Source organism: Phacochoerus africanus, chromosome 8 (assembly GCF_016906955.1).
Source record: "Phacochoerus africanus isolate WHEZ1 chromosome 8, ROS_Pafr_v1, whole genome shotgun sequence".
NCBI lineage: Eukaryota > Metazoa > Chordata > Mammalia > Artiodactyla > Suidae > Phacochoerus > Phacochoerus africanus.
The window spans coordinates 59251341-59384239 of NC_062551.1; the positions used below are offsets into that span (position 1 = coordinate 59251341).

The 132899-nt window shown below is 58.2% G+C and overlaps 13 protein-coding genes and 1 long non-coding RNA gene across 20 annotated transcripts in view; 5 read left to right on the top strand and 9 right to left on the bottom strand.

Moving 5' to 3' along the window:
* Positions 1-2712: 2712 nt before the first annotated feature.
* LOC125134451 (cytochrome c oxidase subunit 6B2) lies at positions 2713-3664 on the bottom strand. Its single transcript, XM_047793783.1, has 3 exons — positions 3553-3664; positions 2974-3074; positions 2713-2866 (listed from the first exon to the last, which is right to left on the bottom strand). Exons 1-3 carry the CDS (start codon positions 3662-3664, stop codon positions 2813-2815), a joined length of 267 nt encoding a protein of 88 aa, XP_047649739.1. The 3' UTR covers positions 2713-2812.
* A 648-nt stretch (positions 3665-4312) lies between these two features.
* Positions 4313-12006, bottom strand: GARIN5B (golgi associated RAB2 interactor family member 5B). The gene is made up of 8 exons (XM_047791383.1): positions 11653-12006; positions 11327-11481; positions 10936-11231; positions 10261-10325; positions 10081-10184; positions 9759-9861; positions 7760-9579; positions 4313-4371 (listed from the first exon to the last, which is right to left on the bottom strand). The coding sequence occupies exons 1-8, from the start codon at positions 11800-11802 to the stop codon at positions 4344-4346; spliced, it is 2721 nt and encodes a 906-aa protein (XP_047647339.1). The 5' UTR covers positions 11803-12006; the 3' UTR covers positions 4313-4343.
* A 1238-nt stretch (positions 12007-13244) lies between these two features.
* On the bottom strand, positions 13245-16943 carry IL11 (interleukin 11). Its single transcript, XM_047793179.1, has 5 exons — positions 16777-16943; positions 15381-15553; positions 15117-15203; positions 14829-14990; positions 13245-13865 (listed from the first exon to the last, which is right to left on the bottom strand). Exons 1-5 carry the CDS (start codon positions 16781-16783, stop codon positions 13695-13697), a joined length of 600 nt encoding a protein of 199 aa, XP_047649135.1. The 5' UTR covers positions 16784-16943; the 3' UTR covers positions 13245-13694.
* Positions 16944-20708: 3765 nt separating this feature from the next.
* TMEM190 (transmembrane protein 190) lies at positions 20709-23440 on the top strand. The gene is made up of 5 exons (XM_047790524.1): positions 20709-21478; positions 21570-21605; positions 22182-22307; positions 22393-22477; positions 22569-23440. Exons 1-5 carry the CDS (start codon positions 21421-21423, stop codon positions 22807-22809), a joined length of 546 nt encoding a protein of 181 aa, XP_047646480.1. The 5' UTR covers positions 20709-21420; the 3' UTR covers positions 22810-23440.
* A 202-nt stretch (positions 23441-23642) lies between these two features.
* Positions 23643-27814, bottom strand: TMEM238 (transmembrane protein 238). Its single transcript, XM_047790522.1, has 2 exons — positions 26405-27814; positions 23643-23766 (listed from the first exon to the last, which is right to left on the bottom strand). Exon 1 carries the CDS (start codon positions 26946-26948, stop codon positions 26412-26414), a length of 537 nt encoding a protein of 178 aa, XP_047646478.1. The 5' UTR covers positions 26949-27814; the 3' UTR covers positions 23643-23766; positions 26405-26411.
* Positions 27815-28700: 886 nt separating this feature from the next.
* Positions 28701-31433, top strand: RPL28 (ribosomal protein L28). Of its 5 annotated transcripts, none has more exons than XM_047790518.1 (5): positions 28701-28810; positions 29152-29240; positions 29336-29459; positions 31003-31121; positions 31299-31433. In XM_047790518.1, exons 1-5 carry the CDS (start codon positions 28735-28737, stop codon positions 31386-31388), a joined length of 498 nt encoding a protein of 165 aa, XP_047646474.1. In that variant the 5' UTR covers positions 28701-28734; the 3' UTR covers positions 31389-31433. The 5 variants fall into 5 exon arrangements, with proteins under 5 accessions (XP_047646474.1, XP_047646475.1, XP_047646476.1 ...); XM_047790519.1 differs by having other exon boundaries at positions 28754-28810; positions 29072-29240; XM_047790520.1 differs by having other exon boundaries at positions 28765-28815.
* Positions 31434-37115: 5682 nt separating this feature from the next.
* On the bottom strand, positions 37116-41956 carry UBE2S (ubiquitin conjugating enzyme E2 S). The gene is made up of 4 exons (XM_047790528.1): positions 41721-41956; positions 40952-41099; positions 39457-39647; positions 37116-37575 (listed from the first exon to the last, which is right to left on the bottom strand). Exons 1-4 carry the CDS (start codon positions 41721-41723, stop codon positions 37246-37248), a joined length of 672 nt encoding a protein of 223 aa, XP_047646484.1. The 5' UTR covers positions 41724-41956; the 3' UTR covers positions 37116-37245.
* A 13921-nt stretch (positions 41957-55877) lies between these two features.
* SHISA7 (shisa family member 7) lies at positions 55878-66082 on the bottom strand. The gene is made up of 4 exons (XM_047790527.1): positions 65170-66082; positions 63256-63410; positions 60658-60807; positions 55878-58984 (listed from the first exon to the last, which is right to left on the bottom strand). Exons 1-4 carry the CDS (start codon positions 65847-65849, stop codon positions 58341-58343), a joined length of 1629 nt encoding a protein of 542 aa, XP_047646483.1. The 5' UTR covers positions 65850-66082; the 3' UTR covers positions 55878-58340.
* Positions 66083-73228: 7146 nt separating this feature from the next.
* Positions 73229-80436, bottom strand: ISOC2 (isochorismatase domain containing 2). Its single transcript, XM_047790534.1, has 6 exons — positions 80344-80436; positions 76219-76356; positions 75882-76091; positions 75496-75566; positions 75236-75353; positions 73229-73643 (listed from the first exon to the last, which is right to left on the bottom strand). The coding sequence occupies exons 2-6, from the start codon at positions 76351-76353 to the stop codon at positions 73563-73565; spliced, it is 615 nt and encodes a 204-aa protein (XP_047646490.1). The 5' UTR covers positions 76354-76356; positions 80344-80436; the 3' UTR covers positions 73229-73562.
* An 87-nt stretch (positions 80437-80523) lies between these two features.
* On the bottom strand, positions 80524-88954 carry C8H19orf85 (chromosome 8 C19orf85 homolog). The gene is made up of 3 exons (XM_047791384.1): positions 88782-88954; positions 82115-82490; positions 80524-80598 (listed from the first exon to the last, which is right to left on the bottom strand). The coding sequence occupies exons 1-3, from the start codon at positions 88952-88954 to the stop codon at positions 80524-80526; spliced, it is 624 nt and encodes a 207-aa protein (XP_047647340.1).
* A 12790-nt stretch (positions 88955-101744) lies between these two features.
* Positions 101745-107476, top strand: ZNF628 (zinc finger protein 628). The gene is given in 3 exon segments (XM_047790526.1): positions 101745-101961; positions 104163-106138; positions 106140-107476. Coding segments are annotated over 2 exon segments (3180 nt in total). The 5' UTR covers positions 101745-101961; positions 104163-104167; the 3' UTR covers positions 107349-107476.
* Positions 107477-113255, bottom strand: LOC125132806 (uncharacterized). The gene is made up of 2 exons (XR_007136325.1): positions 112938-113255; positions 107477-107633 (listed from the first exon to the last, which is right to left on the bottom strand). It is a non-coding gene; the product is annotated as an uncharacterized LOC125132806 (long non-coding RNA).
* On the top strand, positions 107905-110704 carry NAT14 (N-acetyltransferase 14 (putative)). 3 transcript variants are annotated; one of them, XM_047790531.1, is made up of 3 exons: positions 107905-107965; positions 108692-108807; positions 109552-110704. In XM_047790531.1, the coding sequence occupies exons 2-3, from the start codon at positions 108736-108738 to the stop codon at positions 110098-110100; spliced, it is 621 nt and encodes a 206-aa protein (XP_047646487.1). In that variant the 5' UTR covers positions 107905-107965; positions 108692-108735; the 3' UTR covers positions 110101-110704. The 3 variants fall into 3 exon arrangements, with proteins under 3 accessions (XP_047646487.1, XP_047646486.1, XP_047646485.1); XM_047790530.1 differs by lacking the exon at positions 107905-107965 and adding an exon at positions 108069-108302; XM_047790529.1 differs by lacking the exon at positions 107905-107965 and having other exon boundaries at positions 108069-108807.
* Positions 110838-132899, top strand: part of SSC5D (scavenger receptor cysteine rich family member with 5 domains) — a 24452-nt gene continuing 2390 nt past the window's right edge. The window contains 13 exon segments of the mRNA XM_047790525.1: positions 110838-111707; positions 112173-112199; positions 112487-112795; positions 113527-113646; positions 113810-113923; positions 114265-114573; positions 116724-117041; positions 117281-117457; positions 120155-120472; positions 121888-122430; positions 122515-122829; positions 122979-123155; positions 129406-129561. Coding sequence (XP_047646481.1) covers positions 111284-111707; positions 112173-112199; positions 112487-112795; positions 113527-113646; positions 113810-113923; positions 114265-114573; positions 116724-117041; positions 117281-117457; positions 120155-120472; positions 121888-122430; positions 122515-122829; positions 122979-123155; positions 129406-129561 — 3307 coding nt within the window. The 5' untranslated portion in view covers positions 110838-111283.

The window sequence follows — 132899 nt, forward strand, 5'->3', positions numbered from 1 at the left end:
GGTCCCTGCCCTTGCTCAGTGGGTTAAGGATCCATGAGCTGCAGTGTAGGTTGCAGACGCAGCTCGGATCCCACGTTGCTGTGGCTCTGGCGTAGGCAGGTGGCTACAGCTCCGATTCGACCCCTAGCCTGGGAACCTCCATATGCCGTGGAAGCGGCCCAAGAAATAGCAAAAAGACAAAAAAAAAAAAAAAAAAGGTAAGTCCGGGGCTGATGGGATGAGGGAGGAGGGAGACGGGGAGGCAGTGGGATGCAGGTTGGGGGAGGGGCTCAGTTTCCTCTGTCAGGTCAGTGGGGCTGACATTGGCTGTAGGATGCAGGTGGGCAAAGCTGGTGCCCGAGCAGTGGCGGAGGTATTCAGAGCCAAGTTCGGGGCCTGAGAGTGTTGTTGGTCCAGCCAGCTGGAGGCGAGGTGGGTCTGGCCCTGCTCTGTGCTCAGGCATCTATAGGGCAGTGGGGCCCCAAAGGAAGGCCAGGAATATAAGAATGTCCCAGGGTGTTCCCGTCGTGGCTTAGTGGCAACAAACATGGCTAGTATATCCATGAGGACTGGCCTCGCTCAGTGGGTTAAGGATCCAACATTGCTGAGAGCTATGGTGTAGGTCACAGGTGTATTTGGATCCCACGTTGCTGTGGCTGTGGTGTAGGCTGGCAGCTGTAGCTCCAGTTTCCACCCCTAGCCTGGGAACTTCCATGTGCTGTGGGTGTGGCTCTAAAAGCCTCCCCCCCCCAAAAAAAATGTCCCAGAAGTGGTTGCGGGATGGTGGCAGGGACCCTGGTCACCGAGGGAAAGCAGGGGGAGGGCTGGCAGGAGCTGCAGGGTGGATGCGCTGTGAGTGCTGGCGTCTGGAGAGGTCCGGGGGCTGGCTGTGGCCGCCCTGTGCTCAGATGCTACCTGCGTGACCTCACCAAGGGCTCAGACAGCCACCAGCCCCATTCTGTGATTCAGAGGTGCCTTGCCGGAGACGACTGCTTTCCTCTTTCCTACAGCAGCGCCACCTCGGTGCAGGCCGCTAGTCTGCAGGTCGGTGGAGGTTGCGTGACCAGCTTTGCCCCCCTGCAGCTTCCAGCTGCCTATTTGGCTGAGTCCACGCCCTGTACCCTCACTTGCTCCTCTGCCTCTTGGGCTGTGATCTGAGCCAGGGAGCCCAGGGCCAAGGTTTCGGGTGGAGCCATCCCGGGAGGTGGCACATGTAGAGTGTGCCCCGAGTCAGATGATGAGGGCCACGTAGAGGCTGAGGGTGTGGATGGAGCTCCTCCCATCATCCCACCTCTCCTGATCAGGGGAGCTTTGTACCATCTCTGTTGACAGCTGGGGAAACTGAGGTGATGCAGGTCAGGCTTGTCCAGGGCCACCCAAGTCATCATATAATTAGTAATAGCCACCTTGGAACCCTGGGGTCAAATGGAACCTATACGATCACTTCAGGCCAGGCAGACTCTGGGGATCCAGCCCTTCCCAGGAGGCCAACAGCTTCAGGCAGAAACAGCTGAATTCAGTCCTTCCTTCCACCTCCATGCCATCCCCCTGCCATCTAGGGCAGGAAGAGGCTAGAACCCCCAGCCTCTGAACTCTGTCATGGGTCACTCCTCAACCTGGTGGGGGGGGGGGGGCTGGAGAAGTGACATTTCAAGAGGCTTTTGAGGAGTTCCTGTTGTGGCGCAGTGGTTAACAAATCTCAACCATGAGGTTGCAGGTTCCATCCCTGGCCTTGCTCAGTGGGTGAAGGATCCAGCATTGCCCTGAGCTGTGGTGTAGGTTGTAGGCGAGGCTTGGATCCCACATTGCTGTGGCTCTGGCGTAGGCTGGCAGCTGCAGCTCCGATTCGACCCCTAGCCTGGGAACCTCCATATGCCGCGGGAAGCGGCTCTAGAAAAAAAAAAAAAAAATGGCTTTTGAATCAGGATGAATCTCAGCATTGTTGTCCCCTAGCCTGGCGGAGGGCAGGTCCAGGGCCCGAATGGGGGAGGAGTAAAGAATGACTTAGACTGGAACTCAGAGCATCCTGAGGGAGCTCCCAGTTGGGAAGGGAGCTCACAGGTGGTGGGAGAAACTGAGGTGACATGTGTTTGATCAGAGAAGGCTGTGCCTGGCTGTGGACAGGGTGCTGAGTAGCTCCGGGGGACCCATGCAGAGCACCCTGCTGGGAGCAGCTCACATGGTGGGGGTATACTGGGAGGGAAGTAAAGACAGGCAGGGGTAGGGGAGCGAAGGAACGGTGGAGAGCCAGAGGCGTCAGGAGCAGAGGAGGGAGTGACGGCGTCAGTGCTGGGTGGGATACAAAAAGACCTCTTGGGAACTTGAGATGGGATGTACGGGGTAGGGCAGGAAGCCCAGGAGCAGACCCCTGGAGGTGGTCCAGGAGGGCAAGAGAATCCTCAGGGAGGAGGTGGAGGAAGGACTTGGCTGAAGGTAGGTGTGGGGATAGAGAAGCAAGTGCACCCTGAAGCCATCCTCGTGGGCATGTGTTGGGGCTCAAGAGAGCCAAGGGGGACCCTGCAGAGAAGAGGCTGCCGCCTGCTGTGGGTGGGGAGGGGCGGGAGGGTCTCGCTCTCTTCCCTTCCTCCCGGCCCTGAAGGAGCGTAGTCCTCCCTCATCCCTCCTGCGCTCAGAACCAGTAGTGTGGGCTGCTGAGCACAGACAGGGAGGACCTCCTGACGCCCCCACGCCTCACTGACCAGACATGAAGAAACATCAACAATAACACAGCTTTATTTATGGCTTAGAGATGGACGGGAGGGGGTTTGGGGTGGCGGGGCCCCTTTAGGGGCAGTCACTGGGACTGATCTCTCGGAGAGCCGCGCTCAGGCCGTCAGATTTTGCCAGCGAAAGTCCCGTCCTTGATCTGCTGGTTCCAGCGCTGCACCTGCGGCGAGCGGGCGGGAGGGAGGTGGGGAGGGGGCTCTGGCGCGGCTCACCTGGCCCAACCCCCCTCGCCCGGGCCGTCCGTGTGGCGCCCCTGTGTCAGCTCACCCAGCTTATGGGGCACAGCGAGTGGAACACGCGGAAATAATACTCGCAGGGCTGTGTACTCTTCCCGCGGAGGTTCATGCTCTTGACGCAGCGATGGTAGTCTGCGGGGGAGGGCGGGCAAGTGGGCGGGGGGCTAGCACGCCGCACCCCTGCGGACCTGGCAGCGCCCTCTAGGGAAGGCCCCGCCCCTCTTGCCACGCCCCCAGAAATGTCCCGGCCTCAACCCCGCCTCCTCCCGCAAGGCCCCGCCCATTCTCCGCCCTTCCAGGACTTCGTCACGCCTCCAGGATAGGCCCCGCCCCCTCCATGATCCGGTCCTACCCTTACCTGGAAGCTCTCCGCTCCTCCCTCGCCTGGCCCTCCATGACCGGGGACATCCCCCCCGCCCCTTTTATACAAGGCTCCGCCCCTACCTGGGAGGCCCTGCCCTTTCCACCGAGGCCGGCCCCACCTCCCACCCCAACGGTCTCCGACCCCGCGGCGAGTCCTGGACCCTCTCCCCATCCTCAGGAGGGGCGCCCCATCCTGCTTCCCATTGTCTCTCACCTGCTGCCCCTAACTTGGCCCGCGGGGTCTTACCCAGGAAGTTCTGGTAGCAGTTACGGGTCTGATTCTGGTTGGGGAAGCGCGGGTCGAATGGTGGCGTTGGCCATTTCCCTTTGGAGGACTTCTGGAAATCAATACCCAACATCCACGAAGGCGGCGTCTCCTGCTGGAAGGGCTAGGGTTCCGGGGAACTTAGGGGGAAACCCCCGCTCCTGACCGCAACCCCAAAACCCAGGCCCAGTCCCCACCCGTCCTGCCCTCACCAGGCCGATGTCAGCAGGTCACTGGTTCAGCTGTGCTTGTGGTTCCGCCCAGGGTGCCCCTCGCTTCTGACTCTAGGGACCCCAGCCAATGGGGGCAGCTGCGCTGCAGGGAATGTTCTGGGACGCGAGGCGGAGTCGGCGTGCCCCTTACCCGCCACCCCGCCTCCAGCCCAAGACCCCTCTCGGGGTCGGCGCGCGCACACACAGGCACCCAGGCGCAGCTGCGGCCGAGTCTCAGACTCACTTTTAATCTCTGCGAAGCTGGGCCACCCAGCGGGCCCTCCTCCGCCCCGCGCCCCCCACGTATGTAAAGGTATACAAAGCTCTGGTCTTTACCGGAGAGGGAGCGTGCCCGCCCGGCCTTTTCAGCACCCCACTTCTCACAGTAGAAGTGCACAGCACCCGGGCCTGTGAGGAAGAGGAAAGAGCTAGGGTGGCGTCCGGGCTCCTGGGCTCCGGCGCCAGGTCTAAGGCGGGCCTGCAAGGTTCAGGGGCTACCTGGCCACGCGGGGGGCTTCCTCTGGACCCTTTAGCCACCGAGGTCGAGTCCCTGGAATTCCGCTATTGAGGCCTCTGGGAAGGGTGCAAGCTGGAGAGAGAGAGAAAGACTTTCTGGGGGACAGGCCGGGAGAGAGTCAGGAGTGAACAGCAAGTGCATGCTGATGGCGGGCTGCCCCAGGGCCCCACAAGCCTGGACTGGAACCCGAGTCCCCATCAGTGTCCCTCCTGGGCTTCTTTCCTTCCTGCCTCCTTAACATCAGACCTGACTCTGGATCCTTCACACCAACATCCAAAGGCACCACTACCTCTCTCCTCCGAGGAAGCCCTCTCCCGTGCCCATGCCCTGTATCGGCTTCTTCTCCACGTCCCTCTCCCCTTCCAGTGAATTACTTGGAAAGAGCCACTCTCCTTCTCCTCTCGTATTCCCCTCTGTACACACATATGTATGTCCATGAGTAGTGGGAAACCACACACCCCATAAAATGCACCATGGTAACAATCTTAAAAGTGTACAATTCAGGAGTTCCCGTCGTGGTGCAGTGGTTAATGAATCCGACTAGGAACCATGAAGTTGCGGGTTCCATCCCTGGCCTTGCTCAGTGGGTTACAGTGGGTTAAGGATCCGGCATTGCCATGAGCTGTGGTGGATCCCACGTTGCTGTGGCTCTGGCGTAGGCCGGTGGCTACAGCTCCGATTAGACCCCTAGCCTGGGAACCTCCATATGCCACTGGAGCCGCCCCAGAAATGGCAAAAAAGACCAAAAAAAAAAAAAGTGTACAATTCAGTGGCATTAATTACATTCAGAGTGTTGTGCAACCACCCCCACTACCTACTTCCCAGAAGATTTTCATCATCTGAAAAGGAAACCCCACATCCTTTAAGCAGTCATTCTCCATTCCTCCCATCCCTTCCAGCTCCCCGCAGCCACCCGTCTGCTTCCTGTCTCCAGGTTTGCCTCTTCTGGGCATTTCAGGCACACAAAATCGCATGCTATGTGGCCTTTTGTGTCTGGCTTCTTTGACTCAGCCTCATCTTTTCAAGAGTTGCTCTATGGGGGGAGTTCCCATCGTGGCTTAGAGGTTAACGAACCCGACTAGCATCCATGAGGACATGGGGGTTAGATCCCTGACCTCGCTCAGTGGGTTAAAGATCTGGCGTTGCCATGAGCTGTGGTGCAGGTCACAGACGTGGCTCGGATCTGGCGCTGCTGTGGCTGTGGCGTCGGCTGGCAGCCGTAGCTCCGATTTGACCCCTAGCCTGGGAACCTCCATATGCCACAGGTGCGGCCCTAAAAAGACCAAAAAAAAAAAAAAAGTTGCTGCCTGGTGATCCCCCACTGCCTGTGCTTGCTTAAGCCTCCCCCATTCAGGTTTTCATCGCCGCAGGTCCCCTCCTTGCTGCTAAATCCAGAGGTCCTGTCTTGTCCTGTCTTCCTTCACTTGATTGCAACATTTGACATGGCTGCTCCCACAATTTTCCTCATTCTTTTCTTTGCTGGGTGTTTAGAGTGTTCCAGGCTGTCACTGTTCCATGCCCACCCTCCCTGACTGTGGTTCCCCTTTCCCTAAACACCCCTAACCCTGTCTCCACCTTCACTTACTCGCTGGTGACCTCCAGTCTCATAATTTGCAGCAAATGTCTACGTGCAAGTGATTTCCCCAGATCATTCCAGACTCATGTGTCTGGCTGCCCACCCCACAACTTCATCTGCCGTCTCAAAAATCAAGATCTGTAGAACAGAAATCTTTTTTTTTTTTTTAAAGGCTGCAACCATGGCATATGGAGGTTCCCAGGCTAGGGGTCAAATCGGAGTTACAGCTGCCGGCCACAGTCACAGCCACAGCCACACCAGAACCGAGCCACATCTGCAACCTACACCACAGCTCACATGGCAATGCTGGATCCTTAACCCACTGATTGAGGCCAGGGATCGAACTTGTGTCCTCATGGATACTAGTCAGATTTGTTTCTACTGAGCCAGGACAGGAACTCAGAAAACAGAATTTTTTTTTTTGTCTTTTTGTCTTTTTAGGGCCGAACCCACAGCTTATGGAGGTTCCCAGGCTAGGGGTCGAATCAGAGCTGTAGTTGCTGGCCTACACCACAGCCACAGCCGTGCAGGATCCGAGCCACATCTTCGACCTACACCACAGCTCATGGCAATGCCGGGCCCTTAACCCACTGAGTGAGGCCAGGGATTGAACCTGCGTCCTCATAGATGCTAGTTAGATTTATTAACCATTGAGCCACGACAGGAGGAGAATTCTTTTTTTTTTTCTTTTTGCCTTTTCTAGGGCCGCTCCCTCGGCATATGGAGATTCCAATGCTAGGGGTCTAATCGGAGCTGTAGCCACCAGCCTATGCCAGAGCCACAGCAATGACAGATCAGAGCTGCATCTGTGACCTACACCAGCTCATGGCAATGCCAGATCCTTAACCCACTGAGGCAGGCCAGGGATCGAACCTGCAACCTCATGGTTCTTAGTCAGATTCGTTAACCACTGCGCCACGACGGGAACTCCTGGAGGAGAATTCTTCATCCTCTCCAGACACCTACCCCACTCACAGCCTCCTTGACGGCTGCATCTTCCCATTGTCTCAGATCCCAAACCATGAGGTCATCCTCTGCGCCCTGCCAACAATCCCAACCCCTCAGCTGCACCATCAGAGTGTCTCCAGAACCCCACCACTTCTCATCACCTCCATCCGCACCCCCTCTTGTCAAAGCCACCGTCATCCTCTGCCTGGGTCGTTGCAACGGCCTCTTTGCTCTCCTCCGGGCACCCACCCTTCCCCTCTACCTCCTCTCCACACCTCAGCCAGAGAGAGCCTTTTCTTAATATCCATCAGTTCCAGCTGTTCTGCTCAAAAGCCTCCGGCTTACTCAGCATCAAGCCCAAAGGACCTAGGATGGCCTTCAAGGCCCCGCGTGATGGTGCCACCCTGCCTCACAACTCCTCTGCCTGCAGTTCCTACTCCGGGACTTCCTGGAGCTCCCTCTTGGTCCAGCACATCCTGCACACCCCTGCCTCAGGGCCTTTGCAGTGGCTGTTCTGAAGGGAATGAATTTCCCCAGGGGTCCACGTGGCTTCCTCCCTCTCCTCCTTCAGATCTTTACACACGTGACACCAGCTCCCTGAGGCCCTCCTGGACCACCCAGTCCAACACTGGCAGCCGCCTGACCCACTCCTAATCCCCGCTACCTTGCTGTTTGCCTTGAGCCCTATCACCTTCTGAGGTCCAACGTAACTACTGTGGGTTTTATTTTCTGAGTTCGCAATTTCAGCCCTACTGATATTTTGGGGGAGGGGGGTCATCCTTTGCTGTGGGGCACCATCCTGTACGTTGTGGGATGTTGAGTAGCATCCCTGGGCTCTACCCAAAAGAGGCCAGGAGCACCCCCTCCCCAACTTGCTCAATGCCACGTCCCGACCACATAGAATGATGCCTCGCACGTAGCTGTCACCCCAAATACCTGGTTGAAGGAGCGAAGATGCCCAGTTTCTCCTTTATCTTCTCCACCTTGGAAACTGTGTCCTTCATGCTCTCAATTTCCAAGAGCGTGGGCAAGAGGACCTCCAAGGACGACCCCGTTGTAGCCACGGGGTGCTGGTCCAGCGCCCTCTCGGGCTCTTGAGATCCTCTCTTGGTTTGCTGGGAGACCCTGGCCTCCATCTTTGAGATGGGGGTTAGCGAGACAGGCGACTCTGGGACCTCCTCCCACCTTGTTGAGGGCAGAGGGATGGGAGTCAGGGAGGCCACGTTCATCTTTGGGCTGTTGGCGGCCCGCTTGGAGTGGGGGCGCCCTTTGGAAGGCCCCTTGGGGTCTTGAGGCAGCTCCTCCACCTCCCCCCAGTGGCGCGTGGTCCTCTTCACCCAGACCCCTGACGGTGGCTGCTCCCTGGCCATCGCCGAGGGCTCCTCCGGCAAGGACCCCTTGGTGGGGCTGAGGGGCACCGTGCCCGTCGTTGGCATGGCAGACCCCTGGGGGGTTGAGAGCCAGGAGGGCAGACTGACCAGAGCCGGCTTCATGGAGGGCTCCTTGGAGCTGGCAATGATCATGAGCTTGGCAAGGGTGAGCCCTTCCACGGAGAAGGGCCTGCTGTGCTCCCGCAGGGCTTCCTCAATGGTCAGCTCCTGGGTCTTGACCCATTTTGTCTGCTGTGCCACCTCCTTGGATTTGAAGCCGGGCATGTCCAGAGCGATCTCCTCCTTCATCCTGTGCACCTTGTCCTCCAGCTTGCCCTTGCCCTTCAAGCCATCCACCGTGATGACCCGGCTTTTGCTGACCAGGACGTCTTCTGACTCCTTCTCGGTGGTGCCAAAGGGCAGCTCCAGGGATGTTTTCTGAGTCCTCACCTCTGCCATGTTTGTCTCCTGGGTGCCCACCAACACCACCGGCTCTGGCTTCCCATCAGGCTTGCTTTGCTCAAGCACACCCTCTCCACGACTCCCCATGGGCAGCACGCCAACATTGGCAGGGCCCAAGGTCATCTGGTGTTGGATGGGTGAGATCAGAGCCTTCTGGGATACGGTAGGTAGGAACACAGATTTCCTGTTTGGGGCAGGAGGGGACATGGCCTTTGGGGGAATAGCAGGTGCATGTGGGACCTTCTTAGCTGGGGCCTTGTGGGGAGCAGCTGTCACATGTGGGGCCTTCCGAGATGGGGCAGCTACGGCTGGGGCCTTGTGGGGAGCCGCTGGTACCCGTGGGAGCTTCTGAGATGGAGCGGGCACAGTTGGGGCCTTGTGGGGAGCAGCTGATGCACGCGGGGCCTTCCGAGACGGGGCAGGTACGGCTGGGGCCTCCTGGGGAGCTTTCCGGGGTGGAGCAGGTACAGCTGAGACCTTATGGGACTGATCAAGGATGAATGGAGCCTTAGAAGAGGCAGCAGGGACAGCCGGGGGCTTCTGGGAGGGTGGCGGCCACAGCCTGTGCGCAGGGTCCAGAGGCCTGGCCTCTTTGCTGCACTTGGGGAAGGAGGACTGGGGGGCCGAGCGGTGGAAGTCAGGAGGGTAGGTGGCCGGGCCCAAGGAGGAAGTGGACAAGGTGCTGGACTCGGGGTCCATCAGGTCTTCCATCTCCTGTTGCCACAGGTACATGTCCAAGTGATCGCAGGAGCCTAACAGAGGTGTTTCAGGGCCGACCCCCGAGATGCAGCGAGAAGGGGTCTCAAGTAAACCTGCCAGGCATGTGGCTGCCTCAGAATCAGAGCAACCCTGTACGTGTGTGGAGGGGAGGGGAAGGGTGAGCAGGGCCAGTGGAGATGCCAGCGCCAGCCCCCAGCCCTCCTTCTTGAGACCAGGGGTCCAGCCCCCAGCCCCTCCCCCCTCAGGCCCAGGGGTCCAGCCCCAGCCCCTCCTCCCTCAGACCCAGGGCTCCAGGCCCCCAGCCCCTCCTCCCTCGGACCCAGGGGTCCAGCCCCCAGCCCCTCCCCCTCAGATTTAAGATCGGGCCCCAGCCCTCATCATACAGCTGCCTTGTGAGAGGGCTCTGAGTGGTTGGCCGTGTTGGAAATGATGCTGAAGATGGTCCGAATGGTGATGCTGGGCTTCTCTGGGTGAGGAGAAAGCCGTCTGAGGCCTCAGTGGAAGGGCCAGAATTCGGGGGTCCATTCACCCAGGCAGAGGGAGGGGATATGCTTACCAGAACCTTGGGTTTGGGTCTGAGGTCTGTCAAGGCAGACGTCCGGTTGGGACCTGCAGGAGCAATTCGGTGTCACTTGTCATCTGCTCCGAGGCCCCTGCCCCTTCCCCTCCCACCCCGTGCTGCGCGTCGCCAAGGCTCCAAGCTACTTCTTTTCCATGGATTTCTTCTTCGGGTCCGCATGCTCCAGCTGTGACCAGACAAGAGGCACGGAGTCGCCCACGGCCTGAGACTTGAACTGGCGCCTGAGGGTCTGGCAGTGGGAGGGGGCCAGTCAGGCGGTGCACCCCTTTGGCCCCCACCCCACCCAGACACCCAGGCCAGCTCACCTTGGCCTTCCTCTGTCTCTGAGCTGTCAGCATCTTGTAAGGAAAGGTGGGCTTGACGAGCAGGACTGGAAAGAGGGAGAGGCCTCAGGTCAGGACCCTGACGGAAGAGACGTGGGGAGAGGGCCAGAGGGGGCTCGTGGGGGCTCAGCCAGGGGAGGAGGGGAGTGCTCGATGGCTGAAGCTCCATCCACACCTGGTGGAGGAGAAGCTGAGACTCAGGGAAGGGCCAGATGGATGCCCAAGCCTGCTCACCTGAACGCCTGTGGTGGGACTGGTCCTGTGGACACGGAGCGGGGGTGGTCAGGAGGGGGGAGCTCTTCCTTGTTTCCACATCTCAGTAACCTGCCCAGCCTGGGATCCAGCCCCCAGTCCCTCCTCTCTGGACCCAGGGGTCCAGCCCCCAGCCCCTCCTCCCTCAGATCCAGAGGTCCAGCCCCCAACCCTTCCTTCCTCAGACCAGGGGTCCAGTCCCTTCTCCCTCAGATCCCAGAGTCCAGCCCCCAGCCCCTCCTTCCTCAGACTCAGGGATCCACTCCCCAGCCCCCCCTCCCTCAGACCCAGGGGTCCAGCCCCCAGGCCCTCCTCCCTCAGACCCAGGGGTGCTGGGCCCCAGTCCCATTCCTTGGGCTCCTGTATTCCTGGCCTTTGGTCATGGCTCCCTCTAGAATCTAGAACCATAGCTGTTCCCAGGGGCTGTGGAGTCAGGCCCCACCTGGAGGCGCCAGGTGGAGGCAGGAGGTGCCACATGGGCCAGATTCATGGGAGGTGTGTGTAGGGTCCTGGGGGCCCAGGAGGTGGCGGGCTGCTGGAGCAGATTGATGAGGCGGATCCAGCGGTCGAACAGGAAGCCAATCTCGTTGTCAGGGGCGTCCAGCTCCAGGTAGTAGTAGCGGCCCGTGACCAGGCGCAGCTTCAGGCGCCAGGCAGACAGGTCATGGACATAGAGATGCACCAGGTCCAGCGGGATCATCCTGGCAGAGGCAGGAGACAGAGGCGGTAGAGCGGGGGTGGGGGTGAGGGTGGGGGTGGGGGTGGGCAGGTGGCCGGGTTGGGGGGATGGAGGTACCTGGTGAGGACGAGGTTGGTGCATTCCCTGCCCTCCGGGGGCTGGGCCATCAGCAGGATGTCTGGCAACACCAGGCCTGGCAGGGAGGCGGCCACGCCCATGGTGACTCGGTTGGTTCTGTGGTGCACATATGCTGGGGCCCCTCGATTGGTCACCTGGGGGTCCAGGGAGAGGGGCTGGGACCATGCCTCTTATCCTCCTCGGGCCCCCCCTGACCGAACCCCCCCAGCTGCCTGTCCCCACCTGGGCCCCAACCCCGCAGGCAGTCGGAGGGCCTCCCTCCCCTCCTGCCCCTCTCCGCCCCCAGAGCGCAGGGAGCCGGGGACCTGGACAAAGTTACTCTCGAACATGGGCAGCGGGCGCAGGGGCAAGTACTCGCCCTTCTGGAGGGTCTTCTGCAGCTCGCCCAGCGTGGGCACCCACTTCAGGGGGCCCTGGAGCGGCTCCAGACGCTGGATGTCCCGGAGCCGGTTCATGGCGGCTGCAGAAAGGGGAGGTCCCCCAGGGCACGGAGTCAGTTGGGGACCCAGCACCCTGGCGCGTGGGTGCCCCGCCCCCCAGCCACCAGCCCCAGCCCCTTGGGCTTCAGCGGTTCCGGAGGGTGGAGCGTCCCCAGGGCTTGGCCATGGCCCTGCAGGGGTGATCAGCGCCAGCCCGGGGGAGGAGCCTTTGCCCGAGGGGCTTTGTGACCTCATCGGGCACAGGTGCTGCTCCCCCTGCGGCTCCCCTGGGGCCCCGCAGGCTCCCTTCTCCCGGAAAGTTTCCTGGAGTCTTGAGGGCTGGGATGGGTGAATCAGAAGGTCCACTCGCTCCAGACTCAAACTGGGGACAACCAGGGCCCTGGGAGGGTCTGTCTGGGGTATTGTAAACGGATGTTAAGCAAAAGGGTTTCTGACTCTTAGGAGGGGAGGCCTGAATTAAGTCCCAGTTTGCCACTGACCCTTCTCTAGACCCCTCGGGGCCTCCGTTGCCCTCTGGCTAACTTGTCTGTGCTCATGGCAGTGGTTGCTGTACATCGGCCATAAAGAAAGAGACGTGGCATTTGGAACGAGGCAGACCTTTGGCAGAATCACATTCTGTCTCTCCCTAGCTGTGTGACCTTAAATGACCGGCGTTCCCCAGCATCCTCAGTGTCCCTCATCTGTAAAATGGGGGTTATTGGAGGATCAGGTGGTCCTGTAAGTAAACCTCCGCCCCCACTCAGGGCATGGCCCAGAGCAGGCGCCCAGTGAATGGTCATTCTTGTTCCAGTCCGAGGGCTTTTGGAGACAAAGAGCTGATATTCTCTCATTCCAAATACAGTGTTCCTTGTTTTTTTTTAATGTGTCATGCAACATATACGGTCATTGTAAAAACTCTGGAAAATACAGACAAGCACAAATAAAGAAAGTCACCCACAATCCCACCCCCCCTTTCTGCCCTGAGGTGGCCATTGTCAACACTTTGGGGTATTTCCTTCCAGGATTTTCAAATAGTCCATGTATTCATATATGATCACACTGTGGTTTGTAGCCAGCACGGTCTACACCTAAAGCAGCCTCTGTATCAACCCTCTTCACGGCTGGTGTACTCAATCACATGGATACACTGTCGTTTCTATAACCATTCCCCACCGCTGGGCACCTAGGTTGTTTCTGATTTGCTGTAGTAAGAACTGCCATAATGAACAACCTTGAGCGTGCAGCCGTGTCTTGTACTGTTCTGGTACTGTGGGTCACAGGGTAACCTTCTGGAACCTTCCATGAAATATTCATTGAGTGCCTATAAAGTGCTGGCCACCAGGGGAGGCTCAGACCTTGTCCCTCAGAGCTCACTGTCTCTGGGGGACTGACAGTTCCCCCCTCTGCTGCCCTGCTCCCCCAAGGCTCCCCAGGGACACCATCATCCAACCCTCAGCCCCAGAGAAATCACTTCTAAGTGGATGTGGAAGACAAATTTAATTCCCCCTTCTCCATCTCACAAAGGTTTCTCACATTTTTGTACAAAAGCCCAGGCCTCCTTCTCCCCTCCCTCCCCACCCTAACACAAAAAGTAATTGTTAATAAATAATATATGCTCCTGCCCAGGCCCAGAGGAGTGGGGGTCTGAGAGACTGTGGCCAGACATCTTAGAGATTTAGGAATCTGGGACCCCAGTTCCCTTTTCCTCAGGGACCCCCAAGTCCCCCTGCCTCCCACCCACCCCCTTAAATAAATAAGTATAAATAAGGCACAGATGCCCCCTGCCCAGGTCTCCCGGAGGGATCATCTCTCACTAGAGGAAGACAGTTGGGGGGGGGGATATTCTGGCTGCCACAGCCCCCCAGTCCCAAAATAAATAAATAAATAAGAGCTGGCTTTGAAGGATGTTGGTGGCTCTGGGTGGAGGGTCACAGCCGAGTCTTCAGCAGCATCAAGCCCCTCACAGCCCAGTCAAGCGTCAGGTTCAGCCCCCCAAGGATGGCGTGGGCTGCCCGGATGCCTCCCCAGGCTGAGGCTGGGGGCGCCAAGGGGGGTGCCGGAGGGTCTGGGGGCGCCTGGGGCAGGGCCAAACGGGACATCTGTTGGGAGAGGACAGAGGGTTAGCAAGAGACCAGGGGTGAAGTCCGGGAAAGGGGTGTTTGGAGCCTATACTGAATCAGCGCTGATGGAAGTTCAGGTTGCCTATTTCCACACCATCTCTGGCCTGGGAAGTGGGGTGTCTGGGTACGGAGTTCTTCAGGATGTTGAGTTCAGAGCATTGAGGCTGGGGCCAAAAGCCTGGGGTTCCAGGGCCAAGGTCAGGGGTCTGGGGGTGAGGTCTGTAGAGTTGGGGCCAAGATCGTGGGGCTAGGAGAGGGCTGGGGGCTGCATGCTCAAGTTTGGGATCTTGCCCAAGATCTCAGGGCTGAGGTCTTAGATGTGGGGTCTCTAGGATCAAGCTCAGGGACTCAGGGGTGAGAGCCGGGGGTCTCAAGTCTGAAATCTCAGTGCTGAGAGTGGGAATTTGAGTTCCAGGGTCTTTGGAGTCAGGCCCAGGAATGGGGGTCTGAGTTCTCACAAGCTCAGGGTCTTGGGGTCCTACAGTCTCACAACCTAGATCTGAGGTCTTCGGGAGTCAGGGCTCAGGGGCTGGGGTCTTCTAGTTTGAGATCTTAGGGTCTAGGTCCTTGAGGTCTGGGGCTTGCAGAGCCTGGATCTCCAGGCCGGCTTTGAGTCAGGGTCCATCGTCTTACAGTCTCTGGTCTTAAAGCGGCAGAATCTCAGGGCCAGGGTCCGGGGGTCTTGGAGTCTGGAGGTTCAGAGGTTCCTGGGCTTAGGGTCTGGAATCCTCTTGTCTTGGGGTGAGGCTTTGCCCTCTCAAATCTTAAGTCTACAGGGCGGGAGTCTCGGAGTCACGAGATCATGGGGTTTCTGAGTCTCAGGGTGAGAGTTTAGTTTCCAAGCAGGATTTTTGGAGTCTGGGGCCTCAGGGACACAGGTCTCAGAGTAGGCCTGAGGTCTGGGGTCCTGGGCTCTCAGGTCCCAGAGCTGGGTCATCATACCAGGAGCTGCAGCCGGCGCAGCAGCCGGTCCAGCCGGGCCTGCAGGGTACCCAGCTCTGGCTCCAGGGTCCGCAGAGAAGGGCCTCCTGCCCGGCGCAGCCACTGCACGTGCCTCAGGTAGGAAAACAGGTCTGCTCGCAGCCGTGTCAGCACTCCGGGGAGCTGCAGGGCAGGCAGGGGGGGGTGTCAAGGAACCCCTGGCACACGCCCACCCCAGTGCCCAGCTGCCTGCACCCTCTTCACTGCCCAGCTTCCACCTTTGCCTCTGACCCTCTCCCTGGCTCTTACCTGCAGGGCTCCCAGCGCCCCCGCACTCATGGCCAAGGTGGGGAGGGAATCCAGATTATGATCTCCGTCAGCTGGGAATTTGTCTCTCTGGGGGACAAAGAAGCTGTGAAAGGGACTCTGCCCAGCTCCGGCGATCCCTCCATCCCCCACCTCAGGCCCCAAACTACCCCCCACCCTCCTCCCCCACCTCTGCCCCCTTGGTAGCCCCGGAGCTTTCCCCAAGCTTGGTCCCAGCTCCAGCGCATCCCCTTCAGTCTCTCCTACCAGCTGTGCGGCCAGCTGCCGCGTGTCCGCCAGGAGAGAGCGGGTCAGGAGGACGGCGCTGTCCAGCTCAGCCCGAGGGTCTGGGGAGGCCCGCGGGGGGCCAGGAGGCGGCCCCGGGGCAGCAGCTCTCTCTGGCCACAGGCTTAGTGCGACCAGGACCAGGCAACAAACACCTGGGGGCGGGAGAAGGCAGAGGGCTCAGGCCCGACTGGTGGATTTGAGGGAGAAGGGGCTGCGGGACTGGGCTCCCAGCTCCGAGGAGGAGGGGCTGTGCTGGGGGGGGGGGGGTCCTGACTTCCAGGGCGGAGCGCCCAGGGCACGTCGCAGGCCCTGGGCGGGTTTCCCTCTCCCTCTCCGGCTCTGGCTGCCCCGCCCGTCGGAGCAGACGCGGCCCGGGGCGGGTAGACGGGCCGGGCGTCTCCCGTCCGCCCCCGGACGCCGGAATCTGGGCCCCGGGGCGGGGCATGAGGGGGGAGACACAGGCCAGAACCTGCCCCCTCCCGGGGCTCAGGAGCCCGAGCTGGACTGAGAGCAAGGGAAGGAGACCGGGACCGGGGCCCGGAGGCCCCGACCCCCTCCCCGGGAGACCCCCGCGTAGGCCTGCCAGAGCGGACCGCGGAAGGCCTGGCCGCAGGGCCGGGGATGCCCTGCAGCACACCTGGGCGGAGAGGGCCAGGGACGTGGGCGCGCCGGGCGCGCGGCGGGCAGAGAGGGATCCCGCGGCGCTCGGCTTGGGGGCTCCAGCCAGCTCGCTCCGCGGCCGCCCATCCCCCAGCTGCCCCGCCCACCCCGCCCGCCAGCCAATCAGCGCCCCCCGGGCCGCCCCGCTCCCGCAGCACACCCCCAGCCCGCCCCCTGGGCCCTCCCCGGCCGCTGTCTGTCCGTCTGTCCGCATCTGTCTGGCTCTCCTGTTTCTGTCTGCACCCGTGCCTCCCTCTCTCTCGCCTCCCGCTGGCTGGAGTCGGTGCTCTGGGCTCGCTCTCACCTCCTTGGGCTCCCTGCCTCAGTTTCCCTCCTGGAGCCTCTCTGTCGGGGGTCCCTGGGTGTCTGAGTCTCTGGGTCCCCCCCGCTGACTCCCTGGGAGTCCCGGGCCCTTTGGGATCGGCCCCCCGCATCTCTCTCTCTGTCTCCCTTTCTTTCTCCCTCGCGCTGCCCTGTCGGTGTCTCCGCGTCTCTGATCCGTCTTTTCATCGCTCCTGCTGCCCGGCCCTTCTCTAGGCCTCCTGCTCTCTCTGAATCTCCTTCCCTCGCCGTCTCTGCCTTCCCATCGCTCCCTCGTTTTTCCTGCGTCTCTCGGTCCGATTCCGCTGTGTCTGTCTGCTCCCCACCCTTCCCGCCGACGGTCCCTCCCTCCTCCTTCCCTGTCCCCCCCCTCCAGGAACTTGAACCAACTTACTGTTCATGTCCCCACAGGGCAAGGGTTCCCCAGGGCAGAGGGCAGGGAGCTGGGGGCCTTTAACCCTTCCCTGTCCGCTGCCGTGGGAGCCCTGGGGGTCAGCTGGGCCTCGGCCTGGGGAGGGGAGGCATGTGCGTGTGAGCAGAGAGGGCCGTGGCAGTGAGGGAGTGTGTACGCCTGGGGGGTTATATAGGGGGCCGGGGCGGGCGGGCGGGGGGCAGGCGGCAGGGGAGGGCGGCCTGACACATCCTGACTCACCCTCCCTGCCTGCCTTTTCCATTCAGACGGAGCCGGCTGCCTCGCAGGGCTCACGCCGCCGCCGCCGCCGCCGCCGCCGCCGCCGCCGCGCTCGGAGGAGGGCACGGAAGGAAAAGTTGGAAAAGTTGAAAAGGGAAAGGGGGGGTGGTCGGAGAGGGGCTGGTGAGGTCATTGGCGTCCCCTCCCTCCACCTCCTCGGCCGGCCGCCACCGGGGCAGACACATGCAGCTCGAGAGCTGGGGCCTGGCTGCAGGCGGGGGTCCGGCTGGACCAGGACAGGCAGAGAGATGGGGAGAGGTGGCCACAGGGCCACAAGACGCAGGCCTGGGGAGATGGAGAGACTCTCAGGGACAGAGAAAGAGACCTGGAGAGACCGAGACCCAGGCGAATAGATGGAGACACACAGAGAGATGCGGGCACCGGAGAGAGAGGGAGAGTCTGAACACAGAGACAGATAGACACACGCAGAGCTAGAGACAGCCACGGAGACACACTGCAGGAGCAGAGGGAAACAGCCGGCAGGGAGAGAGGGGAGAGGTCCCGGGAGTCAGAGATGGAGAGCAAGATGGATACGGCGGGAGAGATTTGGAGAGACCCCCAAAAGGAAAAGAGAGGCAGGCATGACAGCAAGAGGGGAGGCAGGTGGCAGAAAACAGAGACAGGGTGACAGAGATGGAGAGGCCCCAAGGGGTGGAGAGCCTCAGAGCGATGGAGATGCTGAGATGAGGATGATGAGGAGTCAGTAGTGGGGACAGCGAGGGGAGCCCCTCTCCAAGAGACAGGCTGGGACTTGGTAAGAGAGAAGCCAAGGCAGAGAGAGAGAGGTACCGAGACACTTGGCAGAGGTGGGACCTCGGGCACACAGCGTCCCCTCCCTGTGCCTCAGTTTCTCGGTCTGCGAAATGGGGATACCCGGGCACACACCCCCCCCATATGCTTGGGGGAGGATAAAGTGAGTTCCCTCCTGTAAAGCATACAGTAAATGTGAACCATTGCTCTTCTCGTCGGTGATTTTTGCTAACACATCCTGGAAGGCAGAGAAAAAGATGCAGCCCCTGGGAGAGATGGAGATGGTGAGATGGTGAGACACGGAGAGAGCAGCCCGGCAGGGAGCTGAAGCCAGCGCAGGGCACTGAAGCCAGGGCAGGGCAGGAGAGCTCCACACAGAGGTGTGGCGATGCGATACAGAGAGGGGTTGGATCAGAAGAGGGCAGGTGATGCCAACACAGGCATGCGCAGAGCACCAGGTGTACGGAGCAGAGGTGGCCCCAGGACCCACGGCAGAGAGAAGGACCACTGATAGAGGAACCCAAGTCCCTGGGAGCACCCCACCCCCAGGATAAAGGTGGCAGAGAAGGATGCAGGGGAGTGAGAAGACAAAAGGTGACCAGGACTTCCAAAGGTCTCCTGGCAGCCCCCGCTCCCCCCCACTCCGGGCCCCTGGGGCTGTGCTGAGCTGGCAGGGGGCTCTGGGCATGAACGGAGGCTGGAGTCATCCCCCTCCCATCCCCCACCACTGGGGGGGGACACAGCTCAGGTCCCCCGGGGAGGTGAGGTCACAGCCCCCCCATGGTGGGACATGACCTCATCGCCTCAGGTAAGAGCTCTCTCTGCCTCTCTCAGTCTGTCATGGTCACCCCTTCCAGGGCCCCCCAGGGGCCCTCCCCAGCCCCGCTCCTGCTGGGACCCAGGCCTCTGACCACTGGGTCTCCGCCCCTCAGGGGGCCTGTTTCCGGCTGAGTCAGCGTGGGGGGCCCGAGGCTGCGTCAGTGAGGGGAGAACTGACGTAGCCCCCCCCCCAGACCGGCAGGGCCAGCCAAGGTGACTCAGGCCACCAGCCTGGGGGATGGACTGGCCTGAGGGGATGAGGGACTGGGCCTGGGGCCAGCCTGAGAGCAACAGCAGGGATCTGATGATGGCAGCCCCTTCCACCGCCAGGGAACCCGAAGTGCCAGCCCCAATCCCAAGGCTTCAGCCTAGGAGTCCAAGACCCCAGAGCCTCCTCCGACAGACCCAGGAGTCCAGCTCCTCACCCTCCTCCTCCATCAAACCCGGGAGCCCAGCGCTCAGCCCCCTATTCCCTCAGACTCAGGAATCCAGGCCCCCAGCGCCTCCCCTCTCCCCTCTCAGACCCAGGTGTCAGGTGTCCACAGCCTAAACCCTTATTTCCACAAAGAGAGAGAAGCTGTGGCCATTCTGCAGTTTGGAGAATGCCCTGAAGGGGAAGGTCAGGCGTTGGGGCCCCTCCCCTGGGCATGTGGGGGTCGCCTTCCCCCAGGGTGGCTGCAGCAGGTGGAGGGAGATGCAGTGGGTGCAAGACAGGAGCGAGGGGCACCGCTCAGGACCCTTAGGTCTTGCTCCAGGGGTGGGGACACTTGGGCCACTTCCGTGGAAAGGAGGGCCAGAAGGAGGGCCGGAGGCACACGTAAAGAGATGCAGAGGCAGGATAGGGAATCAGAGCAGTGTCAGGAGAGGAAAGTGACAAACAGAAATCGAGGCAGGAGGTGGGAGCACAGAGACCAGAGTGAGAAAAGGACAGAGGTGCCGGCGGGGTGGGGGGGGATGGGGTGGGAGATTGAGACCCACAGAGACACAAAGAGTCAAGCTCAGAGCCAAAGACTAGGGGGGACACGGAGCTGAGGCTCTGAAGGGTGGTCACAGACACGGGGTGTGGGGGGCAGGTAGGGGGAGACGCCACTGGGATATGACAGGGGGACTCCAGGGGGGCCCTTGCTCATGTGCTGGCCCCTGGGTGAGGTGGAGCTGGCTAGTGTGAGGTCAGCAGGTCCGAAGCTGTGTGTGTCCGTCTGTCTGTCCCTGGGGGGTCCTGTCTGGCCTCTGGGGGGTGACGGGGCAGGCAGGCCGCAGAGGCAGCCCAAACCTGTCATTAGCGGTGAGGGCCCTGACGGCGGGGGGCCCCCCCCAGTCCCAAGCCTTGGTCCATGGCCCGGCGGCCCCGCCCCCCACCCCCTCCTTGATCCCTGAGGAATCCCGGGAATTGGGAAGTGGGTCCAGATGATGTTGACACAGGAAACGGTCAGCAGCTGCCTGGCCTCAGCCCCACAACCCCTCTGACCCCCACCCCCGGCCCCCCGCCGAGCCCCCTGTGACCTGTGTCATCTCTGACGAAGGCAGCCCAGGGCCCACTCAGCACCCGCCAGGATGTTTACAGGAGACGGGCAGGACGGAGTCAGCCTCACAAGGTTTCTTGAGAAATGGGGTCTGGACTCCTGGACAGCTGCCCTCAGACTCGTCTCCTGCCCCTTGCTGCCTCAAACCAGGGGTCTGGGCCCCTAGCCCACCTCCTCCCTCAGACCCAGGGGTCCAGGCCCCCAGCCCCTCCTCCCTCAGACCCAGGAGTCTGAGCTCCTAGGCCCTCCGCGCTCAGACCTGGGAGTCCCGACCCCTCAAACCCCCGCTTCCCTCTAATCCGAGTGTCCACACCCCCAACTTCCTTTCCCTTAGACTAAGGATCGGGACACAAAGACACGCTGACCCAGGAGAGCCGAGCCCCCGCCTCACTGGCTGAAAGCGGAACGGAAGTCCAGGGGAAAACGAGGGATCGAGTTGTCAACTCAGCCTCCAGGTTGGCCTCCTCCCCCACCATAGGGGGGACACCAAACCAGAAGCGTGGGGACCTGCAGTTGGATCTATTTTTCTGTTTTCAGGTGGGAAACTGAGCCTGAGGTATAGATGGGGCTTCCTGCCCATGAGTCACCTCCCCGGCCCCGGGCTCCCAGATCTCTCAGATCTTGCTCTGGCCCGGCCCCCCATCACCCAGTCCCCATCAGTACACCTGGATACCTTTGGGGGCAGGGGACTTCTGAGCAAGTGCTCGGGCCTGTGGTCTGACCCCCATTTTCTCATTGCCCTCCTGGGGCTCCTGGTTGCTAGGGGGACCTCCCTAACAATGGGCTCAATGAGGCCTTCTGGGCCTTGGGGCCCCTGCCCCTGGTTGCTGGGGGGATACCCACTGGCAACCAGGTTTCGGGAGCCTGTGGGGCACCTGGAGCTGCCCCTCAGGCATCACTTTACTAAGCAGAGGGATTCCCTGGCAAGGTGTGCCCCCTTGGGGTTCCCTGGTCGGCAAGGAGATGTCTCAGATGCCCACCCACTTTCTACTCAAGTCTTTAAGGATGCTCTTCTAAGGCCTGGACCCCACCCCGCCCACAAGGCCTCCTCTACCTGGTTGCTAAGGAAGCAAGTCTCTAGCAACCTGGCATGACCCCGCCAGTGTGACCCCCCCTTTCCCCCCCATTACTGAGGGGCTCCGTAGCAACAGAACTTAGACTCTTGGGGGCCAGGCGGGCGGGGCCAGGCTGGTTGCTGGGGTGATGGCCTTCAAGGTCTCTCCCCACAGAAGCCCCAGGAGTCTGGGGAAGCGACATGGTGGGCTCTGGGATCCCAGCTTTGGGCCTTTTCCTGCTGATGCAGGGCTCAGTAGGTGAGGGGGCCTGATGGAGGGGTCAGAGAGCGGAGCAGGGGGCCTCCTCGGCCTTCATACAGCCTCCCAACACCCTCCTTTTCGTTCACAGATGGGAATGGAATCCAGGGATTCTTCTATCCATGGAGTGAGCAGTAGAGGAATCCTGGGTCCCCAGGGAAAGGGAGCCCAGGCTGGACTCTTGGGTCTAAGAGGAGGAGGGGCTGGGGGCTGGACTCTGGTCTGAGGCTGGAGGGGCTGGGGGCCTGGACCCCTGGGTCCGAGGGAGGAGGGGCTGGGGGCTGGACTCTGGTCTGAGGCTGGAGGGGCTGGGGGCCTGGACCCCTGGGTCCGAGGGAGGAGGGGCTGGGGGCTGGACTCTGGTCTGAGGCTGGAGGGGCTTGGGGGCCTGGACCCCTGGGTCTGAGGCTGGAGGGGCTGGGGGCCTGGACCCCTGGGTCTGAGGGAGGCGGGGCTGGGGGCTGGACTCTGGTCTGAGGCTGGAGGGGCTGGGGGCCTGGACTCTGGTCTGGGAGAGGAGAGGCTGGGGGCTTGAACCTCTGGTTCTGAGGGAGGAGGGGCTGGGAGCTGGACTCTGGTCTGAGAGAGGAGGGGCTGGGAGCTGGACCCCAGGTCCTACACAGAGTGAACACTAGGCAGGCAGCCCCAGAGCCTGGTCTTGGGGTCAGACTCTGAGGAAGCTGCCCTCATGGTGGGTCCTCAGGCTGCGAGGGAGACGTGTGGGACAGAGAGAGCTGTGGGGGCCAGGCTGCAATTGAGAACCCCAATCTCTGTCTGCGACTACGATGCTGCTACCGTGATGGGGTCTGCTACCACCAGCGGCCTGATGGTGCGTGCCTGCAGGGGAGCTAGGGCCCCTGGGGTGGGGAGTGGTGGCCAGGACCCTGGGCCTCACACCTCCCTGCTCTGCGCAGAAAACATGCGGAGGAAGCACATGTGGGCACTGGGCTGGACGTGCGGAGGCCTTCTCTTCCTGATCTCCAGCATCTGCTTGTTCTGGCGAGTGGGCTCGGGGCTCAGGGGGGGCTCCCCGCCCCGGGGGTCCGGTGCAGGTGGACGGGCATGGCTGAGGGTGTTCACTCCCTGCCAGGTGGGCCAAGCGACGAGATATGCTGCGGCTGCCACGGTTCCTGAAGGGCAAGTGTGACCTGTCCAGGACGGTCTCTCTGCTGTCCAAAGACCGGGGGACTTCGAGCGACAAGAAGACGCCATCCGTCGGCAGCATGCTTGGCTCCCTGGCCGTGGAGGGGACCCTGGACACCTCGGGGGGCACCGAAGGGGAGGGGACAGAAGGGGGCGAAGAAACGGAAGGGGGGGAGGAGGAAGATTAGGGGCACCCCTGGCGGGACCCCTCAATACATATATACAGCATGGATGCACCGTGTCTCTTCTGAGAAGCTAAAGCGGGGGGGCTATGAGACCAGGAAGCAGGAAGTGCGTGCGTGCGTGTGCGTGCCTGGGGGCGGGGCCTGGGCTCTTGGGGGAGTCTGGGCTGTGATCCCTGTGAGCTGACGGGCATCTGGACTAAGAGGGGTCCAGTGGTAAGTGGGGGGGGATCCAGGCTGAGGACACCTTGGGCAGATGGGGGGCCCTGAGCTGATGGGGGTTGCTGAATTGAGTGTAGGTGCTGGGCTGCGGTTATGGGGGCCTGGGCTGAGCGGGTTGGGGTGAGTTGGGGGTGGCCTAGAATGAGAGGGCAGCCGTGCCACTCAATTCTGCTGCCACTGCCTGACAGCTTCTGCTGCCAGCCCTCGGCACCCCGCTGCCCTCTGCCCCCACTTGCCATGCCTCCCACCAAAGCCCTCGCACTCCCCGGTGGGGCGGAAACTTTCTTGGACGTTCATGACAGTTCAAGACGCCTCCTGCTCAGCCCCCTTTCCTCCCCCTCTGCTTTCTCAGGGGACAGACCCACACCAAATACCTCCATAGGTATTTTCCCGAATAAATGCTTTGCATGTCCAACTTGCCCCTCCGTCTGCCTCCTGAGGGACTTCGAACTAACAGAGGAGCCTGGGCTGACGGAGGTCTGGACCCAGGGCCTGGGTCTCAGCTTGAGATCCTTGTCCCCCACTCCTGTCCCCCCGGGTAAGGGGAGAGCTTGAAGCCAGGCTCCTAGGTCCACCCCTGCCCCAGCGCCGGCCTTCCCCAGACAGACATGCAGTGCTGTGAGGCAGAGCCATTTATCCGGGGGAGGGTAGATGGAGGGCAGGTAGGCATCCTGGCCGCTGGCAGATGCTGGGGGCAGCTGCACGTCTCAGTCGGGTCCTGACAGGCGGGGCCGTGTGTTCCTGTGCAGGAGGGAGGGTGGGCTTAGTAGCTGCTCTGGACCCTTGCTTGTGTCCCTACATCCCTGGTCCACCGGCCAGGGGAGGAGCCCTTTCCTCCTGCTTCAGCCCCCACAGTGGACTCACACGCTTACTCACTTCTCCCTCATTCCTCCCTGCCCTGATGTGCTGCAGCCAGTGTGTCTTTAACTCACTGGAACCTGGTGGTACGAGGTGGGGCATGAGAGGCAGGGAGAGGCAGGGAGAGAGAGACAGGGACATGTCGCAGGAAGGACAGAGGCACAAAGATGAAAAGAGACACGGGAGATGGAGAGGGACAGCCACAGGGACAAAGAGATAGGCAGAGACAGAGAACACAAAGGGAGACGGGGTTGGCTATGCACATTTTCTCAACCAATTGTGCTCCCAGAGGGAGAGGGGAGTGATCAAAGCCAGGATCTACAGGTAGCTATTTTTGTTTTTGTTTTTGTTTTGTCACACTCAGCATGCAGAAGTTCCAGGGCCAGAGACCAAACCCGTGCATAAGCCACCACAGTGACAATGCCAGATCCTTAACCCAGTGAACCACCAGGGAACTCTAGGTCCCTCTATCAAAATTCCAATTCTTGGTCCCTCAAGTGTTGGAAGCACCTCGCCCTGCCCATTATAGAGTCATGTGTTTGGACAAGCCCATTTTCCTTCTAAGAGGGGCATCCAGGCTGGTGAGCTTGGCCAGTTTCTGGCAGGTGGTTCTAGCAGCAGAGGTCCGCCCAACTGTATTAGACTTTGGGGCAAGGGGTAATTTTAACCACAGCTGGTGATTTCTGCATTGTATGCCAAATTTTGTGTGACCTCATGCTTCGCCTAAGCATAATCTGTCCATCTTAAGCTGTTTCCTCATCTGAACCACAGAACATAGCATCAGATTGGAGTAACTATTTTTTAAAGTCTCACAAATAAGGATGTATAACTAGTATCATTCTGGATGCATATGAGGACACACAGGAGGAAAGGTAATTCATCACCTACAGAGAATGTCTTAGGATGTTAAGTTTTTTTTCTTTCTTTTTTTTTTTTCAGGGCTGCACCACTGCATATGAAGTTCCCAGTGAGGCGTCGGATCAGAGCTGCAGCTGCTGGTCTAGGCCACAGCCACAGCCACACCAGATCCAAGCTGTGTCTGAGACCTACACTGCAGCTCACCGCAAGGCCAGATCCTTAACCCACTGAGCAAGGCCAGGGATCGAACCTGTGTCCTCATGAACACCAGGCAGGTTCGTTGCCGCAGAGCCACAGCGGGAACTCTGACATTAGGATTTAATGCTTTTATGGAATCCCCATTTGAGAAACTGATTCAGTCACTCATCTGTCCATCGTTCCACTTACCCATCCACCCACTAACCAAAGCATCTATCTATCCTCTCATCTAACTACCTACACACCTGCCCAAACATCCATCCCACCACCCATTCATCCATCTACCATTCATCACATCCATCCATCAGCCAATTCTAGCCATCACTCATCTATTCAGCAGTCCAACCACATCCACCTCCTATTTCCCCCTCAACCAGTTCGTCCTTTATCCCTCTATCCATTCATTCAGTCCAATCACCTAGTGTCCAGAACTCCATCTACCCATCCATTAACCAATCCATCCATTCATCCATCTCTCCATCCACCAACCCAACTAATCCATCCATCCACCCGCCCACCGACCCCATGATCAAACTCTGATTTCCTGGGTTCACTCTTGGCTGGAGAGTGCTGAGAACAAAGGCCAGAGGCCCAGGCCTTCCCCTCAAGGGCCTTGCTCTTGGGAGGGAGAGACAGTATCAGCAAACACAGATATAACACACGGTGATACAAATACAAAGGGTAACTCAGACAACGTGAAGACCACAGAAAGGCACTGGAGTTGAGTTAGATCTTAAAAAACACATGGCAGGTTTTCTGTGTGGAGTATAGACATCAAGGGCACTGGTGGTACAGATGAAGGCACGGACAGAGGCCAGGTGGTGTGGACGGAGGGATGTCATAAGTGCAGAGAAGGCAGGAGATGTGGGGCTGAAATGGGGGGTGGCACCCAGCGAGGGAGTGGCTAGGATTTAACCAGAGGGCAACGGGGAGCCACAGCAGGTCTTTGGCAGAGGGGTACACACCGGGAAGTGCTCCCTTGGGCAGGAGGGGGCTCCTTAGGGGCTTCAGTGCCCTCCCCGGCAGGGGGATAATAATAGCAGTGACCTCAGAGATTCTGTTACAATGCCAGCATAAAATGGGAAATGGGACCTGGTGTGCCTGGGAACTGGAGCACGGGGACAGAGCTCCGAGGCGCTGGAGGAGTAATGGCGACTCTCCTGTCCTCCGCCCATCTGAATCTCCGACTCTGCCCCTGTCTCTGGGTCTTCATCCTCTGGATCTCTGCTGCTCTGTGCTTCCCTCCTTACCCCCTCTGGACCTCTGCCGCCTTTCTGTCCCCACTGTCACCTCCTCCATCGCTCCCTCTCTCCATTTCCATCTCGCCCTCCCAGGATAGCTCTCCATCTCGCCCACTGTCCTGCGGTCTCTCCTGCTGCCCTCTCTCTCTCTCTCTCTCTCTCCCCGGCGTCCCTCCCTTTCCCCCCTCTGCCTCGCACCCCGTCCCGCCCGTTCCGCCCCTCACCTCGGGCTCACTCGGTGCCCGCACCCGCTGCCCCAGGCCCGGCCTCGAGAGTGGCGAGCTGCAGGCGCACGCGGCGGGAGCCGGCGGCCGGCGGCGGGGGCGTGCGGGCGGCGCGGCGCGCTCCCCGGGAGCCGGGCACGGCGCGCCGGCCCGCCGCGGAGGATGCCGGCGCCGACCAGCGGCGGGAGAGCTTTCGCGCGAGGCGGGCGAGCGCCGAGGGCCGCAGGCCGTAGTCGCGCTCGAGCTCCTGGCGCGAGATCTCGATGTTGCCGGTGTACCAGAGGATCCAGCCGAGCAGGCTCAGGAAGACGAGCAGCGCGCCCGAGTAGATGAGCAGGTCGCCGAAGTCCCGGCCGCGCACCTGCAGCTGCGCGAACACGCCGGTCAGCAGCGCCGCCATGCCCGCCACGTCCAGCGCCACGGCGAGGAGCAGCGCCATCCGGCAGCGGCCCAGGCCGGACGAGGGCACCGGCGCGCCCGCCGGCGGGGACGGTGCGCCCGGCGGGGCCCCCTGCGAGGCGCCTACCGCCGGCGCCGCCGCCATGGCCGTGCTCCGCCGCCGCCGCCGCCGCCGCTGGCTCCGACCGAGAGCTTTCCGCGTTCCGGGCGCGGCCCGGCCCGGGGCGGGGTCAGGGGACCGCGCCAGGTGTGCCCAGCTCCCGCCTGGTCACCTGAGCAGTGCAGACTGGCCCGGCCCGGAGGCGCTCTAGCTGTGTTTTCTGGGCAGGACCTGGCCTTCAGAAGCCTATGCTGGGAACAGCGGGACGCAAAGATGCGTGCGGCCTCTGTATCCCAAGGAACCCGGAGCAGCGCATGGTCAAAATTCAGGGTGTTCTAGTGGAGGCAACGTAGGGCGCTCTGGGAGCCCGAGCATAGTTTCTGTTCAGTGCCTGCCTCCAGGCGCCTCCGCCCCCGGTGCACCAGTGGGAACAGATGGGGTGAAAAAGAAGGATCAGACAAGGCCCTGAACCTCAAGGAACTCTGGGAGGCAGGGAGTCAACAGAGTGCCTTAAGGAAGGAAACGGCTCCGTGGAGCTGAGGCTGCTCTCAGTCACTGCCGGCCTCCTGTGTGGCCCAGAGCGAATGATTAATGATCGCAAAGGCGGATCAGACACTCACAGGAACTCTGCCGCCACCATCGGATCAGAGTTCCGTGATGAAGGCAGGAGGGTAACCCCCAACATTCCCGTTGGCTCAGGTTTCTCCTGGGGTCTTTAGACTCTCAGGATGTATTACTCGCGAAGTCCAGGTGCACAGAGAGATGGACCAGACAAGGTCCCTGCCCTCCCTTCGAGGAGTTGCTGGACAAGATCACATCAAAGCGCGCTAATGGGGTGCCAAGGGACTGTCATTCCTTTTGTTCACTTGGAGTCTCTGTGCTGGTCAGGCCGAAGACACAGAGATATATCAGGCAAGGTTCCTGCTCCTTAAAGATGACCCTGACGACAGAAAACAAACGTCTATAAAGTGTAACAGGTGACATGGGGCAGGCAGGAGGAGGATGGGGGAGGCCGCGGGGCACAGGGAAGAGGCAGGGCAAACAAGTATGGAAACCCTCAAGGAACCAAGAGCTTTCCCAGACAAATCTTTTCCTCCAAACGCAACTCGCCCTTAAGAGGAAATAAATCCACGGTTCCCTGCGGAGACAGTCTGCGAGAAGGTTCCGTCAGGCTTCTCTCTAGACTCAAATAGTTCTGGATTTAATTTTAAGACGGCCCTGGGGAGGGGGAAATAACAGGGGGCTCCTGGAGTTAGCCCAGGGGTTCCGAACGTAGCCGATTGGACCCCGACTGTTTCCGAGCAGATCCGAAGGGGGCACGGGCCAATAAGTGGGAAGGCGGCCGCCCCTCCGAAGAGCGTTTCCGGAGAGTTTCGAAAATGTCCGAAACTACTTAACTGCCTTCTTCGGAAATAGCCGAGGGCCTACGAAGAAGACTGGAAGCACCCGAAGACCACGGAGCGGAGCTAGGTTTTAATAGTTCAGGCACTCTCACGTTCCTTCATAAAACAAATATTTATTGAGTTGAGCATCCATTCTGTGGCCAGCAATGGGTGGCAATATTGGAAGAGGCCGCTGAGGAAGGGGCCGTGGGGCTTCTAGAGCTGGACACAATCGGAAACCCAGCCGTGGGCTTCCGACAACACACGAAGGGCTCTCCAAACTGTGCCCTTCCGCGTCGAGAACACGCCCTCGGATCCCTAGCCGAAGAGTTCCGAAAATCCCCGAAGGGTTTTGCGACGGGCTGGCGGAAATAGCCGAGTGTTGCCGAGCTGGTTCGGAGACGGGCGGGAAGAGGCGGGGGACGCCCGTGCCCAGAGAGGAAGCGGAAATGCGTGTGGGTATTAAAAGCGTCGCCCCGCCCCCGGCGTGTCTCTTTCCGTCTCCGGCCGCCGCACGGAGAGGAGGTGGGGTGCGGCCTGTTGTCCGCCCGCGTGGCCGTCTCGCTCCCGCTGTCGTGGGTCTGTGCCCTTGCCTGGCCTCTCTCGCTGCGCCGCTCGCCTCCCTGGCTGCCCCCGAGCCCCGCCGCCCTAGGTCGCTGTGCATTTTCATCTTCTTGTCGCTCGTAGTCTCGGCCGTCTAAGTTCAGCCCCTCCACCTTAGGCCGCCCAGCCCCGCCTGGCAGATTTCTAAGCGCCCTCGGCCCACACGGTTCCCCCATTCCCCAGGTCCCCACACGCGGCCTTCCCCTGTTGTTCACCGTCGGCCTGCTGCTCCCTTGACATTTCCCGGGCCCCTTCCTCCGCAGCTGCCGTCATGTCTGCGCACCTGCAATGGATGGTGGTGCGGAACTGCTCCAGCTTCCTCATCAAGAGGAACAAACAGACGTACAGCACCGTAAGTGGAGCCCCGACGCCTGGGTCTGAGGGAGGGACCTTTACGACCGCTGGGCCCTGGCCCCTTTCGCGACCGCCATGTGTCCCGCTTCCCAGGAACCCAATAACCTGAAGGCCCGCAACTCCTTCCGCTACAACGGGCTGATTCACCACAAGACCGTGGGCGTGGAGCCGGCGGCGGACGGCAAAGGGGTCGTGGTGGTGATGAAGCGGAGATCTGGTAAGCATCTTCCCTGGCTCGGCCGGGCGACAGACCCCCCACACGGGCGGGGAGCTATGGTTTCTCAGTGTCGGGCAGCAGCAGTAATTCTGCTAATGAATCGAGGTTTCTTGGGGTCAGGACAGTTGCCTGGAAAGCTGGCTCTTCAAGCTTGCCCTCCCCCTGTATGAGCTGGCCAGGCTGCTTTGCTTGTTTCATCGTTTGAAAAGTCATGAATAGGTCCTCAAGTTGTGCCCTCACCAGGGTTTATGTTTCGGGGAGGTATGATTCAGTGTTGTGTTTAGGATAAGTCTTTAAAACAGCTCAGTGAATGTCAGTCTCAAAGGGTGGGAAAATTGGGCAGACAGGTGGGGGCCTTTCTAGCTCCCACGTGTAGGAAGTGACGGCTTGGGTCTGAGGCAGTGGCGTGAGCCCCTTTGTGGCTGCAAGGACTCAGAAGGGATGCTTGGCCTCCCACCCCCCTAAACTGCTCTCAGGCGCGGCCAGGCCTTTTTATTTAGACTCGGGGTCAAGAAGAGGCAGGGTATCACACCTCCTACCTTTTTGTTTTTCAGGGTGGTGGGTTTCTAAGAGATAGGAAAAGTTTTTCCTCGGTCTCTTGTGAGGGCCAGTTTCCGTTTGGGTTGAGTCCAGTGTCTTGGTTCAGTGACAGCAGTGACCACTACTGTTGTCTCCATCTCAGGGAAGGGATAGCCCCTTTCCGGCGAGGCAGCCCCACGAGCAGCCAGTTCCTTGTGCTGTTGAGCTTCCCAGCTTCCCACACTCCTGAGAACCCTGTTCTGGTGTGTTGAGCCCCCAAGGCTTTGCTTTTTCTTCTTGAATTGTCGGGTGGCCCTTTCTGGGTAGTCAGAAACTGGCTTGACCTGAGGAGGTAACATAAGCCTTCTCTATGGCATGGGTCCTTGGCTTCTTGGGGGAAACCAGGAGCGTGGGACCCCATCAGCCCTGTGACACGGTAAAGGGAGTGTTTTTATCCTGGGCAGTGGAGTCCAGGCTCACTTGTGCTCAGGTGAGGGCTTACCCTAGGACTCTTAATTGCCCCTGGTCTTCCCGTGGTCCAGCATCACCCCAGCATCAGAGCCAGTGTGGCGTATTAGACATTTGGTGCAGAGGAGTTGTCTTGGGCCCTGGAGGGTGCAGAAGGGAGAGGAACCAGAGGTGCTTTCTGGGGAGTGCCCACTCCCTGGCTGGCATGGTGCTGCGAATGCCCGCCTCAGCTGGGCTTCTCAGATTCTGATAACTGCTGTGTGCATGTGGACAAGGGAGTCCCCGTTGCTTCTGCTTCTAAATCTGTGCTGTGAGACGGAGCAGTGCTGTGTCTGCACAGCCGGGTGGGGAAGACATACCTGTACAGGTGCTGGGCCTCGCCTGCCATCGTCCTATAAATTGATGCCCAGAGATGGGGCACCATGTGCAGGCTCACACAGCCCAGGCACCCACCCAGGTCCTCTGGGTGAGATCGTGCCCTCGCACTAGGGGTGGGCACAGAGGTCCAGACCACCCGACTGACCCCTGGGGCCCCTCTTCTCCCTTCTCCCACCAGGCCAGCGAAAGCCGGCCACTTCCTACGTGCGGACCACCATCAACAAGAACGCCCGAGCCACTCTCAGCAGCATCCGGCACATGATCCGAAAGAACAAGTACCGCCCGGATTTGCGCATGGTGAGTGGGAGCCCAGTGAGGCCATGGCAGGTACGGGGGGTGACTCCGTGGGTGCCCAGAGAGCCCAGCCAGTGCTGGGAGGGGCGGCTTTCTAGAGAAGGGGCACCGTTATCCTCCCGGAGTGGGGCAGGGCCCTAGCTCATGGGGTGGGTGCACTGAGCCAGCCTCGCCTCCCAGGCCGCCATCCGCAGAGCCAGCGCCATCCTGCGCAGCCAGAAGCCAGTGATGGTGAAGAGGAAGCGGACCCGCCCCACCAAGAGCGCCTGAGCCCTGCCCTTCCCCAAAGCAATAAAGACAACAGTCTTCTCCTTGCCTTCGGGTGCGTGCAGCTCCTGTGCCCTGTGCCCTGCCCCCTGCGTCTCTCACCCAGGCCCCGTCCCCAGGCCTTCTCCCACCCGCTGGGACCACACGGGCTGCACAGTGTTGGGTCTGGAGCATCACATTCTCACAGCCTGCTAATGGGTGACAGAGCTTCAAGAAGGACCTAAAGGGGTTGATTTTTAACAGTTAGCCTCAATCTCCTGAGTGTTCTTGTGTGTTTATAGTTTTGTGGTTGTGTTGGCAGTGTGGCCTGCAAAGGTGGAAGCATTTGCTGTCTGGGAGCCCAGCTGTAGACCACGTGTTTCTCTTGGGGTGGCCTGAATACTCCAGTGGGAGCTGGGGTGGGGAGGGTCTTTTCTGGCATGCCCATGCCAGTGGGCCTCCTACCCACATGGGTTCTGGAGCAGCACAGGAGCCTCTCCAGGGGACTGCAGATGCAGTGAGTGTCCTCGGGCAGGGTGGACAGAGCCGTCAGGGCCCCCATTGTGTTCAGGGCCCAGGGTGCCCAACTGCTTGTCTGAGACGGGAGGCAGCACCTGCGCTAGTGCGGCTCATAAATCTGGAACCTGGGACTCTGTCTTGGAGAAGGGAGCTTAGGCTGCACCAACCACCCAGGAGGAAGGCGACAGCCCCAGGCTGCCCGCCAGCAGCCATGTCCTTACTAAACAGGCTGTTCTTGGCTAAAAACCCAGCGGGCTGACTGGACCTGCACCTGCTGCTGTACCAGGAGTGCACTTGTGCAGCCTCTCTTGCCACCCCTCCCCCAGGCTGCGTCTTCCTCGCACAGCTCTGCCTTCTCTGACTGCCAGATCTCAGGTGGCTCTGTCTTGCTTCCTGGTGGTGGCCTTGGCCATGGCGTGGGCTCGCAGACCACGACATGGGGACCCAGTGCAGAGACCAGCACCGCATAGCTTTGCATCGGGGCGGGGAGCAGCAGTCCTGGCTGACCACACACCCAGGCACACCCAAGCTCCACTCCCCTCCATCCTTTCCAAGCAATGGGCAGGAACCTGATGACCCGCCAAATCTTCTGCCTCCCCTGGGCCATTTCGCCTCGCCCTGGGGTCTGTTCTCAACCCCAGGAGTGGGATCCTGGTGGAACACTGTCAGGTGACCTGAAGCCCGCTCAGCATCCCCCAGCCCACTTCCGCCTTGTTTCCTTCGGGGCGCCTGGCCCCTCGCTGTCCGTCCACTCCCCGCAGTTCTGCCTCCAGCCACCTGCACTTGTTTCTCTGCCTGGGCAGTGTGTCCTGTTCCCCCAGTGGGCCTTGAGGTCTCTCCTGACCACTCTAAAGTGGAGACCCTTCCCTGGCCAGCTTTGTTTCTCTCCAGCACTGGCATCCAGCTGCTGAGTGTGCTGTGCTGGTGAGCCAGGTGAGTGCTGGATGTTGAAAAAGCAGGTCTGAGGCCCACACAGCCCTGAATGTCGAGTGGCGGCTGGTGGTCAGATGGTTTCCACCTCCGTGTCTGCCCCAGAGCCCTGCTCTAGGCCCTTAGCCCACATGGAGTCTGGCTGGTCACCTGGGCCCCCAAGGTAACTCCCCCCTGTGGCCTCTGTTTCTGCATCTGTGACAGCCTCAGTCAGTGGGCCTCTGCCCTTGTGGGTGGCCAGCCCATTGGGGTGGCCGGGCTGAGGAGACCACAACAGGGGTCAGGCGGGCACAGGTGAGGTGAAAGCCGGTGTCTGTCTTTGCTGCCGGAGTCCCCAGTGCTGCAGAAGCTCTAAGCCCCATCCTCCCGCCTCCCTCCTGGGACGGGAGAGCTGGGCGGGAGACATGATTGGTGTGGGCCTGTCTATTCAGTTTGTTTTCTCACAATTCATGTGTCAGTGCAGAAATTGGAAAAGCAGAGATAAGAGATTAATGTGAGATGTTAAATCATAAATTTCCAGACTCAGTGAAAGTGCTGAACACCAAAGACAAAGGGAAAAATCTGGAAAGCTGCGAGAGGAAAACCAACACACATGCCAGGGAACTGCAGTGAGACTCACCTTTCAGCAGGAACAGGAGGCAGTGGGATGAGAAGCGAGTGCTGAGAGAGAAGCCCCCAGCCCCTGCGCCCTGCCCTCCCATCACCCCGCTACCCACAGCAGACCCCCTGGGCTAGGGGCCAGGCTCCCTTGGTTCCAGTTCCAGGTCTGCTAGTTTCTACCTGTGGGCATTTGGTTGGGTCAGGAGTCTCTGCCTTAGTTTTCCCTGTATGTGTGATTCCTCAAGCCTGCACAAAGCAGAGATCTTGGTTGGCTGCTGTGTCTCCAGTGCTAACCCAGGGAATGTCTGCAGAATGAGGGTAGGGCACGCCCCTGGCAGCTGCCTCGCGCAAGGTCGCTCAGAGCAGTGGCAAGCTCTGTCCACGCAAGGGACTGGCCTTGATTGTATTTCCATCTGTAGGATACATCAGATCCTGCTGGGTCCCCTCACTCCCTGGCTGTGCAACCTTGAGGAAATTCCTCAACCTCTCTGTGCTGGGACACATGCATATTAACAGATGCTGTTTTCTAAGGCTGTTGAAGTTTAAATGTGCAAAAAGCTTGTAACATGCCCTGCCAGGACAAGCCCACGCATCTTCCTTGTGCAAATGAATGGTTTTGCACACAGAATGATGCTTGTGTTTTTCATAGCACTTTGAGAACAAATCCACACACGCTGCCACCTGTGGCTTGCAGTCTGTGTGAGTTCTGTGAATACTGTTGTGTTCTCTGCTGCATTTCCTCTAGGCTGTTTCAGTCCTGTCCAGGAATTTAAAAAATCTCCTTGTTTCTCTTCTGGTCATTTGCTAGAATAAAATCTATTCTTTAAAGTCATGAAAACACGTGGTTTGAAGACAGCCTCGGAGCCCAGGATCCCAGCCCCAGATCTGACCGCCCCACTGTGTTTCCTGTTTTGTCTTGAAAACTGTTCACAGTTACCCACTTGTGGGCTTTGAGAGCCTGGCCCTTAGCTAGGCTCTAACAGCAGAACCAGCATATTTATTTTAGCATCTCTGCCTGGGGTATTTATGGACGAGATGCAGCAATGGGGGGAAGCTGTGTGCACAATTTTCCTGTAAATCCAAAAAAGTTGATTAGGAGTTCCCTAGTGGCTCATCGGGTTAAGGATCTGCCATTTTCACTGCAGCAGCCCAGGTCGCTGCTGTGGTGTGGGTTCCATCCCTGGCCAGGGAGCTTCCACATGCCAGGGGCTTGGCCAAAAAGAAAGTGAACAGAAACAGAGCAGCTTAACCTGCTGCAGCATTTGCGTGTTGCTTTTTCACTTACTGTGTCTTGGAGCTTGGCCCGTCTACATAGCAGGCTTCTTCCTGCTCTGGGATGGAGCAGACACACACCTGACACTTACACCCCCCCACCCAAGCTCCTTGCTGGGAACAGGTAACCATATCCCCAGCTTTAGGGAAACAGTCTTGGTGTTACAGCTCTTCCTCTGAGCTGGGTTTGGCCATTCTGGAACTGTGCGTGAGGCCTTCAGGCTGTGAGGCCTTGTGACTGGCTTCTTGGGCTGGGATTTTCCATGCTGCTGCAGGTAGTGATGGTTCATTACCTTTGTGTTGTGGAATGTTGCTCTTGAATGTACCAGCACGTTTGTACTGTCTGCACTTAGGACAGACGTGGGCTTGCAGCCCGAGGTACCCGTGCAGGAATACTAAGCAATGAGGTATTGATGCCTTCAACCTCGTAGCATCTCACTGTGTCGCTGCGCCCGGAGCAGCACATGGCCCACAGGACTTAACGGTGGCGCTGTGGTGGCCTCCACCTTGGCTCACACTGCATTCCGCTCCCGTCCCTAATGACCTTGGGCACCTCTGCCTGTGCCTGGCAGTCACTGGGAGTTCCTCCTTTGGGAGGTGCTTGCGCGGTGCTCTTGCCACTGATGTGCAGCTCTTTGCATATTGTCTGGACCTGTCCCTTTTGGTTGTGTGTCTTCTATCCCCCTGCCTTGTCTTTCGTTCTGCTTTAGAGAAGCAGTTCTTGATTTCAAATTCTGAGACTCACAAATACATCTGTTTTAAGTATTACTAAATTTTTTCTCTCTCTCTTTAGGGCCACACCCATGACACATGGAGGTTCCCAGGCTAGGGGTCCAATCGGAGCTGCCGGCCTGCACCACAGCCACAGCCAAGTGGGATCTGAGCCATGTCTGCAACCTGCACTACAGCTCACAGCAATGCCAGATCCTTAACCCACTGAGCAAAGCCAGGAATCGAACCTGCGTCCTCATGGATGCCAGTCAGGTTTGTTAACCACTGAGTCATGCCAGGAACTCCCGTTTTAAGTATTACTAAAGTCTTGACAAAATTATGCACCCACATGACCTCCACCACAATCAAGATCTGGGTGTCCTCCCTGGTCCCGGCCAGCCAGCGATGTGCTGTTGGCCTTTCCTAACTTTGCCTGTTGCAGAATTTCACAAGTAGAATCAGATATTTTGTACCCTTGTGTATCTGGCTTCATCCCGCATGGTTATGTGTATCATTGTTTTGCTAAATCCTCCACTGCATGAATTCTTAATTCCTTACTCATTCGTCTGTTGATAAACACTTGGGTTATTTCCAGATTTTCCTTATTAGAAAGGAAGCAACTATGAAAATTCATGCACCAGTCTGAGACAGGCTCTCCTTTCTTTGTATTTTGATTTTAGGGACACTCCCATGGCATAAGGAGGTTCCCAGGCTAGGGATCCAATCAGAGCTATTGCTGCCGGCCTACACCACAGCCACAGCCACACCGGATCCTTCACCCGCTGAGCCAAGGCCAGGGATTGAACCTGCAACCTCATGGTTCCCAGTCAGATTCGTTTCCCCTGTACCATGACGAGAACTCCTATATTTTGATAATTTTGACTGCACCTGTGGCGTGTCGAGGCTCCTGGGCCAGAGATTGAACCTGCACCACAGCAATGACCCGGGCTGCTGCAGTGACACCAAATCCTTAACCTGCTGTGCCACAAGAGAATTGTGTCCTGTGGCCCAGCTCAGCCTGCTGTCAGGCTCTCTGTCTACACCTTTCCTGGTTTCTGCTAAGGCCCACCGCTCCTCACTCTCCCACCAGCTGAGGACGTGGACATCTGCCCAGGCTTCGCCCACACCCCTGACCCTCAACAGTCCAACAGGTACAGTGACTGCCAATCTGCAGATGGAGAAACAGGGCAGGGAGAGGGGCCATGCCCCAGGGCAGCCACTGTGGGCAGAAGACCTGCCCTCACCGCCTCCCACCCCTGGAGTGAGGACAGAACTGCCATCAGGGACAGGTTGCTGCAATCAGACTGCCTGGGCAGCCTCATCCGATCAAAAGGAACGGGTCAGCCATAAATGGGGACTCTGGGGTAGCCCTCAGGCCCTACAACCCCAAGAACTGAAACCCACCAACCATGAGCAGGCAGACCCCAGGAAGTAACGGCCTGTGTGCCTGGCGGTCCCTTGGCGTCACCTCTGGAACTGGAGCAGTGACCAGCTCACCAAGCCTGGGATCTGCCATGCTGAACGGAACATGTTCCAAGGAACATGCTCTCAGGGCAGAGCTGCAATACACCCCACACCCGCTGCCTGGCCATCCTGCGCAGGGACGCCGCCAGGGCCCCGCAGGAGACACCCCCACAACCCCCAGCCAAGGGGCCTGCGCTGAGCCTCAGAGGCCAGGGTGCCCACTGCTCAAGGGCAGCATGGTGCAGGCACAGCAGCTGCCTTTCCAACTTTATTTAGAAAAACAAATCCAGGTCCCAGTGCCCCCACGCCCTCCCCCACCCCAGCCATAATTTAAATAACTTAGAGAAGAGTTGGGGTCGGGTGGGGGGTGGGGGAGGAGAGCCCGCTACAGCCGCCGCAGCGCCCGCTTCTTGTCCGTCTTTTTCTTGGCGGCCAGCTTCTTATCGCGCTCGCCGGCATGCTTCTTGGCCATGGGACCCTCGGCCCCTCCCAGGCCCCCAGGGGCCATGGGGTCTGAGGGGGAGGCGGCAGCCCCACTGGCCAGGGCCCGGCCGGCCTCGGCCCTCCCACCACTGGGCCCGCCCACGCCCCCGTGGATCTCGGTGAGCAGGCGTGCGCGGGCTGCGTACTCCTCGTAGTTCTCCAGGAGCAGGCGGCCGGCCTCCTCATTGAGGGCAGACTCGGGGTTTGGGTGGATCAGCAGGCACTTGATGGTCTGCGGGGAAGAGGGCCCGGGGTCAGGGGGGCCGAGGGCCGCCCACATCTGGCCTCCGCACTGGCTGTTCCCTCCGCTCCAACAGTGTTCCCCGAGACGGCCCATCTGCCCAGGTCACACTGGCGCAGGACGCTGGATCAGTGACTGAGACCTTGGCCACAGAGGCAGGTGACGTGCCCAAGGTCACCGGGGAAGTGAGCGGACAGTGAGGAACTCACACCAGGGTCTTGGGGACCCCAGAGCTCCGCCTTTCCACACCACGGGAGGACGCTTGAGCCCAGAGCCACCACTGGCTTTAGGAGGAATCCCAAGCACAGAACCACAGACCCGGCTGGGCAGGCCTCACCCAAGAGACAGGCACAGGGCACAAACGGATGTGCCCGAGGGACACCAGAGGGCAGTCTAAGGAGGAGGCTTCAGCACTCTTGGAGGCTGAGATGTGACCCTCTGGGTGAGTCTACACAGACAGCTGTGGCCCCTAAGCCACGTCTGTTTTTTTTTTTTTTTCTTTTCCCTGCTTGTAGAAGTTCCTAGGCCAGGGTTCGAACCCATACCACGGCAATTACCCAAGCCACTGTAGTGACAATGCCAGATCCTTAACCTGCTGCGCCACAAGGGAACGTCCACACCCTGACTCTGACCAGCGCATCCCACAACCGGAGGCCTGGCTGAGCCCGGCCTGGGCCCTGCACCGCAGGCCCCGGGGATCACTGAGGACAATCAGTTACCCTGCGAGCTCATCTCCAGGGTCCCCGGCAGCTGCCACTGCCACTCCACAGAGAGGAAGGAAAGGCTGGGGTCTGTTTACTCTGGTGCTTGATACTCCCCAGTGCCCTGCAGGAAACCCCAATTCCCCACCCTCCCTACCATCTACCCCAGGGGCTCGTTAGAAATTCAGTTTTTAATAAAATATCTAATTCTTGAGACGGGAGGAGGGGCAGCAAGTGACCCCCAGGCTTTAAGTAGCCTCTGGGACCTGGAGCATGGAAGCAGTTGCGGGGTCTCCCCGTCAGCCCCCTGACTCAGGCCTGGGGGGCTCTCCGTGGGGGCCGTCCTGTGGTGCAGGGTGTGCAGCAGCTTCCCTGTCTCCACCCACGAGGTGCTGGGAGCACCCCAGCTGTGACAATTAAACACGTCCCCAGAAGATCAAAGTCCCCCTCGTTGAGATGCCCGCAGGGTGGATGGACGGCTGCATGAGCTGTGACTGCTGGACACCAATGCACTGCATGCTCATCTCACCCCCGACCAGGCTCACATCCCACAAACCATCACCTGCTCCACAGCAAAGCTGTCTGGGCACTGCCAGAGAAGCTGGAAAGCTGTAGCCCTCAACCACTTCAGTACTGACTTTAAAAAAGAAGCAAGGGTTCCCGCTGTGGCTCAGTGGGTTAAGGATCCAGCGTTGCCTCTGTGACAGGGCGGGTTCCATCCCCAGCCCAGTGCAGTAGGTTCAAAGCATCCAGCATTGCGGCAGCTTCGCCTTGGATTCAATCATTAGCCCGGGGAGTTCCACATGCCACAGATGCGGCCATTAAAAAAATAAGCAACAGGAGTTCCCGTCATGGCGCAGTAGTTAGCGAATCCAACTAGGAACCATGAGGTTGCAGGTTCGATCCCTGCCCTTGCTTGGTGGGTTAAGGATCCGGTGTTGGCGTGAGCTGTGGTGTAGGTGGCAGACGCGGCTCGGATCCCACGTTGCTGTGGCCCTGGTGTAGGCCAGTGGCTACAGCTCCGATTTGACCCCTAGCCTGGGAACCTCCGTATGCCTCGGGGGTGGCCCTAAAAAAGGCAAAAAAACAACAAAAACAAAAGAAACAAGGCTCTGTGGCTTGGCCGTCCCCGGGACATCCAGGAGGAAGGCCAAGCCCAGCCCTAACTCACCAGCAGCACATGCCGGATGCCCAGCTCAGCTGTCCAGTCCCTCTTGAGCACGTTGACACAGATCTCACCGTTGGCGCCCACATTTGGGTGGAAGATCTTGGTCAGGAAGTAGCCCTTGGGTGGGGAGGCAGGAAAGTCCTTCCCCAGCAGGAGTTTCATGCGGAAGAGGCCTCCAGCGTATGGGGTCCCCTCTGGAAGGCAAGGGACAGGGGAGGGGACAACTGGGTCAGGAGGCTCAGGTCTCCTGGGCACCCTGAAAAGCCCTAAAGGGCAGTCTCCACTGACCAGGCTCAGGGCAGGCATTCTGGAGAGGGCAAGAGGACTGGGTTCCCAGGAGGCACCCCCCCCCCACCTCAGAGGTAACCCCTTGGCTTGTGGTTCCCACCCATGGGATGCCTCTCCCCCCCACCAGAGTGAAGGCCCCCCCCACCCCTGCCAAGTGGCAAGGCCACGCACACCCACAGCTATTTGGAAGCCTGCTAGGCCAATGCCAGGACAGCTGTCAACTCCACGGTCTCCCCGCCAGACAAACATCCTCATGCCTCAGCCCCCACATCCAACCCATCAGCAGCCTGGGCAGCTGACCTCAGGTCCTCTCCTGAATCTGACCCTACCTCCAAGTCTGGTCACTCCTCTCACCAGTGGACACTAGCAATGGTCAAGAGTTTCCCGACCGCCTCTGCCTTCTGGCCCCCAGCCCCATCCTCACTGGTCAAAGGAACTCTGAGGCACCCATTACCCCTGTTTTACGCCCACCAGCCCCTTCCTTTCCAAACTCCTTAGAAAAAAAGCCTACAAACACTGAAATATGTTCCCTAGAAGCTTCTCTAGTCTCCCTCCTTCCTGTTCCCGTAAGGTACACACGGAGTCGGCCAAAAACCTCTGGGGACCCATCAACACACTCTAACCGACACCCCTGGGGAAGTCCGCCCTGATCCTTCCCTACAAGCTGAACTCCCATCTAGGTCCTTCATCACTTGCTCGGCGCTTGAGATTAAGAGAAATTCCACTAGTAAGTGAAATGCAGCACACACGCAGTAACACGCTGAACCACTCTGTGTGGTCCAACGATCACAGGTACTCATTTGCTTGTTACTGCCCTCTGCCCGTCAGACTGCACCTGGCTTGTTCTCTGCTTGGTCTTCAGAGCCCCTGACACTGACAGCAGGAAGGAATTTGCGATGGTCTAGCCCGCTCCCCAGGCCTCTCGGACACCATTCCCATGTCCTGGCACCCTCTTCCCAATTTCACTCAATTCCTTCCCATACTTCTGGGTGTGAGGACACCCAAACCAGGTAGGACCCCTAGGATTTTCTCTCAGTTTTCTCAGAGAAAGTATACACAACCGCGATTTCCCGCCCTGCAGCCCATGAGCACCATGCGTACCAGGTGTGCCCGTCACAGGTCTGGCAGCCCACCTTATGCTCAGAGCTTCCTATTCCCGCTTCAAGGATGCCAAGGATTTAGGAAGCGCACCTCCCTCACCCACACTCACCAGGGCCCTCGATGGTGACCTGCAGGTCAGTGAGGTCCTCCTCGTTGGGGAAGACCTTGATGCCATCAGGTGGGTCAGCTGTCAGTGTCGTCACCTCTTTGTACACCAGGCGGATAATGTGCGGGGGTAGGTTCTCCACATTGGAGTTCTAGATGTGGAAAAAAGGGGGTGAGCCATGGGCAAAGGCCGGTCCTGGGGCCTCCTGCAGGACCTAGGATGCGGTGGCCGCCCTACTCTTCTTGCGCCTGCAGTCCCAGTCTGGCCAATCACCCCGAGCTCCCAGACACTCCCAATCCAGGGTGCTTCAGGCGATGGCTTCAGGTCAATCTCCCATTAGGAATGGAGCGGATCTCCAAGGTCTGGCAGATGACTCCACCTTCCCCATAAGTCCCTAAGGCCCACTCGTAGCCCCACATACGGACCCCCAGTGGTCCCGGGTAGGCCCGAGCCCTACCCCGGTGTCCTTCCACACCTCAACTTGGGAAGACCATCCTGGAAACCCCAGCTCCGGCCTGGAGATGGCGGCGGAGTGTCGTTACTCCCGGAACACCCACGGGCAGGCCCGAAAGCCCGGAGCCCTTCCCGGAGTTCAGCTGGGCCTTCCCCTCCCGCCCCGCCTACAGGAGGGCCCCTGGGCCCAGCCCTAACCCAGGACCCACAACTTGGCCCTCCAATCCCCCAGCCGCCCGAGAGATGCTCCTGAGACCCCACCTCCTCCTCCAGGAGGGCCCTGACCGCCCCCCCCAACAGGCCCGGACGCGACGCTCACCATGACTGCGGCCGGCCGGGGGCGGGTCCCCCCGGCCCCCTTCCTGCGCTCTCCGGCCGCTGGCTGGGGCGGGGGGCCCAACTGCCGCCGCTGCGGCCCTGGCGAGGCCCCAGCGGCCCGGCTCCGCTCCCCACTGCCTCCGACGCCCGCCACACACTGCCTCAGCAGGTCCACCCGCCCCGGGCGCCCGACCGCACTAAGCCGGCCGCGCGCACACCGCCGCCCTTTTATATCCGCCCACAGGCCACGCCCCCTCGGGGCCCCTCGCGCCGCGCCTCGACTCGTGACGTCAGTGCGCACACTCCTTGGCGTTCGACGAGCTCGCTCCCTTTCGACAAACTGCGGGCAAGAGCAAGAGAAACTGGGGAGGGGGCGTGGGGCAGGCTGGCCAATACGTGCGCACGGGGGTCAGGGAGGAAATCCAGGAGAAAGGAGAGGTAGAGAAGGGGAAGTAGAGAAGAGAACGGGAAGGGCGACGCGACCGCTGATTGGTCCGTTTGAATGAAACGCCGGCGTACGCGCTCGCGCCCTGACGCCCAGGAAATCGCGCACGCGACTAACGGTCGACCAGGGAGCCCGAGCCGAGCAAAGAGAGGCAGGACTTGAGAGGTTTTAAAAGGATGATGGAAGGCGGTCCGGCCAATGGGGACGCGCAATCGTGGCGTGGCGTCATGAGACACGCGGAGGCCAATCCCTACTGGAGAAGGCGTACTGGGGCCTTCTCTAGTAGGGGACGGGAGAATTGGAGAGCAACCAATGGGAGTCCTCCCTACCGCGGACCCAGGCGCTCTCAGCCAATTAACTTCGTTCGTTTCTGTGTATGCAGATGAGTGTGCGCGGACGCCTGCGCCCCTTCCTCAGCCTGTGGCGGGGGTGGGCACCGCGAATTGATAGACGTATTTCTGCGAGGCGCCATTTTGTGCTGGCAATGACCTATGACCCGTGTCCTGTGTTGGCAGAGGTTCCACGACCGGCCCCCCCCACCCCCATGTGTGACCTCTGGCCCCGGCCAGGCCTCGGTTGCGACGCCGAGCGTCAGTTTCCTCCTGTGAGAAGAGGAAGAGTCCCCTGGCCTTGTTCAGGGCGCGGTCCTTGTTGTGACTGACCAGGGCTCCCGGCCGGCCGCGCCCCGGCCGGGGCTCCCTCCGCCTGTCGGGGGAAGCGGCCCGGGGCGCCCCGAGGGGACCCTGTCCGGAGAGCCGGAGGCCGAAGAGCTGCGCGGCCTGCCTGGCCCCGGCGCCCGCCTCAGGGCCGCTCAGCCCCGGAGCGGAGCGTCCAGCTGGGCCACGGTGTCCCGTCGGGGGCCCAGCTCCAGGAAGAGGGAGCAGGACGGTACCGAGACTCCCACAGCCTCGCGGTCTTCGTGCGCCGGAGGGGCGCGCGGGCGCCCCGCACCCGACCTGCAGGTTCCGCCCGCTGAATGCGGACCTTCCCGCCCCGTTAACACACGAGGACCCCGAAGGAAGAGGGGGGTCGAGTGACTTGCCCAGGGTCCCCCGTGGGGACAAGCAGAGGCGGCGGTGCAGCTGAGCTGTCCCAGCCCACGGTGACTTATGGCGAACGGGGAGCGGTGGTGGCGCCCTCCGCGCTGGCCGGGCCCGCGCCGCCGTTGTCCCCCGAGCCCTTGCCACGGCCCTGTGGGGCGCGTGTCGTGGGATGCCCCCCGGACTCCCGCATGCATTCAGTCCGCTTTTTCTGAGCACCCACCATGGGGCAGGCAGGATGCTGTGGGGATGCAGCAGAGCGTAAAAGGGACAGCATCCCGCGCTCCTGGAGAACCAGACAGTGAGCCAGTGTACCCCGCCAGGGACACAGCCTTTGCCGAACAGTAAGTCGGGGCCAGGGGCGTAGGAAGGGAGGGGGCGGGGGTCTGAGGCAGGATAACGGCGGCTGCAGGAAGGTCTAGGTGAAGAGCATTCCAGGGAGTTCCCATGTGGCGCAGGAGAAATGAATCCGACGAGTATCCATGAGGATGGGGGTTCCATCCCTGGCTTCGCTCAGTGGGTTAAAGGTCCGGCCTTGCGGTGAGCTGGGGTGTAGCTCGCAGATGTGGCTTGGATCTGGCCTTCCCATGGCTGCGGTGTAGGCCGGCAGCTGTAGCTAGGCATCACCTCTTGGCCTGGGAACTTCCATATGCTGCAGGTGGGGTCCTAATAAGCAAAAAAAAAAAAGAAGAAGAGCATTCCAGAAAAGGGAACAGTCCATGCAAAGGCGAGGTGAGTGGATGGTGTGTTTAGGTCACCCCTAGGAGGCCGGGTCAGAGGTGCTGACGACAGAGGTAAGAGGGGCAGCCGTTGCCCCACTGGCCTAGGCCCAGGTGGGCCAGGTGTTGTTTGCAAGCCCTGGGGAGCCAGTGGAGGTTTTGACTGGGCGGTGGGCCTGGACAGAGAGAGGCCCCTGGGGGTGATGGCAGCTTCCAGCAGGTTGGTGGCAGTGGGGATGGGAGGCCTGGTGGGAATCGGCGAAGTCAGGGCCTGAGGGAAAAGTTAGGAATTGCCCGTCGTCTTAAAATTGGGGTCTGCGCGGCTCAGTAAAGTTCTTGCCTTTGCTGGGCGTTCTCTGTCCCACCCTGCTCTGTTCTGCTGCCGTCGCCCCGGAGCAGTGTAGGAGATGGAAGGGGGTGGCTGTGTGCCAATCGGACTTCGCTTATGGCTGGAGTTCGCCGTCCGGGAAAGCTGCCCTTCACCTGAGCTTGAAATGCCCACAGGCCCCACCTCTGCTGAAAACCCTTCAAGAGCCCCCAACAAGCCGCATTCTGAAGGCATCCGAAACTCCCACAAGATCCATATGCACCCTCGCCCCGAGGCCCCCTTGGCCTTCCTCTGTCTGACCTGAGGATGTCACATCTGTGTCCCCCATGCCTGGAGAGCCCCCCCCCACCTGTTCTCTCCTTGTCCCCCTCATGGCCTAGGCTCACCTTATAATGTCACCTCTCAGAGGACCCCTCACCTCTCCTCCCCCACTTTGTTCACGTCTCCCTCGTTCTTCCTGGTCCATCGGAATGAATACTTATTTTTGGTCCCTGATCCTCTGACGAGTGCTGCCCCAGCAGATCGGGGACTCTGTCTTTCGCCCCTAGCAGAGTGCCGGACAGATCAAGGCGCTCCTTCAGCCAGTACCTACTGAGCACCTACCATGTGCCAGGCAGCCTTCTGGGCGCTTGGGCTCTGTCTGCAGAGAGACAAAGATCCTTGCTCTTGTGGAGCTCACTGTGGTGAGGAAGACCGGGCACAAAGGTGAAACCCAGCAAATAAGTAAAATACCTGGTGTGTTAGGAGGGAGGGAGTGCCGTGGGAGAAGAGAGAAGTAGGGCAGGGAGGGGCTGGGGGGGCAGGTTATGCGGAAGCCGGGGGGGCCAGGGAGGCCTCGCGAAGCAGGTGTCACATGAACACAGGTCCGAGGAAGTAAGCGACCAGCTTATCTGGGAAGAGCGTTCTGGGCCTGGGAAACCGCTGGAACGAAGGCCTAGCACAGTTGAGGCAGTGCCAGGAGGCCAAGAGGGTGTGCCTGGGCTTGGGGAGGGGGTGTCCTGCAGGGCCTGGTTGGGACTCTGGTCTTGTCTCTGAGGGAAGAGGGAGCCACTGCAGTGTTGGAGCAGAGCAACACTGTGTCTGACTCAGGTCTTTCCAGGTCACTCTGACTGCTGGGTGGAGATGAGAGTGAAGGGGGATGAGGGCAGAGGCGGAGAGCCCAGGGGGGAGGCTGCTGCACTAACTCTGAGAAGAGGAGTTCCCGTCATGGCTCAGTGGTTAACGAATCCAACTAGTATCCATGAGGTTGCGGGTTCAATCCCTGGCCTTGCTCAGTGGGTTAAGGATCTGGCATTGCCGTGAGCAGTGGTGTAGGTCGCGGACGCAGCTCGGATCCCGTGTTGCGGCTGTGGCATCGGCCAGCGGCTACCGCTTCGATTCGACCCCTTGCCTGGGAACTTGCATATGCAGCAGGTGCGACCCTAGAAAAGGCAAAACAAACAAACAAACCAAAAAGCCCCAAGAAGAGATGTGCTAGTGGTCAAAGAAGATGTATAAACGGCCAGCAAGCACATGGCCCGAAGTTTAAGGGGAAATGCAAATCAAAACCCCAGTGAGATGCTGCTTCCCGCCACCGCCAGGACGGCTGTGATGGAAAGTGCGGTGACGATGGTCTTGGGGAGGGTTCGGGAAATTGGGGACCTCACGCAGCAGGAGAGAAGGACGCCTGGTGCATATGCTTCCGAAAACAGCCTGGCAGTTAGTTCCTCCGGTGGTTAAACCGAGAGTTGCCAGATGACCCAGCCTTTCCCCTCCTAGAAATGAAACATGTCCACACAGAAAGTCATACACGGATGTTCATAGCAGCCTAACTTAAAACAGCCCGAAGGTGGTGCAGCAGGTTCAGTCACTGCTGTGGCTTGGGTGGTTGCTGTGGTGCATGTTCAGTCCCTGGTCCCAGGACGTCTGTGGCAAAAAGAAAGAGAACCTAAAGTCAACAAACAAAAAAGCCCCCTCACATGTTCAGCAGCTGGGGAGTGGATAAACAAACCGCTGCGGTGTGTATGCTCAGACAATGAAATGTCGCATTGCCAGAGAGAGGACGCAGTACTGACACACGCTGCGCAATGGATGAGCCTCCTCACCTCTCTGCTAAGGGAGAGAAGCCAGTCGCACAGCACTGGGTTATGCGATCCTGTTGACGTGAAATGTCCCGAACAGTCGCATCCACACACACACACACAGTGGATTTGTGACGGCCTGGGCCTGGGGATGAGGAGGTGAAAGCTAATGGGTAGATTTCTTTTAGGGGCAGCGAACATGTTGTAGGATTGGTTGTGGTGGGAGTTCCCGTTGCGGCTCAGTGGCAACAAATCCGACTGGCATCCACCAGGACTCGGTTCCCTGCCCTCGCTCAGTGGATTAAGGATCTGGCATTGTGGTGACCTGTGGTGTAGGTCGCAGACGTGGCTCTGATCTGGCGTGGCTGTGGCTGTGGCAGAGGCCGGCGCCAATTTGACCCCTATCTTGGGAACTTCCATGTGCCTTGAGTACGGCCCTAAAAAAAAATGTGTGGTGATGGCAGAGATGCACAACTCCACACATATACGAAAACACTTTAAATCGGTGAGTTTTATGTGTATGGCGTGTGAATTGTATTTCAATAAACCTGTTTTTGTGTGTGTGTGTGTCTTTTTGCCTTTTCTAGGGCAGCTCCCATGGCATATGGAGGATCCCAGGCTAGGGGTCTGATCGGAGCTGCAGCAACGTGGGATCTGAGCCATGTCTGCGACCTACACCACAGCTCACGGCAACGCCGGATCCTTAACCCACTGAGCGAGGCCAGGGATCCAACCCACAGCCTCATGGTTCCTGCTCCAATTCATTGACCACTGAGCTACGACAGGAACTCCTAAACCTGTTATTTTCCTAAAAAGAAGTTTTTAAAAATACTGAGATAGGAGGAACTGAAAGAGAGCAGGGGGTGTTGGTGAAGAGAGCGGTCTCAGGGGAGCATGCTCTGAGCTGGGAGAGGTGGGCACGGAGGGGCTGGCTTGGCAGAGCCCTAGGGGCCAGTGAAGAATTTTGGCCTAGAGATGTGAGTGGATCTGATACTCACATTGAGACTCTAGCTTAGCGCTGCTGGGTAGAAACTGGTTGGAAGGCCCAGGGCAGAAGCAGAAACTCCAGCTGCAAGGTGGCTGTGGCTTGGGCCAGGGTGGTGGCCTTGGTCGTGGGAGAGAAGTGGGCAGACTCAACTACTCAGGAGGTGGCCTGGTGTTGGGGCCACTGTCACTATGGGTTAGTTTGGGAGCCCGGAATCAGCAGGTATGGGCCGGGGCACAGACGCCCTTCCTCTGCTCAATACTGGAAACCCATAAACTAACTTCTGCTCCAGGAAACCCAGATGGTCCTTTCGGCTCAAATTCTAGCTTCAGAAATGGACTTTGGTTTTTTCTGTTCGTCTGTATTAAGTCAGAAAGAAACGGATGCTTGGAGGGAAATTCATGTAGTTACCACCGTGCAAGCAACACAAGCAGGACCTTCGGCTCTGGCCCTCCTTCGCCTCCTGCATTCTCACCTGTACCCCCTCAGGGTGTCTTCTCTCCCCACTGTGGGTGTCTACACTCCCGCGCGTCCTGGAGCAGCGAGTTTCTGGCATTCTCCAACGGGCGGGTCCTTTCACTGGGGCCGGTCTGTGGCTAGAAGCTGCAGTGAACATCCTCCAGCCTTTATCTTTGGCAAAGCTGTGAGCTTTCCTGAAGAAATTCCTAGAAGTGCAGCTGCAGGATCTCAGGGCATGTGTGTGTGCACTTCCGCCAGGTAGCCTTTGGCAGGTTCCTCCTTACTTGGAGCCCCACCATCAGGATCTGATCTATTCATTCCACAAGGATTTATTTAAAACCAGCTTTTGCTGGGCCCTGTTCTAGGTGCTTAAGGTACATCAGTGACCGAGACACTGTGGTTGGGGCTTCTATTCTGGTGGGGAGACAGAAACAGGAAGTACCAAGCCCAGGGTGCCGGATTTTCAGTGCTTACACTGGGGAGGGCCTGGGCTCAGAGGAAAGAACAGTGAATAAAATTAAAAGGTATTACTTACTATAGAAATTGAAGCAGGCAAGCCAAGGAGGATTGGGAACACTAGGGGAGGAAATTTTAGGTGGGAGGGAGTCAGGGAAGCCTCAGTGAGGAGACATTTAAATAAAGAGTTAAAAGCCGAGAGGAAGCAAGGTTTGCGGATATCTAGGGAAAGACTGTTCCCTGGCGGAGGAAGCAGCTGATGTCAATATCCTGGGGCAGAAACGAGCCCAGATGTTAGCAGTCTCCAAAATACGTGCCAGTCACGGGCAAACAAAGGTGCCTCGTCTTTCATCTGCATTTCCTCTTCCCAGTGAGGCTGAGCCTGTCTTCGTGTGTCAGTGCCTGCATCTTTGTTTCCGAGTCCAGGGTCTGTGGTTGCTGACTTGCTCTCTGCCACTTAGTATTTTTAACCCTGTCTGTCCCTCCACTGTCAGGGCTGTGGTAGGTAATCAACAAGAACCTGTCTGTGCCCCTGAGCAGAGGAAGCGCTCCCTGGGGAGGGGCTTTGCCGTCAGCGGATCGGGTGCTCCCTCTAGTGACAGACAGCAGCAGTGAAACGCCGGCTCCCAAACCGCAGACGGCGGGGGCAGGGCGGAGACCAAGTTTGAGTCCCTAGGGCTTCCTTTAATGGCTATAAAACTGACCCCCCTGTTGCACAGCAGGAATAATGCCTGATGGGGAGTTCCTGTTGTGGCTCAGCTGGTTAAGAACCCGACTAGTTGGAGTTCCTGTGTGGTGCAGTGGAAGCAATCTGACTAGCATCCCTGAGGATGTGGGTTCGATCCCTGGTCTTGCTCAGTGGGTTGAGGATCCTGCATTGCCTTGAGTTGTGTTGTAGGTGACAGACGCAGCTCAGATCCTCTGTTGCTGTGTCTGTGGTTTAGGCTGGCAGCAGTAGCTTTGATTTGACCTCTAGCCTGGGAATTTCCATATGCTGCAGGAAAAAAAGAAAAGAAAAAAGAATAATGCCTGTTGCTGGCAAGGGTGGGAGCAGACGGATGTTTTCACATACATGGACTTGGCAGGGCTTTCGGACTTGCATCTTGGCACTGTATGGCAAACAGTCTTTAAAACACAATTGGGAGTTCCCGTCGTGGCGCAGTGGTTAACGAATCCAACTAGGAACCATGAGGTTGCGGGTTCGATCCCTGCCTTTGCTCAGTGGGTTAAGGATCCGGCGTTGCTGTGAGCTGTGGTGTAGGTCGCAGATGTGGCTCAGATCCCGCGTTGCTGTGGCTCTGGCGTAGGCCAGAGGCTACGGCTCCGATTCGACCCCTAGCCTGGGAACCTCCATATGCCACGGGAGCGGCCCAAGAAATGGCAAAAAGACAATAAAATAAAATAAAATAAAATGAAAAAATAAAACACAAATGTCCTCTGACCCAGCAGTTCACCCCCCTAGGAGGTCACCCCAGGAAAAAGTAAGTGAATGCTCCACATGGTGTGCAGAAGGACCCGCCTCAAAGTGTTGTTTGTAGTAGTGAAAACTGGGAAAACTCCACGCGTCCAGTGGTATGGACTAGATTAAAAATCATGCTGCTGCCTGGATGGCACAGTGTCCATGCCATGAGAGAGCCAGAGTCAGTAAAGAGACTGAGGAGCCATTCAAGCTGGAGGAGCCTCGAGAGGCCAAGTGACCAGACGCAGCTGATCCTGGAGGACCCGGGGCTGAACGGAGAGGGGCTCCGAAAGGCCGCATCGGGACAGCGGGCGCAGGGTGAAGGTGCGTGTCGTCAGTATGAAGTTCTTGATGGTGACCGTACTGCAGCTGTGTGAGAGAATGTCCTTGTCCTTCCCAAATGTCCCTTGGGGGCACCTTACTGTCCAGTGTCTCAGGAAAAAATGTACATGGGAAGAAAACCGTAAAGCAGTGTGAAGAAACCTCAACAACTGATGAGTTGACGAAGGTTGCGCAGGCGTTCTTGGATGTATTCTTGTACTCTTCTCCAAGTTTGAAACTGTCAAGGTATGAAGTTAAAGGCATTTCCCTCCTGGCTCAGCAGGTTATTTAAGGATCTGGCACTGGTTCTGCTGTGGTGTGGGTTTGATTCCTGGCCTAGGAACTTCTGCATGCTGTGGACAGGCAAAAAAAAAAAAAAAAACCCCAAACAGGAGTTCCTGCTGTGGCTCAGTGGGATCAGCAGCATCTTGGAAGCACTGGGTAGAAGGAGTGATCCCTGGCCCAGCACAGTGGCTTAGGGATGCAGTGTAGCCACAGCTGTGGCTTAGCTCGTGGCTTTGGCTTGGATCTGATCTCTGGCCTGGGAACTCCATGTGCCACCAGGCGGCCAAAAAACAAACAAACAGGAGTTCCCACTGTGGTGCAATGGGATCAGCAGCGAATTTGCAGCTCCAGGATGTAGGTTTGATCCCCAGCCCAGCACAGTGGGTTAAAGGATCCAGCATTGCCACAGTTGCCCAGTAGGTCACAACCGTGGCTTGGATCTGGTCTCTGGCCTGGAAACAGTGTATGCTGTGGGGCGGCCAAAAATGAAAACAAATGAACAAACAAACTACCCCCAAAACACATGATGTTAAAAAGAAGTGCAGAGGAACTTCTCTTGTGGTGCAGAGGGTTAAGGATCTGGGGTTGTCACTGATGTGGCGTGGGTTCAATCCCTGGCTCAGGCACTTCTGCATGCTGTGGGTGAGGCCAAAACAAAAAAAAGGAAAAAAGGGAGTTCCCGTCGTGGCGCAGTGGTTAACGAATCCGACTAGGAACCATGAGGTTTCGGGTTCAATCCCTGCCCTTGCTCAGTGGGTTAACGATCTGGCGTTGCCGTGAGCTGTGGTGTAGGTCGCAGATGTGGCTTGGATCCCGCCTTGCTGTGGCTCTGATTCAACCCCTATCCTGGGAACCTCCATACGCCGCGGGAGCAGCCCAGGAAATGGCAAAAAGACAAAAAAGAAAAAAAAAAGAAAAGAAAAGACATGTGCACATAACCTCTAGTATTGATTTCAGAAGTTTGGGAGCCAGCCTCATCAAAGGAAGGTTAAGAATAGCTGCTCAGAGGCTGTATTTATCAACCCAAAGGAGATAGGAATTGAGCAAGTGTTAGGTTACAAAGCCCGGTTACAAAGGTGAAAATGCGTCTGCCAAATATTGCCCAACGAAGACAGGGTACATATGGATCAGATGGCTATTTTTTCCTTGGTTGAGCAGAAACAAAGTAGTGGATGGGCATGTAGAGGCCATGTTGAATGAAAAATACACCCGCTTAAGCCCTGGCATCACAAAGCAGAGTGGAAGCTAATCTCCCCGCATGGGAGAGGAACGAGGCTTGTATCTCCCCCATCACCTCACTCCTGGGCATCAGCCCTGTGAGAGGAATGCCCATAAAAGCCTGCGCCGTTTATGTTTAAATTTAAATTCTATTTCTAAAAACCAGGTAACACATACACACAAATCAGAAGTTCAAGAGCGTACAGCACAAAGCCTCCAGCCATGCAGTGCTTCTCGCCATCAGCCAGCAACGTGCATCAGCCCAAAGAGGCCGCCCTCTCCTGCAGTAACAAGCAGCCCCAAGGCCCCAGTTGTTAAAGCAACATGGGTTTGTTTCTCACTCGAGGGTTGGCGGAGGCCCCTGTTTGGCATGACTCTCATTCCCAGTCCTGGTTGATCTGTCTGGAACCCAGCCTAGGAAGAGCAGCTCTCATGTGAGGTATTGCCCATGACCACGGCGGGAGGGGGCATGGGGTAGGGGGACAGCAAGGGAATTTACCCACTGGCTCTCAGAAGCTTCTGCCTGCGAAGGCGGTTCTGCTCACATGTCAGGCCCATCACAGAGGCGTGTCTAACGTCCAGGAGGCGGGGAAGCAGGGTCCTGCTATCTGCCCAGGAGGAGAATCTCTGAGTGCTTGGTGATCCTATAGTTAGACACTTGGCATCACCACCCTTCCCAGTTACCTGCGGACAAAGCCTCCAGCAGAGAGTGGCGATTTCTAAGAATAGGCAAACCACCCTCACAGGCACCAGGCAGGGCATTTCAGAAGTGATCCTAACACCAGTACCGGAAGCTGCCCGCCCCTCCCGCCCCTTTAATCTACAGTCAAACAAATGAACATGAGCAGGTGAAATCTAGCCAGCGGTGAGCACTGGACTGCACCGAAAGGTAGGAGGCTTTTCCAGCCACACTCCTTCCTCCAGCAAGCAGTTCCCTGCAAGGAGGGTTAGTTTTTGTGTGTCCACTCAGTCAGGCTGCCGTGCTCAGTGTTTGGTTCAGACACAGCCTGGGTGTTCCTCTGAAGGCATTTTGTAGATGTGAATAATACCAACAGTTGGCTGAGGGGAGAGGAGAGTATCCTAGATCACGTGGTGGGCCACGTCCAATCAGTTAATGACCGTAAGAGCAAAAACAGGTTTCCTGAAAAGGACGCATCCTGCCTCAGTGTAGAAGGCCTGCCCGAGTTTCCAGCCTGCCATACAGACTTTGGATTTGCCAACCCCCGCAGTCACATGAGCCAGTTCCTCAACTGGAATCTGCACTTGCGCGCACACACACTCGTGTGCCCACTGGTGCCCTTTCTCTGGAGAACCCTGACTGATACGGGATAAAATCTCAAACACTCAAATGCACTAGAGAGGAAGAGGTTTTCTGAGTGATAAGATCGATGCTGAAATGCCCTACCCAGCCAGCTCAGAGGGATGAGCAAACTAACGCTTTGCTGCGAGGGGAGCCTGCAGTTTGTAAACAAACACTTAGGTGCTCTTAGGAGAAGGCTGTCCTAAGTTCATAAAACCAAGCCTTAGAGCCATCTCCTGAGATCGAATGGGGGATTCTAGTCACTGTGCAAATATTTTAATGCACTGGGTGGGAGGAGAGACATGGGAAGAACGCTTCCCAGTTATCATAAGAACTGACACTTAAACTGTATCCCAAGAGTTCCTGTTGTGGCGCAGTGGTTAACGAATCCAACTGGGAACCATGAGGTTGCAGGTTCGGTCCCTGGCCTTGCTCCGTGGGTGAAGGATCTGGCGTTGCCATGAGCTGTGGTGTAGGTCGCAGACGTGGCTTGGATCTGGCATTGCTGTGGCTCTGGTGTAGGCGGGCAGCTACAGCTCCAAATGGACCCCTAGCCTGGGAACCTCCATATGTCACAGGTGCGGCCCCAGAAAAGACACACACACACACACAAAAACTGTATCCCATCACACTCCCTGTTATATGTTCCCTGTTATATGTGGAATCGTGCTCTTCTTCTCAACTATCTTGAAGCCCTCACCTCTAGGACCTGTGACCATGACCTTGTCTGAAAATAGGGCCTTTGCAGATGACGTCGTTGTGGGTGGACCCTGAGCTGTGGTGACTGCTGTCCTTGTAAAACGAGGACATTCTGCCCAGGAGACACGTACAGAGGAGAGATGATGTGTTGAGGAATGCCGGCATTGCCAAAGCCACCAGCAGCCAGGAGAGGCGCAGTCAGCCTCTCCCACACAGCCGCCGAAGGAACCAGCCCAGCCTCCAGCCCTGGGCGAGAATACATTTCTGTGTGAGCTGCCCAGTGTGTGGTACCTTGTTAACCGTAGTCCCAGGAAACATGCCGCTCCCCCGGCCCCGTAATATCCAGCCCCTGAATTCAAATACAATAGACTCTGCAAACAAATTCTTACATGCTCAGAGGGAAGAGGGCTTCTTAGGAAAACAAACAAGGACCAAAAGATGTATCCCCCATGCCTGGCTGCTTGCCCGATGACATCCAGAGCACCTGACCACCTGTAAAGACACAGGTGCTTGCCTGCCCCCACTCCAGGCCACAAAAGAGTTCCCCAGTGACCTGAAAGTGTAAATGTGGAAACCCATCATTTCCCAACAGTAAAATTTGAGACTGAGGATGAGGAAAACATCTGTTTATTCCCAAAAAAAAAAAAAAACAACCAAATTGCAGCTCGGCTGGCTGTCCTCACCAAGGGACTGGGGCAAGAGTCCAGTGTTGGGACAAATAGGTGGGGAGGGTAAGGGAGGAGGCAGAGCCGTGGAAGGTCTTTTGTTCCAGAATTGTTTATATTCTATGGACGGCCCTCCACTGCCCCCGTGCCAGAATCGGTGTGTGTGTGTGTGTGTGTGTGTGTGTGTGTGTGTACAAGACTGTATGCACTTACGAGGCTGTGGGTGGGCTGGGAGGTAGGGGAGGAGACTCAGATGGTGAGGTTTCAACTCCAGAAGCATCAAGGGAATCTGGCAGGACGTGCTTATTTCCTCACCCTCCCTTGAGACCTCTACCCACTATGGCTTGTTTGAGAAAGAGGTCAGGCCCGAGGGTCAGGCAGCCGGTGCCAAGTGATGAGGGGAAGGGGATGAGATACCTGGAATCTGGGCTGGGAAAGAGAAAGTTGAGGCGGGGCATACAAAAGCTGAAAGGCCAATCCCCCCAATTCTGGGGGGTAGAGAAAGCTGAGTGCTCCTTAGGGGTGGTGAACAGAGGGGAAGGGATCTGGGATTGGGTAGGTGCCCAAGCCGGCTCCTTTTGGGGGAAGTCACAGTCTGCTGTAGGGGTGCTGGGCATGGAAAGGCCCTTGAAAGGATTGGGGGAGCCCACAGGGGCAGCTGTAAGCATGGACTTGAAGAGCTGGCAAACTGGCACTGGCGCTCTGGTAGATTGTGGGTAACCCCCTAGTTTCCTCAGTGTGGTGGAGGCAAGGTCCTGCTGTCTGCCTCAGGCTCCTGATGAGAAGGGGTGCACTGAGGTGCCAGTATCTGGGAGGAGACAGGAAAGGGAGGGGGACGGCCCAGAGGAGGGAGAAGAAGCCCCCCCCCACCTTACCCTGGGGGCTGGGGGGGGGGCATGTAGCCCTTTAAGAGTGGGGGAATGGCCGCCCCTCCAACATGGCTATGTACAAAGAGAATTGGGGGCAAATTGTGCGTTGGATTCCCGAAACCCTAGAGGCTCCCCAGTGTGTGAGGGGAAACGAAGGGGAGCGTGAGGCTTCTCTGCCACCTTGGGATGACACAGAGCACCACTCTCTGCCCTCACAGCTGCACTGGCAGTGGCTGTGGCTCTCCAGATGTGCCTGCCCCAGGACCAGGCCAGCAGAGGACACACTGAAGGCCCTAGGGAGGTCGGCAGCTGTTGGCCCAGCCCACAAGGGGTCTCTGGGGAGCGTTTGGCCCAAGCCAATGGAGTGCTATTCTGGGGGGGGATCCAGGTAACAGGGATTGGGCAAGGGGCAGTGACATCACCCTAGGGCTGGACAGCCCCTCTGGTGATTTTAAGAGGTCTCCGGTTGACCCTGTCCCCGATCAGATGCTTCGGTGAAGGGCAGTGAGTTATCAGGAGGGGCCAGGGTGTCCTCACCAGGGGATGATAGGGGGCTGGCCAAGGCCAGATCTGTGGTGGGGTTGATGCTGGCACCAGCCTAAGTCCAGGAGCAAGGCAGTGACATTATCAAGAAGGGCCACAGTAGGATGACGTCTTCAGAGGGACCCCACCCCACTCCATTCTTGAGGGACTGGGAAAATGATGTATATTGTGCTGCTTCCCTTTAAGGGAACAACCGTAGATGACCTCAAAAGACAACTGAAGTACAGCTCTCTTGGTCCTTTGCTCCCAAGACGATGGATCCTGGAGGATGAGGATACGTGAAACATGTTTAAGTGGATTCTAGTAAGTGAGGACATCACTGGGTCCTGGATGACGATGCCATAGTTAGGTTGGATCCCGACAGATGATGACACCAAGTTAAAGTGGATCCTGGTAGATGATGACGCCATGGTTGACATGGATCCTGGGAGGTGCTGATGCTATTGAGTGTCTGGGTCCTGGGAGATGATATCATTGTTGGGGTAGAACCCAGTAGATGATGACACCATGGTTGACATGGACCCTGGGGGATGATGACCCTTTTAGGTGTCATGGGTCCTGGGAGATGATGATGTCATGGTTGGGGCGGATCCCAGAAGATGACGACACTATGGTTGACATGGACCCTGGGAGGTGCTGATGCTATTGAGTGTCTGGGTCCTGGGACACCACTGACTGTCATGGATGCTGGGAGGTCATGACACCATGGCTGAATTGAATCCTGGGAGGTGATGACACTATGGCTGTGGTGGATCCTGGATCATGACATCATGGTTGAAGTGGATCCTGGGAGATGATGACACCACAATTTTGGGGGACCATGGGAAACGGTGGCACCACCAGTCCTGGTGGCTCCTAGGAGAAGATGTTACGATCAGTGATAATGGATTCTAGAAAGTAATGACATCATTGGTCATGTGGATTCTGGGAGATGATGACACCATTAACTATGGTGAACCCTGGGAAATGATGATACAGTGGTTTTGGTGTGGATCCTGGGAACTGACACGATGGTTGTGGAGAATCATGAAAGATGGTAACACCACTGACTATAGCAAACCTTGGGAGAAGGTGACACTATAGTTATGGTAAATCCTGGAAGAGAATGACACCCTACTTGTGGTGGATCCTGGGAGATGAAGACACCACAGGTCATAGGGAATCCTGGGAAGTGATGTCATCATCAGGCATGGTTAACGTTTGACGCCAGGTACGATGCCATCATGAATGGCGGAAGTCTTGTGGTGCTGATGATGTCATCAGCCTGATCAATAGCAGGCATACCCCTCCCTCCCCCCACCCCCCAACAGGAGGCCAGGACTTTGTTTACAGAGGCATTGATGTCTGTGGTTATGGCAGAGAGAAGTGGTGCCAGCCTTTTGGTCACCTCTGAATTCCAGGACTCTGGAGCCTGGTGAGCCTTAGGAGGAGAAGCCAGTCTGGGAGTGCTGCCCTCTAGGAGTCTAACAGGAGGTGGCATCACTGCACAGGGGTGGGACCCATGGCCAGACCTCCCTTTAGGGGAGTTTCTGGTGGAGATCCTGCAGGGCATGTCCCTGGGGTCAGGGGAAGGCAGAAACTGGTCATGCCACCACAAGTGATGGCCTTCTGGAGCAGGTGGTGTCTCTGGTGATGACGTCATGGCCTTGGGGCAGAGCCTCAGATGGGGTGGAGGCTTGCTGCCAATAACCCACGGACAGTCCTCGCTGGCAGAGACCTCTGCGGATGGCAGGGGGCGGCCTCTGCAGTGAGGACATCCCTCAATTGACATCTTAGGACAGGGCACTTTCTCTGGTGAGTGCCAGGGTGGCCACGGGCTCTGGGCACGCCCTGCCTTTCTGTGACATGGCAGCAGCAGTGGAGGTGTCTGGGGCGTCACCTCAGAGCAGGCAGAGTCTGGTGGCGACATTGAAGAAGGGGCCTCATCCTGGAGATATCCCCAAAGCGGGCTGTCATCTCTGGTGGTGAAGACACCGAGGAGGCACAGTCCCTCTGATGACATCATCGGGCAAGGCACCCTCTCTGGTGATGGCATCACGGGAAGGAAGCAGAGTCCCTGTGATGGTGTCATAGAGAGGAGGCCTTATGTCTCAGGACACAGTTGGTGAGGTGCTTTCCCTTGTCACGTGTCCCAGGAAGATGGCTTTGTCTGTAGTGGTGACATCATAGACAGAGGCATCTTCTCTGGAAGAAAATATTCTCCTGGTGATGATGATGCCAACAGAGGCCTTCTGGTGCCAGAGATGACACCATAAAGGTGCGGTTTGTCTGTGCAGTGACATCACGGGGAGGAAGCTTTGTCTCTCAGGATGAGGTCATAGGACAAGGCATTGTTCCTTTTAGGATGTCACAGGAGGAAGTCTTGGGATGAGGTCATGGGACACAGACATGGCCCCGGTGACGAACTAAGGGCAGGCCTAGTCCTCTGTGACGACCTTGCGGGGAGGAGGTTTTGTCTACATGATAAACCCAGACATTTCGCTCGGGATAACCTCGCGTACAGGCCTCTTCCTCTGTGAGGACGTCATGGGAAGGAGGCCTGGCCTCAAAGGGACACAGGAGGAGGGATCTTGTCTGCCATGACATCGTGGAAGGAGGCTTTGTCTCTGATGTCGATTTCATCCACAGCAGTGTCCTTAGAGGCAGCCCTTGCCCCCACCCCACCGCCACAGATGTGGGTCTCTGGCCCCTGGAGTGTGTCGGGGGATGCAGGCTGGGATGGGGGCCGGGGAGGCTGCGGCCGGCAAGTCCCCAGCCCAGCCTCAGACACTCAGACAGTCACCTCATTCTTGCTGGCAGTGCGCAGGTGTTGGGGCAGGTGATGGCCGGGGATGAACTGTAGCTGCTCCAACGTGCCTTGGCGCTGGAAGGGGGGCCTGCGGGCCAGTGTGCCCCCACCTCCGCCGGCGTCTGACATCCAGGCGGGCTGCGGTGAGCCGTGCAGGCCGTGGTGGTGGTGTGCGTGCAGGCCAGGCGGCGGAGGCAGCCCGTGCAGCGGTGTGGGGGGGCCCCCGGGCCCCAGCAGCAGGTTGGAGTGCGAGGCAGCCAGGCTGGCGCGGGCGGTGGGCTCGGGGGGCAGCGCTGGGCTGCGTGGGGGCGACAGAAGGTGCTCGCGGCTCTGGCGCAGGGCCTCAGGGGAAGACAGGAGCAGGTGCTCCTGGGAAACAAGGCGCGCACGCGGCAGTGTGAACTCGTAGCGCGCCCGGCCACCGTCGCCCAGCAGGTGTTCCTGGGACATGACACGCCGCGGGTTGGGTGCAGGCGCCAGGCCCAGCTCCTCAGGGCCACCCCAGCCATCCATGCGATAGCCACCCCCTGTGCCAGGTCGCCGAAGAGCGTGCAGGGGCAGCGTCCCGCGGGGCACCTCTGCCACGTGCCTGGGCTTCAGGTAGGCCTCGTCCAGATCCTTCTCAGCTGGGGGGAAGGGAAGAAAGCATGGAGATGGGCCCTTGGCCAGCCCAGAACCTGTCCTCTCCCCTGGGTCATCCCACCCCTGCACCGAACTCCCACCCCCAGAGGGACGTTAGACATCACTTGAACTTCCTGGTCATTAGCCTGGGCAGGGGCACGATTTTAACCAGTCAGAACAGTCAACCTAGCTAGCTACCCCAAATGCAGATTCCCGGGCCCAGCTTGCAGTGCTAGGGTGGCAGATAAGGGGGGATTTCCTTCTTTTTTTTTTTTTTTTGCCTGGGAGCATCCCTTCCTTTGGGAGTAAAACCCAGATCTTGGGAGCACCTGTCATGGCTCAGCAGAAAACAAATCCAACTAGCATCCATGAGGACTCAGGTTCAATCCCTGGCCTTGCTCAGTGGGTTAAGGATCCGGCGTTGCTGTGAGCTGTGCTGTAGGCCAGCAGCTTCAGCTCTGATTCAACCCTTAGCCTGGCTGGGAACCTCCAAGTGCCGCAGATGCAGCCCTAAAAAAACAAAACAAAACAAAACAAAAAACAGCTCTTTCTGTTGAGGAACCACTTGTCTTTCCCTTTCATCCTGTAGCAAGGGTTTTTCAGACTTGGAGATTAGAAGGGGTTATGAAGTCAGTTTTGGGGGCTGTAAATCTGTTTTGTGGGTTGTGGCCAGCATTTTGAAAAATAGAATAGAAAAATTTTCAGAAAGTGTCTCATTGTAAGAGAATAAGGGTGAGTGTCATTCATAAAATTTTAATTTCAGTTGTATGTGTGTTATTGAAATAATAATGGATGAGTGACATAATATCTGGGATTTGTTTTGAAATAATCCACCGAAAGATGGGGTGAAGGAGGCGAGATTAACAGAATGCTGCCCGTTGTTGAAGTTGGGTGATGTAAACATGGGGGTTCCTCTCACAGCCATGAGAGAATCTTGAGCGTGTTTGAAATGCCCATAACAGCAAGTCTGAAAACGTTGCTGTAATTCTAAAACGTGCATGTGTATGTATTTCACGGGCCATAACATAAAAATCATTTCTAAATGTGGATCTCAGTTTGAAATGTTTGAAGGGGACGCCACTGCTAGGGATGGGACCACTGACCCAGAAAGAGCCAACCAGAGTCCCAGCGATTGGTTCCAGGACAAGCATGTGACCTATTTTAGGTCAGTGGGATCCAGGCCTGGGACTTTTTGCTGGAACAATTGGGAGAGACGCTTCTCCTGGTAGAATGGCAGCCTGAAAATTCTCAGAGCAGCATCTCCCATCACAAAGGGAGATTATGTCTAAAACTGAAGCCATCCCACTGTCCAGCAGAGCTGAGAGACAGCTTTTGAGCACCTGGTTTCAGCCACACCTGAAGCTTGTGGCCCATAGACCTTCCATGATCAAACCTGCATAAATATCTTTGTTTGGTTATATTTCTATTAATTGCAAATACAAGTCCTGATGACTACAATAGATATTAAGTGAAGGACTATGGATTTGCATTTTTTAAAAAAAGCACCGCAAGTACTTCTGATGCAAAATTACCTCAGATAATTCTGGAACAAACTTGGGAGAAAAACCTAAGGGCGGGTCGAAAAGCTTTAGAAGGCGACTGAATCACTGTCCCCGGTCCTGGACGCAGGCCCGGGCCCCGCCCCCTCGCCCACGCAGCTCCCCTTCCTGAAACTCACCCAGTCTCTTGAGAGAGGAGTAGCGGTTGAGTTCAGATTTCACAGCGGCCTCGTAGGACGGGGGCAGATGGGACAGGTTGTGGAAGGACCGAGAGCAGGACAAGGTGGAGTAGTGCAGGGAGGGGCTGGGCGGCGGGATGGCTCGCCAGTCTGGGGCAGAGGGGCATGGCCGGGGTCAGTCCAGGCCCTCCTCCCTCAGACCTAGTGGTCCTGGCCCCCAGCCCCCTTAGGGCGTCAGGCATCTGGGATTCTAGTGCCCTTTACCTCCGCAGTCCAATCCAAGCTTCCTCAGCTCACTACCCCCAACCCCTCAGGCTCTTGGCTGGCAGAGGAGGAGGGGCAACAGGCCCTCATTCAGCACCCGCTGTGTGCCCAGCCCCAGGCTTGGAGGGGTGCGCTCCGTGCATCTTACCGCCGACCCCCCAAGAGAGAGATGACTACTTCTGGCATAAAACTGAGACCTCACAGGGTCTCACCCCCCTGCTCTATCCTGGCCAGCTGGCTCCAGCTCAGTGCAAGGGTGGAAGGGAAGGAGCCCTGCCCTGGTCCATACCCAGCGTGGCAGCGTGGTGTTTGGGGCTGTTGACGTTGAGGTGCAGGTAGTTGTGGTGCAGATTATCTGTGGGGACCGAGAGAGGAGGTGGCATCACTGCCCTTGTCTGCCCCCAGCTGGTTCTTCTGTCCTGGCCTCGTGGAAGGATCCCCACTCCTGTCCCCTGCTCTGGTCCCTTCTGCCTCCTACTCTTTGCCCTGACTTGCTTCTCCTCCCTGGATCATCATGACCAGAGAGCCAGCCCATCTCCCAGATCAGCCCCACCGTGGTGCCCCTGACATGTGCCCCTGCCCCTGCCCCGGCTCCTCTGTCTTGCCACTACCCAGGGATGTAGTCTAAGCCGGGTGTAGCGTTGGAGGCCCCGCTGAGGTCTGCCGCCTTATCCCCCATCCCTCCCCTCAAGCCCTACCTCCCTCTAATGCCCGAATGAGTCCAGCTTCCTTCTGCCACAGGGCCTTTGCAGGTGCTTTATGATATTTTCTCTGCCTCAAATTCCTTCCTTCCTCCTCTCATCCCTGTCCTTTCATATGGGCTCCAGAGAAACAGTTCTTCCATCCACTTCTGACTTTGTTTCTCTCCTGCTCAAAACTCCTCAATGGCTCCCCATGGCCCTCAGGACAAAGCCAGAGCTGCTCAGCTCGGCCTGGCACTCGAGACCCTTCTTGGGGTTTCTGCCCACCCTCTCCTCAGCCTCAGCTCTGGCCGCCTCACAGCGCTGCTTCAGCCACTCAGATCTCCTGCCCAAAAAACTCCCCTCGCCTTCCCGGCCACGGCTCCAACACCACTTTCCGAGGGAGCTTCCTCCCCTCACACCCAGTGAGACCCTTTCAGCCCTCTTCCAGCTGCCTGTGCTTCCCCCACTGATACACTCGCCATAAACTAAAGAACAACAATAATGTGGTAGTTCCCGCTGTGGCATAACAGGTTAAGTATCTGGCGCTGTCTCTGGGCAGCACGAGTTCAATCCCCGGCCCGGCACAGTGGGTTAAGGATCTGGCTGCTGTCAGGTGCCGCTCGATTTCAGCCCCTAACTTGGGAGCTTACACATGTTGCAGCCAAAATAAAACAAAACCAAGAATAACAATAGTGAGTTCCCATCGTGGCTGAGCGGGAACGAACCTGTCTAGGATCCACGAGGATGTAGGTTTGATCCCCGGCCTTGCTCAGGTGGTTAAGGATCCAGTGTTGCTGTGGCTGTGGTGTAGGCCGGCAGCTGTACCTCGGATTTGACCCCTAGCCTGGGAACTTCCATATGCCGCAGGCGTGGTCCTAAAAAGACAAAGTAGTAATAACAACAACAACAACAATAATGTAAAGTGAGTACTGTTATGATTTTCATTTTATGAATGAGGAAACTGAGGCCCTGAGAAATGAAGTCACTTACCTCAGGTCACCGTGGTAGAGCCAGGATTTGAACATAGGCATCTGGTTCCTGACAGGTTTTAAGTCAATTGCTAAGTGTGTCCTTGTGTGTCATTGGCTGTTGGGTCTGACACGAGTTTGCCAAGTGCAGGGGCCGAGAATGTCTAACTCAGAATCACCGTGGCGGAGTTCCTGTCGTGGTGCAGTGGTTAACGAATCCGACTAGGAACCATGAGGTTGCGGGTTCGGTCCCCGCCCTTGCTCAGTGGGTTAATGATCCGGCGTTGCCATGAGCTGTGGTGTAGGTTGCAGACGCGGCTCGGATCCCCCGTGGCTGTGGCTGTGGTGTAGGCCGGTGGCTACAGCTCCGATTCGACCCCTAGCCTGGGAACCTCCATGTGCCGCGGGAGCGGCCCAAAGAAATAGCAAAAAGACCAAAAAAAAAAAAAAAAGAATCACCGTGGCACCCATGGCGCCAACTCAGAGGGTCTACAGGAGGGAGGGGAGGTCTGGCTCGCTGCCGAGTCCAGCGTGTTGCGGGAACAGGTTTTGGCCGCAGTGGTTCAGGGAAGCAGAGGCTGGGGCGGGGCTTGGGCAGTGGGAGGTGGAGCCACCTGCGGGGGGCGGGACTACAGGGACGAGGGGCGAGGGCAGAGGCAGAGGCAGCCTCGTTTCCCACTCACCGAGGTTGGAGGGCTTCACGGTGTTGTAGAGGTTCTTGGGTGTCCTCGGGGGCATGCTGTCTGGACCCCCGACCCCCGGGGTTAGGGAGCTGCTTCGCGCCCGGTCTGGCCGGGCCCCAGGCCCCGCCTGATGCCTCAGAATGTCCACCAGAGCCCTAGAAGTGGCAGAGGGAGGGTCAGTGGCCTCGGGACTGAGGTTGGAGGTGGAGAAAGGGAGGTCGAAAGCCTCTTTCCCCTCCCTGTTGGCACCATCGGGGGTGTCTGTTAGCTCAGCTCGCTTCTCGCCTCCGGCCACGCCTTTTGCTAATGTCCATCTGAGCACCCCCGCCCTACCTACCACCCTAGGACCCCACTTCCACTTGAAGCGCCCTTCCCCAATTCGCTTGGGCCCTGCGCCTTCTGTGGTCCCTCCCACGTCGTCATCCCTGTGGCCCTATCCCACCCTGAACCTGGGCCCTCTCCTATTCCTGTTGCTCCCTTTTCCATAGCAAAAAGGGGACCCCAAACCTTAGAATCACCCTTGACTCTTTCTTCTCCGTGGCCTTTAGTAATCCTGTGGATTCGACCTCCAAAATATATCCCAACTCAGACCTCTTCTTACCACTGTTGCTGTCACCAGCACCATCTCTCACCATCAGTGCTACAGGCTCCTAACGGGTCTCCCTATTTCTGCCCTTGTCCCTTGAGGTCTAGTTCGAGAGACACAGCCCAGGAATCAGATGATGACACGAGGAGCTCAGGACTCCAGTGGCTCCCCCATCACACTTAGAATAAACCCGGCCTCTGTCTGCTTCTCTCCACCTCCTCCTCATTCACTGCACTGCAGCCGCATGGGCCTCTTGGCTGTCCTGCAAACACCCCACCCCAGGGCCTTTGCACTTAGGATTTCCTCTGCCTGGAATGCTCTTCCCACAGATACATGCTCGGTTCTCTTTTCCTTCACGTCTTTGTGCAGAGGGGCCTTTCCTGACCACTTCGTGTAAAACAACACCTTCCCTCTCACTCACAACTCATTATGCTGGGTTTTTTTGTTTGTTTGTTTTTGTTTTTGTTTTGTCTTTTTGCCTTTTCTAGGGCCGCACCCGCAGCATATGGAGGTTCCCAGGCTAAGGGTCGAATCGGAGCTGTAGCCGCCAGCCTACACCACAGCCACAGCCACGCGGGATCCGACTCCTGTCTTCGACCTACACCACAGCTCCCGGCAATGCTGGATCCTTAACCCACTGAGCGAGGCCAGGGATCAAACCAGCAACCTCGTGGTTCCTAGTTGGATTCGTTAACCACTGCGCCACCAAGGGAACTACTCATTATGCTGTTTTATTTTATTCACAGTGGTTATCAATATCTAAAAGTATATTGCCTATGTGTTTGCTTGCTTACCGTCTTCATAATGACAGTAGCCAACCTATACTGGGGGCTCACTATGAGCCTAGACTGGCCATGAATCAACCCAGTTAATCTTCATTGCAGAATTTTGGGGAAGGGAACAATTATTAGCCCCATTGTACAGACAGGAAACAGGCACAGAGAGGTGGGTCAACTTTCCCAGGGTCACACAGCCCGCAGGCAGCAGACCTGGAATTAAAACCAGGTTTACTCATCCCTGAAGGGATTTTGTTTTGTTCACTGTATCCCTAGCTCCTGGCCCATAGGAAGTGCTCAAGAAATCTTTGTTGAATGAATGCTTGCCTGAGCCTACCTCCTCACTCCATAGCCTGCCACTGCAGTCACAGGTATTCTGACGCCCAGCTCGTCTCCCTAAGTCGTTCTCTTCTGCGCCCCTGGTGGCTGCCTCCTCCGTCTCGGGCCGCGCCCCCATCCACCCTGCCCCCCCCCCCCAAGGCTCCGCCTTGCGTTGCCCACATCCCGCCCCCAGGCTTCCCACCCTCGGGCCCGGGCCCGGAGCACACACACCTGGGCACGTTGATCTCCCGGTGCGCCCTGGGCGCCCGGGACGCCTTGCTGAATGCCACTTTGGCGCCGACGCCCACCGCCAGGGCGAAGCTGATGACCCCACACACCACGTAGGCCGTGCTGCCCCCGGGGCCCTCGCCCCCACGCCCTCCTGCGCCCCCCCCACGGCCCCCTTCCAGCCACCCGGCCTGGCCGGGCCCGGGCCCCCCGCCCGCACCCCCGGCGCCCCCGGCGCCCCCGGCCAGCGGCGGCGGCGTGGTGGCCCAGCGTGGCGTGTCGTAGTTGGAGCAGGAGGCCTGCGCCAGGCGCATGTGGCGGTGCTCGCAGCAGAAACGGTAGTGGCAAGTGCCGCAGCAGAAGCGGTAGGAGCCAGTGCTGCAGTTGAAGGTGGCATCGTACTGGCCCATGACATCGTAGTAGCCGTGGCAGAGCTCGGCGGGAGGGGGTGCGCGTGCTGCCGCGCCCGCCCCGTTCGGGGTGCTGGTCCTGGTGCCGTTGGTGCCGGGGCCCGCTGCACCCCCGCCGCCGGTCAGCGCCCCAGTCAGGCGCCGCAGGTGCGCCAGCAGGGCGGGCAGCGGGCCCGGGGGCTCCGGGCTTGTGGCGTTGGACGGGCGTGCCCCAGCCTGGCCGGTAGTCGAGGCCAGTAGCAGGAGGGTCCCGAGGAGCAGGAGGGCCGACATGGGGCACGCAGGAGGTTGAACGGGGCCGCCAGGCTGGGAGGAGACCTGAGACTGGAACGGTGGGTGGGAGAAAGATGGGCCAGAGGTGGAGACATGTGGAGATGGGTGGCCAGAGAGGATGAGAACGGCAGGCCAAAGGAAGGCAGAAGGACGGAGACACACACCAGGAGACGGGAGGATGGAGAGGACGCGCGGCCCGAGGTTGGTGGTCCGAGGGGCAGTGGGTGTGATGGCGGAGCCCGAAAGAGTGTCCAGACATCGCGGAAAGAGCCCAGAAACGACGATGGGCAGACGGAGGGATAGGAGCGAGTGAGGAGGGAGGGAGGAAAGTTGGAAAGTCCACAGCGACAGCAGGGGTGGGAAGAAACAAGATCGGTGGACGAAAATCGGAGGAAAGATGTGATGGAGGGTGAAGAAACCGTGGAGGCCGGTGAGGGAGAGAGGAACGTGAGAGGCGAGAGGCAGGCGAGCAAGGGCAGGGTGGGGAGGACGGGCCGTGGGCAGAGGGGAGGACGGGCCGTGGGCAGGGTGGGGAGGACGGGCCGTGGGCAGGGTGGGGAGGACGGGCCGTGGGCAGGGTGGGGAGGACGAGCCGTGGGCAGGGTGGGGAGGACGAGCCGTGGGCAGGGTGGGGAGGACGAGCCGTGGGTAGAGGGGAGGACGAGCCGTGGGCAGGGTGGAGAGGACGAGCGGTGGGCAGGGTGGGGAGGACGAGCGGTGGGCAGGGTGGGGAGGACCAGCCGTGGGCAGAGGGGAGGACGGGCCGTGGGCAGAGGGGAGGATGGGCCGTGGGCAGAGGGGAGGACGGGCCGTGGGCAGAGTGGGGAGGAGGTTTGTATGGGTTGGGGGATTGAAAGAGGCAATGAAGGGAGGCACATGCCGGGTTGTGGAGGCGGAGGAGTTTGGGAGACGGGGAAGGAGAGGGAAAGAAGAGTGGGTGGGGAGGAGAGAGAGAGGTTGGAGTTGAGAACCTGAGTTTATAGACCAGAAGATGGGAAGAGGGAGTGCAGGGTTTCTCAACCGGGGTACCTCTGACATTTGGGGACAGAACGTACTTTGTTGTGGGGCCCAACCTGTGCATTGCAGGATGTTTAGCAGCATGTGCTGGATGCCAGGAGCATTCTCCTTCCCCCACATAATGAGAACATAAGATGCCTCCAGGCATTGCCGAAATCCCCCTGGGGGGCATGGTTGCCCCCGCTGAGAACTGCCGGCTTAAACACCTATCGTCCTCGGTCTCCCCCACTCAGTGCTATTTTCCCTTTGTTTAAGTCTGATAATGAAGGGATCTCAAGCCTCAGTCTCTCTCTGTCTCCGTCTGTCTTTCTCTCTCTCACACACACACACTCTTAAACTTTCAGGTCTGAAGTGTCTCTTTGTACAGCTGGAAAGTCAGGGTTCCTCTCCCAGCTCCACTATTTGTCAGGTGCCTGACACTGGCCAGGCAGTTACGTAAGTCCCCACGTGCCTCAGGTCCCCCGTCTGTTAAATGGGAGTAAGGAAGACGTGGCTGTCACTGGGTGGTTGGAAGGACAAACCAATTCCATACGTGTAGCGAGTTTAGGGCAGAACAGCGCCTGGCCTAGAAGAGGTGCTGTCCTTATATGAAAGGAGAACGGCAGGATGAGAGAGGCCAGATGGGGGCAGATCTGCCCAGCTGTTTCTATGGCAACAGCCTGGCAGAAGGGGCTCCTTCAGCAGCGTTTACTGCGTCTGGATGAACCACGGAGTTCTGCCTCTGTCATTATAGGGTTCGCATTCTGGTGAGGGGAGAAAGCCGATACACAGACACACATCAGTGGGATGCATGTTGAAAACTATTATGAAGCAACACTAAGAAATCATGAAGGAAGCCATGAGGAAATGAAAGCGGTGCAATGGGGTAGGAGAGGGAGTGGGCAGATGGGAAGAGGTTAATATTACTTAGTATTATTTTTATCCTTTGTTCCTTCCCATTGAGTGCCTGTGGATCTAGCGACCATACCATGATCAAAAACGGCTGGGGGTTGGGATGGGGAGGGAGTTATAGGGCCTGAGGATCCCAAGCCCCAAGCAGCCTCCACCGCCTCCCACATGGGTCTCAACTTTCCTTTGCAGCTCCGCTCTGGCCTCTCCCCCGAACTCCCCACTAGACTGCCTGCTGGGCGCCTCCACTTGTGTTTAACAGGCGGGGCGGGCGTCTTAGAGGTGTCCCGGCACACGGCACACTGAGGAGAGCAGTCTGGTAGGTCCTTAAAAGTTAAACACAGAGTTGTTACCACATGACCCAGCAGTTCCACTCCTAGGAATCTGCCCCACGGAACTGAAAAGACATTCACATGAGAACACGAACGTTCTTAGCAGCACGATTTATAACAGCCCCGGAGCAGAGACCACCCGAGTGTCCCTCAGCTGATGAGTGGATAAACAAAAAGTGGGTGCTTCATGCAGTGGACTAGTATTCAGCTGTGAAAAGGGATGAAGCACTGATGTGTTCTCCACCCCGAAGCCCCTAAAACGTTACGGAAAACCAGAGACAAAAGGTCACGTGTCATCCGGTTGTGTTTACACTAAATGTGCACAAGAGTCAGACCCATGCAGACCAAACCAGTGAGGGGTTGTCTGGAGCAGGGAGGATGACAGATGGAGAAGTTAACGGGGACAGGGCTTCCTTTTGGGGAGAAGAAAATGTTCTGGAAGTAGGTAATGGGGGTAAGTTTCACATGATGGATGTATGACACGCCACTGAGCTGTTTGGTTAAAATGATATGTTTTATGCTATGTGTCTTTTAGCCAGTCAAGAAACAAAAACTACCTACAGAGGTCGGATGATCTCGCCACTCCCCTGGTCAGACTGCCCACAGGCTTCCTGTCAAGCCGGAATGAAATTCTGGTTCTTCTCCCGGCCTCTATGCTCTGCTGGGCCCCTTGCCCAAGGCGCTCCCATCTTCCTGCCCTGCCTTTGCTGCTCCCTGGCCTGGGATGCCCTCCTGCACATCCTGGTCTTGGTCTGCCCCTCCTTCCTTCAGCTGCCCCTCACACGGCCTCTCAGCGAGGCTTCCAGGCCCTTGCTTGTTGGCACCCAGACACCGTCCACTTTTTCTCAGCTCCCGTCTCTCCTGGTCATGTTGCGTGTGTACCGCTTATTGCCTGTCTTTCCTATTGGATTTGAAACTCCACAGAGGCAGACATTTTTGTCTGTCTTGTTCACTGCGGTATCCACAGCACCTGGCATGAGTGCCTGACACATAGTAGGTGCTCAATAAATATTTACTTCGTGGACGGATGTTGAAAGAAATGTGAGAGGTGGGTTTTCTCCTCACCCTCCCCCCGCCCACACACGCACACTTGTACGCATTTCAGATGAGGATACTGAGGTTCCAAGAGGTCCCATCATTTGCCCGAGCCCCACAGTGCCCAACTGATGCAGCTGGGCTTTGAACTCGGGCCTCAGGGAAACCCCACCCAGAATGTGGATGCCTTATCCCATGCAGAGAAACATGGGTGGACACATACACAGACACACCCCTTCCAAGTGCACCCGCACACCATGATGTGGATTTCCTCCTTCGCTGAGGGCTGCCACATACGGTTGGGCAGGTTGTACACTGAGCAGTGGGGTCTGGCTGAGAGGCTGGAATCCAGCCAGGCTATCCTTCCTAAGGCGTGCTGGTGGGGCTGCATCCATCTGTGGGCAGGGGCACCCTTTTCAAATACACACAAGGGTGCCATCTGCCTGCTAAATCATAGATGCTGGGGGGCTTCCTTGGAGCACGGGGTGCCTTTATCTCATCTGCCCCACAGGGGCTGCCAGTTTGTCTGCTCACTCCCCACGCTGGGCCAAGCCTCTGGCTGGGTTCCATGGACACACTTTCTCCCTCAGCTAATAGAGTCCCACTGTCTCTTCCAACTGTACACACGTGCACATGCCCAGGGAGACACAACTCCTGGCCACTGACAACTCCAGTGAGGGGCAGGGGAGCTGTGGCGTGTGTCCCCTCAGACCCAGCAACATGCCCAGACAGACAGACAGACAGACAGATACACACACACACACACACACATACACGGCCCCTTTACCATTGGGGGTGCTATAGCTTCTGGCCCCTCCTCCCACCTCCTGATGCAGGGCAGCACCTCCAGGTGGGGAGGAGACACACCTCAGACACAGCGGCTGGTCCAGACACAAGGCTACTCGGGATCAGGTCCTCCTCTCCCTGTGCACAGACACACAGCAGAGCTTGTATACACACAGTGACGCAGAGTGTAGGACACTCACACAGTGTCCCAGACACAACATGCTAGGACACTCAGTGTCATCCTGGTGGCACACCTGAGCCTCCTCCCAACATACACACAACTCCACAAGGACACACAGCCATGCATTTCTGCATTCCTGCCCACAGCGCACAAGACCCATACACAACCTCAGACACTGACAAGCTGGGACCGCACACACAGCTCCGGAACACGGCCAGGGACCTGCCCCGGTCAGCTGCAGGTGGACATGCAGTGGCAGACATCACAGCCCACAGTCACGCAGCCTCATAGGCACACACACCAGTGTGTGCCCAGGGGTGGAGAGTCTGGAAACAGATTTGTGACCCTTTAGCAGACACACCCAGGCAGCCTTGCCCCACCCCACCCTCACCCCGCTGTCACACACAGGAAGGCATGCTCCTCCTCCAGCTGGAGAGGGATTCTCCCAACCCCAAGTTCCTGCCCCCTGCACCACACCCACACTGCAGCTCAGGGCCAGAGGTCTGGCTTTGCCACCACCCCAGCCCAGGACCTGACCGTATCATATGCAGGGACAGAGATCAGGGGAGTCAGTGTGAGGAGGGGTCCAAGAGCAGACCCCACCGGGTCCCTGTGTTCCTGGAGAACCTCCTTCTCCACCTGCTCCCCTGCACAGCACTGTGCCCCACACTCCACCCCCAGCCCCAGCCCCTCCCAACCCTGTCTTGGGCTGTGGGGGCAAGGGTTGCCTTCTGAGATGCCTGGCAACAGAGTCTGAGAGAGGGTGGGACCTGGGAGGACAGGGAGAGAAAGCCTTGGGCAGAGGGTAGAGGCCCAAAGAGAGGGGAACACGGACCCAGAGAGAGGGACAGGGACCCAGAGAGAGGGACAGGGACCCGGGGGGGGGGACAGAGACCCGGGGGGGGACAGGGACCCAGAGAGAGGGTCAGGGACCCAGAGAGTGGGACAGGGACCCAGAGAGGGGGACAGACATCCAGAGGGGGGGATAGAGACCCAGAGAGGGGGGTCAGGGACCCATAGAGGGGGGAAAGACATCCAGAGAGAGGGGGACAGACACTCAGAGAGAGGGGATAGAGATGGAGAGAAGGGCGTATAGACACCCAAGGAAAAGAGGACAGAGACCTCGGAGGGCAGAGACCCAGAGGGCAAGATATGATGGGGGAGACAAATACTCAGAGGAGAGGCAAGACCCAGAGAAATGGGGTTCACAGTTGGAAAGACAGAGAGAGGGAAAGAGAACCAGAGAGGGAGAGCAGAGGGCCGCGGAGGGAAGGAGACCCAGAAAAAGTCAGAAGCCCAGATCTTAGTAGCTGGGGGCTGGAGAGGGGTCCGCAGTTGGTGGCAGGGTAGGGGCTGAGGGCCTCCTGGAAATAGCAGGGTGAGGATGGGTTTGGGGTAAGGGTGTGGAAAGCGGGCAATTGAAGGCGCGATATAGGTTCTAGAGGGGGCGGACAGGCGGGACCGGGAAGACGGAGGAAGAAGGGGAGGGGTTCGGGTGGGGGGCGGGCATCCCAGTTCCGGGACGCGGAGGCAGAATCGGGGGACCCGGCGCCGCCCCCGGCTCGCCATTCGGGAGGCGGGGATCGAGGGAGGGATGCGGAGCCTCCCCGCACTCTCCACGGCCTGCGCAGGTCCCTGGGCCTTCCTGTCTTCTTGGGTCTCTGTCTCTGGGAGTCTCTGTGTCTCCCTTTCTTCCCCGCTCCCGGGACCTCGCCTCCCAGTTCCCCTCCCTTGGTTAGCCGGCGGGTCTCTCATCCCTAATGGTGTCTGTCTCTCTTTACGTGTCTCAGCGCATCTTTGCGTCTGAGTCTCTGTCCCACGTCTCCGTCTCTTGCTGTCCCCTTTCCTGAATCCGTTTTCTGTGTGCCGGCATTCCCTCCTTCCCTCTGCCCCATCTCTCTACATCCTGTGTCTTTCCCTGGCCTCCTCATCCCTCTCTCTCTCTCTCTACCTCTTTGACTGCATGTCTCTGTGTGTGTGTCTTTCCCAGGTTTGCTGTCTACAGATCCCTGTCCCCTGAGTGTCTCCGTGTCTCCCCCCCGACCCCGGACACCCAATCTCCCTCCCGGGTCCCCCACTCTCACTCAGCTCGGTTGGAGGGGCGGGGTGGGGGGGCGCTGCGGCGAGAGCTGTGTGTTCTCAGCGCAAAATAGACTCCTGTTGCCATGGCGACGCGAGCGCGAAGCTTCAAGCTGGGGGATGAGAAGGGGGGACACCTGGATCCGGAAGACGGGGGCCGGGGGCGCCGGCACCCGGTCCCAAGCGTTCCTGCCAAAGGGGGGAGGCTGGGACGTCTAGGTCCCTGCCGAGAGAGAAGGGGGTACTGGGCCCTCTGGCGCCGGGGTCCGGGGTCTGGTGATGGGGCTTTCTGGGAGGGGTCTGGGATCCACGGTTGGTGGGGCTCTGGTTACCCAAAGGAGTCGGTCTGGATGAGAGCTCTGACGCCTGGGTCCCTGGAGGACTTAAGAAATTGCCTCCTTGGGCCCCCAAGGTTGAGAGGGAGACTGAGCATCTTTAGAGGCTGAGGGCCCTTGACTGGGGGGAGGGTACCTAGAGTCCCGACTCCCAGATTTCTAAGGGGGCTACAGAATTCTGGGAGCCCTCATGTGGATCCCCTGGCTCCTGCGTCTTAGGGGACCAGGGACCACTCAGATGAAGCTGTCCGTCCTTCCCATCCATTCATCTATTCATCCGCAAGACTCTCTTCCTTCCTCCCCGTCCCCAAGTCCCTCGTGCCTCAGTTTCCCCCTCCGCACCAGGGTGCGGTCACTGCTCACCTCACTTTCCGGATGCGGGACCCTGGGGGAGTCGGGGGTGGTGGCGGCGTGGGGGGCCGGCCGGGGGAGGCAGAGCAAGTGCGTGTCTGCGAGCCAACCGGGCTGGGCGTGTGCGCGCGCGCGCCGATGGGGGGCGGCCGGCAGGCAGCGTGTTGGGCGACCCGGGGCGGCAGTTCTTTTCTGTGCAGATGCGCGCCCGCTTCAGTGCAGATGTGACAGGGGGCAGCCCTCGCCTTTGCCTCGCACCGGCTAGTAGTTGAGAAGAGGCACCTCCCCCTCCCCATCTGCTGGGGACCCCACTTCCCCCACCCGCCGCCTGCAACCCCCGGTCGCCCCCGGGATACCCCCAATACCCCAGAATGGTTTAGTCCACAGTCACATCAATGTTTATTCCCGGAGCCCAGGTCCCACACAGTCTGTGACACTCCCACCCCCTCCCCTTTCCACACCTTGAAGTGGCCCGGGGCCGAGCCCCACCTCTAGCTTGGCTCAGCCAGTCCGTGCCCGGCTTTCAAGAATCTCATTTGCATTTCCGGGAGTTTCTGTCCAATGGAAAGGCAGCACCCAGCTCCCCTCCTGACGGGGCGGTACTCCCGGTGGACTGCACCACTCTTGGGATCCAAGAATGGGGGGAGAGTGCTTCCGCCAAGGTCCCAGTGACAAGGGGGACATCTCCCCTCCAGGCAGGGTGGGGAGTTCAGCGGAAGAGGGGGTTCTGGCCATGGAAGAGGCCCAGCAGCCCGCTGTCTGGGGTAGGCTCCTTGAGGATCTTTTGGATCTGTAGGGAGAAAGAAGGAGGGGTCAGATCCAAGGGGTTAGGTCTCCATTTTCATCTCCCTTCTTGGCAGCAACTGGCCAAACCAAACACTCCCTCTTCTCAAAACTTTTCCTGGGGCCTCCCTTTCATCTTAGCCATCGGTGTTAGCTCCTGATCACCTGTCAGCTTGTCCACCTTGCTGGCTTGGACCACTAAGGGTGACAGACTGTCCTGGGGCTTCTAGCCTACACCTGTTTCTTATTAAGTAATCTCACCTCTCCTAGCCCTCAACTCTCAAATCCAGCCCACACCTTGCCCCTCAAGTCTGGACTCACAAACTTGACCTCTCAGCCTCATTGTCCCCACCCCCAGCCCCATCAGTAGACAGCTTGAGCCTCTCTTGCACTGCCTTCTCATGCGCTGCACCCATCAGCAATGCCTGTCATGCTGACCTTCAGAAAATAAAAAACAGAAATAAGCAAAGCCTGTACCCTTGCTGCCTCCACCCTGGTTTCCCTCCCTCCTGCCATAAATCCATTGGCTACCCAGGCTCAATCCCAGATCTGACCGTATCCAGCTCCCCTTTGTAGAACCCCCACGGCTGCCTCTTCCCATCCCCAGCAACGTCTTTGGGAAGACTCTTCCTTGCCTCCCTGCTCCTACACTCACCAAGCACTCACATGCCCTGCTATGGTTCCTTGAGTAAGTCAAGTTCAGTCCCACTTCCAGGCCTTTGCCTTAGCTGTTTCCTCCGCCAGGAAAACTTTTTGGATGACTGGCACCTCCCCTTTCAACCTTTCGCTTTTTCTTTCTTTTCTTTTTTGGCTGCCCTGTGGCATATGGAGTTCCCAGGTCAGGGATCAGATTCAAATGTAGCTGGAGCAACACCGGATCCTTTAACCCACTGCGCAGAGCTAGGGACTAACTTGCCTCCTGGCTCTTCAGAGACACCGCTGAGCCCACTGTACCACAGCAGGAACTCCTCAGGTCTTCACTTTAAGGCCATCCCCAGGAGGGTCCTTCCTGGTGCCAGCCTCCATCTTATTTCTCACATACTCCACACATTCCCCACCCCGCCCCCACCTCTAGGCCACAAGGTGAAATTGAAGATGGATTATCTTTTACCATTGCCCCTGGACCTGGCACAGTGGCCGGCATATAGTAGGTGTTCAATAAACGCTCAACAGAAGTGAACTAAGAGGAAGGGAAGAGGCAGACCACAGAGGGCCGGGACTCTCAAGTTCAGGCCAAGGGTGTGAAACTATGGGGCTACCTGGTCAGATCTGGGTACTAGGAAGGCCACTCTGGTGGTAGGTGTAGAGGCTGGACTTGATGCCAGAATGGAGAAGGGTGGATGGGAAAGGGTCAAAGGGCTCCCATCTACAGGGCCCCTGCTGGACTGTTCTTTCCCACCTGCCTGGCTCCCTCCCATCTTCACCCCACTCTAAAATCACCTTCTCCCAGGAGGCCGCAGGACCACCTTAGGCCACCCCCTCTCTGCACACCCAGCCCCCCAGCCTGCTTCATCTCTACGGTCCTCGTGGCTGTGGGTTAGCTTCTCCTTTCACTGACTGACGGTGTTGACCCGCAGTCTTCCCTTCGGGGTTCAGTACCTCCTTGAACTGGGGATGGGCGGCATCACCCACGAGCTGCAGAATGAGCCCCTCACTGGTGGAGAGAAAGGCGCCGCTCTGCCGCATCCGGGACAGAGCCACCAGCCGGTCCACCTGGCTGCAAGGAGGGGGGGGCGTGGGTGCCTTGGTCTGGACACCCAGACACCTGGCAGACTCAGCAGGGATCCCACCCCCTGGTTCTTCCTGGGTACCCCCACCCCACCCCACAGGCACGCCACCCCTTGGGGAGACCCTCTCACCTGCGGGAGGTGCAGGCATCCACTACCACGTGGACCTGCAGCCCTTGGTCCAGGAGATCCAGGGCAGTGTGCTGGGCACAGAAAGAGGTCAGGGCCAACCCCGCAACCCCAGGCAGGACAAGGGTCCTGGCTGAGTGACTGGGCAGCCAGGGTGGGGATAAGGGAGGCTCAGATGGGGGCAGGAGCTCCCTGGATGACAACGGGATCCTAGGCAGGATGGGAGCAGGAGGTAGAGAGGGGTCCCGAATGAAGGGGAAAGCCCCAGGTCGGGAGGGGGTCCTGGGTCAGGAAGGGGAGGATAGAGGGCTCTGGGTCAGGAGGGCCTCCTTTCAGGCTGAGGAGATCCCCCGTGGGGAGGGAGGGGCTGGGGTCAACGAGAATCTCACCAAGATACAGGCTTGTGTCTCCAAGCCACACAGGAGTACAGAGCGCAGCTGGGGCCGCGCATCCAGCTCGTGTTGCACCACGGGCACCATGCTGAAGCAGGTCTTGGGCCGTGGCTGCAGGCCCTTGGCCCCCAGCTCGGGTACCGTGGGCCCCAGGCCTTGCGGGTACTGCTCAGTCAGCACCACAGGCACATCCAGCAGCCGGGCCACCTGGGGTGGGAGTGAGGAACAAAGGTCTGGGCCCAAGGGAGGGGCTGGGGGCCTGACCTCTTAGGTCTGAGGGAGGAGGGGCTGGGGGCTGGACCCCCAGGTCAGAGGGTGGAGGAGGGGGTTATACCTTGAGCATTCGGGCAGCCACAGAGACGATCTGGGGAAAGTACAAGGTGTGGCGGAACTTCTCCTGCATGTCACACAGGAAAAGGATGGATGATCCAGGGACAACCCGTCCCAGGCCGGGCCTCACGGCTGCCATGTCCTGGGGTGCGCAGAGGGCGTGGGATCAGGCAGGGAGGGGCTTCTTGCATGTCCAAGGTCCATGCAATTAGATGCTAGGTTCCAACTGTGGTCCTCTCCGCCCGCCCCCGGGGGGAAAGCAGGCGTGAGAGGGAAGAGTCCTGCCCATGGCCCTCTGTCAGGAGCAGAGGGAGCACCCCCGCTGCACTGGCCCCTCCTCCAAGACCTGGGGGGAGTGGCAGCGCCCTGGGATCCTTCAAGTCTGACCACTTCCTCTGAAGCACAGTTTACCCATGTGGAAACTGTGCCAGCTCAACTCCCCCCGAGTCTTAGAAGGGCTGGTACCCATACAGTGGACCATTATTCAGCCATAAAAAGGAATGAAGTGCCGAAAAGGCCACAGCATGGAGGACCCTCACGGTGATGCTCAGAGGCCGGTCACACAAGACCACACGCAGGAGTCCATTTACAAGAAATGCCCCAATGGTTGAGTCCATGGAGATAGGGTGGTGGTGCTTCCACCCTGGGGTGGGGGGTTGTGGGAAGGGAATGAGGAGGGGGTACAGCATTTCTGTGTGGGGAGATGGAACATTCTGGAACTAGATAGTAGTGATTGTTAAACAATATTATGAACATACTAAATGCCTCTTAATTGTACACTTTACAATGGTCAAGGAGTTCCCATCGTGGCTCAGTGGTAATGAACCTGACTAGGATCCATGACAAAAAGGGTTCGATCCCTGGCCTTGCTCAGTGGGTTAAGGATCCGGTGTTGCTGTGAGCTGTGGTGTAGGTTGCAGATGTGGCTCGGATCTGGCGTTGCTGTGGCTCTGGCTTAGGCCGGCGGCTACAGCTCTGATTCCACCCCTAGCCTGGGAACCTCCATAAGCTGTGGGTGTGGCCCTAAAAAGACCAGGGGAAAAAAAAAAGTCAAGATTGTAAATTTTAGGTTATGTATATTTTACTACAATTAAAAAAAAAGAAACAAGAGTTCCTGTTGTGGCTCAGTGGAAATGAATCTGATCCATGAGGTCACAGGTTTGATCCCTGACCTCACTCAGTGGATTAAGGATCCAGTGTTGCCACGAGATGTGGTGTAGGCTGCAGATCTGGCATGGCTGTGGTGTAGGCCAGTGGCTACAGCTGCATTTGACCTCCAGCTGGTCACCTCCATAGGCCATGGGTGCAGCCCTAAAAATACAAAAAAAGAAACATAGGAGTTCCTGTTGTGGCTCAGCAGTAACGAACCTGACCAGTATCCATAAGGACATGGGTTCAATCCCCGGCCTTACTCTGTAGGTTAAGGATCTGGTGTTGCCATGAGCTGTGGTGCAGGCCAGCAGCTGCAGCTCCGATTAAACCCCTAGCCTGGGAACTTCCATGTGCTGTGGGTGCGGCCCTAAAAAGACCAAAAAAAAAAAAAAGAAATATAAAAATTAAGGAGGGTGCCGGTAGAACCACCTGGCCCAAGGTGGCCAATGTCATGCAGGGACTACAGGGTTGACTGCTTCCACCCCCACCAGAGCACTTGGGCTCTGGACTCCCTGCGTCCCACCTGTCCCACCCATGTACTTGTGTCTCTGGGTCCTGAGTTACAGCACAAATGGGAGTTCTGGCTTCTGTCTGCAGCCCTCTGTGTGCTTACTCATTTATTTGTTAATTTATTTAGGAAAGCTGTTTTTGCTAATTTACTAATTTATTTAGTAAGCTGTGTGCTTAGTCCTTTATTTGTTAACTTACTTAGGAAAGGAGACCCTGTGGACCCTGCCGAGGGCAAGCGGGCTGCCGCTGGGAGGTTTCAGTCCCCACGGGTGTTTGTGATTCGTGTGTGAATGGAGAAAACGTGTTCAATGTGTGATGCATCTAGAATTTAAAACCTTAAACTAGCAGATGGCTAACACGGTGAATTTTGTTATGTGAATTGTGTCTAAAAAAACCAAGTGGAATGGAAACTCAAAACCACACTGAATTAATTAATCACATAAGTACAACTGCGATCAGTGCTAGGATTTCTGGGGACCCTGATCTATCCTGGCAGGGCCAGCAGGGTCGTGTAGGAGGAAGGAGAGAGAGAAAACAGGCTTTTTGAAAACACAGAGCTGGCCCCTTTCCTTCCCTGTCTCAGCTCTGCCCAGTCCCCCAGGGCTACTCTCTGTCCCGAGGACTAAAAGGTTCCCTGCTCCCTCAAGGCACTGAGGCCCATCCAGGCGCAGTGCCTTTGCCCTGACCCTAACCCTAATCCTACCCTAACCCTACCTGGAATGCTCTTCTCCTCGTTCGGTTCATGACCTTAACTCTCCAGGACACAGGAGGGACAGGGTCAGGTGTGGGCGGGGGCACTGGAATGTCCGAAAGCCTGCGACAGGCGTCCATAGTAATGAGGAGCGCCCTTCTGGGCTGGTAGGAGTGTGGATCGCAACACCCCCTACAGAGCATCATGTGGCCACACTTATCAAAAGTATAGACACACAGACCCTCTGACCCAGAGCACTCACTCCTAAGCATCCTGCAGACACACCTGTGAAATGACACAAAGTTATTCACTGTGGGACAAGGCCATTCATGACAGCACAAGGGTATTCATTATGGGACTTTCCATAATGGAGCAGAAATAAAGACTAGAGAATAAGCATAGAAATAAATCTAGAAGTTCCCATTGTGTATCATTGACCCCCTAGCCTGGAAACCTCCATATACTGTGAGTGAGGCCCTAAAAAGACAAAAGACAAAAAAAAAAAGGCGTACTAGTGTGGATAGCAATGCTCTTCTTTGTGCCCGGCGGGGGGGGGGGGGGGAAGAGGGGGGATGTGGTGAAGTGTTCCAGTCGGTATCTGGCAGGAACATCGGGAGCATGTGTTCCTGCAGAGACAGACCTCTGAGAGCAGAGTGTGAAGGTCATTTAATTTTCACTGGGTACTGTTCTGTTCCTTAGGAATTTTGGACAATGTGTAACAGGTCCTCTCTCAGAAATAAATACAATACAGTGTGGGGGGGCAGTGATGAAGGGGCTGCTAGGGGGCCTTCTGGAGTGTGTGTGGTTTCTGGATTTGGATACTGTTCCCACCAAACAGTTTTTTTTACGGCTGCACCCACTGGCATATGGAGGTTCCCAGGCTAGGGGTCTAAATGGAGATGTAGCCGCCGGCCTACACCACAGCCACAGCAAGGCAGGATCGGAGCCACATCTGCCACCTACACCACAGCTCACGGGGCGGGATCCTTAACCCCCTGAGCCACAACAGGAACCCCCAGACGGTTCTCTTTGTGAAAAGTTATTTGAGCCGTGTCTGGTGATTTGGACGTTTGCCTACCTATGCGGTGTATCTCCAGGGGCTGTGGACCAGGTGGGCAAGGGCGGGAGGACAGGGAGGAGGGGGCAGGACAGACAGATTCCAGGGGTCGAGTCGTGGGGAAGGGAGAAGAAGGAAGATCCCCAGGTTTCCAGACTTCCAAGGAAGGCAGGGTCCAGGGACTAGCTGGAGGCCTGGAAGGGGGAACTAATTTGGGGGAGAATATGAAAAAGGTGGGGAAGGGATCTGGGCTGGAGATAGATTTTGGGGGTGCCCTGGGGGAGTGATAAGAATCTGTGTGTGGAGAGAGTCCAAGGCCGGAGAAAGAGGGGTGGCCCCAGGTGGGCGGCAACCTCAGGAAGGAATGGGCGGTTTCAATCCCCACGAGGCCGGGGGAACCCGGCTGTGTGATCTTAGGCAAGTTTCCCGCTCTGTCTGAGCCTCGGTTTCCTCCTTGGGGAAGTGGGGGCCAAACACATGCGCCACGCAGGGATGGCGCAGAAACTTGGCGGAGAGGCAGAGCGACCCGAGTCCCTAGCGAGCCCAGGCAAGAGTCCTCCCCCTGCTGTGTGTCCTTGGCTCCAGATGTCCCCGTAGCGCTCAGTTTTGTCACCATCAAGGCGGGAGGTCAGCCCCCATCAGCGCCGGAGGGGCCTTACCCGAGAGCGCGGGGACTGAGCCTAGCCGGCCCTCCGCGAGTGCGGCCTGGAGTCACTCACCTCTTGCAGGCCAGAGTCCGCCCCCTCAAGTCCTCCCGCCGAGTTCCCAGGCCGGGGTCAATGTGTGGAGCAGTTGGGACACGTGGCCCGCCCCTGCTCGGCCCGCGTCCCGCCCACCCGGGCCGAGCCGCCCAATGGGCACTCGCTTAGCTCTACTCCGCTCACGCTCTCAGCCAATCCTCAAGCGCCGCTACTTCTCCTTCGTTGGGAGGCCGTATGGGCAGGGCTGTTCGTCTTGAGAGCGTGATTGGCCAGCTGGGAGTCCGACCAATGGAGAGGCGTGAGTGGCGTGAGTGGCGGGTCTAAGGCGGAGCCGCGCGGAGTGGACGGCGAATTTGGACTTCGGCTGCGGAGGTGGCTGGGTCGCCCCAGTCCGGCTGTAACTGTCGGACCTCGGGGGCCGAGAGGGAGGGAGGGACGGGCGGTGCCCAGGACTGGGACCTCAGGTTCGATCCCTGGCCCTTCAATCTAAGAGATCCAAGCACTTTGCAGGAAAGGGTAAAGGTTCGAAGGAGCGGTGAACATTAAGATCCTGCCTCTTCTCGTTTGTTCTCCGTGGTGTGTCAATATCCCCATCTTACAGCGCCTGCTTCCTAGGGTGGTGTTTGCGATAGTTACACCGTTCTTGGAAATGGGGTTGAGAGAAAGACTGAATTGCCCATCAGTCTTGGAGTAAAATCCAAACTCTCCCAATTCATAGTCGCCTTTGTCAGCCTCTCGACCTCACCTCTTCCCATGCGCTCCACTTCAGACACGTTGGCCTCCTTTGCTGTTCCCCCAGTGTCCCACCCCAGGGCCTTTGCCCGAGGTAGTCTCTTTGCCTGGAATACCACACTTGCACAGGGCCAGCTCCTTCTTGTCATTCAGGGTCTTCTCTGACCACCCTACATCAAGTGGCCCCGCAATCTGGTTGCTGTTTTATTTTCTTCACAAACCTAATTGTGGTCTGAAATTGGAAATTTATCTTGCGTTTAAAAAATGTATGGAGGAGTTTCCATTGTGACTCAGCAGGATAAGGACGAGCATTTTCTGTGAGCACCCTCGCTCCGTGGGTTAAGGATCCAGCATTGCTGAAAGCCACCGCGTAGGTCGCAGACGTGGCTTGGATTTGACCCCTGGCCTCGAAACTTCAGTGTGCCATAGGTTCAGCCGAAAAGCAGGGGAAAAAGAGATGTGTGGGTGTGCATTTATTTTCAGTTCCCTCATTTTACCCCCTCCCCCACACCCCATGTGAAGTCCACAAGGGCAGTGATCTTGTCTGTTTTATTCACTTCTGAATCCTCGACACCGAAACCTGGGCCTGGCATATAGTAGGTGATCGACAAGTCTTTGGGAATAAGTTAAAGTAGACCAGACACTGGGCAGAGATGAACCAGGGTAAGAGGGACGGGGAAGGACAGTTGCCAAGGAGGTGGGGCTAGGAAGAAAGAAGGAAGAAGCTGGGCGAGGGGGCAGAGAGAGAGCGCACAGGCGCGGAGCCCCCATCCCCGCCCCAAGTGGCTGCAGTGGGGCACTGGACCTGGGAGAGGACCCATGAGGCCATGGTCAGAGGTGGGAGTCTGGGCTTGGTTCATTTTCCGAGGGGCTGCCAGCAGGGGAGTGACTGGGACATGGGACTCCTGGCAGGGGCAGGGGGTATGTGCAGCTGAAGAGCTGTCATGGTGGGGGGGCTCTGGTTGTCTGGGAGCCTGGGCTGAGTAGTGGTTGGGTATCATGGGGGAGCAGGTCCCCAGCCTTCAGAGATCCCCTGGGAGATCTCCTGCCTGCCCACCCAGTCCCCTCCAGGAGCCAAGAGCTCATCCCCTCCCCTCAGGGAATAAGGGAGCAGGGGACTGAAGAAGTGTGGATCCTGCCTTGGTTCTGGCTGGCCCCCCACACAGTGGAACAGGTCGGATGGCACTGAGGGACACTCTGGGGCCAGCACAATGTCATCAAAGAGGTCGAGGGTGGAGGTACCCAGGGCAGCCAGACTCAGGCTGGGGCTGGCGTGGGGTGCCTCCATGGGGGCCACAGCACAGGCCACCCCCAGGAAGGGGGATGGAGGTGGCAGGGGTGGCCTTCGGGGCAGCGGTCTCTGGGGAGGCGCCTCCTGGGACAGGATGGACATGGCTAGGCGCTGGGTGGCAGCTTCGATCTTGTCAAACTGCCTGCAGGGAGAGATGGGCATTAGCTGGGTGACCATGAAGGATTCCTGCCCTGTCTGCTATACTAGGAGGGGCTTGTCCTTTCTCTCCCTCCCCATTTTTCTTTTCTCTGCTAGTGTCTCTGCCCCTGGGTCCATTTTCTTGAGTCTGACAATTCAGTCTTTCTAACCCCATTCATAGGGAAGCTCTGAACAGGTGTGAAGTTTGTGCACTGCACAAGGCAGCACATCTAGTCCAGCACTATCCACATTTTGACATTTAGATTTATTATGACCACCATATAAATGCATTCTATATGTATTCCAACATATAAACCTAAAACATATCATAAGAAAAGGATGCCTTTAAAAATTTTCTTGGAGTTCCCTTGTGGTGCAGTAGGTTAAGGCTCTGGTATTGTCACTGCAGTGGCCTGGGTTGCTGCTGTGGTGCAGGTTCGATCCCTAGCCTGGGAACTTCTATATGCTGCACAGGTGGCCGAAGAAAATATATTTGTTTCACACAAAGGCGCACTGGACTGAGAGTGCCATGAGAGCAGTGATGCCCTGCGGATTCTACTTCCTAGACAGTTACGAATCCGCCTCTCCACCAACACTGGGTGGGGTCCCCCAGCCCCCCTCTTCCACCTGGACGACTTCAGTAGCTACTGCACGGGTCTCCCCTCGGTATTCCTGCCCCCTCGGTAGCAATACAGGCAAATCGCACAAACTACTAGGGACGGAATTGTGTCCCCCTGAAGTTCACATTTTAAAGTTTTAACCCCCAGGATTAAAATGTGAGAATGTGACTGTATTTGGAGATAGGGTCTTTAGAGAGGTGATTAAGTTATAATGACATCATCTGGGAGGTCCCTCATCCGGTGAAAGGATAATAGGACACACAGAGGGATGACCGTGTGAGATGCCGCGGAGAGGCCTCTCCCTGCCGACACCGTGATCTCAGACTTCCGCCTCCAGCATCAGGCGAAAGTGCGTGTCTGTTGTACCCAGTCTGTGGTGTCTGATTTTGGAAGCGCTAGCAGATTAAAGCGAAAACATACTGTGGAACAAAAGTGATGCGTCTTAGGATCAGCTGCTACGTGGAGTTCCCTTTGTGGCTCAGAAATGAAACTGACTAGGATCTATGAGGATGTGGGTTTGATCCCTGGCCTCGCTCAGTGGGTAAAGGATCCCGCATTGCCACAAACTGTGGTGTAGGTTGCAGATGAAGCTTGGATCCAGTGTTGGTATGGCTGTGGTGCAGGCTGGCAGCTGCAGCTATGATTCGACCCCTGGCCCGGGAACTTCCATATGCAGGTGTGGCCCTAAAAAGGGGGAAAAAAAAAAGAAGAAGAAGAAGAAAAGAAATCAGTGACTATGTGACTCCATTTAAATGAAATTCAGAACCAGACTAAGGTGGAAGTTCCCCCTTAAGTGGGTTAAGGATCTGGTGTTGCTGCAGCTGTGACTTAGGCCAGTGTGGGTTTCATTGCTGGCTGGGGAATTTCCAATGCCAAAGGTGAGGCCAAAAAAAAAAAAAAAAAAGGCTAACTTGTATTTCCCTGGTAGCTCAGCCGTTAAGGATCTGGCATTGTCACTGCTGTGGCTCTGGTCACTGCTGCGGTGCGGGTTCAGTCTCTGGTCTGGGAACTTCCACATGCTGTGGGTGCAGGCCCCCCAACCCCCAGCACGTATCTGAGGGATTTCCTGTTGTGGCTCAGTGGGTTAAGAACCCGACACAGTGTCCGTGAGGATGCATGGTCAATCCCTGGCCTCGCTCAGTGGGTGAAGGATCCAGCGTTGCTGTGAGCTTCGACGTAGGTTGCAGATGCAGCTCAGATCCAGTGTTGCTGTGGCTGTGGTGTAGGCCGGCAACTGCAGCTCCCACCTGACCGCTGGCCCCGGGAACTTCCATATGCCGCAAGCGCAGCTGTAAAAAACCCAAAAAGTATCTGATACTGTGTGACGGTTCCTAGGCAATGCCCAGAACAGGCAAACCCCAGGAGACACAGCAGACTGGTGGTTACTAGGTTCTGGGGGAGGGAGGATGGGGAGAGAATGCTAACGGGTGGTGCCACGTCGCCTTTGGAGGTGATGAAAATGTCCCAGAACTGGATGGGGGTGATGGGTGTAAACATGAATTTTCAAAACGCCCCTGAATTGTGCACTTTAAAATGGCCCAAATAGTGAATTTTACGTTATGTATGTTTTACCATGTGAAGAAAAAAAAAAGTATCTGGCCCTTAAATAAATCAGTGACAGCTGCTGCTCTGAGACTGTCTTTGATGCTGAGGAGGATAGTTATGCTCTGAATCATGTGCCAGGGAAAGTTTTCAGCCGTGACAGGTCAGGTTCAATGACAGAGAAACCGTGTGTGGAGGACTGACTTAAGATGCACAACTGGAGTTCCCACTGTGGCACAGTGGGTTAAGAACCTGACTGCAGTGGTTTGGGTTGCTGTGGAGGTGTGGGTTTGATCTCTAGCCCAGTGCAGTGGGGCTAAGGATCCAATGTTGCTGTCGCTGCAGCTCAGATTCAATCCCTGGCCCCAGGAACTTCCATATCCAGTGGGTACGGCCCTTTAAAGGAAAAAAAAAAAAAAAAGGATTCACAACAACTACGTGCCATGTATGGTCCCTGACTTGAACAAACTTAAGTATAAATGGTGTTTAGAGCTCAAGAGTTGTGCCATTTGCGATTTACTCTCAAGAGTTTGAACATTCAGATGAAGGAAATATGCTATGTTTTGGACAGCAGAATCTGTGCGATGGTACATGAGCGACCAAATAGGCAATGCCTCTCAAACTTGAGCGGACAACAGGACACCTGCAGGACTTGTAGAAACAGAGGTTCCTGGGCCCGAGTTTTGGTCCTGCAGGTCTGGGGCGGAGTCCGAGAATTTGCATTTCTAACATGCCCAGTTGATGCTGAGATGCTAATGTGGCTGGTCCAGGGACCACCTTTTGAGTCATGCTGCATCAGACGACTGTTAAACATCCATAGCATAGGTGGGAGGGTGTTCCTGAGGGAACAGGGCCTGAGGGAGCGGGGAGGGAGGAGGAGCCTGTGGGTGGGAAGATGCTGAGGAGAGCTTGCCTCTGACCTGGATCTTCTCAGGCTGAGCTTGATGCCTAAGGCAGTTGTTTCCGAGCTACCTGGGCTGCCCTCCAGGCCACTGGCGGGTGGCCTGGGTCTCTGTGGAGCATATGGCAGAACCAGGTATGGGGGCAGGGATGTCTGAGGTGCTACCACAGAGAAGCTGGCCCTTTGAAGCAGGGGTCAGACAAGGAGCCTGGGAGGCCAGCGGCTGGCACTGGCACACCTCCTGGGGCACAATCCAGGGCCGAGTGGGAGGAGCCACCTCCTTACAAAAATGCAGGTCTTTGGGCAAATCACTTTGCCTCTCTGTGCCTCAGGGTGCTCATCTAAAAAACAAGGGTAAGAGTTCCCGTCACGGCTCAGTGGTTAACGAATCTGACGAGCATCCGTGAGGACGCAGGTTTGATCCCTGGCCTTGCTCAGTGGGTGAAGGATCTGGCCTTGCTGTGAGCTGGGGTGTAGGTCAGCAACTACAGCTCCAATTCAGCACCTAGCCTGGGAAACTCCTTATGCAGTCCTAAAAACCAAAGCAAAGCAAAGCAAAGAAAAAGAAAGTAAAGTAAAATAAAATAAAAGAGTTATAAGAGCACCTACCTCCTAGGGTTCCTGTCAGGGATTGAAAAATAAAATAAAATAAGAGAGTTATAAGAGTACCTACCTCCTAGGGTTCCTATCAGGGGTTAATGAGTTCCTCCTCACTGTATGTGAGTATGTGAGTTAAAACTAAAGTACTTAGAACAGTGCCAGGCACGTACTAAGCGTCAGGTAAATTTTAGCTACGAGCATCACCACCCTCCTCCTCCTCCTCCTCCTCTTTATCCTCACCCTTAGCACCCTCGTCGCCATCAGCATCCTCTTCCTCATCTTCATCCTCCTCCTCCTCCTCACCATCCTCCTCATCTTCATCCTTGTCTTCATCCTCATCGCCATCAGCATCCTCCTCCTCCTCGCCATCGTCACCACTGGCACGCCACCCTCACCCTCACCCTCACCACCACCACCAGGGCCATCACTCCCTCCTCCTCCTCCTCCTCCTCCTCGCCATCATTGCCGTCATCAAATCCCTGAGATGCCGCACCCAGGCAGGGCCGCACAGTGGCCCAGAGCACGGGCTCTGCGCTCAGACGGCCTGGGTTTATGTCAGCTCTCTGTGGAGCCTTGGGCAGACCATCACACCTCCCTGAGCTTCCTTGTCCATAGCAGAGAGAAAAGACAACCTACGCTGGGGTTGCCGGGAGCACTGAGGCAGAGGGCGTGTCAAGGACTTAGAACAGTGCGCCTGGCATACAGCAGGTGCTGTCAACATGACGACTTGCTTGCTACTCATGTTGCAACAGAACAAAGGGTGGGGGAAAATGTATACAAGTAAGAGGAACTTGGTCCCCAGGCGGTACAGCGGAAAAAAACTAAATAATACAACGAGGGAAAAAATGACTCCTTGGGTTCTCTTGTGGCACAGTGGGTTAAGGATCTGGCACTGTCACTGCAGCAGCTTGGGTTGTTGCTCTGGGAAGGTTCGATCCCTGGCCCAGGAATGTCCATGTGCTGTAGTCGTGGCAAAAAAAAAGTGACTGTTGCAGGGTGAAGCGAAAGCGCAGGGCAAGGTGGGGTGGCACCAGGTGGGTGTGAGAGGGACAGGCTGAGCAGAGACCTGAAGGGGCAGAGGTCTCCATCCGCATTCCCAGAGCCAGGAAGAGCATGTGCAAAGGCCCAGAGGCTGAAGGGTGAAGGGCTATAGGGGGAGCTGAGGCTGGCAAGGGGAACGGAGCCTTTGTCCTAAGGGCGCTGAGGAGCTGGGGGACGTACATGAGCAGGAGAGGGGCTGAGTGTGGTGTGCGGGTTAGGGAGACACTGCCTTCAAAAAGCCCTAGAGTTGGTCCTTGTCCCCACACCCCCATCCCCATCCTGGTCTGCCCCACCACCATCCCCTCGCCAGGATCAGTGCGGTAGCCTCCTTCCTGGCCTCTCAAGTCCGCCCTTGCCGCTGTGCGATCTGATCTCTGCCCAACAGCCTGAGGGGTCCTCACATCCCACCACAGCCCAGCTCAGAGCCCCACGAGGTCTCCACGTCAGGCACCTGTTTCTCTGGAACCGAATTCCCTCCCCCTTTCGCTCTGCTCCAGCCACCCCACCTTCTTACTGATCTCCAGACACACTGGGGCCGTTCCTGCCTCAGGGCCTTGCACCTGCTGTCCCCCTCCTGCAGTGCTCTCCTCAGATGTCCACGGGCTCCTTTCCTCATCTCCCTCAGGACTCTGCTCACGTGTGGCCTCCTCGGGGAGGCCTTCCCAGCCCCTTCCCTAAAATACCAACCCTCCCCCAGCACAGCCTCCGCAGCCCTTACCACGGTCAGACACACCGTATGGTCCGTAAAAATGGAGGTAAGATTTACATCATTTAAACTATCTTAAAGTGTGCAGGTCAGTGGCACTTAGGACATTCACAATGTGCAACCACCACCTCTAATTAGTTCTAGAACGTTTCATCACCCCGGAAGGAGACCCATACCTATGAGCTATCTCTCCCCCTCCCTCCCTCCCCCAGCCCTGGCACCCACTCATCTGCTTTCTGGCTCCATGGATTTGCCTGATTTGGATATTTCACAGGATTGGAATCAGGCAATGGTGGCCTTTGTGTCTGGCTCCTTCCACGCAGCATCGGCTCTTCAAGGTGTTTGGCTTTTTGTGTGATTCTTTTTTTTTTTTGTCTTTTTGCCTTTTCTAGGGCCACTTCGAGGCATATGGAGGTTCCCAGGCTAGGAGTCAAATCGGAGCTGTAGCCACTGGCCTACGCCAGAGCCACAGCAACTCGGGATCCGAGCCGCGTCTGCAACCTATACCACAGCTCACGGCAACACTGGATCCTTAACCCACTGAGCAAGGCCAGGGATCGAACCCGCAACCTCATGGTTCCTAGTCGGATTCGTTTCCGCGGCGCCACGATGGGAACTGCTGTGGTGTGATTCTTTATTTTGTCTGTCCCTCACCAGCTGCCTCCCCTCTGCATCGCAAGCTCCCCGGAGGCAGAGAATTTCATCAGCTCCGGAGGGATGGGTCTCTGGGGTGTGGCACAGTTGGCACCCAATGAATGCGTGTTGGGCTTTGACTGCATCCAGCCTCGGGGTGCACGTCCCTCTGCCGTCTCAGAGCCTGGTCTCCCCCACGCCAAGGACTCCAGCCCCACTTCCTCCCCCTCATCCACCTCCCACTCCCCTCACCTGCAGATCTGGTTGTGCAGGAACCTCCTGTGGTTGGGCCTCCTCTTGGGGGGCCGGGTCCGCCGGGGGTGCAGAGTACGCAGCATGTGGGCGGCTGCCCCGCTCACGAAGGCACACAGCTCCCGAGGGCCAGGCTCAGAGATTCCAGGGGCCGCTGGAGCCCCGGGATGCATGGCTGGGGTTATCTGGAGTATGTCCTTACGAGATTCTTGCCTCCCAAACCTGTGAGGAGAGAGGGGCTGCCAGGGCCGGGGCCCAGGGCTGGGGCCCAGGGCTGGGGAGGGGAGGGAGACAGGAAGAGAGATGGGTTTGGGGAGGGTCAGCGGGACGCTGCAGCGCCTCCCTCCTGTGCCCTCGCCCTGTCCCTACCTCACCTCCTGAGAGCGGACCCTGAGGTTTGAGGAACCTGTAGGTAGGCGCCTGACACAGGAAGGCAAGGGGACAGGGAGGGCGGGGTCTTCTGATGTGCCCCCCACAAGGACCCAATTAGCACATAGTTGGGCCTGGGATCAGAGATGGGGCAGCGTAGGTGAGGGGGCAGAGAAAAGCCCCTGGAGATGGCCAATTAAGGGGACAAAGCCCTCGTTAGGGAAGCGAGGCCAGGAGTGGAGTCAACCGCCCCAATTAGCAATCGTGGAGGACCCGTAATTGCAGAGGGGGCGGGGCGGCAGGGGGAGGCTCGGGTCAGGTGGGAGGGAGGCCTGCTGGGAGCCTCCGGCTGTGGGGCAGACACCCTGCATCTGCCCACCCCCTCCAGGCACACCTGCCCGTGGTTCCCTGCCTCCCTCTGCTCCAGGCCCAGCGTCCTCGGGAAACTGCGGCTCGGATCGCGACTTGCCTTTGCCCAAGGTCTTCCATCCTGCAGGGGAGTGGCTCCCAAACCCTGTTTCATACCTGAGCTTCTGCAGGAGCCGGGGGGAGGGGTGGGGGGACATCTGTGGGCTGGTTGCTCAGGTGGGTGACACTGGTACAGTCAGGCTGTGGCCAGAGGGGAAGAGAAAAACACGGGTGTGGTTTCCACTAAGGCGCTTGACTGATGGACGGGGGACCCATGGTGTTGGGAGGAGGCAGAGAATGGGCTGGTGCATGGCAGGGAGGAGAGGCTGGGAGTGGTGGTGGCCAGAATGGGGGAAGCTGGTCTCTGCTGGTGGGGGAGGGGGCATCTCAGCATTTGCCCGGGGAGGCTGTGTTGGGAGGCGTATGAGCGTCACGTGGGTGTCCTAACACGTGATCACCAGCCTAGTGGCTTAGAACCATGCACTTGACTCTTGCAGTTCTGGGGGTCGGAGGTCCAAGGTGGGTTCTATGGGCTAAAGTCAAGGCGTTGCTTCTGGAGATTCTAGAGGGGAATCTGTTCCCATGTCTTTTCCCAATGCTAGAGGTCCCCCATAGTCCTTGCCTTGTGGCTCCTTCCTCTGCCTCCAAAAAGCATCACTCCGACCTCTGCTTCTGTTGTCCCATCTCCCTCTGACTCTGACCTTCCCGTCTCCCTCTTGTAAGGACTCGCTGGGTCGTCTCACGGTCCTTGACACCACCGTGCCTGCAACGTCCCTTTTGCCCCCTGAGTCACATGGTTCCAGGTTCTGCAGATTAGGAGAGGCTTGGCCCCAGGGGTGGCTCTTCCCAGGCTCCCCAGTGAGCTGGGCCATGTTTGCAGCCGCTGAGGCTGAGCCTGGGCTGCCCCGGGCGCTGCCAGCATCCTGGCAGACGGAGGCACAATTAGAACGGTGAGGATGTCTCCTGCGCCCCCAAGCGCCCAGGCCCCAACCTGATGCTCGGTGAGAGCCCCCCTCCCCTGGGCACTCAGAGGAAAGCATCAGTGTCCTGGATTCCTGAAGGAGAAGCTGAGGTCAGGGACATTCACCCAAGGTCAAAGCAGCCAAGCTGGGATTCAGCCCTCAGAGGGAAAAAGCCCTTAGGAGGGACACGAAGAACTTTCTAAAGACTCTCATACTTGTTAAATATTAAAGCATATTTCTAAGTAATTTATTATAAATATTATTTTTTCCTCCAATGATCCCCTGATAAAATTATCAGTAGCAAATTATAACAAAAACCCTGGCAGACAACCATCTCTGGCTCAAGAAGAGAATATACATAGGAGTCCTTTTGAAACAGGAGCCACCAGATGTGATGTGATGTAAAGTCATGGAACAGGTTTTTTTTGGCCGCACCCATGGCATATGCAAGTCTTGGGGCCAGGGATTGTACCCGTGCCACAGCAGTGACAAAGCTGGATCCTTAACATGCTGAACCACCAAGGAACTCCATGTTATGGAATAATTAAAAAAAATATATCAGTGCCACCACTTGGGAAATACTGTGTCTTTTTTTTTTGTCTTTTTTAGGGGGGTGCTTTTTAGGGCCGCACCTGTGGCATATGGAGGTTCCTGGGTTAGGGGCTGAATCGGAACTATAGCTGCCAGCCTACACCACAGCCACAGCAACACTGGGTTGCCAACCCACTGAGCAAGGCCAGGGATCGAACCCTCATCCTCATGGATACTAGTCGGATTCATTTCTGCCGCGCCATGACGGGAACTCCCCTGTGCCTTGATTTAAGTTTTCATTATTCCTGGTAAAATTGGGATAAGAAGGTAGCACAGAAGGAAAACTGAGGCTCTGCAGCTTCTCCGAGCTCACACAGCAGGTAAGTTAGCGCAGGCCGAGACCATGCCTTTGCTTCCCAGCCCTGCCCACTCTCCAGCAGTGCCACCGGCAGTGTTGGCACAGCAGCAGCTGCCCAGTGGGCAGCAAAAGAAGTGCGGCTAGGTGCAGGGCTTGGGGTGGGGGCCACCAGGCAGGCTGCGGCATGGTTGCAGCGGGCTCTGAATGTGACAGCCCGTGTGGTGAAGATGATCATGCCAGCAGCAGGCAGCCAGGGAGAGTGCCAGAGGTCAGGTTACCTGGGAGTATGTGGTGAGGCCAGCAGCTGGTCGACCAGATGCCCAGTGTGGCCCTTGCCAGCCACAGCTCCAACGCGTTGACTGCCATTCTTCCCACGCCACAGCTGAGGCCAGGGCAGTGTGGGCACAGGTGTGGGGGCCTGCTGCATCGGGTGTCCTGTGGGCACATCACAGGCCTCCTGGGCTCCACCCTGGCCTCTCCAGCCACCACCTCTCCGTGACTCCCCGGGTGCGGTCTCTGCATCACCCCGCTCTCCTGCTCTGCCCCTCCCAGGGTCGTCTGCCACTCTCCCTTCACTGCATCTCTCATTCCCCTCCCACCATCCAGGTTCCCCTGGCTCCTCTCACCAGGTCTGGCTCTGTCACCATCTCTAAAGTGTCTCTCAGGAGTTCCCGTTGCGGCACAAAGGAAACGAATCCAACTAGTATCCATGAGGAGGCAGGTTCCATCCCTGGCCTGGCTCAGTGGGTCAGGGATCCAGTGTTGCCATGAACTGTGGTGTAGGTTGCAGATGTGGCTCAGATTCCACCTTGCTGTGGCTGTGGTGTAGGCTGGCATGGCAGCTGTAGCTCTGATTTGACCCCTGGCCTCGGAACTTCTGTATGCCACGGGTGCAGTCCTAAAAAAAAAAAAAAGTGTCTCTCAGACTTTGAATGCATCTCTGTCTTGGTCTAGGCAGGTTGAGTGTGTGTGTGTGTGTGTGTGTGTGTGTGTGTGTGTGTGTGTGTCTGCACGTGTCCTGGACACACGTGTGGTGTTGTGGGATCACCTGGAAGGTTTCCTGTCCTGTCCTGTTGCTCCCAGGCCCAGAGGGGAGAGTTCAGGGACCCTTAGCAAGGGACCGGCGCCAGTGGACCCCAGATGTCTGGAGGATTGAAGATCAAGGGGCCGGGCAAGGGCCGTCCCTGCATGGTCGGGCCTTTGCTAGCCCAGCTCCAGCAGCAAGCTCACATCCAAGCCTTCAGGAGCCAAGAGCATCATTCATGGGCCAGCTCTGTCCCACTACCAGACCAGCCTCTGATGCACCCCTGGGCCACCGGCGGCAGGCTCTGGCCTGGGATGCTCCACTAGGGGGCGCCAACATCCCAGGCTGGTGCTTTGTGGCCGGGCTGCGGTGGCACTCAGTATGTGTGGCTCCCACTTTCTCCCGGTCTCCGTCCATAAGAGTCACCCACAGCGGAGGGCTGGCTTCATCTGATGTCTGTGCAGGACCCGCATTTACAGATATGAGAGGTGTTCACAGGCTCCTTTCTCCTATCCCAGCCCTTGTAATGGGGGGGGGGTGCATTTAATCATTTAATCCCGAGAGTTTATTGAGCACCTACTGTGCGCAGAGACCAAGGATGCAGGGGTGAGCAAGATAAGCACGGTCTGTCCCTGTAGGATTCTGGGAGGGAGACCTTTGTCAGCAGGAAATCAGGGTTCTGTATGTGCTGCGAAGATGCTAAGACTGGACAGTAAGGTGGAGGCTGGATGGGGAGGGTGCTGTTTTGTGCGGGGGAGGAGGGGAGCCCCCTCTGAGAAGGTGGTAATTGTCCTGTGACGCTGATGGAAGAGATGGCAGGCGTTCTCTTGTGACTCAGTGGCTTGTCCACTGTTGTCACTACAGTGGCCTGGGTCGCTGCAGTGGCACAGGTTCAACCCCTGACCTGGGAACTTCACATACCATGGGCAGGGCCAAAAAAAAAAAAAAAAAGAAGAGAGAGAGAGTGACAGACAGGAGCTTCCCAGGCAGAGGGCTCAGTAAGTGCAAAGGCCCTGAGTCAGGGGCGAGCTTGGAGAGAGTGAGAGGCGGGGAGTGATGGGCAGAGGTGAAATCAGAGAAGTGGACAGGGGCCAGACAGGCAGGGCGTCATGGGCCAGGCAGGAGCTGGATTATGAGGGTACCGTGGTGGGGAGCCATGGAGCGTTTGGGACAGGGGTGGTGCCCAGGCCTCGGGGCCCTGCCCCAGACCTCCTATGCAGGCCTCGCTATCCCTGGAACGTGGAGACCTTGCCCCTAAATCCCTCTCTAGTGTGGGGAGGGGGTCAGAGCCAGGCCAGGAGCCCAGATAAGGCTTGTCCCTGCCTGTCTCCACCCCTCCAGCCTGGTCCCAGAGGGACTTTGTTCCCTATAAAATCAATTGTAAAAATGTACAGGTGGCAGGTGCCTGGTATCCCCAACCCATAACTCAGAGGGCGGCCCCGTCACACTTGTTTCCCAGCTTTTCTTCTGAGAAGAGCAGTGGGCCAGGTTGCGTCTTCCCAGACTCACGCCTTGAAGTCTTAACCACCATAGCTCGGAATGAGATGGCTCACAGATCAAGTCTTTTTTCAAAAAAAATTTTTTTATTATAGCTGATTTACAGTGTTCTGTCAATTTATGCCATGCAGCAGAGCGACCCAGTTATACGTCTATACCCGTTCTTTTCTCGCATGACCCTTCACGATGCTCCATCTCAAGTGACTGGAGAGAGTTCCCTATTCTGTGCAGCAGGATCTCGCGGCTTATCCACTCCCAACGCAAACGTTTGCATCCACTAACCCCGACCTCCCCGTCCAGCCCACTCCTCCCCCTGGGCATCCACAGGCTGTGGTCTGGGTCCCGGAGTTCAGTTTTCTGTAGATCGGGTCATTTGCGCCATATATTAGATTCCAGATATAAGCGAGGTCATATGGTATTTGTCTTTATCCTTCGGACTTCACTTAACATGTCTCTAGTTCCATCCATGTTGCTGCAAATGGCATTATTTTGTTCTTTTTTTATAGCTGAGTAAGCATTCCATAGTGTATACGTACCTCGTTCGTCTATCGATGGACATTTAGGTTGTTTCCATGTCTTGGCTATTGTCAGTAGCGCTGCCATGAACATAGGGGTGCATGTATCTTTTGCAATGAAAGTTTTTTCCAGATAGATGTGCAGGAGTGGGACTGCTGGGTCATACGGTGGTTCTCTGATTAGTTTTCTGAGACACCTCCGTACTGGTTTCCATAGTGGTTGGACCAATGTGCATCCCCACCAACAGTGTGGGAGGGCTCCCTTTTCATACCCTCGCCGGCACTTGTTATTTGTAGACTTACTAATCATGCCCACTCTGACCTGACTGGTGTGAGATGTTACCTCTGCGCAGTTCTGATTTGTATTTCTCCAACAATTAGTGACGTCGAGCATTTTTTCATGTGCCTGTTGGCCATCTGTGTGTCTTCTTTGAAGAAATGTCTATTCAGGTCTTCTGCCCATTTTTATTTACTTATTTATTTATTGCCTTTTCTAGGGCTGCTCCTGCGGCACATGGAGGTTCCCAGGCTAGGGGTCTCATTGGAGCCGTAGCCACCGGCCTACGCCAGAGCCACAGCAATGTGGGATCCGAGCTGCGTCCGCGACCTACACCACAGCTCACGGCAATGCTGGATCCTTAACCCACGGAGTGAGGCCAGGGATCGAACTGCAACCTCATGGTTCTTAGTCAGATTCGTTAACCACTGAGCCATGACGGGAACTCCATTTTTTTTTCTGTCTCCATTTATTTATTGATTTATTTGCTTTTTAGGGCCTCACCTGCAGCATGTGGAAGTTCCCAGGGGTCGAATCAAAGTTAAAGCTGCCAGCCTGTGCCACAGCCACAGACAGCAACATGGGGTCTGAGCCACATCTGCCACCTACACCACAGCTCATGGCAACACTGGATCCTTAATGGATTCTTAACCCGCTGAGCCACAACGGGAACTCCATGACATATTTTAAGCAAGTCTGCAGTGGTATTTTTGTTTTGGGGGGGGGTTTCTGGGCTACACCTGAGGCTTGTGGAAGTTCCCTGGTTAGAGATTGAACCTGTGCCACAGTAGCCACCCAAGCTGCTGCGGTGACAATACCAGCTTCTTAACCCACTGCACCACAGAAGTACTAGGGTTGTTTATTTTTTTGCTTTGAAGTTGTATGAGTTGTTTTTATTTTGGAGATTAAGCCCTTGTCTGTTGCATTGTTTGAAACTATTTTCTCCCCTTCCGTAGGTTGTCTTTTTGTTTTTACTTTTATGGTTTCCATTGTTGTGCAAAAGCTTTTAAATCTGATTAGGTCCCATAGGTTTATTTTTGGTTTTATTTCTATTGCTTTGGGAGACTGACCTAAGAAAACATTTGTACGATTGATGTTAGAATGTCTTGCCTATGTTCTCTCCTAGGAGTTTGATGGTGTCTTGTCTTCTCTTTAAGTCTTTACACCATTTTGAGTTTCTTTTTGTGCATGGTGTGAGGATGTGTTCTAGTTTCATTGATTTACATGGAGCTGTCCAGTTTTCCCAGCATCGCTTGCTGAAGAGACTGTCTTTTTTTTTTTTTTTTTTGATTTTTTGGCTTTTTAGGGCTGCACCTGTGGCATATGGAGGAACCTCATGGTTCCTAGTCAGATTCGTTTCCACTGTGCCACGACGGGCACATTCTCTAATGTCTTTTCCCATTGTATATTCTTGCCTCCTTTGTCAAAGATTAATTGACCGTAGGTGTCTGGGTCAGATCAGGTCTTTAAAGAGGTGGGTTAAGGAGTTCCCGTTGTGGCACAGGGGAAACGAATCAGACTAGGAACCATGAGGTTGCAGGTTCAATCCCCGGCTTCACTCAGTGGGTTAAGGATCCGGTGTTGCCATGAGCTGTGGTGTAGGTCGCAGACGCGGCTCGGATCCTACGTTGCTGTGGCTCTGGCGTAGGCTGGTGGCTACAGCTTGATTCAGCCCCTAGCCTGGGAACTTCCATATGCTGCAGGTGCAGCCCTAAAAAGACAAAAAAAAAAAAAAAAAAGAGGTCGTTTAAGTCAAAATGAGGTCATTAGCCCAGTGTGCCTAGTGCCCCTGTAAGAAGAGGAAACCTGGACACCGCCGGGGGCAGAGGGAAGACGGTGTGAGGACAGGGAGATGCGGACGTCTGCAAGCCAAGGAGCGGGGCCAAGGACGAACCAGCCCGCTGACCCCTTGATCTTGACCTTTAGTCTCCAGAATAATAAGAATAAGTTTCTGTTGTTTAAGCCACCCAGTCTGTGGCAGTTTGTCATGGCAGCCTGAGCAAACTAACACAAGAAGTGAATTAGACATCAATGTTGCACAGCAAATTACTACCATACAGTGGCTTAGACCAAGATGCATGAAGCTCCCTTGCATCTGGCATTGCCTTGGCATTGCCTGACCTGTGGCACAGGTCGCACCTGTGGGGCAGGTTTGATCCCTGGCCCAAGTACTTCCACATGCCTCCAAAACCCACAAACACTCACACCAAAAAACCCTACAAAACACTCACAAAAAAACCACAGTATGCATACTAATTTTCTCACATTCCCTGTGGATCAGGAGTCCAGGTACCACAGTTGCGCTGGGGCCTTGGTTTAGGGTCTCATGAGGCTGAGGTCGGGGCCCTCTGCTAAGCTTGCATGGCAGAATCCATTTCCTTGCATCTGTAGAGCCCATGGAAGCTGGTGTCTTCAAGGCCAGGAGGAAAATTGCTGATTTCCACAGCTCTGACCTCCAGACCCAACTTTAACGATCTCGCCTGATTAGCCCAGGCCCACCCAGCAAAACCTTCCTGTATTAGTAGTATTCCCCAGAGAAACAGTTGCGATAGGGTCTCTCTCTCCATCCATCAGTAGAAAGAGATTATATATATTACATAGAGATCTGTAAGGTAGTGGCTTATGCAGCTAAGGAGGCTGAGAAGCCCCGTGATCTGCTGTCTGCAAGATGGGAGCCCAGGAGGCCAGGGGTGTCATTCCGAGGCCTGAGAACCAAAGAGCTGATGGTGCAGGTTCCAGTCGGGGTGTGAAGACCCAGGAGCCAAGAGTGTCAAGGGCAGACAAAGATGAAGGTCGCAGCTCAGTCAGGCAGACGGTGGATTCGGCCTCCGTCCACCTTTTTGTTCTGTCCAGGTCCTCAGTGGATGGACTGATACCCACCCGCATGGGGAGGCCACCGGCTCTGCCCAGTCTACGGAGCCAAATGCTGACCCTTCTGGAAACGCCCCGCAGACATGCCCAGAAATCGTGTTTAACCACTTGGCACCCTGTGGTCCAGCGAAGTTAACACATGAGATTACCCATCACATTTCCTTTTAATGAACTCAAGCTCAACTGACGACGACCTTTGAGAGCACCTGCCAAGATCCTTCGACTTTGCCATGGAACGTGGAGTTCCCGTCGTGGCTCAGCAGTAACGAACCCGACTAGGATCCATGAGGACTCAGGTTCAATCCCTGGCCTTGCTCAGTGGGTTAGGGTTCTGGCATTGCTGTGGCTGTGGTGTAGTCTGGCAGCTGCAGCTCTGATTTGATCCCTAGCCTGGGAACTTCCGTATGCCATGAGTGCAGCTCTAAAAAGAAGAAAAAAGAACCTGCCTAGTATCCATGAAGATGTGTGTTCAAACCCTCAATCCCCGGCCTAGCTCAGTGGGTTAAGGATCCGGCGTTGCCGTAAGCTGTGGTGTAGGTCGAAGATTCGGCTTGGATCCTACATTGCTGTGGCTGTAGTGCAGGCTGGCAGCCGCAGCTCCGATTCGACTCCTAGCCTGGGAACCTTCATATGCTGAAGGTGCAGCCCTAAAAAGAAAACAAAAACAAAAACAAAACAACAACAAAACACTTTGCCATGTAACAGAAACCATCACAGGAGTGAGGTGCCCTGAAAGACAGGGGCCTGCTATACCAGGGCATGTCAGAGTTCCCGTTGTGGCTCAGTGGGTTAAGAATCCAACTTGTATCCATGAGGATGCAGGTTCAATCCTTGGCCTCCCTCAGTGGGTTAAGGATCTGGCGTTGCCATGGGCTGTGGTGTCGGTTGCAGACGCGGCTCAGATCCTGTGTTGCTGTGGCTCTGGTGTAGGCCAGCAGCTGCAGCTCTGATTCGACCCCTAGCCTGGGAACTTGCATATGCTGTGGGTGTGGCCCAATAAAGAGAAAACAAAACGATGAAAGCAATGGCATGTCCCTGGGGATCATCACGGAAGGTGGCATCCACTCTTGGGAGGAGATGTGACATGTCTCTGTCCCTGTCCACATTTCTGTACTTAAAGCAGAGGGGTCTGTTATCCCCACACAGGCGGGGAGTTGGCCGTGGTTCCCCGCAGGCCGGGGAGGTGTCTTCTCTGCTTCCCACGCCCTGGGCAGCCTGTTGTCCTGGCCATGCCAGTGGCTGCAGGACGCACATCACTCTGCGGCTCATGCCTGGGGCCAGCAGACCTGAGACTTTATTTACCACCCCCGCCCCCAGCACCCCTCTAGTGAACTGGCTGATGCCCCTTCCACGTGGAGGGGCGTGGCAGGCAGGCCGGGGCACCCTCTGAGAGCCGCAGATGTCAGAAAGGAGCATCCTTAGTCTGTGGGAAGCACAGGCTGGCCCCTGGGCTGGCTTCTCCTGGGGCTGGGGCGGCCGACAGCCCTCGCCTGGGGGCTTCTCTTGCCTGCCCATGCTTCCTCTGAGAAGCTTATGCGCACATACCATAGGATGTGTGGCATCTACTATGCCTTTTTTTTTTTTTTTCGTCTTTTTAGGGCCGCACCTGTGGCATATGGAGGTTCCCAGGCTTGGGGTTGAATCGGAGTTGCAACTGCTGGCCTAGGCCACAGCCACAGCAATACCAGATCTGAGCCATCATTTGTAGCAATGCCAGATCCTTAACCCACTGATCAGGGCCAGGGATCCAACCCGAATCCTCATGGATACTTGTTCTTAACCCGCTGAGCCATAACAGGAACTCCTTTGTATACCTTGTTTATTGCCACCCCTCACCCCTTGCAGATTTTGTAAACTCACTGGGACTGAACTTTTGTGGCCCCTGCCCCGGCCCCCCATTGCTGTCCCAGTTCTCAGGGAAAGACGGTGGGAGGGTCCTGGGCCAGCACTGAGGGTCTGGACACTATGGGGCCTGGACTGGGTGCCTCTGAGGACTTCCTGTGACATCTGTGTCATTGGCCTGTCTAGGGAAGGCCCATGGTGTCCCTGGCAGGCCTACGCAGAGGATTCCACGTACGAGGGTCCATGAGGGGTCCAGCTCAAGGATGTGGGGGGGGACAACACCTCCTCCCATCATGGCCCTGGAGAGCCATACAGGGTTGGCATCCCATGACTAGCCCCCCAGGGGTGTTACTGCTGTTTGGAAAATGAGAGGCACCAGGCCCAGAGAGGGGGAGCCAGTCGTTCCTAGGGGATCCTCCCCCATCCCCAAGCCTACGTGAGGAGGGGGGCCCTATTGTGTTTGGGAGCGATGGACACAGACCCAGCGGCAGGCCGCAGCTCTCTTCCCATCCTTCCCATTTTCGCTTTAACAGCTCGGCACTCTGCTGACACATCCTGCCCAGTGCCTTTCTCTGGCAGGGAGGTAAAAGCTGAAGCAAAAGGAATGTTTGGGCTGAGCTGGAAGCCAAGGGTTTTACATGCATGATTTCCCTTGAGATTTCCAAAAGACCCTGAAGGGCAGAAACAGGTCCAACAGCTCAGATCACGCCTGGGTCCCAGCCTGCCTAGGGGCCTCAGGAAACTATACCAGAGGCTGTAAACAGTCACTCACTCAACATTGTACCACCTAGGCCCAATCAGGCCCCTTATTGGTTGTTGGGGACAGCTAGGTGGCAAAGACAGATCCCATCCCTCTGTCATGGACCACAGATGAGTGCCACTGAGCACGTAAGATTCCCCACCTAGGAGCTTTCCAGCAGGAGTTGAGAAGCGATGGGTAAGGGCAGCCGGTGACATGGCCGTGGCCATGGCCATCTGGCTGAGGGAGATTGCCTTGGAGCAGAGATTTTTGGGAAATTGACAGCTGTCATAAAGTGTGGTGGAGGGGAGCCTGCTGTGGAGGGAGTGCTAGTGCTGAAACTCGGCCTCTGTCCACTGGTGCCCGGTAGAAAAGCAGAGACAGAGTTTTGTGCAAAGATGAAAAACAAAAAAATAGCTTTATTGCTTTGGAGGCCACAGCAGGCTAATGCCCTAAAGACTGAGCCCTCCCTTGGGAGAAGTTTGGAAGTGGTTTTATAGTTTGGGAGTAAAAAAAAATAGGGCCACAGATAAAGATCAGGGTAGCTGCAAGGTTCCAGTCTTCAAAGTTTGTGTTTAGTGGTCCCAGGACTGATTCTGGTCTCCTTTTCATTTCTTGAGGGTTTCAGTTCTACAGAAGAACTCAAAGATATTGTTATATATTATTCCTTGAAGAGGAACCAGGACCTTGCCCCAAGGTGGCACTATTGTTTCTTGACCCCTCATTTCAGCATCCCCTCCCTTCTGTGAATAGCAACTGTTTGCACCTGTCTTTTTGGAAGTCAGGGAAGGGCATGGAGGCTGAGGCTTATGCCCTAAAAGCAGGAAGTGAAGTGGGGGACACAGAAAGGCTTGTGTGCCCAGGAGCCCCACAGGGTCCTGCCAGATTTTGTAGGCCTCTAGCGGGTGGAGGCTGGGATGCTGCTAACCACTTTACAAGGCAGAGGACAGCTCCACAGCAAACATCTGGCCCAAATGTCACGCGTGCCATGGTTCAGAAACCTGTTGGAGGGCACACAGAAAAGTGTTTGGTTCAGAGGCCCAGGCTGGTGAGGAAGGAGAGAGGAGGCGTTCAGGACAGCCCCTCTTCCCATAAGTCCCCAAGATGGGAAGGAGGCTCAGGGTTCCTGGTGCCCTAGGTTTCCAAGCAGCTGCACTCCCGAGCACGAAACAGACTCCAGGGAACCGCAAGGAAGTGGGACGCTTGCGGGGCGGGAAGCACTGCTGACTTCGGTTTCCTCCAGTGGGGAAATGGGAGCCCAGAGGGCCTGGACCTGGGGGCCTGGGGTGACCACACCCCCTGGTGGGCAAGGCCTGCGCAGGAACCGCGGTGCCGAGGAGGGATTCTCAGACAAGAGGGAATCCATATTAATGAAGGTGAACGTGCGACCCCGCGGCCCGACTCAGCTTTCCCCGGCCTTAGACCGGAGCCCACAGCCACCCCAAGAACCGGGTGGTCCGCGTCCCAGGAGAACTACAACTCCCAGGACGCCTCGCGCCACCAGCTCAGGGGAGCGCCGCGACAGCTGGCGGCCAATGGGGGGGCGGGGGCGGGGCCTCGGCGCACGTGGCACCGTGACGCACTGACGGCGACGTCGGGGTTTGTGTGCGCGAGAGGCCGCCGATAAAGGTTGGGTGCCTCGCGCCGGGGGCCGTTGGGAGGGAGCGCGCCCCCGCCCCCTCCCCGGCCCCCACTCCTGTACCGCCGCTGCCGGGGACCCGCCTTCCCGTCGACCCCTGCGGGAAGGCGCTGGGTCTCCCTCGCTCTTTCCCGGGTCGGGGCCGCAGGTGAGAGGCCGGAGGGGTGGAGGTGGGGGGAGGGACCGGAGGGCGGAGTCGTTGGGGAAACGGCGAACGTGAAACCGGAAGGGATGCCTTAAAGGGAAGTGCGCTGCTTCACCTCCGACTTTTGTCCGCCGGGCCGGCCCCGCCCACTTAAAGGGCAATAAGGTGATTTTTAAAGGGGGCGGGGCAGGTTGTACAGCTTACAGGAGCTTCCCGCTTTTTCTTCCTGAGAAAGAATTCTCTCTTTAAAGGCCGGTGACAGTGCCCCAGACGTTGAAGGAAAAGCAGTCCCCAGTTTAGTTCAACAAAGGTGGAAATGGGTGTGCGGTAGCAGCATCCTCTTAAAGGGGAAGTGGGGCCTGAGGGAAGGGTGTGGTCTGTTACTGGATAAGCTGGGTCCCGACTCTTCCAAACCGCAGATGTCTCCTGTTTAAGGCATGCCAGCCTTCGAAAGGCATGTGCAGCTAGCTTTCTGGGAGAGCCTCTTAAAAGGACTGGCTTATATTTTAAAAGGGACACTCATCTTTTTAAAGGGAATCTTTACGGCCTGTCCAAAGGGGATGCCCAGCTTGCTTTCATTCAGATACATTCACTGAGCAGTCACTCTGTGAGGCGCTAGGACTCAGTGACCAAGATGCCACTAGCATCTAGTGGGCAGAGGCCAGGCATGCTGCTAAACAGACCGCTGGACGGTGGTCCAGCCCTAAATCTCAGTGCTGAAACTGGAAAACTCTGATTATAAAGTATGTTAGAAGTTGATAAGCCCTATGGAGAAAAAAAAAATAAGGCAGAACAAAAGAATGAGGCATTTGGGGGGGTGCAGAGTTAGGTAGGGTGGTCAGGGAATACCTCCCTGAGGTGACATTTCAGCAAAGACTTGGAGGAGATGGAGGGAGTTCACTGGACACTGGAAGAAAGGGGGTAGTAGGCAAGGGTGTGTGGGGGGGGCCCCTTGTGCCTGCACTGATGGGAATGATTCAGGAGATAAGGAAAATTGCTGTGGCTGGGAAGCCAGTCTTTGGGCCCAGAGGCAGGCAGGTGGAAGAGCATGTTCAGGTTTTCTCAGCCTCAGCACCGCTGACATTTTGGGCCAACTCTTCTTTGCTGTGGGGGGCTGTATGGTCCTTGTAGGGTGTCGAGCAGCAGTCCTGGCTTCCACCGCTAAATGTCAGTGGCGTCGCCCCTCCGGTCCACAACTAGACAACCCAAAGTCTTCAGGCATTGCAAGATGTTCCCCAGGGGGGGCGTGTGGGGGTGTGGTGGTGGGGATGATGGTGTGGGGGAGATGCTGTTCCCCTGTTGAGAACCACCAGTGCAGTGGTTGGAACATGGGAACATTTTCTTCTGGTTGCTTTTATTTTCTCGGTGATAAGATCAACGGCAGGGTCAGCAGCTAAGAATAAGAGGGAAAAGGAGAGAGGTTTGAGGGGAAAAGAAACAAGCCGAGTATACCTCTTTGGGGTGGGTGAATGGACCGGAGAAATACAGGATGAGCAGTTCAGGGAAATGGGGAGGGAGCCTTAATGTTCGTGGGCATGAACGCAAAAGGCTACAGAGGCTGGGCAGGTTGCGGTCAAGTCACCAGCAGCTTTTGTGCTGTGTGAGAGGGGGAGTGGGGGCATGGTTGGAGGTGGAGGGCACAGAGCCTGCGGAATCGTCGGATCACAGATCTGGTTGGGCCTAGGGACTGTGGGTTAGGGTACCAAGACGGAACAGTTGAGGAGGATGCGTGGTGGTAGAGTGGGGTGCTCAGAGGCTCTGTTTATGGTGAAGGGGTCTAGGGTCCGGCAGTGAGCCGGTATTGAGACAGGGTGGAGGATGAGATCTTTGAGACAGAGAGTGTGAAGGATCCCAAGCCAGGCGCTAGAGACCCCAGCCTTCATCAAGGCACTGCCTGTCGCTAGAGGCATTGAGTGCCTGGCCTCATGAAGGCCACACCCAGCCGTCCAGCCCACTGGAGGAGACGGCCTGCAGGGTGCGGGACGGGGCGAGAGTGGTGGCCAGCTTCTCCTAATTTGCTCTGAGTTTCCTCTTCATACCTAAAGTCTTCCATCCTGGGCTGACCTGAACCATAGGAAGCCCTCATCCTAAGGGGGAGGGGGCACCCCCTGCCTCTTAAAGGACCAGCCTGTGGGTTTGGGGTTGAGATGTGTGGGTGGAGGGGGGGCGCGCCTGCCCTGCCCTGACCGGGAATCCCTCCTCAGGTGTGATGGTCGGCTCCCACGCGGACATGGCACCGGCCTCTACCGCAGAGGGGGCCGGGGAGAAGCCCGGCCCCGTGGCTCCGGCTCCCTCGGCCCAGTATGAGTGTGGGGAGTGCGGCAAGTCCTTCCGCTGGTCATCTCGGCTCCTGCACCATCAGCGCACGCACACCGGAGAGCGACCCTACAAGTGCCCCGACTGTCCCAAGGCCTTCAAGGGCTCCTCCGCCCTGCTCTATCACCAGCGGGGCCACACGGGGGAGCGGCCCTACCAGTGTCCCGACTGCCCCAAGGCCTTCAAGCGCTCGTCGCTGCTGCAGATCCACCGCAGCGTGCACACGGGCCTACGGGCCTTCACCTGCGGCCAGTGCGGCCTGGCCTTCAAGTGGTCGTCACACTACCAGTACCATCTGCGCCAGCACACGGGCGAGCGGCCCTACCCGTGCCCGGACTGCACCAAGGCCTTCAAGAACTCGTCCAGCCTGCGGCGCCACCGGCACGTGCACACGGGCGAGCGGCCCTACACCTGCGGTGTGTGCGGCAAGAGCTTCACGCAGAGCACCAACCTGCGGCAGCACCAGCGCGTGCACACGGGCGAGCGGCCGTTCCGCTGCCCGCTCTGCCCCAAGACCTTCACGCACTCCTCCAACCTGCTGCTGCACCAGCGCACCCACGGCAGCGCCGCGCCTGCCCCCGCCCCCGGCGCCGCCCCCGCCCCCGCCCCCCCGCGGGAGCCTGGCAGCAAGGGCCTGGTTCCCGAGGCCTACCTGCAGCGGCACCTCCAGCCCCCCAGCCCCCCAGCGCCCCCGCCGCCAGCGCCCCCGCCCGTGGTGCCCGAGCTTTTTCTGGCGGCGGCCGAAACCACGGTGGAGCTGGTGTTCCGCTGCGACGGCTGCGAGCTGGGCTTTGGCAGCGAGGAGCTGCTCCTGGAGCACCAGCCCTGCCCCGGGCCGGAGGCGCCGCCCCCACCGCCGCCCCAGGGCGCGCCCACAGAGGCTCCCAAGGCCGCCCCGCCGCCGCCGCCGCCGCCGCCGCCCTCCCCCCTGCCGCAGCCCCCTGCCGCCGCCGCCGCCGCCCCTGGCTTCGCCTGCCTCCCCTGCGGGAAGTCGTTCCGGACGGTGGCTGGCCTCTCCCGCCACCAGCACAGCCACGGGGCTGCAGGTGGGCAGGCCTTCCGCTGCGGCAGCTGTGACGGCGCCTTCCCGCAGCTGGCCAGCCTCCTGGCGCACCAGCAGTGCCACGTGGAAGAGGCCGCGGCCGGGCGCCCGCCCCCGCAGGCCGAGGCTGCCGAGGTTACCTGTCCCCAGGAACCCCTGGCCCCTGCCGCCGCCCCGCCGGCCTCCACGCCCGCCCCGGCTTCTGTGGAGCGGCCGTACAAGTGCGCCGAGTGCGGGAAAGCCTTCAAGGGCTCGTCGGGACTGCGCTACCACCTGCGGGATCACACGGGCGAGCGGCCCTACCAGTGCGGCGAGTGTGGCAAGGCCTTCAAGCGCTCGTCGCTGCTGGCCATCCACCAGCGCGTGCACACGGGCCTGCGGGCCTTCACCTGCAGTCAGTGCGGACTCACCTTCAAGTGGTCTTCCCACTACCAGTACCACCTTCGGCTGCACTCAGGCGAGCGGCCCTATGCCTGCGGGGAGTGCGGCAAAGCCTTCCGCAACACGTCGTGCCTGCGGCGCCACCGGCACGTGCACACGGGCGAGCGGCCCCACGCCTGCGGTGTCTGCGGCAAGAGCTTCGCCCAGACCTCCAACCTGCGGCAGCACCAGCGCGTGCACACGGGCGAGCGGCCGTTCCGCTGCCCGCTCTGCCCCAAGACCTTCACGCACTCCTCCAACCTGCTGCTGCACCAGCGCACGCACTCGGCTGAACGGCCCTTCGCCTGCCCTATCTGCGGCCGCAGCTTTGTCATGGCCGCCTACCTGCAGCGGCACCTGAGGACGCATGCCCCGGCCAACACCACTTCTGGCTCTGCAGCGCCCCCCTGCCGGCCCCCAGCCCCCTGCCCCACTGGCTGCCGCTCCAGCCCCTTCTGCTACCCAAGATGTCCACGTCCTCCCCCACCTCCAAGCCACACTCTCCCTAGAGGTGGCAGGGGGTACGGCCCAGGCCCCACCGCCGGGCCCAGCAGCCCCCAACTCCCAGACGTTTCTCCTGGTGCAGACCGCACAGGGCCTCCAGCTGATTCCCAGCAGCGTCCAGCCCCCCACACCCCCGCCCCCACCTGCACCCCCCAAACTCATTCTGCTTCCCTCTGGTACTGGTGGTGGGGGCAGCCGTGCAAGGCAGGGCCCAGGGACAGTGGGGAAGGCTGGTCAGGGGGCTGGGGTCGTTTGGCTGCCAGGCCCTGGGGGGCTGGGGGTTCAGGGAAGGAGCAACACCACAGCCAGCACAGGTGGGCAGAGCCTTATAGTTCTGCAGAATGTGGGGGGTGGGGAGACAGGGCCACAGGAAGTGAGCGGGGTCCAGCTCCAGCCCCTTCGGCCAGCGCCGGAACTGACCACAGTCCAGCTCCAGCCGGCCCAAGAGGTGACCACGGTCCAGCTCCAGCCAGCCCAGGAGGTGGCCACGGTCCAGCTCCAGCCGGCCCAGGAGGTGACCACGGTCCAGCTCCAGCCTGTGGCGGGTCAGCTGTCCAGTTCCAGTGGGGGAGCCGTGGCCACCGAGGCCCCTAACTTGCTGGTGGTTCAAGGTGGGGCAGCTGAGGAATTGCTGGCAGCACCTGGCTCTGGGGAGCCTGGTGATGGTGAGGCCAGCACAGGTGTGGTCCAGGATGTGCTCCTGGAGACGCTGCAGACGGATGAGGGGTTGCAGAGTGTGCTAGTGCTGAGCGGGGCTGACGGGGAGCAGACGCAGCTGTGCGTGCAGGAGGTAGAGACCCTACCCCCAGGGCTGGCAGAGCCTCCAGCCCCGGGCCCACCGGGACAGAAACTGCTCATCATCCGCAGTGCTGCAGCCACCGACCTGCTGGAGAACAGTAGCGTGGGGGGAGGTACCGCTGCACTGCAGCTGCTGACCCCACCACCGGGCCCAGCCTCTGCTCCAGCGGGCATCCCTGGGGCTCCTGCTTCCCAGATGGTCCAAGTGGTCCCTGCTGGAGCTGCACCTGGGGGTATGACCCCACAGGGACTACCCTCCATCCAGATTGTCCAGACTCTGCCCGCAGTCCAGCTGGTGCACACGTTTTGAGTAGAACCACTGGTACCTCTTCCCGCCCCACACAGAGACCCTGACTCACTGTCCGCATTGGCTGGGCTGAGCTGAGCTGTGGGCAGGGGAGCTGCAGGCTGGGCTTGCTAATAAAGACAAGAATCGTCTTTCCTGTGCTTTTGTTTTATTGGTGGTCTGGGAGGTCCTTGTTATGGCCGTAGCCACCACCTGGGAACTTGGAGTCTCACTTGTGTTTTGGTTCTCAGGTGGCTTGCTTTGCGTCTTGGGGCCAGACGCTTCTCCTGTGTGGGGCTCTGTTTATCCCTAAAAAGAAGAGATGCAGGGATCATTGTAGGGGGGTGCGTTGGAAATCCTTGCTCCGGCACTTGTTGGCCGTAAGTCACCCCACCGCCCCCCCCCACGGAAAAATGGATGAGTGGGTGGGAATGCGCATCACGAAAGTCACCGAGCCCGGGTGGGTTAGGGTTGGCCAGTGTGAGAGCGAGAGGGCTCAGGATGCTGACGTGGCCCCTCCCGTGAAGGCTCCGGAACCAATGAGCATTGATCCGCTCTCTTCGCCTCCGCCCTCCTGCGCTCCGGTTGCTGAGCAACCAGGCGACTTCGGGAGGCCAGCGTGTGTTTCCCTCGCGCGTCGGGTAAGTACCGCTCCCCGCCCCCACCCTGCCGGGTCCACAGTTCCCATCCCCCCATGCCTCCCCCTCCCCAACCCCTATCGGCTCTGGTCCTTCTACAGCCCTCCTTTCCCCATTTCCCTTTCTCACCGCCGCAGGGTCGCTGCTCCTGCCCTAGTCTCTTCCCAGCCCACGCCCTCCTTCCTCATCCCCCCTCCAGAAGCTTGACCGTGGTTGCTAAGGCTGAGGGCAGGCGTTGCCTACCCCCACAACAGTGCGCGAGTATTACGTCACTTCCGCCGGCTACTCCTTCCAGACCCTGCTCCCCCCCCACTTGTCAAAAGCAAAGTGACCCGCAGAGGTGTTTGCAAGTTCTTGTGCCTGCGACAGGCCCCTTTCGGGGGCGATTGGGGGGTGGGGAGCTCGGTCCATTCCCTGGCTGTAAGGGGAGTTTCGTTCACCCGTCGGACAGCCACGGAACTTGGGAGGGAGCCTGGCTTTGCCAAGTGCTGGCATACACGGGGCCTTCAGGCGTAGATCGCTGAACGCCCCTGGGGGCCGAGAGGCCTCCCGGGAGACTTTAAAAAGGTGGTCGGGTTGAGAGGGAACCCTGTTTTGTCTCGGACCTCACTTGGGGCCGCGACTGTCCTCCGTGTTCTCACCCGGGAGATGCTGCTGCGGGTCCGCAGCTCTGGGGCGCTCTGGGGAGCAGAGGTGCCCTCTTGACGCTGACCTGCTCATTTTCGCCAGGTGCGCGCCTGCTCCCTTGGGGGCGCAGGAGCTTGGGGGCTGCCATGGCCCCCAGCCATCTGTCAGTGCGGGAGATGAGGGAAGATGAGAAACCCCTAGTGCTGGAGATGCTGAAGGTGAGAATGGGCAGGGCCGCCAGGGGGCCTGGGGGGTTGGGTGGGGCGGCGCCAAGGAGCCAGAGAGGGTGGAGGGCAGTGAGGGAGGGCTGGACACCCGCGTGCTCGGGAGGAGGCGGGGACAGAATGAGGGGGCACCGGAACCCTGGGAGGGGGCGGGGGTGAGTGGCTGCAGCCGCGGTGAGCCAGCCCTGATCCCTGGAGAGCTATTTTTTCCTCCTGAGAGACTTCCTGGCTTGGCCCCTTCCCTTTCTAGTACCTTCTGTGTGCCCTGGGGGTCCAGAAGAGTTTTAACAGTTGCAGCCCACCACGCACCCACTCCTTCCCTATTTTCCCCACTTCCAGGCTGCCCTGCACCCAGCCTCCTCGCCCACAGTCTTCAAAGTAGAGCCCTCAGGCCTCAGCCTAGCCCTTGAGTGCCCCCAGGTTCCCCCTCCAGCTTCCTCTCCTGTTGTCCAGGGTTGTGATCCTGCTCTGGCTTGGGGCAGTTCCTCCATCCAGCCTTCCCTGGTGCCTGTGTCTCCACTGAATTAGGACCCCCCGCCACACACACACACCCGCCGCCGCTGAGCTCCTGAGTCACCTGCTTGCTCATTAAACCCCTGTGCGGCAGATGTGCCCGCCAGCCCGTCTGCCACAGGCCCCAGCTCAGTGCCCAGATCCCTCCCCAGCAGGGTCCGCCCCCCTCCCAGTCCCTGCTCCCCACGGGAGCCCCACCGCTCTGACTGCTCCTCCTGCCCGCAGGCTGGTGTGAAGGACACAGAGAACCGAGTGGCCCTCCACGCCCTCACGCGGCCTCCAGCCCTGCTCCTCCTGGCAGCTGCCAGCAGCGGCCTGCGCTTCGTCCTGGCCTCCTTCGCTCTGGCCCTGCTCCTGCCTGTGTTCCTGGCTGTGGCGGCCATGAAGCTGGGTCTGCGGGCCCGGTGGGGCTCGCTGCCCCCACCGGGTGGCCTAGGGGGACCTTGGGTGGCCGTGCGGGGCTCGGGGGATGTGTGCGGGGTCCTGGCTCTGGCCCCAGGCTCTAGCGCTGGGGATGGGGCCTGGGTCACCCGCCTCTCTGTCTCTCGCTGGCACCGCCGCCAAGGTGTAGGCAGGCGGTTGCTGGCTTTTGCCGAATCTCGGGCTCGAGCCTGGGCAGGTGGCATGGGGGAGCCCCGGGCCCGGCTCGTGGTCCCGGTGGCCGTGGCCGCGTGGGGTGTGGCAGGGATGCTGGAGGGCTGCGGCTACCAGGCCGAGGGGAGCTGGGGCTGCATGGGCTACACGCTGGTGAGGGAATTCAGCAAGGACCTGTGACTCCAGACCCCAGAGGGAGGAAGCCAGTGCTTAGAGAGCACCTGCTGTGCGCAGGTGCCTTCACACCCTCCCTCTGCCCACTCAGGGCCTGAAAACTGAGGCCGCCAGAAGGCAAGAGACCCCACCGCAGTCTGACATCTGCCTGTCGTGTTTGAACTTGTCAGAGAGGTCACGCTGTCCAGCCCCTGCTTCGGGTTCTCTCTGCACGGGGAGACCTCCCCGTCTGGCTGCCACGCCTGTGCCACCTGTGCCACGGGCCTGGGGAGATGTGCGGCGGGAAGAGGGAGGCTAAGCGAGTACGCCCCCCCCCCAGGGTTAGGACGTGGCGGGGGCACCCCACATGGAACAAGGCCCCTGGGGAACTGGATGGGGTTGATGCCTGTGCTTGGAGGGGGTGGGGCTGCAGAAGCAGCAGAGATGGGGTGAGCAGAGCCTTGGCAGAGGAGGGCTGTCTGTCTGGAGAGAGCTCCAGGGGAGGGGGGCAGTGGGCCCAGGACTACCCGGCCAGGCCAGCCCCTCCCTGGGAAGGTGAGAGCCGAGCGGGGCAGCCAGACCCATCTGGTTTTTTACACTCGTTTGTTAATAAAACCTGAAACTGCTGTGAGCCCATCTCCCTCTCTCTCTCTGATGCCTTTTCCAGTCCGTCTCTGAACCCCCGCTTCTGGCTGGCTCCTCCTTTCCCAGGGTTGACATTAGCTGTCGGTGGGGGTGCTGGACTGGCAGCAGGGGATGCAGTGAGCTCACGGCAGCGGCCCTGCTCCCTGCCAGCCCTCTGACTCACGCTCCCCATTACCGCATTTTTTCCGCCTCACAGCTGCTTGGTGCAGAGAGAGAGTGTGGGGCTGCCCTCCCCCACTCAGGCCTGACCCTCGATTCGCCCAACCCCTGGCCTCAGTTTCCTCAGGAGACACACAAGCTCGACCACTGCTCCCCTCCCTCAGATGCGGGCTGGGGACTTTGTGTGCACATCCCCCATGGGAGTGGAGAGAGGGGTTTCTTAGTCTTCTGTCTCAATCCAGAAAGTCCTTCCTGGAGTCTGGCTGCACATCTCTTGCTGCGCCGTGAGCCCCAGATATGCCAGGTCCCTAACCAGGGCGGCTGAAGTGCATCTACCCTCAGAGCCCTCTTCCCTGGTCCCACCAGCCTTCCCTGGCTGAACAGAGAGGAGGCCGAGCCCCGCCCCATGCTCGCACCCCCGTGTGCACCCCAGTTCGGATCCCTCCCCGCAGCCTGCCGACCCCTGAGCGTCTCAGCCCAGCGCGCCTTCTCCTGGCCGGGCTGCCCTTGTCCCGCGTGGGTGTCTGCAGTTGGACACTCTCCCTCCCGCCTGCTAACACCCTCCTCCCCAGGCCTCAGGCGCCGGCCAGCCCCCTCCCCGCCCCCACTCCTGTCCCCTGCTGCCTCCTCGGCAGCCTCTTTTCCTCCTGGCAGAGCGTCCAGCCCAGCCTGCTCCTCCCTGGGTCCAAGGCGCCTTCAGCAGGCAGGCGCGGCCCTCCCTCCCTTCCTCCCAGCGGTGGCCGCCACCTCCTCCCTCTCCGGCTCCAGTCCCCTCTCACCCCATCCCCGCCCCGACTCTGCAAACATGAGGGTCTTGGCCTGCCTCCTCGGTGAGTGACCCCTTCTCCTCGGGGATGCAGGGGCCTGAATCCCGCCCTCTGACCCCTGAGCTCAGCCACTGGGGGGCCTCCGACTTCTGGGCCGGTCCCTGTTCCGGTCCCTGTTCCTCGGGGGATGTGGGGCTTCTGCCCTCCGGCCTGATCCCCCAAGGTTGCCGCCTCTGGCACACTCAACCCCACCCTCTTAGGCCCCCCCCAGGGACCTACCTGCTGCCCCCACACCAGCCCTGACCCTGTGGGGTGTCACCCATCCTTTAACCTTTAGCCAGGCCTCTGGGGAGCGCGAAGGGCTGGCCCCCTGCCTGGACCTGAGGCGTCTGGGGCCCCGCCCACCTCAGGGACCTGAACCTTGCCAGGCCCTCGGCTCAGAGCCCTGCTTCCTAGCTAGCGGGGTTTCTGGGTCAGAGGTGTGAGGCCCTCACTCTGTCCCCCCCACCCCTCCAACCTCCCTTCCAGCGGCTCTGATGGGGATCCAGGCTGTTGGTAAGTGGCCCCAAACACGTTTTCCCTCTGGCCTTGCTCAGCTCCATCCCATGCCCAGCCTTGCCCTCTGCTGGACCCACTTCCCTCAGGACCACCTGGGCGTCCAGCCCCATGCTTCCTACGAGGCTGGGGTACCACTGCTCTCCCGGACACCCAGGATTCGGGCTCCCCATCAGCAGCCAGGGGGAGCTGGCTCCCAGTCACGCTCTGGCATTCAACCCCCAGCCCCTCCCCTCCCCTTGGCCCCAGGGTCTCCAGGATGTCACAGCCTTTCCTCTGTCCCCCAGAGCGGCTGCGTCTGGCTGATGGCCCCCATGGGTGCGCTGGCCGCCTGGAGGTGTGGCACGGCGGGCGCTGGGGCACTGTGTGTGACGACGGGTGGGACCTTCGGGACGCCGCTGTGGCCTGCCGGGAGCTGGGCTGCGGGGGTGCGCTGGCCGCCCCTGGAGGGGCCTTCTTCGGGGAGGGCACGGGGCCGGTGTGGCTGAGCGAGCTGGCCTGTCGGGGCAGCGAGCGGCAGCTGGGCCTCTGCCCCCACCGGGGCTGGAAGGCCCATATCTGCTCCCACGAGGAGGACGCCGGCGTCGTCTGTGCAGGTAAGGCGCCCTCGGCCCTCTCTGGGAACCCAAGTCCTCAGCCCCGTAACCCTGAGAATCGAGACGTCCAGATGCCCCAACCCTCGACAGCCCCCAAAGCCAGGATTCACCATGGCCCTGGAGGGCCCAGCCACCGCCTCACCCAGGGTCTGCCGCTCCATAGGCTCCATAGCGTCCGGCTGTTGGATGGCGAGAATGTGGAATAACCCCCTCCGAACCGAAAATGTCCTTTGAGACCGATAAACAAAGCAGGCAATTCCTTGAAGTGGGATTAGGAGGTTTATCGTGGGGAGCTTGCAGGCAGGCAGGCAGGCTCAGGCAGACAGTGAACCAGAGGCGTTTCTTTGCAGCTGCACTTTGCACCCCTGAAAGGGGTGCAGGGAGATTTAAAGGGGCCAATGCTAGAGACAGCATCTGACTACCCAAGGGCCGGTCTGCAGGAACAGGAACTGGTGTTCGTTCTCCCCCCGCCCGCCCCACCTGGGGGTCTCATGACCACCACTACTCCTAGGTCGTTAGGCGTCTGCATCGGCAGTAGGCATCCACCCCATGTTCATAGTGGAAGAAGGCAAGGGTAAAAGCTGAGAGGGAACCTCTCTGGTTTGGGCGGGTTCCTGGTGAGGAGGCTAAAGCTCAGCCTTGCGGAGAGGGAAGCGGGCAGGACCGTGGGCCTGGGATGGCGCCGACAAAGCGGAGCCCATGTGGTCCAGCCCCACACTGCTCTTCCCAAGGTCAGCGTGTGGCCGACTCCAGGGACCGAGAGGACTCACCTTCAATCCTGGACGGGGACCCGTGGCCGGGGCTGTCTGGGGAGCTGAGCCCCAGCTCGGAGGAGCCCCCCGTGACACCTGGTGAGAAGCTCCCCCCCATGCCCTCTCTCTTGCATCAGCTGTGAGAGCTGCCCGTGCCCTCCTCACCCCCGAAGGCCCCCGCCACGCACAGGAGCTTTGGGGACAGACCCGCAGCCCCAGGAGGTGCAGCTCCTGACCTCCCCACCTCTGTCTCCTTGCCCAGCCCCCCGCCCAGCCGGGACCCCTCAGAACACCTCTCGGAGGAAGAGCCCCAGGCCGCCCAAGCAGGCCAAGTCCACTAGGGCCCCTCTGGTGACTGCTGGAGCCCCTCGCCAGGGTAAGTCCCGCGGGTCCCCCTCTGCCAATCTGGATGGGGAGGCCCCCAGGTGCTGTCCTTGTGGCATCCGGGCATCCGCAGCCCTGGGGATTCCCAGTCAGGCCCAGGCTCCCCCGCTTCTCCCCACACCCAGCCTGGTATTCACTCCTAGGGCCCATGCCCCCTGCCCTGCTCAGAGCCTGGCTGTCCCCTTGAAGGCCAGCTGGCAGGCCGATCTCAGCCACTGTCCCCTCAGAGTCTCTGTTTCCCCAGATGGAAAACGAGGGTGCTTGAATCCTCCAATCCCCCGTTGCCTCACACCAGGCCCCTCACCGTCCCCCTGTCCCTGCTCCCCTCCCCAGAGCGGCTGCGCCTGGTCTCCGGCCCCCACGGGTGCTCGGGCCGCCTGGAAGTGTGGCACGGCGGGCGCTGGGGCACCGTGTGCGACGACGGCTGGGACCTGCGGGACGCCGCCGTGGCCTGCCGCGAGCTGGGCTGCGGGGGCGCGCTGGCGGCCCCGGGAGGGGCCAGATTTGGCCCGGGCTCAGGGCCCGTGTGGATGGACGACGTGGGGTGCGGAGGGGGAGAGCAGGCCCTGCGGGACTGTCCCCGAAGCCCCTGGGGCCGGAGCAACTGTGACCACAGCGAGGACGCCGGACTGGTCTGCACCGGTAGGTCCCTCCTGCCGGCCCGGACCCCGCCCCACGCGATGACATCACGACACTCATTTTAAGGGGCTCCCCCTTCCCTACCCTCCCTCCCATCTTCCCTCCTCCCTCCTTCCCTCCCTCCCTCCTCCGTTTCCTCCCTTCCTCCTCCTCTCCCTTCTCCTTTCCTTCCTTTTTTTCCCTCCCACCCCCCCCTCTCCCTTCCTGCCTCCTTGCGGCACCCGATTTCATTAAGCCCCATCCCTGCCGGCGGCGCCGACACCGCCGGCACAGGAGAGACCCAGTCCCCCGTCTCAGGACTCTTAGTCCCCCTGCTACGGCTGCAGCTGGCCCAGGGCGGGGGCGGCCCACAGGTGCGGGGTGGGAAAGTCTGGGCCGTCAGGAGGCGCCCACCCAGGCGGGGCACGGAAAAGCTTCCGTCTGCGGATGGGAAGGGGGAGGGAAGGGTCTCCACCAGCGTCCAGTGCTCTGCCCAGCGCTGCGGTGCCAGGAGCCGGCTCAGAGCCTCACCCTGCTTCACGGCCCGCGGGTGGATGACTGCCCCACCCTTCACGGATGCAGAAGGCAGGCAGCCGACCCAGACCTTGACCCACAGGGTCTCTCCCACGGCACTGGGGGACCTGGGGATTGGGTGTAGGGTGTGTTGGGGACGAAGACCAGGGGGACCAGGATGGGACCCAGCTCAATGAACAGGGGGCAGTCGGGGTGGCCCCGCTGCGTGCCATAGGGTGGAAAACATGTGGGGGCAGAAGTGGGGTCCCTGAAGGCCAGTTGCCAGAAGGTGAGTTGAGGTTCCAGAGGGGGTAAGTTGTTGGGGCAAAGTGAACCGCTGGGGAGCTTGGTTTCCCACTTAGCAGCCTTGCTCCTCCAGGCAGCCCAGGGAGGGAGCAGGAGACGCAGGCCAGTAGTGTGTCACCCTCGCTGGTTGGTCCTGGTCTCTAGAGCACCGACTGAGGCAGATGGGGGCCAGAGAGATAACCCAACTCTTACCCTAGAGAGACCCAACAGAAGTGTACCCCCAATCCAGCAAGAGGTCAGCGTCTAGACTAGTGGCTCTCAGGGCACGTGGGCAGCATCTGGAGGCATTTCTGGGCATCTTGGCCATGTGGGGCAGCGGGGGTCCTGCCAGTATCTGGGGGTGGGGCCTAAAGACGCTGCTGGACATTCTACCTCTCCTCCCAGCACAGAATGGTCCGACCCCGGTGTCAGGGGTGCTGAGGCTGAGAGGCCCGGCTTTACAGGGCTGGGGAGGGCAGCTGAGGAGGGGACCCGCTTGGGGAGGTGGGGGGGAGGGCATCAGGGCTGGGGTTCCCAGGGCAGGTCCGTGGGGAGGCAGGGACATGGGGGGTGGGTAGGCAAGAGTTGGACTCCTTTTTTTTTTTTTTTGTCTTTTTAGGGCCACACCCACAGCATAAGGAGGTGCCCAGGCTAGGAGTCTAATTGGAACTGTAGCCGTCGGCCTATGCCACAGCCACAGCAACTCGAATCCAAGCCGTGTCTGCGACCTACACCACAGCTCACAGCAATGCCGGATCCTAACCCACTGAGAACCTGCATCCTGGAGTTCCTGTCGTGGCGCAGTGGTTAACAAATCCGACTAGGAACCATGAGGTTGCGGGTTCGTTCCCTGCCCTTGCTCAGTGGGTTAACGATCCGGCGTTGCCATGAACTGTGGTGTAGGTTGCAGATGCAGCTTGGATCCCACGTTGCTGTGGCTCTGGGGTGGGCCGGCGGCTACAGCTCTGATTTGACTCCTAGCCTGGGAACCTCCATATACCGCAGGAGCGGCCCAAAGAAATAGCAAAAAGAAAAAAAAAAAAAAAGAACCTGCATCCTCATGGATGCTCATCAGATTCGTTTCCACTGAGCCATGACGGGAACTCCCAGAGTTGGATTCTTGGAGAGTGATTTCCCTCCCCCGCCCGGCCCCGCCCCCCAGAGCCTTGTCCTCATGGGCAAGCTGAACATCCATTTTGCTGTACCATCTGGGCATAAAGCAGGACCCTCCTAGAGCCTGCACCTGCTCACGCGTCCTAGTTACCCAAGCAATGGCTACACCTGCTCACGCGTCCTAGTTACCTGTGTGCAGACCTTGGTACCAGCTCATCCACCGCAGTTCTCCATCTCTCTGTTCTCCCTCTCCCCACGTCCAGGCCCGGCTCCTCGCCTGCGTCTGGCTGATGGCCCCCATGGGTGCGCTGGCCGCCTGGAGGTGTGGCACGGCGGGCGCTGGGGGTCGGTGTGTGATGACGCCTGGGACCTGCGAGATGCTGCCGTGGCCTGCCGCGAGCTGGGCTGTGGGGGTGCGCTGGCCGCCCCTGGAGGGGCCTTCTTCGGGGAGGGGGCCGGACCCATCCTCCTGGACGATCTTCGCTGTCGGGGAAATGAGACAGCCTTGCGCTTCTGCCCGGCACGGCCCTGGGGCCAGCACGACTGTCACCACCGGGAGGATGCCGGGGCTGTGTGTGACGGTGAGAGGGCCTAGGAGAGAGGCCAGGGAGGTGGGTGTGGGTGAGCCTCGACTGGGGGGGCTCAAACTGAGGGGTCCTGTGTATCCCCGATGCATACCCCACGTGTCCCACGTTCCGCCCAGACTCCTACCTCGTCCTTGTCCGTGAAACATCACCCTACATCCATGGTCCGGGGATGGCAGGTGTGGAGGGCCCGCCTGCAGCGCAGCAGTGGTGGTGATGGGCTCTTCCTGCCCCAGGTATGCCCCTCGGGTACGTCCCTCCCACGGCCCCCGCGGTGGACAGCAACAGCTCCAGGCCCAGGGAGGCTGCCTCCAGGCCCCCACCCCCTGCAGCGAGCCAGGCCCCAGGGACAGCAGGCCTTCCACCTCCGCCCGCCTTCCCTACCGCCCCTCGGGAGCCTGGTCCCGAAGCTGGTGAGTCCCTTCTGCTCGCCAAACGTGGGGCTGAGCCCCTGGTCCCCGCCCGCGGTCATCAGCCCCCACGGGATCCCCCCCAGCTTGACTGTCTGGGGAAGGGAATGTGGGGGGAACAGAGCCCACACTCGGAAGGGCCCAGCTTGGTTCCACGCACTCCTCTCACAAGGCCGCCTCCTTCTCACAAATGCTCCAAGCACTGGATCAGCGATGGCTCTTGTTTTAAGATACAGGTTTTATTATTAGTCAGGTGTGGCCGGGACAACACTTGATGAGATGACGGTCCCTGGAAAGGTGGTTGGTTCCTCCCAGGTCCCAAGAGGAGGGGACAGCCCCCACACAGCACGGGGCCCACGGGGAAGCACCAGGCTCAGTCGGGAGGCAGATGGAGCTGGGCGAACATGGGCGAAGCCCTGGGCGTGGCTTCCGTGGGGGGAATGGACGTGGCAGGGGAGCCAGGGGGGCTGGTCTGAATTGCTTCTGTGCGCTCAGGGGCGCAGGGGGTGCCCGGGTGGACAGGCACCTGCCCTGGGGGTGATGGGGCAGGTGGAGCGTGGCTGGAGTGTGAGCCTGATGGCGGCGGGGTTGGGCTCTGTTGGGCACAGGAAGCGTGCGTTCCAGTAGGCTCCTGTCTCTGGGATTAGCAGTCCCTCCAGCACCAGCAAGGCCCCAGGACGTCAGAGCATCAGGCGTAGCAAATAAAAAGGCCGGCAGGAGTGGGAACTTGATTGCTATGAGCAGAGACTTCTTTCCCCTTTCTTTTCTTCTTTTAAGGGCTGCACGTGCGGCCCATGGAAGTTCCTAGTGAGGGGTTGAATCTCGGGTGCATCTGAGGCCTGCACCACAGCCACAGCAACACTGGATCCTTAATTCGCTGAGCAAGGCCAGGGATCGAACCCGCATCCTCACCGACACTGTGTCAGGCTCTCAACCTGCTGAGCCACAATAGGAACGCCCCCTTTTTCTGAATAATAATGATAACATTTGCACGCACTCAGCGCTCCCTGGCTCCTGTGACCAGTGCTGTTCCCAGCCTGTCACACATCTCCATCAGATACGGCTCCGAACGCTCCAAGTACTGCCTGGTTTCTATGTTATGAATGAGGCCCCGCAGCTAAAAAGCAGGAGAGCCAGGACCCCAGGGAGGGCAGTTTGTTCCAAGCCCACTTTCTTTCTTTTTTCCTTTCGACCATGCCCGAGGCATGCAGGAGTTCCTGGGCCAGGGATCGAACCTGTGCCACAGCAGTAACAACACCAGGTGCTTAACCTGCTGAGCCACCAGGGAACTCCCAGAGCCCACTTTATTTTATAATTGTGCTAAAATATATACACCATAAAATTGATCATTTTAAACTTTTTCTTTTTTTTTTTTTAGGGCTGTACTCGTGACATATGGAGGGAGATTCCTAGGCTAGGGTTCGAATTGGAGCTGTAGCTGCCAGGCTACACCACAGCCACACCACATCCAAGCCAAGTTGGCGACCTACACCACAGCCACAGCAATGCTGGATCCTTAACCCACTGAGCAAAGCCAGGGATCGAACCTGCGTCTTCATGGATGCTAGTCAGATTCATTAACCTGAGCCACAACAGGAACTCCTAAACCATTTTTAAACGTAACTGTTCAGTAGTATAAAATACGCTGTAACGAAGTTCCTGCCTTGGTGCAGTGGGTTAGGAATTTGACTGCAGTAACTTGGGTCCCTGCAGAGGTGGGGGTTTGATCCCCGGCCTGGCACAGTGAGTTAAAATACCCTGTCAGGGAGTTCCCGTCGTGGTGCAGTGGTTAACGAATCCGACTAGGAACCATGAGGTTGTGGGTTCGATCCCTGGCCTTGCTCAGTAGGTTAAGGATCTGGCATTGCCATGAGCTGTGGTGTAGGCTGCAGACGTGGCTCGGATCTGGCATTGCTGTGGCTCTGGCGTAGGCCAGCGGCCACAGCTCTGATGGGATCCCTAGCCTGGGAACCTCCATATGCCAGGGTGCAGCCCTAAAAAGACTAAAAAAGACAAAAAAAAAAAAAAGACACTGTCAGTGTGGTGCAGCCGTCACCACTGCCATCTCCAGAACCTTTTTTCATCCCAGATACCCCAGATCCGCTGCTCAGTCACCTCCTGTGCCCCATCTCCCCAGCCCCGCATGTGCCATTCACTCTTCTGTCTGTAGGAATGTGGTGACTCCAGGTGTCATGTGGAAGCGGAGTCCTACACTGTTTGTCCTTTTGCGTCCGGCTGATCTCACCGAGCGTAGGGCTCTCCAGGCGCATCCACACTGTGGCATGTGTCAGAATTTCTTTTTAACGGCTGACTAGTGTTCCACTGTGTGGACGGACCACGTGGGCTCATCTGTTCGTCCACCATGGGCACTTGGGTCACTTCCCTCTTTTGGCTCCTGCGAAGAACACGCTGCTGTGCACGTTCGTGTGCGTGTTGGGGGGAATGCCCGCTTTCACCTGGCTTTGGGTATGTTCCCGGGAGGATCCAGGAGGACTTCTGGGCACGCGGTACCTGCGCTGAGCTTTCCAAGGAACTGCCCTGTACCCCTGACGTGCCCCCTGTGCAGCAGCACAGCACAGGCCCGGATGAGCGCCCGCTGCTGGGAAGGAAGCGTGGGTGATGGAAGAGGCAGGGAAGGTGGAGGAAGACTCAGCCAGACTGCCTCCCTGACGCGCATTCTTCGCGACTCTTCCACCGCAGGGTCCCCTCAGCTGCGCCTTGTGGCTGGGCCCAGCAGGTGCTCAGGCCGGCTGGAGGTGTGGCACGACGGGCGCTGGGGGACGGTGTGCGACGACAGCTGGGACCTGCGGGACTCGGCTGTGGTCTGCCGGGAGCTGGGCTGTGGCAGCCCTCGGCTGTCAGACCCCGCTGCCGGCCGCTTTGGCTGGGGCGCCGGCCCCATCTGGCTGGACGACGTAAGGTGCATGGGGACGGAGGCTTCCCTTGCTGACTGCCCCGCGGCTCCCTGGGGGAAGCACAACTGTGCTCACAATGAGGACGTGGGAGTCACCTGCACTGGTAAGAAGGCCCTGGCCGTCTGCTGGCTCCTGGAGGGCTTCCTGGAAGAGGGAACAGGGAACTAACATTGAGGGCCCGCCTCCTAAGCCCCTGCTCTGGGCTGGCTATTTTCGTACCTGTGACAACATTCACACCTTATGATAAGGCTGGATTGGTTGGTATTATGCCCATTTTACGAATGCAAAGGCTGAGGCACAGAAAGGTTAAGTAATTGGCCCAAGATCACACAGCAAGTAAGTGGCCTACCTGGGATTCTTCCTCCTCCTCCCTTCCCCATGAATCCAGGAAGTCTCCCACCTAGAGGGAGTGCTGACCTCCCCAAGATGAAAGGATGTAGGGGGAGTTTCCATTGTGGAAACAAATCTGACGAGTATCCATGAGGATGCAGGGTCAATCCATGGCCTCGCTCAGTGGGTCAGGAATCTGGTGTTGCCATGAGCTGTGGTGTAGGTTGCACATGCTGCTCAGATCCCATGTGGCTGTGGCCGTGGCTGGCAGCTTCAACTCCTACAAAAAGAAAAAAAACAAAACAAAACTGAAAAGCCATCAAAGTCAGAAGCACAGTTTCCTGGTTCAAGTCAGCCGAGGGAAGAGGCATGTGGGGCTGGGTCCAGGAGAGACCCTCATGGAGCCCCCAGCCATTCTCGCGCAGGGAAGTCGTGCAGATGGCACTTAATTCTCCCAGCAACACACACACAGTGCCGCTAACCAGGGACGCTCATCCAGCCCTGGGGTCAGCGTGGTTGTAGGAGCTTTGTTGTGAGATGTGACTGGCAGCCCACAAATCACCTTCTTAGCGTAGATGGTCCAGGTGGCCCCAGCCCCCCAGGGGAACAACGCACTCTTCCCAGACAGGACATCTAGGGCCTGCTGCTTGCTCCAGCGGCCAGGGGCAAAGGGCCAGACCTTTCCTTGGGTGGGGTTAAGCCTTGTCCTGCATCATTCACCCCTGGCATCACGGCATCTGCTACCTTCCCTGCGCTGATCAGAGAGGTAAGCAGTGGTGGCCGCAGGGATGGACTGACCCCATCTCTCCTTTTCCTATCCTCCCAAGGGCCACAGGAGCCACAGAAGGGTATTGAGCTGGGGAAGGACCGGGTACCGTCCTGGTGGGGCGGTAGGGGCTGGACAGGGAGGGAGGCCAGTCCAAAGGAAGCAGGGCCATGGCTGGGGAGACGGAGAGCACAGGTCAGGTGTCAGGGGGCGAAGGAGAGTCACATCATGGGTGCAAGTGCCCAGAGGCGGGGGTGGTGCCAGCTCTAGGCCTGGCTCACAGGAGAGGCTAAGGACACGTTTGTGATGTGAACGAAGGAATGGGAACTTGGTGGGTGACGGCAGAGGGGAGATGACAGGAGGGCCTTTTTGGACAACATCGTGGTGGCTGCCCTCTTCCCTGTCCTTCCCCCGGCTTCCAGGAACACCCGGCCTGGACTCCATCTCAGACCCCTTCAGTTGGAGCTGGATCCCTGGCCTGGGTCGAGATCCGGGTGTCTGGCTCCCAGGGGAGCTGGCCACCAAGCCCTCTGCCAGGCTGACGCCCAGTGTTCCCGAGAAAACCACCACCAAGGCCCCAGGGAAGATGCCCAAGAGCACGAAGAAGTGGGGGACCAAAACCATAAAGAAACCGACCACACAGCCTCCCGAGATGCCAACCACGAAGCACTCCAGGGCCCCGGGCACCCAGGGTCCCCCAGAACTGACCTCATGGACCACTGCCACAACCCTGCCCCCCGAGGCCTCGCGAAGACCAACCTCTGTGCCCACCACTAGGCTGACCTCACACGCCCCTGTGACGCGCACTCCCCGGGCCCCCTGGGAGCGGAGCTCCAAGACCGTGGCGGCGCCAACCAAGCAAGGGCCTGGAGAAATGACCTCTGAGGCCCCGGTGGAGCCGTCGGCTGAGATCCCAGGAGAAGGTTCTCCAGAGTCATCTAAAGAGCCAGCCACTGGGGGGTCAGGTGAGTGGAAGGAGCAGGAAGGCTGAGGCTGACCCCTCTGACCGTCGCCGCCGACCCCTCCTGACCCGGCCCTTCTACCGGCAGGCCCGTTCCGGGTTCGTCTGGCTGATGGGCCCAACCGGTGTGCGGGCCGGCTGGAAGTGTGGCATGCTGGACGCTGGGGGACAGTGTGCGATGACGGCTGGGACCTGCGGGACAGCACTGTGGTGTGCTGGGAGCTGGGCTGTGGAAGGGTCCGGCCCCGGGTGGGCAAAACCCACTACGGCCCCGGGACCGGGCCCATCTGGCTGGATGACGTGGGCTGCAAGGGGAGCGAGGCCTCGCTGAGCGACTGCCCCTCGAGGGGGTGGGGACAGCACAACTGCGACCACGAGGAGGACGTGGGGCTCACCTGCACTGGTACTTCGGGGTGGGCGGCCCAGGGGGCGGGGCCGGCGCGGCGTGGGGGCGGGGCGGCATGGGGACCAGGCGCCCGCAGGGGCTCCGGGCGATTCTGGCGGAGGGGCTTGGAGCAGCAGCGAGGATTCGCTCCTCCGATTTCTCCCAAGGCTACTCGGATGAGGAGGACTATCCCCCCTGGACCTGGGACCCCACCTCGGGAGAGGACGTGGCCAAGGGGACCACCGCTGCAGGGATGCCTGGACGATCTCCCTCCTGGGGCACCACTAGGAGGCCAGGGACCCCCACCGTCGCCGCCACAGCAACGAGGCGCCTTCCAGGCACAGGTTAGGGGCTGGGCCGGGGCGGGTGGGGGCCTCCATAAACCTCACTGCCGGGCTCTCAGAAAGACCCTCTTCAGAGTTCCCGTCGTGGCACAGTGGTTTACGAATCCGACGAGAAACCATGAGGTTGCAGGTTCGATCCCTGGCCTTGCTCCGTGGGTTAAGGATCTGGCATTGCCGTGAGCTGTGGTGTAGGTTGCAGACGCGGCTCAGATCCTACGTTGCTGTGGCTCTGGCGTAGGCCGGCAGATACAGCTCCGATTAGACCCCTGGCCTGGGAACCTCCATATGCTGCAAGAGCGGCCCAAGAAATGGCAAACACACACACACACACACACACACACAAAAGAAGAAAAGAAAGACCCTCAATGAGCCGGCCTCCCTCCAGAGACCCTAAAGACCCTCCCTCCTCAGGTGCCACAGAGCCTCTAAGAGGAGACCTCGAGTGTCTCTGAGAACCAGACCAGGCTCCGCAAAGCCGGAGCCCACAGCCCTCCTGCAGACCCACGAGGGCCTCTGGGAATCAGCCGTGATCCTGGAGCCTGGGCCCCATCCAGAGCCCCCTCAACACGAATCCTCTGGACCACATGCCGGAGGCCACCCTGTGGACACTCGGCCTGCCAACCCTAGCCCTTGAGCCCGTCCTCCCAGCTTGCACTGTGGTCTGGGTCAGACTGTGGCTGAGGCGGGATGGTGTCATCCAGACCCAGGGTTTTGGCCCGTGGCCTGTCTCGGTGCCTGTTTCTCTCCTTCCATCTCGGCTGCCACGCCTGGGCCCATTTCTCCACCTGGTGCGTGTGTGTGTGTGTGTGAGAGAGAGAGAGACCTCTGTTGAATCCCTCCCTACCCAGGGTCCCTCCTGATCCACCTCTGCTCCTCCTCCTCACACGCTCCCTCTTTTTTTCTCACCCTCCTCATCTCCATCAGGCTACTTTCCCCCACCGTCCCGCCCTCTTTCTCACGTCTTTCTTAACTTCACACTCCCATCATTTCTAGTTCGCCTTTTTCCCCGGGCGTCTTTATCTTTTTTCCCCCTCTGCATCCGATGTTTTCTCTCGCGTCCTCGTTTTTTGAGGCCCACTCCATCTCCTGTGTCCTGCTCTTCTTTCATTTTCATTTCGAGTTTCTCACGCTCATCTTCCCTATTCCACACAGTTTTTCAGTCAGTTTCTCTTTCTTTGGGTCTTTGGGTCTGTTTTTTTTCTTTCTCTTTCACCACCCCCGCCCCCGTCCTTGTCTCCATGGCCTCACAGCCTCTCTTTCACATTTTTTCTCTGCTTACCAAGGGCACAACTGGTTACCCCCATTTTTCAGTTTTTCGTGCCCGGTTTCCCTTCCTCTCCCTCCAGAGGCTCCCTTTCCCTTGCGCTCCCACTGCCTCGCCCTCCACCGCTTCACACTCGATCCGCGCCCCCTGCCCAGGGTGGGTTCTCCCCCCTCCCTTCCTCCGTCCCTCATCTTTCTGCGTGTCCATCCCACCATTCCCTCTCTTGTCTCTCTCTCCCTCCATTTCTTGCATGGTTCATCCAGCCACTTGCCCCGGGCGTCGCCGGTTCTGATCCCTCCGCAGGACCCTGGCCCTCTGGCCATTTGCCGCCTTCCCCCCACGCTCCCCCGCACGCTCAGCACGCATGCGCACTCCACGGCCCTCGGCGAGGGGGCGGGGCCTCGGGTGGAGGGGCGGGCCGGAAGACGTCATAGGCGCGCTCTGCCTCCTGATTGGCCAGTTGGCGGCTGTAAAAGCCGGCGAAGGGTGAAGCGCGCTGCCCTCCCGCTAGGCGGCGTCTGTCTCGGGTGGTTGTGGTGCTGACCCGCGGGGAGGAGCGGACCTCGGGGGCTTGGCGACTTGGGCTCGGGGAGCATCTAAATTGTGAGTTAGGGCTCAGTTTCTAGACCTGCCGCTCTCAGGTGCAGTGTGGCCAAGATTCCAGAGCCTTTGTTCTCTGCCACCCAGCGCCGCCTCCCTATCCCGTAGCGCCGCCTTGTGGTGGAGACGGTCCGATGCTGGCCGCGAGCGGCTTCGTGAGCGGCTGGGTCCGGCCCGCTGTGGGGAGCTCCTCTTCCTGGTTGGGGAGGGGCGGTCCATGGGCGTAAGTAAGTGCAGAACTGCATACTTACGGCGCGATGGAAGTCTCGGGAGTCACACATACGTCTTTAGTGACGGGAAACTTGGAGGGAGGGCGGGCTCGGGGGAAGGGGTATCCTCATTAGCAGGTGGCTTTGAAAACAAGAACACCACTTCTTTGAACCCCAGTTTCTTTCTCCAAAAAACAAACAGCCCTAGGGTCCCAGGAAAGAGTCAAGGAGAGCTCACTGTGCCAGGCACGCCTCATTCCACCTGGGTGATATGGTGTGACTGCCTAGGGGTGTGGCCTCTGTGTTTCAGGAGGTGTGGGGGAGCAAGGCTTAGAGATTGAGGTCCGCTTTAAATGGTGTCGCAAGCAGCTGGCTCGTTGGGTTTGGAAAGAGTGCGGAGTTACTGAAGGCATTACAAACGTGCGTTCCCCTGGTGGCTCCACTGGGATTGGAAAGAGCTGCATGACCTCAGGACCTAACCCAATGAGCAAAACGTGTGAAATTGTTTAAAACCACAAAACATGGGTTGTTAAAGAGTTACTTACCGTAAATGAACAACAGCTGAGGGATGAGTGAGTGTTTCTAGCAGAATGGTTGGGAAAGACCTCGCAGAGGAGAGATGCTCTCATTTCCACCAGCAGACACCCGCAGGAAGCAGATTCTCCGAGGAGCAAAGGCTGGAGGTGATAGAATTGCACTGCCGGCCTGGGGCACGTCATCTCTGCCAGACTTTTAGCTCTCTTGTTTAGCTGTGTCCTTTTTTTTACCGCTGCCATGACACATTGACATGCTGTCTCTACCGCTGGGAGTTTCTCTGGTGTTAAGGATTTGTGTGATTAGATTGGGTCCCCTTGGATTAATACAGGTTAATCTCTTCGTTTCAAGGTCTGGACCCTTAACTACATCTGCAAAGTCCCCTTTGCCACAAAAGGTAACATATTCACAGGTTCTGGGGATCAGGGTATGGATATCTTTGGAGAGTGGTATTTGGTCTACCATGGGATCTGTTGTAGAGAGACTTTTTACCTATTTATTGAATGAATGAAGGAGCGAATAAACAAGTGAGAAATCGCCAGGTAAGACTAGACGGAGTGTACAGGCGATGACACTGGAGGCTTGTGAAGTTTGGATTTTCATTGAAGCTACACTGCTGAGGCTTCCTGCATGATGAAATTTGGAGATGCAGATGTTAATTCGTATTTCAAATGATTGCTGTGTGGCAAGCATGAGTACTGACCCCCGGGAACATAGCAGTGATGAGCAGAACAGGGGAGGGCTCAGAGTTGCCATGTAAAATAGGATGGGAGTTCCCGTTGTGGCACAGCAGAAACGAATCTGACCAGGAACCATGAGGTTGCAGGTTCGATTCCTGGCCTCGCTCAGTGGGTTAAGGATCCAGTGTTGCTGTGAGCTGTGGTGTAGGTCGCAGATGTGGCTAGGATCCCATGTGGCTGTGGCTGTGGCGTAGGCTGGCAGCTGTAGCTCTGATTAGACCCCTAGCCTGGGAACCTCCATATACAGCTGGTGCAGCCCTAAAAAAAGAATAAAATAAAATAGGATGTTCAAGAGATGACTTACTAAGAAAATGCCATTGAAGTGCAGGAGGACAAGGCCATGCAAATACCTGGTTGGAGGTGTTCTATCGAGAGTGAGCAGCACGTGCAAAGGCCCTGAAGTGAGGAGGTGGTTCACAAAACAGCAGCAAGGTCGTGGGGTCAGAGTGGAGTGGTCGATGGGGGTGATGGCAGGAGGTGAGGCCTCTTGTCCATTGTGAAGATGTTTGCTGTGACAGGGGGCCTGGAGGGAGCCAAGGGAGCATTCCAGGCGGAGGGAGAAGCATGTGCAAAGGCCCTGTGGTGGGGCCGTGGGAACGACAAGGATGCCCGTGTGGCTGGAGTGGAGTGAGCGAGCTAGGAGGTGAGGTCAGAGCCTGGGTTTTATCCCCTGTGCAGAAGCCCTTGGTGGAGCAGTTTAAGTTAGGAAGGAGGTGGTCAAAGCAGCCACTCAGGATGCCACAGGGGAGTGGCTCCAGGAGCAGGAGCGCATGCAGGGAGACTAGGAGGTCCATGGAGGTGACCGTGGCCTCGACCAGGATGGCAGGCGACACGGAGGCAGAAGTGCTGTGTTCAAGCTGTATCCTGGGGGTTGAGTGGATGGGCTTGAGTGGTGGGGTGGGGGGGTGGGGGGGGGGGGGCTGGGGAGAGGGAGGTAGGGCATGGGGGCCCGCCTTTGGTGGGCGCACAGGATCCAGAGTGGGGACATTAAAATCTCCATGGGCGATGCGTTCGACACACCCCGGTGGGGATGTGAGATATGCGGTCCTGAGCTCCCAGGAGCGCCTCAGCTGGAGACGTGAATCCACAGCATGGGATTTGCAGCTGTGAGATGAGCAACTGTGCAAATGAGGCAATGCAGGCGGCCAGCGGGGTCTCACGGAGTTTCCATACCCAGTGGGAAGGTGGCATGACTCATGGATTTGGGGCACCGCTGTATGTGATAGCTGTGAGGTCATGGAGAGGAGAGGGTGCCCAAGGCTCGATGCCGGCTTACATGTACAGCTTGGATGAGTGTAATAGCCAGATGGTAACGGTAGCTCACGTTTGCTGAATGCACCAGCACAGTGCACCCCATTTCCTCCCCACGGAGCACGAGTTAAGTACTCTCCTGATCCCCATTTTACATGTAGGGAAATCGAGGTACAGAGAGGTCAGGATCGCAAAGGACAGAGCTTGGCTTCAAACGGCAGAATTCACAGTCTGGCCTGGGAGTCTGGGAAGGAGCCTGGGACAGAATTAGCTCTGAAGGACCCAAGAAGCCTACTGCAGGGTGCGGGCCTCAAGGGGAAGCGGCCCTTGAATCGAATTGTAAATAGAAGCGCCCCAGGGAAGGCGTGGGGTGAGAGCCAGGAGACCTGCCCCCAGAGGGAACTGGGTAGACCTTGTGTGGCTCAGACCCACAGGTTTGAGTCGTGTGACCTTGCGAGAAGTCCTTGCTGTCGCTGGGCTTCCGTTTGGTCATCTGTAGCGAAACTGCAGCTCCTCCACCTCCTCCCACCCCCTCGCGTGGCATCCCGTGAGAGTGCCAATGTCTGCCGGTGGCAAGGATGTGGGATAAAACTGGGTGTGGGGAGTTCCCGTCGTGGCTCAGTGGTCAACAAATCCGACTAGGAACCACGAGGTTGCGGGTTCGATCCCTGGCCTTGCTCAGTGGGTGAAGGATCCTGCGTTGCTGTGAGCTGTGGTGTAGGTTGCAGACATGGCTTGGATCCCATGTTGCTGTGGCTCTGGTATAGACTGGTGGCTACAGCTCCAATTCGACCCCTAGCCTGGGAACCTCCATGTGCCACGAGAGCGACCCAAGAAAATGGCAAAAAAAAAACAAAAAAAAAAGCTGGGCGTGAGACTCCGTCCCTACTTGGCAGGGCCGTTTGGCAGTGTCCTGGGAGCCGTGTCTGCCTTAGGCCCGGCAGTTCCACCCTTAGGTGTGGAGGGATTCTTGCTCAGGAAGGACTCGCTGCAGCTGTGCTTGTCACAGCGAGCCGTCGGCCACTGCCCATCCGCCCGCCCGCAGGGGCACAGGTAAAGCAGTGGTTGTGTATTCACACCACAGACTATTACACGAGGTTAAAGGGAGTTCTGGGATTTCCCTCGAAGGACAGCTTATGCCCCGTGGAGTAGATGCCATCACGGTCAGTACCCATCCTACAGGTGAGCCCACGGAGATCTGGAGAACCGTAGTCACCTGCTCCCCGGGGTAGGAGGGGTCGCAGCCAGAGAGCAGGCGGCCGTGTGCTGCGCGGGGACGCGTGCGTCTCCCTGGGTCTAGGAAGCCGAGGCGCTGGAAACCACACAGCCTTAGGGCGTCCCGGCCATGCAGCCATGGTGTCAAGACATGCTTTTCCAGGCAGAGGCTCCCCTGGGGAAGGGAAGGGATGTGACGTAGCCAGTCAGTCACACCCGAAAGGACCGTGAATGAGCCTGTGTCTAAATCCCAGAGTGTGTTTCTAGAATCCACGGCCCCAACGTGTATGACGCCTGCAGCGGTGGCGCTGACGCTGTAACTGCAGGACAGCTTCGAGTTGGATTCTTGGCAGAGTCCTCCTAAAACCCCTTGTCTTGGAAAGACATCGTTAGGACACAGGGACCATTGCGACTCAGGTCTCCCCATGTCTCTGCAGGTGACAAGGATGGTTATGCGCTTTCCTGGACGTGGGACATGCCTTCGGGAGGGGCCCTGGCCAAGGGGACCCCCACCGCAGGCCTACCTGGACCCCCTGGCACCACCAGGAGCCCAGGCCATCCCTCGTCAGCCCCAAGGGCCTGCGGAGACACAGGTGAGGCGTGTGAGGGTATGCGTGGTGGGCTGGAGAGGGGGACGCCACCTTTCCCAGTTGTGACCCAACTCTCACCCCAGAAAGACCCGACACTAATCCATCCTCATACACGAGGTTGTTGTCTATGCCAGGGGACTTCTCCCCCAGCTGGCAAAATGTCTGACGGCATTCCGGGTTGTCAGGACTGGGAGCAGGGCAGCTTCTGGCACCTGGTGGGTAGAGGCAAGGGCTGTTGTTACAGGTCCTGCAATGCACAGGATCCCCCACAACAAAATCCCACCCGGCCCCAAAGGGCAGCAGTCAGAGGCTGAGAAGGCCTCGCGTGTACCATGTAAGTCATGCTGGCAAGTCAGTAGGAAGCCCACAGGACTCCTGTGAGAAGACAGGCACATGGACAGAGGGTGGTTCGCAGGAGAGGAAGCCCAGGTGCCCACCCAGCCTCAAATGCTCGTGGTCATCATGAGTCAGGAAATCCAAATTAAAGCAGTGACAAGTGTGGGGGAAAATGGAAAGGAAAGGGAGTTTTAACTGTGGCTCAGCGGTCACTAACCCGATGAGGATCCACGAGGATGTGGGTTCCATCCCTGGCCTTGCTCAGTGGGTGAAAGATCCAGCTGTGCCCTGAGCTGCGGTGTTGGTCACAGGCATGGCTGGGATCCCACGTGGCTGTGGCTGTGGCGCAGGCTGGTGGCTGCAGGTTCGATTCGACCCCTAGCCTGGGAACTTCCGTGTGCCACAAGTGCAGCCCTAAAAAGAAAGAGAACAATTGAAAGGTAGGTGATACCAGGTGTGGGTGAGGATGTGAGGAGACAGGCATCCCCACTGGATCAGGGATTCATTGAAGACAGTTTAGTGGTGTTTAGTGGAATTGAATATGACTATACATCATGACCCAGCTGGCTGACTCCTAGATGATATTCGAGAGAAATTCTTGCCCAGGCTTATAAGAAAACGTGTGGGAGTTCCCGTCATGGCTCCTTGCAGACGCAGGTTTGATCCCTGGCCTCTCTCAGTGGGTTAGGGATCTGGCGTTGCCATGATGTAGGTCGCGGACGCGGCTCAGATCTGGCACCGCGGTGGCTGTGATGTACACTGGCGCTAAGGCTGTACGTCAGCCCCTAGCCTGGGAATCTCCACATGCTGCAGGTGTGGCCCTAAAAAAAAAAAAAAAATGAAAGAGTATGTGTGAGGATGTACTAGAGAGTTGGAGGCAAGTTAAGTGGCCCACAGGAGGGTAAAGAGTAAGAGAAAAAGAGAAACTGCAGTGGTTACGCCTGATGGAATTCTGTGCAGTAGCTAAATGACTAGCTGTATCCACAGCAACACAGATGGAGCATAGTAGTGGAATCAGAATGACATTTCCAGCCGAATGTTAGTTGCAGAAATTAAAAGCACAAACACAAAACTACACCCAAGTGTTCCATCTTGTGTAAGGACACACACCTGTGGTGAAGGCCGTGTGTCAGTCACAGCGGAGTGGAGGTACCTACGAGAGAGGATGAGGGGGGTGGAGACTGGGGGTAAAGAGGGAGAAAACTGCAGGGACTATTGATGACAGCATACGGGCGGGTATGATTAGGTCAGCGCTCTGCGCCGTGGGTCTGAAAAATCAAACATCAATACCCCTCCGGGTGTCCGAGCCCCGGTACTAGCTAAAGAAGGTGAGATTCTTGAAATAATAACTAGGAACAGTTAACATTTATACAAACGATATTTGTCAGGCCCTATTCTAAGCATTTTGTGGAGTTCCCTGGTGGCTCAGTGGGTTAAGGTGGCTTTGTGGCTCCGGTGTTGTCACCTCAGCAGCTTGGGTTGCTGCTGTGGCATGGGTTGGATCACTGGCCTGGAAGCTTCTGCATGCCACAGGCACACCCCATAAAAAAAAAAAGAAAAAAATTGGATGTACTACTCTTGAATATATTTGCATATGTTAATCTCCATAGCAGCCAGTGAGCCTCATAATGAGAATAGTCATGAGAATGCTTAGTATGTGCTGGGCATTATGGTACGTGCCCTGCACACACACTCTCCCTAAATTCTCATGATTATAATGGGACGTCTGTGTGTCATCCATGGTTTACAGAAACATGGGAAAAAACTGGGCTTCAAGGCAGTTAGGTAACCTGCCCACGGTGACCCAGCTAAGAAGCAGTGGAGCTGGCATCCTGGCTGGAAGCCTAGCCCTTTGCTCAGTGACCTCTGCAGACAGCAAGGCGATGGGGAGTTGCACCTCAGAGACCCTGCAGAGAAGTGGGATTCTCTGGAGCTGTGCCGTTCCGCATGGTAGCTACCAACCCCAGTGGCTCTTTAAGTGAGTTAGTAATTTGAAAAAGAAAACATTCCGTTCCTTTGTTGAACGAGCTGCCTTTCAAGTGCTCAGAAGGCACAGGCGACCAGTGGCAACCATAGTGGACAGCAGAGAACATTTCCATCTCTGAGAAAGGGCCACCTCATGGCCTAGACTCTGGATATAAAGAACTTGGGTTCAGATCTCGTCCCCGCACCTTTCAAACTGTGTCTGTATGACCTTGGGCAAGTGACTTGCCCTCTTGACCTGGCTTCCCTCATCTGTAAAAAGAGGTTAAGATTCACATCTACCTGGAAGCAGGGCCCGGAAGAGGTTTCTTTTTTTTTTTTGTCTTTTTTGTTGTTGTTGTTGTTGTTGTTGTTGCTATTTCTTGGGCCACTCCCGCGGCATATGGAGGTTCCCAGGCTAGGGGTTGAATCAGAGCTGTAGCCACCGGCCTACGCCAGAGCCACAGCAACGCGGGATCCGAGCCGCGTCTGCAACCTACACCACAGCTCACGGCAACGCCGGATCGTTAAGCCACTGAGCAAGGGCAGGGACCGAAGCCGCAACCTCATGGTTCCTAGTCGGATGCGTTAACCACTGCGCCACGACGGGAACTCCGGAAGAGGTTACTCACTCAACTCAGGCTTAAAATTTAGGGACATTCCAAACCCGTAATAGTAACCAAGATAAAATCTTAATACCATAGGTTAAAAAGTAAAAATGGGAGTTCCCGTCGTGGCGCAGTGGTTAATGAATCCGACTAGGAACCATGAGGTTGCGGGTTCGGTCCCTGCCCTTGCTCAGTGGGTTAACGATCTGGCGTTGCCGTGAGCTGTGGTGTAGGTTGCAGACGAGGCTCGGATCCTGCGTTGCTGTGGCTCTGGCGTAGGCTGGCAGCCACAGCTCCGATTGGACCCCTAGCCTGGGAACCTCCATATGCCACAGGAGCGGCCCAAGAAATAGCAAAAAGACAAACAAACAAAAAAAGTAAAAATGAATGCAAAATCAATCCACGATGCATTAAATATGCAATTTAAACGGAAGG

What these genes read in the sequence shown, in the direction of transcription:
- UBE2S (XM_047790528.1), bottom strand. An exon ending in GGTCACCATCGAGGGCCCTG is followed by an intron (nt 39,648 to 40,951) that starts GTGAGTGTGGGT and finishes CTTGCCTTCCAG; the next exon opens with AGGGGACCCCATACGCTGGA. An exon ending in GCATCCGGCATGTGCTGCTG is followed by an intron (nt 37,576 to 39,456) that starts GTGAGTTAGGGC and finishes TCTTCCCCGCAG; the next exon opens with ACCATCAAGTGCCTGCTGAT.
- LOC125134451 (XM_047793783.1), bottom strand. Translation starts at nt 3,664, where the DNA reads ATGTTGGGTATTGATTTCCAGAAGTCCTCCAAAGGGAAATGGCCAACG. An exon ending in CTGCTACCAGAACTTCCTGG is followed by an intron (nt 3,075 to 3,552) that starts GTAAGACCCCGC and finishes CCTCCCCCGCAG; the next exon opens with ACTACCATCGCTGCGTCAAG. An exon ending in CGCTGTGCCCCATAAGCTGG is followed by an intron (nt 2,867 to 2,973) that starts GTGAGCTGACAC and finishes CGCTCGCCGCAG; the next exon opens with GTGCAGCGCTGGAACCAGCA.
- IL11 (XM_047793179.1), bottom strand. An exon ending in GGCAGCTGGCCGCACAGCTG is followed by an intron (nt 15,204 to 15,380) that starts GTAGGAGAGACT and finishes TTTGTCCCCCAG; the next exon opens with AGAGACAAATTCCCAGCTGA. An exon ending in GGGCGCTGGGAGCCCTGCAG is followed by an intron (nt 14,991 to 15,116) that starts GTAAGAGCCAGG and finishes CCTGCCCTGCAG; the next exon opens with CTCCCCGGAGTGCTGACACG.
- C8H19orf85 (XM_047791384.1), bottom strand. Translation starts at nt 88,954, where the DNA reads ATGCATCCCGGGGCTCCAGCGGCCCCTGGAATCTCTGAGCCTGGCCCT. An exon ending in CTGCACAACCAGATCTGCAG is followed by an intron (nt 82,491 to 88,781) that starts GTGAGGGGAGTG and finishes CTCTCCCTGCAG; the next exon opens with GCAGTTTGACAAGATCGAAG. An exon ending in TGGCTCCTGGAGGGGACTGG is followed by an intron (nt 80,599 to 82,114) that starts GTGGGCAGGCAG and finishes TCGGACTCCCAG; the next exon opens with CTGGCCAATCACGCTCTCAA.
- GARIN5B (XM_047791383.1), bottom strand. Translation starts at nt 11,802, where the DNA reads ATGAACCGGCTCCGGGACATCCAGCGTCTGGAGCCGCTCCAGGGCCCC. An exon ending in AGCCCCTGGGAACAGCTATG is followed by an intron (nt 10,326 to 10,935) that starts GTTCTAGATTCT and finishes CCCTCTTTCCAG; the next exon opens with TCCTGCTCGTCAAGCCCACC. An exon ending in AGAGACAGAGGAAGGCCAAG is followed by an intron (nt 10,185 to 10,260) that starts GTGAGCTGGCCT and finishes TCCCACTGCCAG; the next exon opens with ACCCTCAGGCGCCAGTTCAA.
- NAT14 (XM_047790531.1), top strand. Translation starts at nt 108,736, where the DNA reads ATGGCCCCCAGCCATCTGTCAGTGCGGGAGATGAGGGAAGATGAGAAA. An exon ending in TAGTGCTGGAGATGCTGAAG is followed by an intron (nt 108,808 to 109,551) that starts GTGAGAATGGGC and finishes TCCTGCCCGCAG; the next exon opens with GCTGGTGTGAAGGACACAGA.
- ISOC2 (XM_047790534.1), bottom strand. Translation starts at nt 76,353, where the DNA reads ATGGCAGCCGTGAGGCCCGGCCTGGGACGGGTTGTCCCTGGATCATCC. An exon ending in TGGCTGCCCGAATGCTCAAG is followed by an intron (nt 76,092 to 76,218) that starts GTATAACCCCCT and finishes CTCCCACCCCAG; the next exon opens with GTGGCCCGGCTGCTGGATGT. An exon ending in CCCATCCCCAGTTCAAGGAG is followed by an intron (nt 73,644 to 75,235) that starts GTACTGAACCCC and finishes TTCTCCCTACAG; the next exon opens with ATCCAAAAGATCCTCAAGGA.
- RPL28 (XM_047790518.1), top strand. Translation starts at nt 28,735, where the DNA reads ATGCGTGTGGGTATTAAAAGCGTCGCCCCGCCCCCGGCGTGTCTCTTT. An exon ending in ACAAACAGACGTACAGCACC is followed by an intron (nt 29,241 to 29,335) that starts GTAAGTGGAGCC and finishes CCCGCTTCCCAG; the next exon opens with GAACCCAATAACCTGAAGGC. An exon ending in GGTGATGAAGCGGAGATCTG is followed by an intron (nt 29,460 to 31,002) that starts GTAAGCATCTTC and finishes TTCTCCCACCAG; the next exon opens with GCCAGCGAAAGCCGGCCACT.
- SHISA7 (XM_047790527.1), bottom strand. Translation starts at nt 65,849, where the DNA reads ATGTCGGCCCTCCTGCTCCTCGGGACCCTCCTGCTACTGGCCTCGACT. An exon ending in CGTGAAGCCCTCCAACCTCG is followed by an intron (nt 60,808 to 63,255) that starts GTGAGTGGGAAA and finishes CCTCTGCCCCAG; the next exon opens with ACTGGCGAGCCATCCCGCCG. An exon ending in CTCCTCTCTCAAGAGACTGG is followed by an intron (nt 58,985 to 60,657) that starts GTGAGTTTCAGG and finishes CCTTCCCCCCAG; the next exon opens with CTGAGAAGGATCTGGACGAG.
- TMEM238 (XM_047790522.1), bottom strand. Translation starts at nt 26,948, where the DNA reads ATGGCGGCGGCGCCGGCGGTAGGCGCCTCGCAGGGGGCCCCGCCGGGC.
- TMEM190 (XM_047790524.1), top strand. Translation starts at nt 21,421, where the DNA reads ATGGTGGGCTCTGGGATCCCAGCTTTGGGCCTTTTCCTGCTGATGCAG. An exon ending in GCTGATGCAGGGCTCAGTAG is followed by an intron (nt 21,479 to 21,569) that starts GTGAGGGGGCCT and finishes TTTCGTTCACAG; the next exon opens with ATGGGAATGGAATCCAGGGA. An exon ending in TCCAGCATCTGCTTGTTCTG is followed by an intron (nt 22,478 to 22,568) that starts GCGAGTGGGCTC and finishes ACTCCCTGCCAG; the next exon opens with GTGGGCCAAGCGACGAGATA.